The sequence below is a fragment of the Pelodiscus sinensis genome, chromosome 21 (genome assembly GCF_052426305.1).
Source record: "Pelodiscus sinensis isolate ZL-2025 chromosome 21, ASM5242630v1, whole genome shotgun sequence".
Lineage (NCBI taxonomy): Eukaryota > Metazoa > Chordata > Testudines > Trionychidae > Pelodiscus > Pelodiscus sinensis.
Genome location: NC_143072.1, coordinates 13,761,753 through 13,885,455, shown reverse-complemented (window position 1 = coordinate 13,885,455; position 123,703 = coordinate 13,761,753). Strand labels below are relative to the sequence as shown.

At 47.7% G+C, this 123,703-nt stretch overlaps 6 protein-coding genes across 20 annotated transcripts; 4 read left to right on the top strand and 2 right to left on the bottom strand.

Moving 5' to 3' along the window:
• Positions 1–14,383: 14,383 nt before the first annotated feature.
• LOC102460546 (Na(+)/citrate cotransporter) lies at positions 14,384–47,114 on the bottom strand. Of its 5 annotated transcripts, XM_089772243.1 has the most exons (13): positions 46,981–47,099; positions 44,295–44,383; positions 42,280–42,408; positions 39,212–39,348; positions 36,026–36,240; positions 32,546–32,717; positions 30,572–30,694; positions 29,049–29,261; positions 26,552–26,673; positions 25,549–25,667; positions 23,180–23,341; positions 18,823–18,960; positions 14,384–17,476 (listed from the first exon to the last, which is right to left on the bottom strand). In XM_089772243.1, the coding sequence occupies exons 3-13, from the start codon at positions 42,376–42,378 to the stop codon at positions 17,348–17,350; spliced, it is 1,629 nt and encodes a 542-aa protein (XP_089628369.1). In that variant the 5' UTR covers positions 42,379–42,408; positions 44,295–44,383; positions 46,981–47,099; the 3' UTR covers positions 14,384–17,347. The 5 variants fall into 5 exon arrangements, with proteins under 5 accessions (XP_089628369.1, XP_075761024.1, XP_075761025.1 ...); XM_075904909.2 differs by lacking the exon at positions 44,295–44,383 and having other exon boundaries at positions 46,981–47,114; XM_075904910.2 differs by lacking the exons at positions 26,552–26,673; positions 44,295–44,383 and having other exon boundaries at positions 46,981–47,114.
• Positions 47,069–84,937, top strand: XAF1 (XIAP associated factor 1). Of its 3 annotated transcripts, none has more exons than XM_075904922.2 (9): positions 47,069–47,138; positions 69,792–69,868; positions 71,620–71,755; positions 72,780–72,836; positions 73,856–74,051; positions 77,712–77,779; positions 78,492–78,821; positions 80,940–81,009; positions 84,780–84,937. In XM_075904922.2, the coding sequence occupies exons 2-9, from the start codon at positions 69,837–69,839 to the stop codon at positions 84,791–84,793; spliced, it is 903 nt and encodes a 300-aa protein (XP_075761037.1). In that variant the 5' UTR covers positions 47,069–47,138; positions 69,792–69,836; the 3' UTR covers positions 84,794–84,937. The 3 variants fall into 3 exon arrangements, with proteins under 3 accessions (XP_075761037.1, XP_089628371.1, XP_006113345.1); XM_089772245.1 differs by lacking the exon at positions 47,069–47,138 and adding an exon at positions 67,177–67,333; XM_006113283.5 differs by lacking the exon at positions 47,069–47,138 and adding an exon at positions 69,672–69,691.
• LOC142819268 (uncharacterized) lies at positions 53,803–55,007 on the top strand. The gene is made up of 2 exons (XM_075904908.2): positions 53,803–54,252; positions 54,448–55,007. Exons 1-2 carry the CDS (start codon positions 53,823–53,825, stop codon positions 55,005–55,007), a joined length of 990 nt encoding a protein of 329 aa, XP_075761023.2. The 5' UTR covers positions 53,803–53,822.
• A 142-nt stretch (positions 84,938–85,079) lies between the features above and the next one.
• Positions 85,080–94,461, top strand: LOC102461847 (F-box only protein 39). Of its 2 annotated transcripts, none has more exons than XM_025179836.3 (4): positions 85,080–88,216; positions 90,594–91,773; positions 91,968–92,144; positions 94,282–94,461. In XM_025179836.3, exons 2-4 carry the CDS (start codon positions 90,760–90,762, stop codon positions 94,408–94,410), a joined length of 1,320 nt encoding a protein of 439 aa, XP_025035621.2. In that variant the 5' UTR covers positions 85,080–88,216; positions 90,594–90,759; the 3' UTR covers positions 94,411–94,461. The 2 variants fall into 2 exon arrangements, with proteins under 2 accessions (XP_025035621.2, XP_014424083.2); XM_014568597.4 differs by having other exon boundaries at positions 90,587–91,773.
• Positions 94,462–94,705: 244 nt separating this feature from the next.
• Positions 94,706–110,355, bottom strand: TEKT1 (tektin 1). 6 transcript variants are annotated; one of them, XM_075904916.2, is made up of 9 exons: positions 110,233–110,338; positions 107,353–107,436; positions 105,199–105,444; positions 103,919–104,084; positions 102,582–102,710; positions 101,912–102,055; positions 101,028–101,250; positions 99,269–99,465; positions 94,706–96,205 (listed from the first exon to the last, which is right to left on the bottom strand). In XM_075904916.2, the coding sequence occupies exons 3-9, from the start codon at positions 105,386–105,388 to the stop codon at positions 96,046–96,048; spliced, it is 1,209 nt and encodes a 402-aa protein (XP_075761031.1). In that variant the 5' UTR covers positions 105,389–105,444; positions 107,353–107,436; positions 110,233–110,338; the 3' UTR covers positions 94,706–96,045. The 6 variants fall into 6 exon arrangements, with proteins under 6 accessions (XP_075761031.1, XP_075761033.1, XP_089628370.1 ...); XM_075904918.2 differs by lacking the exon at positions 107,353–107,436 and having other exon boundaries at positions 110,233–110,355; XM_089772244.1 differs by lacking the exon at positions 101,912–102,055 and having other exon boundaries at positions 110,233–110,339.
• LOC102462635 (tricarboxylate transport protein, mitochondrial) lies at positions 110,066–122,231 on the top strand. Of its 3 annotated transcripts, none has more exons than XM_075904920.2 (9): positions 110,066–110,254; positions 113,749–113,856; positions 114,530–114,629; positions 116,694–116,832; positions 117,211–117,295; positions 117,544–117,648; positions 117,896–118,008; positions 118,641–118,714; positions 119,329–122,227. In XM_075904920.2, the coding sequence occupies exons 1-9, from the start codon at positions 110,164–110,166 to the stop codon at positions 119,441–119,443; spliced, it is 930 nt and encodes a 309-aa protein (XP_075761035.1). In that variant the 5' UTR covers positions 110,066–110,163; the 3' UTR covers positions 119,444–122,227. The 3 variants fall into 3 exon arrangements, with proteins under 3 accessions (XP_075761035.1, XP_014424073.1, XP_089628372.1); XM_014568587.4 differs by lacking the exon at positions 110,066–110,254 and adding an exon at positions 110,753–111,630 and having other exon boundaries at positions 119,329–122,230; XM_089772246.1 differs by lacking the exons at positions 110,066–110,254; positions 113,749–113,856; positions 114,530–114,629 and adding an exon at positions 114,636–115,974 and having other exon boundaries at positions 119,329–122,231.
• The last annotated feature ends 1,472 nt before the right edge of the window (positions 122,232–123,703 follow it).

The window sequence follows — 123,703 nt, the reverse complement described above, 5'->3', positions numbered from 1 at the left end:
AGCCCTGCCACACTGCCCCTCGTTTACCTTCCCCCCCAGCTCTGTGGGACACTCACAGCCCTGCCACACTGCCCCTCGTTTACCTTCCCCCCCAGCTCTGTGGGACACTCACAGCCCTGCCACACTGCCCCTCGTCTACCTCCCCCCCAGCTCTGTGGGACACTCACAGCCCTGCCACACTGCCCCTCGTCTACCTCCCCCCCCAGCTCTGTGGGACACTCACAGCCCTGCCACACTGCCCCTCGTCTATCTCCCCCCCAGCTCTGTGGGACACTCACAGCCCTGCCACACTGCCCCTCGTCTACCTCCCCCCCAGCTCTGTGGGACACTCACAGCCCTGCCACACTGCCCCTCGTCTACCTCCCCCCCAGCTCTGTGGGACACTCACAGCCCTGCCACACTGCCCCTCGTCTACCTCCCCCCCAGCTCTGTGGGACACTCACAGCCCTGTCACACTGCCCCTCGTCTACCTCCCCCCCAGCTCTGTGGGACACTCACAGCCCTGCCACACTGCCCCTCGTCTACCTCCCCCCCACCTCTGTGGGACACTCACAGCCCTGCCACACTGCCCCTCGTCTACCTCCCCCCCAGCTCTGTGGGACACTCACAGCCCTGTCACACTGCCCCTCGTCTACCTCCCCCCCAGCTCTGTGGGACACTCACAGCCCTGCCACACTGCCCCTCGTCTACCTCCCCCCCAGCTCTGTGGGACACTCACAGCCCTGCCACACTGCCCCTCGTCTACCTCCCCCCACCTCTGTGGGACACTCACAGCCCAGCCGCACTGCCCCTCGTCTACCTCCCCCCAGCTCTGTGGGACACTCACAGCCCTGCCACACTGCCCCTCGTTTACCTCCGCCCCCAGCTCTGTGGGATACTCACAGCCCTGCCACACTGCCCCTCGTCTACCTCCCCCCCAGCTCTGTGGGACACTCACAGCCCTGCCACACTGCCCCTCGTTTACCCCCCCCCCCAGCTCTGTGGGACACTCACAGCCCTGTCACACTGCCCCTCGTCTACCTCCCCCCCACCTCTGTGGGACACTCACAGCCCTGCCACACTGCCCCTCGTCTACCTCCCCCCCAGCTCTGTGGGACACTCACAGCCCTGCCACACTGCCCCCCGTCTACCTTCCCCCCAGCTCTGTGGGACACTCACAGCCCAGCCGCACTGCCCCTCGTCTGCCTTCCCCCCAGCTCTGTGGGACACTCACAGCCCTGTCACACTGCCCCTCGTCTACCTCCCCCCAGCTCTGTGGGACACTCACAGCCCTGTCACACTGCCCCTCGTCTACCTCCCCCCAGCTCTGTGGGACACTCACAGCCCTGCCACACTGCCCGTCTACCTCCCCCCCAGCTCTGTGGGACACTCACAGCCCTGCCACACTGCCCCCCGTCTACCTCCCCCCCAGCTCTGTGGGACACTCACAGCCCTGCCACACTGCCCCTCGTCTACCTCCCCCCCAGCTCTGTGGGACACTCACAGCCCTGCCACACTGCCCCTCGTCTACCTCCCCCCCAGCTCTGTGGGACACTCACAGCCCTGCCACACTGCCCCTCGTCTACCTCCCCCCCAGCTCTGTGGGATACTCACAGCCCTGCCACACTGCCCCCCCGTCTACCTCCCCCCCAGCTCTGTGGGACGCTCACAGCCCTGCCACACTGCTCCTCTTCTCACCTGCTCAGAGTGGGCCACTCTCTGCTCTTCAACTGCCCATTATCTAACCTCCTATAGCCTTGAGGGACATTCACTGACCATTGGGAGGTGGCAGGACTTGTGTTAAATTCCAGCATGGCTCCCAGTTACCTCCTGGCCCCATGCAGCACCTTCCTGTGCCCATAGTATCCCTTGGTGGGGGGGGGGTTATGCTTCAAAGTGGCCCCTCCCCTCCGTTCCTGCCCTGTGTCAATGGCAATGTGTGGGGCAGGGAATCGTGCTGGGCACTTAGCGAGTCCCCAGCCTCCCTGTGCCTATGGCAGACCTGGGACTGGGGTGATCCTGAACCAGCCCCCCCCAACCAATCAGCAGGTCACAGCTCTGACATAGAAACCCATCCCCCCATGCCCTGTCCTGACAGCCCCTGTGGCAGTGGGACTTGGTCCCATTGGGAAATGCAGCCACTAGCCCAGGGTGGGGAATAACTTCTGATGGGGGGGCCCACTCCAAGAATTTGGAATGCGGCCAAGGGCCGCACTCTATCGTATTAATGGAGGAAGTGCAGGGTCTGGGGTGAAGGCTGGGTGCAGAAGGCAGCTTGCAGTAAGGGACTGGGCTGCAGGAGAAGGTGTGGGGTCTGGGAGGGAGTGTGGTTAAAGGAAGCAAGTGTGACCTGGGTTAGGGGACTAGGGTGCAGGGTTTTGGGTTGTGACCGTGGGCAAGAGGGGGTTGTGACCTGGGGAAAGGCAATGGGATGCAGGATCTGGGAGGGAACACGGGGGCAGAGGGGTTGGGTTATGTGGGGTGGGGGACAGGCTCTGGCTGGGAGATTACTTGCTTGACTCAGCCAGCAGCCTTTCCAAGCAGACTCCCAGCCTGCCCCCCCCCCCTCTCCCCTCCGGCTGCAGGGGCCATGTGGTTTTTGAACAGATTAGGAGCCTGAGGGGAGGCCAATGAGAGGCCACAAACTGGCCAATGGGATTGTTCTGGGCATGTGAGCGACACACAAACCCTTCCCTCCCTCCCCTGCAGCCGGGAGGGGGTGGGGGAGGCTCACAGCTGTTCAGACAACCTCAGCAACATTCAGGCAACAGGCTGGGAATCTACAGGCTGGATCTGACAGCTTGGCAGGACACATCTGACCCTCGGAGGAGGTTTTACCCAGGCCTGTCCAAGGAGAAGGAGGCTATACTAAGCTCTGCCAACATTACAGTTGAAACCATGCAAGCAATAATCATATTTGTGGTTGCTGCTAGTTGGACAGTTTTTAATAAACAGTGTATCCCAGCCTGTGTTATAAAGCCAGACTCTCCAGCCTACCTCTGTGTGTGTGTTTTATAGCACCGTTATAAGAAAAATCTCCACATTGCTTAAGGATACCATGCTACCTCCTGCAAGTGATAATGGTGCTTAAATAGACATATTTCCTGTTTGCATGAGCTCTACTCCAGCATGTGCTGAAACACTGCTGTGTTGGGGCCAGATCCGTTTAACTTTGAGGGGAGCTGGGCTCAAGTCAAGACGGAGGGCTATGATCCTCCACTGCTTTGCACCTTGGGTAGTAATTGACACCTGGGCAAAGTGGGCATAAAATGGACATGAGAGAATGGGGGATTCTGGCCTGGTGGCATTTTTCCATGCTCCATTCACAGGTGTTAACAGCAAACTAAGGTGCGTTGCTGTAGGGAACAAGGACTTGGGGAGCTGATCCTGCAAACCCTGATGCCGGGCCAGTGAAGTCACAGGAATGGTTTGCACAGCTCAGGATAAGGGCTGTGTAGATGATTTAAGTACTACTGGCACATTTTGGCCTCCAGGAACAGTCCCAAAAGGAGATGCTTTTCCCTGTTGTACTTCTTAGCATGATGAATACCTACGCAGGAAATGAATAGCAGGCTGCAGCAGCTTCTCTGCGTAATATAAGGAACCAAAAAGATTCCGCAAAGGTGGAGAGGCTGGAAGGGAGCTGAAATTGGCTCATATCTGCATTCACGTATCCAGGCTCCAAGAGCAGATGAAAGTGCCAGCAGCTCTCAAATAAGTAACTACAAATAGGTAACTCGTTATAGAAGGGGTGCTTGTTTCTTGTACCTAAGCAACTAATGCAAACACAGTTAATTGGTTTGTAGCTTCAGTGGAGAGGCAGCAATTGTGCACGCCCAGCAAATACAGGCTAAAAAGGACACAACCAACAACCCTGTGTAGGAGATCCCTTTTAACGGAGCAGCTGAATCAGTCATTAACTGCCATTAAAGGACTGCTCGGAAGCTGGAGACTATGCGAGCTAGATGGGTATGCCCTTCCATAGAAGAGTATGGCTCCTAACAAAAGTCAACAAAGCAAAATAGCAAATATAGGGGCCTGATTCAAAGCCTGTTCAACTAAACAGTTTGGCTTCAACTAATGGGTGCTGAATCAGGCCCATGGTGCAATGTGTTTCTACAGATCACCTTTCTGGAGACTTTCAAAACACTTTTCAACCATTAATAAATTAAACCCCATAAAAGCCTTGCCTCACCGTGCTTATCCCGACTTTACAGATGGGTAAACTGAGGCACAAGGCAATTAAGTGACAAGCCCAAACTGGCACAGAATCTAGGACAGGGCTGGTAAGCAAATCCCAGCTTCCGGAGCCCTGTGACTGAACACATCCAGCATTTGCCACAGAGATACAACCATGAATGTCAATTTCATTTAATCTGAATATTTTTCAGAATCATGGCACAACACATGTATCCACCAGGAAATGGGACACTACGACCAAACACCTATCAAAGGGTAAAACAACAGTGGTGTTTGAATTAAGAAGCATAAGGGGTAAAATCACTTTGGGAGTTAGCAGTTCCAGATGGGGAAATTAGAAAATAAAAACTATGAAATGTAATCTGGATCATTCCAAGAAAATTGCTTTTCAGAGCTATCCTGACCTATGCGTTTCAGTGACTTTTAGGAACTAGATAGAGCTGGCCTCTGGTGCAGATGGCTTACAGGTAGCAGCGGGTGTATTTAGAGAAAGAATTTTCTCCGACCCTATGTTCACCTTCAGGTCTAACATCAGCCAACTGCATAAGCAGCTGTCTAAGCAATCAGTTTGCTTCACCCAAAATACAATTATTGTTCAAGACATTTTTAGAACAAGTGTAACCCTTTTCCCAGGTAGTGCCAGGAGCAGCCAGGGCCAGGTTCAATATCCAAGGGTTCCTCTCCATCCACCCAACACAGAACTGGCTCAAGCCAGTAACCTGAGAAATTCACACACACCCCGGGGCACCTCTGAGAGGCAATGTTTCCCCACTTGCTGGCACAGAGCCTGAGTGTAGAAAAGAAACCTTTAATAAAAGGGGAGGGAAGTATCGTGGCATTAATGTGGGGGAACACCACAGAGTTCATAACTAAAACCATGAGTAAACATCTCAGCTCAAGCCCGTTGGGCAACGTCCTTTTCCTCTCAGGCTCACAAGTCCAGCAATGTACGTATCTCTGTCACATGCCCAACCCTTCTCTGCACCCCACGCTCAGTTGCTGCCCTTGGTCAGGGCAGACCCGGAGTTCCCGGGTGCATCTGCCCAGTTCACCTCCCAGCCTGGGGGGAGGTAGGAGGCATCTTACTCACTCCACTGGTCACTCACCATCCACCAGCTTGCTGCTCTCTGGCGCCGCTCTGCTGGCCATTTGTCGCCCCTTGCTGCTGCCACTCTGCCAGTCTCTCCATACACCTCTCCATTGCCGCTCTGCTGCTTGGTGCATCTTCTGCTGTTTTGTGGTGGATTTGGCTCTGGGCCAAACCTAAGTGATTTCACCTCTTAGCCCAAAGCCGGCTTCAGCTCAGGCCGCCAGACACCTGGGGCCACCCTGTGGCCCTCGCCTCCCACTTTCCTACCAACCCTACCATCAGCAGCAGCTTACCTTCCACGCCCAAGGAAGGTGAGTGCTGCTGAGCAAGGAGGAGGGTGAGATTACAATTCTTTGTGTGTGCCAGGCAGGCCCACGCCCTAGAAGGGACTCCCAGTGGCTGCCAAAAGAACCATACTTGGGTCTCATGAGCAACAGGTTGCCGACCGCCAGCCTAACTCATGTCAATGCACCACTGATTTCAGTAAGACCAGAATTAGGCCCAAAGTGAACAATGTAAAAAAATCCCACCCTTCCTGATTTAAATATTAGAGCTGGTTGGAAAACACAGGGAGGAGAGATTTCAACAACAATGAAAACATTATTGTGTTAAATATTTTTAGTAGAAAATTTTGGCTTTTAATCAAAAACCAAAAAACCCTTTTTAAAAAGTTTTTGTAACTAGAAACCCTCCCCAGATGAAAATCAAACAATTTGGGGTTTTTGCTAAGAGCAGAATGGCTTTTGGTTTTCAATTAATAATCTGAAATGTTCAAGAAAACCAGTCACCTCCGGGAGGGGCGGGGGAGAACTTAACTGAAAACTTCATTTCCCATCAAATTAAAATTGACAGAAAATGTCCATGTAGCCTCACTAAATATTACTTAAGTCACTGAAACCTATTATTGCTCAAGAGTAAGCACGGAAGGCTTGTTATATTATAAGGAACATTCAGTCTCTTTCAACTTTTTGAGAATCTGGTTGGCTGTAGAATTGCGGCCCCCTGGAAAGGGCAGATCACATTTCTGGCAGGAGTTATTATTCGACAACACAGTGCTGCCTGACTCCCTGGAAAGCTACAATTCAAAGCAGGCCAAGCAGCAACTTTGCATGGTTAAATAAAATATTTAAACAGACATGGGGAAGATAACATCTTTTTACTTTTAAAGGAAATGGTCACCTGCTTATGACAAAGGGTATATGGGATACAATGGACCTTACTGAAGGATGAATGGCCACTATTCACTTATTGCAGCAAAGAAATCCAAATGGCCAAAAATTGATTTAATACTGAAATTATGGTGCAATCACCAACTCTATTTTTTTTAAATCACAGTTTTATTTATCAGGCATGTTTTATGTCCATTATAATCCCCCCTCCATTTTCATGTGGGTATAACTTTCTTACACAGCAATTGGGGGATGGATGGAGTTTAAACTTTCATGGCTGCCTAAAACATTTTTATCAAAGTCATTCGAGTCATTTTAGAAAGTAAAGTGTCTGAATAGGTGTAGACTGGCTGTGTAACTCATTTAGGGTACATCTACTCAGCAGTGTTATTTTGGAATAACTTCAGTTATTCCAAAATAACATAATGTACGTCTACACTAAAAGCCTTAATTTTGAAATAATGTCTAGCTGGAGGAGTTCTTACTCTGACTCATGGTAACCCTCATTTCACGAGGAGAAAGGGAAGTCGAAGGAAGAGTATTCCTTCTTCGATTTCCTGCTGTTTAGATCAGTGTTCCTCATTCTTTTTTTTACAAAGTACCCCTTTTTAAAAAAAAAATTATAAGTGTCCCCAGTACCTACAGTTTCCAGACACATAATTTTTTTTCTACCATTGCAACACATTTGTTTAAACAACTTAATCGTAGCCGGGTGGGCGATGAAATTTTTGGGTGTAAAAAGTACAAAAATAATAAAGTGCTGTAAAACTTAAAACAAAAATTCAGTTTTCTCCAAATTTCAGTTGTGTTGACATATCCCACAGACTTCTCTTGAGTATCCCTAAGGGTACTTGTACTACTGATTGAGAAACACTGGTTTAGACAGTGCCCAAAGTCAGATTAAGCTGTTTCGACTTCTGCTACGCAATTGACATAACTGAAGTTGTGTAGTTTAACTTGACTTTAGCCCTGCTGTGTAGATGTACCTTAAGAGCGACTCTTAATAGCTGCATTTCCAGATATTTAAAAAAATTAGCTGTGTAATTTTAACTTTTAGTTAATATTGTGTTTCTTCCTAATGCAATGTGGAAATGGTTAGAGCAGTGTACAGAAAGATAGGACATCTTGATTTAATCTCAGTATGGCCACTGACTTCCTAAATAAACTTAGTTTAATCACTTCATCTTTTCTCTGCCTTTTCCTATGCACTAGTAAAACAGAGGTAATAACAAAATGTACCTACTACAGAGGTATCTTGAGGCTTTAAGGTCTCTCATGTAATTTCAAGAATGTTGTATAAAAAGATTCTGCATCTATTATATGTGTTTGTCTGCGTGTCTGTCTATGTATTTTTTTGTTCAAGAACTCCTCCTAAATGGTAAGAGCAAGGACCACCAAATTTGCAGCTTTCTCTTATCAAAACTTAAAGAAAGGTAAAGGTTTGGTTTTGCCAGGACAATGGGCTGTGCCTGGAATGCAATTGTTTCTCATAAAATGGAAAGGGAGGTATCTGCTAGCAGGGACAGTTGTACTTTATAATGACCACAGGGAGCAGCAAGGGCCAAAGATGGGGACAGAGACAGCTATAAACCCATTGGGCCAGCAGAGGGCGGGGTAGAGAAAGGGACAGGTATCTATATATTTTAGAAATGTGCATCTGTCTGTCTCTGTTCAAGAACTCCTCCTAAATTGTAAGAGCTAGAACCATCAAATTTGGTATGCAGCTTCCTCCTATCATAATTTAAAGGAAGGTCAGGGCGTGGTTCTACTAGGAAAACAGAAAGTGCCAGGAATGGGATTGTTTCCCGTAACATGGAAAAGGTTGGGCACCTAAAGGAGGAACTCGATTCTGAGAGTGGCCACTGGAGGGTGAGCGCAGGAAAGAGCTATACTGCACAGTGGCCACTGGAGACAGCCACCCCACCAAGAGAGTGGCCAGCTGGGGCTAGGGCTCCACCGTGTTGCTTGCCATGACAGGGTAAGTAACCCCCCTACTCCAAACCCTTCCCCTGCCAGCCCTTAGCCACAGAGCCAGGATGGGGAGAGAAAAGGCCCATCAGCAGGAGGGGGCTGGAGGGAGAAAGAAGACCCCTGTCAGCCTGGAGAATAGAAAAAGGTCCTGCTGGTCAGGGGGAAGAAAAAGCCCCACTGGATAGGACACCCCCCCCCCCCGAACCGCTCCTCACCCCAACCCTCACTCTCATACTTCCCCATGGCTCCACCCTTCTGCTCTGCCCCTCCCCCAATATCCCCAAGGCCCTGATTCCTGCACCCTTCATACCGTCAGCCCCCTGTCCTGAAGGACCCAGGCAACTCTGCTAGTGTACTATATAGTTGAGAGAGTTTGTCTGTTTGTGTGTCTGTCGGTATCTGACTGTCCCACAGCCGGGGGACATGCACTCCTCCCCTTGTTATGCCCACTGCAACTGCAGTGGCCATAGACAGGCACTTCTCACCCAGCTGCAAGCAGCTGTGGTAAGAGAGGGCTGGGGTTGTTTTTTCTCCCCAGGGCAGCAGCATATTGAATCCCTCGTCCCTAGCCCTGCCCTAGAGCAATGATTTCAATGAAGAAAAATAATTTGCGTTAAGGATCCGAGGAATGCAGGGTGAATCTTCTAGTTAGTAATATGTAGTAATTGGGTAAACTCACTGATTTTTATGTGTATATAAATGTAAATGCTAAAGAAATGATAACTGTAAATAGCACCCTGCATTGATGATGAGCAACAAAAGGAATTTTAGAAAGTGGTTAGGTCACACTATGTATTAGGCTTCCATGTATAAAAAGGTTATTAACCAGAGCATTGTGGTCATGTTACAGCCATGAGTAGCGTTATAGATGGTTATAAGCACATCAGTAGAAGGTGTTATGAATGGCTCAAGCTATGCTTTTGTAGCCTAGAGACCTATAGGGCTCTATAAGAATCTATTAATCATTTATAAATAGAACATTCATGCCAAGCCGGATCAGATTCTGTTCCAAAGAGGTGTAACAGGGCAGTAAAGTTTCTAGGACAACACAACTGAAGCAGGGAACAAACTAACCGAGGAAGGACACAATCCCCATTTTTTTGTAGTGCAATTGATGCCAAATGGTACATTGCATGGGCTTCTTCAAACAATGCTTTGACTAGGGAAAGCAGCCAACAGTCAAGCACAGCATGTGTTGCTATTGCACCCCTTGGAGATTTTTCACTCTAGTGCCTATTGCTCTGCTGATGTTTCACACCCGGACCTGCAGAAGTGGCCATTGTGCAGTAATTAGCAGGAGAGATTGGATTGTTCTAGTACATCCAGGTGCCACAATGGCACAGACCAGACTGAACAATATAGGAAAGTCACACATTTATTGACACACTTTCGAGTACATTACAAAACAATCCACCACGTTTATGGAACTGACAGTGCAGCTCTCACATCAAGAATTTGCTATTGCATGTCCTTCCAGCGTGAACAGGAAAATCAAAGACCAACAGTTGGACTGGTAAGATGCAATTTGTCTCTATTTTAAGACACACACACACACCCGCTGGTTTGATTTTAGGCTTGCATTTACATTAGACTCTAATGCCCCAATTCAATAGGCTTTTCCCCCTCAACTCATTCCCACTCATAAGCCTTGGTGCAACCTCTCTCAGGTTTCAGTCTCTAGAGCAGAGATGAGCCTGTGCTGGAACACAAGAGCTGAACCTGCCAAAACTTGACCAAGTGCCATCCAACTCTGGACTCAGATTCTTTTGGGGCCAGATCCTCAGGAGAGCAAATCAGCATTTCTCTGAATTCAACGGCATTAAGCTGATTCACACCTGGTGAGGAGCTGGCCCATAGATTTAGGCACCAGAAAGACTCTTTATGATGATTTAGTTGGATTTCTGCATAATACAGGCTGCAAAATTTCATTCAAAGCTCACGGCTCAAACTTCTCCCTATAGTCAAAGAGGAATTCTTTGCTTTGGAGGGAAATCAGTTTCAGATCTGAGTGGAATACGGATTCAGATTTTGCGGATTCAGAGCCCTGTGCAGATACAGAATTTGTATCCGTATCTATAGCCGCAAAAATGAGCTGTGTATATCTATATCCACAGCCATTGCTGTGGATACCCCTGGGTAGAAAGCAGACAGAACACTGCAAATTTGTGGATGAGTTCATTTTTTTCCACATCTGCAAAAATCTGCAGATGTGGATAGCCACAGATATAAAGTGGATATCTGCAGATTTGCAGGGCTCTAAAGAGCTGTTTCTACTGGAATGCTTTTTCACCAGGTGTGAATCCGATAGTGGTTTATTTGCAGGGAGGGATAGAAAACCTGTTCTCCTTCTTTCCCTACATCTAACCAAACAACACAACCAGGGAAGACATTCCTGCATAGAGTCCCTTCTTCAGTGGGTTGACTGCTCATTTGCTAACTAAGGGCTAATACATAGTCATTCACACACAGAGTCTGACCGAAGTCAGTAGAATGTAAGGGAAACACGATCCACCTAGATATTGTTGTTTGCAGGAGCAAGCCTTACATGAGAGCGAGCTACTTGCCATGGTTCTGCATCTTTGAGACTTTGGCAGATTCCAGCTCTGTGTAGGAGTTCCACACCAAATCCCCACACTGATCTCCTAGGGTATGTCTACACTACCACCCTAGTTCGAACTAGGGTGGATAATGTAGTCAACCAGAGTTGCAAATGAAGCCCAGGATTTGAATTTCCCGGGCTTCATTTGCATGTTGCCAGGCACCGCCATTTTTAAATGTCCGCTAGTTCGGACTCCGTGCCTGCGGCTACATGCGGCACGAACTAGGTAGTTCGGATTAGGCTTCCTATTCCGAACTATCTGTAAACCTCGTTCCAGGAGTACAGGTAGTTTGGAATAGGAAGCCTAATCCGAACTACCTAGTCCGTGCCGCATGTAGCCGCAGGCACGGAGTCCGAACTAGCGGACATTTAAAAATGGCGGTGCCCGGCAACATGCAAATGAAGCCCGGGAAATTCAAATCCTGGGTTTCATTTGCAACTCCGGTTGACTACATTATCCACCCTAGTTCGAACTAGGGTGATAGTGCAGACGTACCCCTAGTCAGTAGGAAGCAGTATTAGCTGCTCAGTGTCCATGAAGAAGAACCTTGAACACCCATAGTTCCATGGACATAAAAGCAGGGTAGTGCCAACTCTGTCCTACAAGATGGCTTTCAAAAAAGAGAGCACTGGATTTTCTCCTAAAAGTGAACACCAGAAGTGTTGTGCCAGCCAGCTTTTCACCTGCCATTGAACTGAGCTCAAAGACCCAGGCTCTAGTAGCACGTGGTAACAGGACCTGGTCGGTGTTCTAGCCCTGGGGAGAGCACTACTCTCTGCACAGCCCTGAAAACACTGACGCTGCCACATCCTTTCTTAGGGTACGTGTACACAGCAACATTATTTTGAAATAACATGGTCTGCGTTGACACAGCAGGCAGTTATTTCAAAATAATGTTGAAATAATGTCAAGTTGGAGGACTTCTTACTCTGACTCCTGTAACCTTCATTGTACGAGGAGTAAGGGAAGCCAGAGGAAGAGTGCTCTGTTTCGAAATAAGTGCTGTGTAGACACTCGCTATTTTGAAATAAGCTACACAATTGACGTAGCTCAATTTGAAAAGCTTATTTCGACTTAAGCCCTGCTGTGTAGATGCACCCTTAATGTCCCTGGCCAACCATTTGGGAAATGAGCCTGCTGCAGGAGGGAAAAGGCTGGTTACCCTACCCAGCATGGGAACCAGACATATAAGACCATCAACTCCAATAGCAGCACTTGAGCTAAAGCCTGAACATTGTAAGATGGACTAAGAAGAAATGTTCCCAATATGAATATCTATAACAGTGTGTACCTAGAAATGCTAGCAGCAGACATAATCTAGCACTGACAAACAGAGTGCAATTCCCCTTGCATTGCCAACCTATATTTACTCAAGGCACTGGTACAGGACGATACGCATGATTGAAGCTGAAGAAAAGCCTGTTTGTGCCATTTACACAGGATACATTGTACAAGGCTAGTTCTTCCTTAAAGGCCAGATTCTGACATCTATGCTTGGCGGAGATAGTTCCTCACTCTATGGCAGAAGCTCATTGAAATGAATGGCACTGCTTGTGGAACAAGGTATTGCTCCACGGAAATAAAACAAAAATTCCTTCCCCATACAGCTGCTCAGAGCAGTGTAAACTTGCTGCCTGAAGGAGAAAAGGCAGCCTTGACATCTGCACCAGAGCATTCGTCTAAGCTTTGCATTCAACAATTAGGGTTACTCGTCCATCTGAGGCAATTCCTCCCATTTTAAGCTCCATCTAGGGGCTTGGCTGTAATGTGACCAGTTTAGCATATGTTCAAGTCTACACTGCTTTATGTACATAGCTTTTTAGTGGGTGTTAGCTAACACGCTCTGCCAGCACCCCTTGAAATCCTCACTTCAGCAAAGCCTGGGATTCTTCTTCTGCTCCCTTCCCACAAACCACACCTTCACTGGCTTGAGTGCAGCGACACCAGCATACAGCATAATGCAACAGAGTGTAACATAGGGATAGGCAGCCTGCAACTCAAAGGCCACATGCGGTCCATCGGGGCTCTACATGCAGTTCGCGAGATAGTTTCTTTACCGTTGCCCATGGGCAGGGTTGCCAGATTCTGCTACTTTCCTTCTCTATGGTTTTTTCCTATCGGTATTACTAAAGAGACACAGACCTTCAGGAAAGGCTTGTGAAGTGAGGTGCGTGCTGATTGCACTCTATACTGACTGACTTGCACTCCCTCTGCATCCAATCAAAGTGCTGCTGTGGTTCACCGGGAACGCCCCACAAATTCTAAGTACGCAAGCACAGTTAGCAAATTTAACTATCTGGGGAGGCTACCATGGCTAGGTTAATCTTACAGCTCACTAAGATGATGGAGGATCACACATGAAGCCCACTCACTAGCCTAGGTTGCCCTTCACTGGTGTCATGCAAAGTCATCATGCCCTGTGTTGGGTAATAAGGAAAACAATCTCTGCTGGATAGAAGATGGAATTCACCCGCTTGTTTTGGCAGGTTCACATCCTGTGATGTTTCCAGTTAAGCTGCCTTAGAAGGAAAAACCTGATATTTAAAGGACATGTATGAAGAGGACTCAATAATTACAACAAAAGGACACAAACCCTTTGAAACCAGGTTCTTTCTTTTCACACCTATATGCCTCTCTTCTCCTGCCAATAATAAAATATCTTATATGCCCACATAGGAAAATAAAGTTCAAATTCCACTTTTGCAGCAATACGAGAAAAAGATCTCCTGACTGACACGACAACTCAAATAACAATGTTGTTTCCTCATCTTATGAAAATTCCCCCAAGGTTACTCTTCCTGCACACAGAGCTGGGGAACGCCTAAATTAAGGGCCTTCTGAGAAACCTACTTTGAAGTGGAAAGTTTTTAATTAAGTTAATTTAGACAGGAAAAATAAGAACCTGCCATGGCATCCGAGGCTACATCTACACTGTCATTTTTTTTCAGCAGAAGATATGCAAATGAGAGCACGATTTGCATATCTTCTGCCAATCCTTTTGCAGAAGAGGTTTTGCCACTAAAAAGCCCCGTGTAGATGGGGCCATTTGTCAGAAAAAACCCTTTTGTGCAAAATTCTATAAACCTCATTTTTTGAGGAATAAGGGATCTTGCGCAAAAGGTTTTTTTTCTGACATATGGCCCTGTCTACACGGGGCTTTTTAGCAGCAAAACCTCTTCTGCAAAAAGGATAGGCAGAAGATATGCAAATGAGAGCACAATTTGCATATCTTCTGCCAAAAAAAAAACCCATGGCAGTGTAGACATAGCCCTAGTGCACCCTGATTTCACATCCCAGCTACAGCGGGATGAATAAAATGATTATTTTCAGTTCAATGGAAAGTTCTGAAAAGCCATGAAAAATATTTTGGATGGAAGAAAAGCTTTTGATTTAATTTTGTCCATTTTTTAAACTCTTCTGAATTTTATTGATTTTTTTTAAATAAAAGAAAGCAAAATCTGGAAAGGAAAAATTGTTCCAAACTGAATACTTGAAATGATTCGCATTGAAAATCATGGAACAAATCTGCTACAAGTTTGGGTGTTATCAACTGGAAAGTTTCACCCAGCTCTAATCCCACCAGTTAAAAAGGAGACTTGTGAGTCATTACTCTCCCGCAAAGAGGCCCTTGGATCACTTCCTAAAAGGCACTGGGAGTCAAGGGCAATCAGCATCTCAGGGCAGCACATTGGGCCAGATTTACAAAGGGATTTAGGCACAAAAGGTTATGGTGACTGGATAGCAAGGGTGAAAATGGGGCCAGGTTTGGGCGTAATAGGCTCATATAGATGAAAAAGCCTCAAGCATCAAGACTGTCCTTATTAAACCTGGACATCCGGTCACCCTACAAAAGACGTGGAGAGATGTCTAGTGGGATTTACACAAGCAGCTGAACACGGTATGTAATGCATACCCATTGATTTCATTGGCTACGTCTACACTGGCATGATTTTCCGGAAATGCTTTTAATGGAAAAGGTTTTCCGTTAAACATGTTTCCGGAAAAGTGCGTCTAGATTGGCAGGACGCTTTTCCGGAAAAGCACTTTTCCTGGAAAAGCGTCCGTGGCCAATCTAGATGCACTTTTCCGCAAAAAAGCCCCGATCGTCATTTTCGCGATTGGGGCTTTTTTTGCGGAAAACACTACTGTGCTGTCTACACTGGCCCTTTTCCGGAACAGTTTTCCGGAAAAAGACTTTTGCCCGAACGGGAGCAGCATAGTTTTTCTGGAAAAGCATTGATGATTTTACATTCGTCAGTGCTTTTCCGGAAATTCAAGCGGCCAGTGTAGACAGCTGGCAAGTTTTTCCGGAAAAGCAGCTGATTTTCTGGAATAACTTGCCAATGTAGACACAGCCATTGTGTTTCTCTGTGTAGGCAAGTGTTCATCAGATGCCCACAACTATAACAGCTCTTGCTTGGTTTGGGATCTTCCTTAACACACTGACAGTTGTAGCTTGTTAGATGAAGTTCATCAGCCAGAAAACCCAATTGCTGATGAACTTTGTCCTTCCCCTGCAGTAATAGGGAGGGGGCCACCCACACTGTATTGGGCTTTTGGCCAAAGTACAAACTCTTTAAACCTGAGACTAGGGTTGCCATTTCTGCTTGGACATATTCGTGGAGGTTTTAACCCATGACATAAGATCTCTTTAAGATTTCTCTCTAATTCCTGGAAACTCCAGGACAAGCCTACCTGAGAGAATGAGCATATCCCTTGGAGAGCCCAAGTGCAACTCTCACCAGAGTCAATGGGGGGGATGGTGCTCAGCACCTTACAGGATCAGGACCTTACACAATGAATTTAAATAATTATGAAACAGGGTTTTCCTTTAGGACATACCTCTCGCTCTTCACTAGAGGTTTTTGCAGATAAATATTGTCTTTGCTTTTAAAGGCAAAGCAATAATTATTTTCCCAGTTCTATAAAGAAAAAGCATAACAACATTTAACATCTTATGTGCATTAATTTGTTACATTGGGGCCAAATCCTGAAGCCCTTTTCCAAGCTGACCTCTTAGGGCTGCAGGAGTTGGGCTCTTAAGCCTCACAACACCCCTGTGAGGTAGGTAAGTAGCGTTATCCTCATTTTGAAGCTGGGAAACTGAGGCACAGAGTGGTTTAGTGATTATGTGACCATGTAGTCAAGGCTACATATTGAGTCTGGGAACAGAACTTAGGAGGTGCCTGGCACCCAGGCCTGTGGTCATTCCACTAAACTGTGGGGTTATGGCTTTCATTAATTTAGCCCCCAAAGGCTAAATAAAACCTTTCCACAGAAGCATTGCCAGACACTTTTGTAGCTGTCTGCCACCAGTTGATCCAGAAAAACTGAGAGAAATCATGGTGCTATTCCAGGTGCTACAAAACACTTTACACACAGGACTGTAGTCAGACCTGTATCAAACAAAGCAGCCATTTGGAGCCCCTTGGCCCAGCTATTGGAGCCCTTTGGCACAGGGATCCATGTGTAAGGATTTCAGGATCCATCCCACAAATAGCTGTAAATTCACTTTCTGATTATTGCTATATTTTGATACAAGTTCAAAGTCTGTTCCCACTGAAGGGCTGGTCTTTCAGGACTTGTCTTCAACCCAGAATTAAAGAGTTAACTCACAGTATGCAGGGTGGGCACTTAAGGGGTTAATCTAGGAGGTTTGAATACACCTGAAAGTTGGGCTGCCCATGCTGATCACTTCCACGTTGTCTAATAAAATACTTGCTCTGTTGAATCCTGAGTGCAACGGGCAACAACGTGAAACTGACCAAAGCTCAGCCTGGCGTGACTGCCGAGACCTGGTCTCTCAGCTTGGTATTAGTCAGCCAGACCCTTCCCAGCTGTGTGCTAATGTGCAAAGGTTTGGAAGGGAAGACCAGGGTTCAGAGAACACTGCTGGCTCTGTATTCCGAAGGAATTGTTCTCCCGACATTGCTGACCATGGACCAGTCCTGCAGTAGCCTCCAAATGACAGTTGGCATGCTCAGTCCAAGTGCTCACTAGTTTCATGGAGGTTCAAGCCACTCATTGCAGCGCCGCCTCTCCTTCATATAAAAAAGATAAATCAAAGCTTGAGCTACATTCCTGTCTTGTGTGGAGACCCACAGAGATCACAGGCACAATAGGGACGGCTCTCCCCGGACTGCAGTGCAGATGCAGCACATGTGGCTCAGTCTCGGCTGGAATGAGTTGATTTGTACCTGACCTGATATTTAGAACTCAAAATGTTGCATTCATCCTAACGCAGCATCCGAGGTTCCTATAAGGCTCTAGGCAGGATGTGGGGCAAGGAAGAAACAGTACTAGGATTCCTTTGGGTCTGCTGATAAATTCTTTACTCCTCACTGTCCAGCCGTGGTATTGGCCCAGGATGGGAACGTGTCCAAGGTGAACATGGGACGTCCCCAGGTGTTGATGGCCAAAGTGACGCAGATGATTCCGATAATGTTCATCACTATTCCAGATTTTGCCTGGCAAGGAAAAATGAAGCACAAAACACTGGCACAATGAGTCTCCATAGAGCTGCCAGAACCCATTCACATAAACACAATGAAGAAACCTGAAGGCATAACTAGATGCCTGATCCTATTAAAAGCATGGAAGTAACCACTGTGCTTGCTGTTCTATGTTCTTCCATAAATAGAACTGCCCTGGAACACGGTGCAAACTCTTAATTAGTTTGCAATCTTGAAAGACCATTGAACACGATAGCTTCCATTGTTGTATGCAGTGGAGGTCCCGGGATATTAAAGTGAGTAAAATAATATCTTTTAACTGGACCAAGTCAAAAGCTTGTCTCTCTCACACACAGAACCTGGTCCAATAAAAGATATTGCCACTTTGACAGTCAAACAAGCTGGGTTTATTGGCTGAGAGTATGATTCTGCCACACTATGGCTATGCCTACACTACAGCTTAAATCCCCATAAATGATATTGCCCAGGAGTGTGAATGAGCCACACTGATGAGCATCATAACTTAGGCCAATGTAAGTGCCCGTATGAACAATGCTATGAGTGTGGGAGCATTTCTCTTGCTGACATAGCTTCTGCTGGTCGCAGGGTCTGGAGTAATTAAGGACTCTCATCTGACACATGGATGGACTCCAGAGAGCCCCACTGACTTCAACTTGGCTCTGCATAGTGCAGCAGTTCACCTGCACTCCAGCAATTCCAGGATCAGTCTTACTCAGCTATTGGCCACAATCGGAACAGGGTCAGGCCCCCAGCCATGCTGTTGGGAACCTTTTGAAGATAATGAAGCTGCAGAGAACACAATTTTACCGTGTACGTATAAAACCCATAAGATAGCAATTTTATTCTGTATGGCATTTACTTGGAGCAAAGTGCCACTGCTTTTTACGTACCAGTTCCTAATACAACAACGCAGGGTGGTAGCATTAAAGGCGGAGGTTATTTATATGGAACCAAGGCTGCCAACAGGGAAGGCAGGGGCCCGGCGATTAGAAGAGCCTGGGACACTGAGCTGCCCCACAAGGCTACCACAGTAGCTGCTGGAGCCCTGGGCCTTGTAATTCTTTGCCAGAGTCCAGTGTGATGCAGTCTGGGCAGCACTGATGATTGGCTGTCTCTAGCCCCGCCCCTTGCACCTTAGGCCCTGCCTCTTCTGGGGATCCCAGAGCTGAGTATCCTCCCCTATACCCCTTCCCACATTTCCTCGGAGCCTGGCAAATTCTGTCACCAGTCCTGCATGTAACTCTGGAGAGCCAAGGGAACTATAGAAATGCCAGACCATAAACGTAAGCAATATTCATGATATTTTGCAAAATATCAGGGAATGGTTATCATGATCTTACCATGTCTGAAACACGGAGGTGACCATAGGAAAACACTATCGCGTTTGGAGGTGTCGCCACCGGGAGCATGAAGGCAAAAGAGGCACTGAGTGTACAAGGGATCATGATGTACAAAGGATTGACTTCGATGGACTGCGACTGAGGAAAAACAGACCAGGGGCAGCATTAGCAACATTGAGAAACAGAAGAAGGAAGAGAGGCTCAGACACAGTATGTCAGTTCACCCCAGTGTAAGGTACGACTGAAAAGCAAATTCATGATTCCCTGGGCTCCTCTCCTAGCAAAGGACGGTGTCACTGAACAGAAAGTTCATTCTAACCAGACCTGCATGGCTTGCATCTCACGTTATTGATGCAGGTCAAGGCTTCCACCCTATAGTCAGAGAGAGGGGCTGGGTTACTAGTTTGAATGCTAGACTAGCCATTAGGAAATCTTCACTTCTAACCCGGCATCTGGCATAGACTATCTATCCATGGGCAGGTCATTTGGAGTAGGATCTTTCAGAAGTGCACAGGCCTGGCTTAGCTCAGTTCCCATGGAAGGCAAGAGGCATTTCACCACTGGCCTCAATGGGAATGGTTTTAGGTCAGCACTGACCTGATTTATGGATCTGCTGAGCCCCCACAACTTCATCTGTGGTCATGGGAGCTCTAGGTGATCAGCACTTTTGAAAAATCAAGAATCTCTCTCAGTTCCCTAGCTGTAAAAGGGGAGTACCATTGTAAAACAAAGCAAACATGTGTTACCTCACGGGATATTTATATGGGTTAAGGTAAATGATTAGGGTTAAATGTTCTTGTTCTGTGTTTAAACAGCACAAAGAACAGTGGACCCCTCATCCGTGGCTGAGGCTCCTAGGCCCTACAATAATAATACATTTTGCCCTCAGAGGGGCACCCAAATCCCATCCTAATTAAAGGCAACTGCACATGCATATCTGAGGGCAGAGTTTGGCTCCATAATATTTTCCAAACATTTGGGGATGATCGATCTGTATATCTGAGGTATTTCAATGGCTCATTTGCTTAGTACCTGAGTGCCTCACAGTCACAGAATCTTAGGACCATAATGCTGGAAGGCACCTCAAAAGGTCATGCAGTTTAGCCACTGCAGCAGGACCAAGTAAACGAAAACCATCCCTGACAGCTGTTTGTTCAACCTGTTCTTAAAAATCTCCTCTGATGAAGATTCCACAGCCTCCCTTGCAAGGCTATTCCAGATCTCAACTACTAGAAAGTTGTTCCCACCATCTAACCCAAATCTCCCTTGGTACAGATTAAGCCCATTACTTCTTCTCTTACCTTCAGTGGACATGGAGGACAACTTGTGACAGTCCTCTCTAAAATGGCCCTTCACATGTAGTTATCCTTACTACCTCCTGTGAGGTCTGGGAACAAAGTCTGGGGTCCCCAGACTCTTATCTGGTATAAATCAAACTTAAAAAGCAACAAATAGTCTGGTAGCACTTTATAGACCAACAAAACATCTAGATGGTATCATGAGCTTTCGTGGGCACAGCCCACTTCTTCAGATGACTAGTCATCTATGTGTTTTGTTAGTCTATAATGTGCTACCAGATCATTTGTTGATTTTTGAATTTATCCTGTACAGACTTACTCGGCTACCCCCTGAAAGCTGGTATAAATCAATATATCTTCACAGACTTCGGTGAAGTCACATGGCTTTATGCCAGATGAGGGTCTTTACCAAAGAGTGCCAAATGTTATCATCACTTCACTATACACGAAATCTCACTCTGTATGAATTCTGTACAAGCAGGTTTCACAAGGTAGTCTCGTTGTCCTGAAATGGCATTCAGCCAAAGATCCCCATAATCACCATTTAATTTATTTTGTATATAAACTGTTTATGACTCTGACGAGTCAGTATTCTTCCTGCTGGCTTTCTATTCTTATTTTCATACTGTCCATCTCTTCTAAATCAAACATATGCAGTGACTCTCACCCTGCCCATAACCAGTGCAGGGTGAGAAGGGCAGCTGCCTAGGGTGCAAAGCCATGGGGTTGGAAAAATGGGGAGAGAAAAGCCCAATGGGAGAACAAATATGCTTACAGAATCATAGATTCATAGAACACTAGAACTAGAAGGGATCTCAAGAGATCATCAAGTCCAGCCCCCTGCCCTCTTGGCAAGACCAAGCACCATCCAGATCATCCCTGATAGATATGTAGCTAACTTGCTCTTAAATATCTCCAGCGATGGAGACTCCACAAGCTCCCTAGGCAATTTATTCCAGTGTTTAACCACCCAGACAGGAAGTTTTTCCTAATGTCCAACGTAAACCTCCCTTGCTGCAATTTGAGGCATTTCTTCTTGTCCTATCATCACAGGCCAAGAAGAACAATTTTCTCCCTCCTCCTTGTAACACCCTTTTAGGTTCTTGAAAAAACTGCTATCATGTCCCCTCTCAGTCTTCTCTTTTCTAAACTAAACAAGCCCAGTTCCTTCAGTCTTCCCTCATTGGTCATGTTTTCTAGACCTTTACTAATTTTTGTTGCTCTTCTCTGGACTTTCTCCAAATCTTTCTTGAAATGTGGTACCCAGAACTGGACACAATACTCCATTTAAGGCCTAATCAGTTCAGGGTAGAGCGGAAAAATGACTTCCCATGCGTTGCTCACAACACTCCTGCTAATGCATCTCAGAATCTTGTTTGCTCGCTCCAGATGCTAAAATACCTCGCTATAGCTCTGCTCTGTCCTCTTGCCAACACAGAGTTGGTTCCATTACCTTCAACATTCCCATGCATGAAGTTTTTTCTCCTAAATGAGGCTTGCTACATGTCTGGTTTATTTCTCTTCACAATTCACTTTTGGCTGCAGAGTTACATATAAAAATGATGCTTGGTGATTTTTTCCTCCTCTGCATGGTATAATTTGTGGTTCTGGTCAAATTTATAGGGAGTTCTGTTGTTTGATCTCCCACAACACTTTGAGATGGTTTTCCAAGTGATATAGGCACTTGATTATAATTACAAGACTCACAGAGCAAAACATTATGCCCATTTTGTGGGCTTCTCTAGTATCCAGAACTTCAGTGTCTATTTAAGACACTGCCAGCTAAACAGCCTAGTTCAGGTTAATTCTGCTTGAAAGATAAAATTAAAATTAATTAAAAATAAAGACAAGGCTATCTATACTCATCTGCTCTAGTGCCAGCTCTGCTCAAAAACATCTGTACCATTTTAGTCCTCTCCTTATGGATTTAAAAATGTTCTGTTTTATTCTGCAGAAAGAGACTGAGATGGCTGAAACATCCTAGGAAATGAATGAAGTGTGCTGGATATTACCAAAGGAGAACACAAATCTTGAAATGCGGGGGGAAGGGAAATCTGCTGTCTACAAGAAGACTGTGAAAGCAAAGGAAATAACATTTTGCATTTATTTAACATTTGTAATCCAAAAGGAGCGTAAAGCATTTAATTAATGATATACATCCAGGGCTCAGTTCTCCACTGTCCTTTCCTTGGGTCATCATTTACACCTCTGCAAAGTAGGGGTAAAATGTTAAATACATTTTGTACTCATTTTGCACTTGGTAAATGATCATGCAAGGTGTAAGGCAATAGAAAAAACAAGCCCTCAGAACTAAACTTATCTAAACAATACTAAACGCATGTGCTTAAGTTTATCCTAATTGGCTTCACTGAAACTTTTTCATAAGTTTCATAACTTTCCATATTCATAAGGTCCAGTACTTCAGTTCACATGTGCTTAATTTTCAGCTTGTGTTTAGGGCCTATTGACTTCAGCGATGCTCTCCTGAAATGTTTTTGGTGGGGACTGGCTAATGCGCGGGGACAAGCTAGAACTTTTAACCTCCAGACTTCTGGTCGAATACAGCCCAAGTGACCCAAAGTCCTTACCAGCTGACTGGTGTTGAGTGAGCTCTGTTAAATGATTTGGTGGCTCAGTCCACTTTCTAGTGGATAAGTGCCCGCCTTGCACAGCAGTTGGCATTAACTGGCCTCCTATTAGGCAATTTCAGGAGAGGGACCACGGAAGTTGATTTACTCTCTCACTCCAGGAGTTGTCCCATCAAGGCTGATGCACAGTGGCAGGGCAGTAACAGGGAAGTCTGCAGAGCTGCTGCCTGTGTGATACCTGGCCTGTGGATAAACAAAGGATGTTTCCCCTAGCACTGGAGCCAGTGCTGTCTGATACGTTGTATGCTTTCTGGAGTAACCCTATTTGCATAAAGATTCCCTTGGCTTAAATCATATATACTGCACATGGTAATTAATATGGCCTTGCTCTGTTTTAAAAGATTATCCATTTTTCTTTGATGTTAAAGTCAACTTTACAGATCAGCAGTGAGAAAAACCCATGAATCTTACCAAGGACGCAAAGACAGGTAGAAAGAGGGTGGCCGTAGCTACATTGCTGGTGCATTCGGTGAAGACTGCGATAACAAGTGAAAGGATCACTGCAATGGCCCAGGGTGGAACAGCATGCAATGGGGTCATCTGATTCCCCAGCCATTTCGACAGACCAGAAGCCTGACAAGATCAAGAGGTGCATTTCAGTAAGACACGGAACTCTAGACCATTGCTCATGCAGTGTGCAATGTATTGCCAAACCCCAATACACACATGAAAACAGGCCATTGACATTAGTGGTTAGAGCATTCAAAAGCAGGCAAACTGGGTCATTTATAAAAGAAATGATGTGAGCTTTCTTTAAAATAATAATAAAGGAGATTCCCTGCCAGTTGGAAATTAAGTCAGATTTATTTCTCCCATTCTCATCAGAAGGAACTTACAGTTTTGCCATGTAGAAGCATAAAACTGACTTATATCCAAGATCAAGGAAGTCACACCTTGCCAAGAATTTAATGAATTGCTCACAGGAATTATTGAAAGAATTGCTAAAGCTTCTGAAGGTACTGAATCGATTGTGTTTTCCTTCATGAATACTATCAGAGATTATCTCCAGTGGCTTTTAAAGATTTTCTGCTATGCAGTCCAAAACCCACACTTTGAAACCTGCAGATCCAAAGTCTGGGCAATGTTCCAATCCAGGGCTTTTATTTGGTCCGTCATTTAATAACAGTCCAGCCACAAAGTTTGGATCAGGAGGTGAACTTCCTCAAAGCTGGACAGTTTGAGCTTCTGGGGGTTTGATCCAGACCCATCTCAACAGGGATGCAAGAAACAGTTTAAATTTTAAGAGTTTAAAGGGCTCTTGCAAATCCTTGCCTACTTCTAGAACTGAATTGAACCTTTTCCTAAGTGAGGAACATTAGATCAGAACAGTGGCCCAACGAATCCTATTCCTATCTCTGATGGTAGTGACTACGGGTGCCTCTACACTGCACTCTTAGCTCGAAACAAGCTACGCAATTTGAGCTGTGCAAATTGCGTAGCTTATTTCAAGTGTATTGCGAAATAGCTTAGGTCATAATTTGGTACTGTCTACACAATGCCAAAATTTCAAAATAAACCACTATTCCAAAATGTCCCTTAATCCCCATGGAACGAGGTTTACAGGGACGTCAGAATAGCGTGCCCATTATTTTGAGAGAGACCTTGAAATAACAGGCTTGTTCAAAAGACACAGAATAGCTATTTTGTGATACCAGAACTATCCGGAAATAGCACTGCAGTGTAGACGTACCCTACCAGACCTGCCAAAGGAAGGTTCAAGAAACTCCTAGTGGATGACTATGGAATAAGATTCACATAGAAGTTGGCTGGATTAGGAAAGGAGATTTAGGGGCTGCATCTAGTGGCCCAGGATGCAGCCTCAAAAGCTCTACATGCTGCTGTTCCCCCTTGCTTCCCGGCTGGAGCCTCATGCATCTCTGGCAGTGGTGCTTGCCTGCAGGCTCCACTCCCTCCACTCCCATGGGCTGGGAATTATGGCCAATGGCAGTGGTGGGGGTGTTGCCTACAAGCACAAGGCTGCATGGAGCCACATATCCCCCAACCTTCACCAGGTAAGCACCAAATCCCTTTCCTCCCACACAGACCCTGCACTCCCATCCCCACCCCATTCCTGCACCCTATCTCCCATCCAGACCCTGCTCCCTCACCCAGATCCTGCACCCTATTTCCCACCCCTACCCCCACTCTCCAGCTGCCCCCTCCCTCATATCTGGCCCCACCCCAGAGCCTAGGAAGCCCCACAAAATCTACTAGCCCAAGGCCCCCAGAAGAGCTAATCCAGCCCTGACAGAATTGCTTTCCAATCCCTCCTGTGCCCTGAAATATGAGGTTTGCATCCCTTCTAAACAATCCTCCTAACAGCTCTGAAGCTACTGCACCGCTGCACTTCTGTTGACAATACATCACAAGAAAGGCAACTCTCGTGCTACTTGCAGCTAAGGAAACCCCAAAGAAGACTTCCAGTCAACCCTTCCCAGATTCTGGAGAAACATGAGTAAAACACTTGAAGTTTTGGAGTTCAATTCCTGAGGCGCACCCATCCCTAATTCTGCTAATTAGCAGTTCAGCCCTTTGCTTAGTTTGTAATGAAAATGGTGCCAGGGCTCAAGCAATTTTTTACATTCATAACTGAGGCAGCAAGTCCAGAGGTGTTGGGGCTATATACTGCCAAGCATAGAAGGGCCAAGGTTCAGCCCTGGTGCAAATAAAGCCCTGCTTCACAGGCAGGTGCTGTTTGGACTCGTTGTTATGAACAAGACCAAAAAGCAGAGCCAAGAAGTCCCCCTGGGACTCAGTGGCAGCTAGAGGGTAAGTCATACATCGCTTCCACTGGCCAAGGCAAATCCTCCCCCTAGCAGCAGCACAATGTTCCAGGGCATCTTCCTCTGAACCACCTTCCAGTCCAGCAGCGGAGCTGGGAAAAAGGGCTCTTGCGTCACTGAAATGATAAAAGCAGAGCATGGAATGCTGTGAGATGGAGATGCCAACTTTGTTCCAGCTGTACGCTCAGATGTGCGCTTACTGTAGCTACTACCCCCGCGCAAAGGAAGCGCCCGCACCCAGTGACTCACAGGGTACATGATCGCCCAGGACAGGAATACTAGTGAAAAAACTGCCCGTTCTAGTGCACATTGGGTTAGGGCCAAGCACCAGCAGTAATTAAGGTTAGCTCCCAGGGATTGCACACACTAAGGGCTTGTCTATTTAAACACACAGACCATGTCTACACTAGACCTAGAAGGTCGCTTAAGGTACGCAACTCCAGCAGATGCTCCCATCGGCTTCCCTTCCTCCTCACAACTCCAAGTAGTACAGATGCCAGTCAAAGCTGTCATCAGCGTTTGATTTGCAGGTCTATACTAGACCCACTAAAATCGATTGCCAGAATGCCAATCTCCAGCATGGCGAGAGAAGACATGCCGCCCTTCGTTTGCAGCAGGCTGGAGCGTGAATCTGTACTGCACCAGCTTTCCACACACTAACTCTACCCAGGTTCCCCATGGACACACAGTCAAAGTGCCACAGCAGATTCTGATCTACCCTGCTCTGAAAGAGGAGTTGGATAGCATGCTGCACAGGGGAATTTTTAGCAAGCAGCAGGATCCAGACAGACAGCGTGCAGCAGGCTGGCCTAGGGTAGATTTCCCCATCAGTTTGCAACACCCGAATGGTTCCTGCAGACAAGCCATAAGTCACAGAGGATTGCTTCCTCCAGCACCATCAGCTGCAGCTGAGCAATGACTTCCCAATCTCAGCATGGTGAGTTGTGTTCTCACCACAGAATCACGAAGCCGCGATAGTGTCAATTTCTCTTTCCGTTACCTTCTTCATTCTGTTCAGGGTTAAAGCTATTTTGACGATAGCAGTTGAACTTGGGCTTAGTGGCAGGAACTATGAACAGTAGTAGTGCAACAAAGAGAGCTACTGTGGCATCAGTAACGTACCTTCAAGAAAAAGCACACAGCAGTTTAGAATATAGGACACTCTTGCTCCATTACATGGCACCCCTCCAGCATGGCATCTACCCAGTACACACACACCATTGTCCCTGTACACTGTAACCCACAAGTCCTATTTACTTTTGTCCTTACAATCTCTCGACATGGTCAAGAATTCAGGAACATTTTGTACCAATATTGCAGACTGTGATACTCAGACCAGCAAATCTCTATATTTGTATCACCTCACTGAATGTCATTTTGCAGTTCTACTGAAAGATCTCAAATGTCTGCTCTACCACACTTCTGTTAAGTAGGGAAGGATTATCATCCACATTGTATCCTGGGGAAACTGAGACACAGAGTGCTAATTAAGTTGTCTAAAGGTGAATGAATGCCTGGACCAAAACCCTGCTGGAATATCAGCCCTTTGAAAATATTTCCTTTAAGAGGCTAAGGTGCTTAAGTCCGATGTGTGTCTATGCTGCAATCCCCAGATGTGATTGCAACATATGCAGCGGCCTTAATCTAGCTGCTATAAGTACCTAGAGCAGTGAAGCTGCAGCAACGTGAGTTTCAGTGCGCACCGTCCAGCCTACCAGGAGCCCTGGGTACTTACACTGGCAACTGGCCTGTGTCCAAGCTACTGCAGCTTTGCTGCTATTGGTACTCAGGCAGGGGAGCCACAAGCCTCTGTAGGCCCCTGGGCAAGATGTGTGGGTGGGGAGCCAGCTCTGTGCTCCTGAAAGGGGTGGGTCCTCAGGCGGAAGGGCAGGGGCAACCTTCTGCACTGTCCAGAGCACCACATGCCTCCCCCTCAGAGCTGCCATAGCACCAATTTTTAGGGCCCGGGTCTCTCTGAACTGCCGGGCCCCAGGGCACCTTCCCCCTTTGTCTCCACTCCGGTTGGCAGATAGTTAGATTAGAGCTAGTGCGAGTGTATCTGCCTATGGTGCTATCACACTTCCTATGGCAGTGTAGACATACCCTTAGGCACTTAATGGGAGGTGCCCTAACTCACTTTTGAAAATGGATTTAGGCTCCCAAAGGGGTAGCTGAGTTAGTCTGTAACTGGAAAAACTTAAAAAAACAATGAATAGTCTAGCACGGGATGGGCAATAATTTTTGATGGGGGGGACCACTCCCAAGATTTTGGAAAGTGGTTGAGGGTTGCATTCTTCTATGGTATTAATGGAGGAGGTGCAGGGACTGACGTGGAAGCTGGGTGCAGAAGGGAGCTTGGAGTAAAGGACTGGGGTGCCGGAGGCAGAATGGAGTCTTAGAGGGAGTTTTGGCAAAGGAGGTGGTTGTAATCTAGGGCAGGGAACTGGAACACAGGTTTTTGGGATGTGAGCTAGGATAGGAGGGGATTGTGATCTCAGGCAGAAGATTCGGGTGCTAGATCTGGGAAGCGGTATGGGTGCATGTGGAGTAGTGGGGCAGGTGTGTGGGCAAAGGGTTGGGGAAGGGAGAGGCTAAGGTGCCAGAGGCAGGTTCTCACCAGAAGACTTACCTGCCTGCCTGCCTGCAGAGCTAAAGGCTTGCAGAGCTTAAAATGTTTCTGCCTGCTTGGCCATGTGCTTGAGTGAGGCTACGTCTAGACTGCATTGCTTTTCCAGAGGTATCCTGGAAAAGCAACACTGTGTCCAAGGAACACGTCCGCTTTTTTGGAAAAAATTTTGAAAAAGCGGATGCACTCTTTTGCCATCCCTGTAAACTTAGTTTTACAAGGAATAAGGAAGAAATGGCTCAAAAGAGCACTTTTTTCCAAAATTTGGCACCGTGTAGAGCTCTCATGAGCACAACTTTTGTACATGCAATTGGTGCATCTGAGCTGAATAAAGACACTTCTCAACAGGAAAGCCACAACAATTCAGATGTTGCTGCACATGTGGGGTTGTGGCAAGAAATGATCTTAATTGTGTCTCCCCTTAAAACTTGTGTGCAAGGTTAAGAGCACAGGAGGAAGATAGAGAAGTCATTCAAATCACTGAGTCAGTTTATTTGTGGGTGATGGATAGCTTCTCCCTTGCAAATGACATTACTGCCTATTAAAATGACATTAAACCTGATCCTAGTTCATAAAATTGGAAGGCTAATAAAAATATATACACAAATTGGATTGACACACAAATACAATGAATATCCCTCACACTGGCTCTGCAGCACCTTTGTTACATGTGCCTCTTTAGAGCAGAGGTTGTCAATTATCTGGTGGTTTAGTGCTGCCCAACAAATGAGAACTAGCATCAGACCTATCACGCAACGTCCATGTGTGACGTGAGACAGGAGCTGAATGAAACACCCCTTATGATCAAACAGGCGTAGAGGCAAATAACATATTGCTCCATCAGCCAAAACACTGCAGGATTCAAACTTACTCTTCATCTTTGTTGAAGAGGAAGGTGGCCCAGCCAGGAACAAAGCCCGGATCTCTACTAAACCACAGGAGAATCAGCAGAAGGAAGAGCATAAGGACACTGAATTCAGCAAAGGAGATGGATCCTAGTTTCTGGTGCTCTTCCTTGAGCACACGGAGAGCAGATTTCTCTTTGTCCGATCTTTCCATCCCGCAGCCCCATGTTTTTCTAAAACTGGAAAAAGAAAAGAAAGAAAAAGTTAAAAAAGTAAAAGGAAGGACATTATAAATATTTCCAAGAGAAAATACAAGCAAATCCGCTTTGACTCTTGCCACAGGGGGCACAAGAACCCTGTTAGCACCCCGTGGGAATGGCTGCAGCTTCAGCATGTTATAAAGTTAACAGCTCCTGTCTTATCCTTTGCACATAGCTGCTATGGGCTACTATCGCCTGCTGAGATGTGTGGTCTGGGGAGCAGGGCACTGCACTGGGAGTCAGGAGAGCTAGAGTGTATTCTTGACTCTGCTACAGATTTGATCTACAACCTTAGGCATGTCACTTCACCTCTCTGTGCCTCTGTTTCCTGGCCCACTCTTTGCCCATCTCGTCTAGATAGATTATAAAGTCATTGGGGTAGGAACTCTTTCTTACTACGTGTGGAGTCTCAAGATCAGTTGTGCTCTCTAGAATATACTGGAAAATAAAAATTAACTACAAATGCGATGGTAACAAGCAAAGTTCAATCTCACCACAGAGGGTTATGCATGTGAACTTCCTATTAAAGATATACAGTGTTACATGACATGTGTGATTCCAGTACTTTGCTTCCAAATTGTAAACTGGGGTGGGGAACCTCTGACCCGGGGGCCGGCTGTGGCTCCCAGCTTGCCTGGATCCAGACCCTGTGGCTCAGGGATTGTCCCCCCCATTGGGGAGCCTGCATTGGTGCTCTAGACCTCTGCCACTCTCTCACAGGGCTGGAGAACATAAAATCTACCAGCCTGGTCTCCCCTAGGCTCTGGTGTGCACAGAGAATGTGAGGAGTGCCTTTTTCCTTCTCAGTCAGGGACATCTCACTTTGGGTGCGTTTGCACCGCACCCTTAGCTTGAAATAAGATAAGCAGTATTTGGATTCTTTTCTGGAATAGGTGATTTCGAAATTTGGTGTGTCTGAATAGTGCCAAATATTGAAATAAAACACTATTTCGAGACATCCCTTATCTCTCATATCACAAGGTTTACAGGAATGCCAAAATAGCGCTTCACTATACCTTGCAATAGCGGACATGTTCAAAAGACGCAGGGTAGCATTGCAATGCAGACATACCCTTTGCTTCTCACTTGTGTGTGGACCCCCGACTGATTTTTCTCTGGATCAGTGGCTCCCGACCCAAAAAGAGTTCCCCACCTAAGCTCGGCATCATGTAATTTCAGGAACATACATAGTATTCCCAATAATAGAAAGACAAACCAAGAGGGCCAGAGTCTCAGCTGATTGACACTTGCTCAGGACCTGCCCCGCAACATTCTATTTGTATACTTACTTGAACCCCATGAATGAAAACTGGAGCCAAAACCAAGATAAAGTCAACATCAGAATCATGTTAGGAAACGCAAATCCAAACCAGGAAGCAAAATTCAAGATATCGCCATTTTCAGGGAACAACCTGAAGAGAGAAAAGCATGATTTCTCTACCAGGGTCAAATCACTTGCGTATATTCTCCCTTCTATATGTGCTAATGGGAACAATACAAGAGCCCCAGGGCTTGTCCATTACTCAACCCTATGGGCCTCCTCCAAAGCCAATTGAAGTCAGTGGAATGACTCTCCTGGGCGCTAACTGCCTAGACTGAATTGCCCCCTGTTGTTTACACAACGCTTTACATGAGGGCTGTGTCTAGACTGGCAAGTTTTTCTGGAAAATCATCTGCTTTTCTGGAAAAACTTGCCAGCTGTCTACACTGGCCACTTGAATTTCCGGAAGAGCACTGACGATCTCATGTAAAATCATCAGTGCTTTTCCGGAAAAACTATGCTGCTCCCGTTTCGGCAAAAGTCTTTTTCCGAAAGACTTTTGCGCAAAAGGGCCAGTGTAGACAGCATAGTTCTGTTTTCCGCAAAAAAGCCCCGATCGTGAAAAAGGCGATCGGGGCTTTTTTGCGGAAAACCATGTCTAGATTGGCCACGGATGCTTTTCCGCAAAAAGTGCTTTTTTGGAAAAGCGTCCTGCCAATCTAGACGCGCTTTTCCGAAAATGCTTTTAACGGAAAACTTTTCCGTTAAAAGCATTTTTGGAAATTCATGCCAGTGTAGACGTAGCCTAATTGCACACAGTAGCCCATCTTGCTGTTTTTCATAATTCATAGAATTTAAGGCTAAAAGGGACCAATAGATCATCTAGTCTAAATACCTTCATATCACAGCCTGTTACATTTCATCCCTTGCGCTGCTGCCTCTAATAGAGGTACCGCTTTTAAACCAGCTGCACCCAGCACCGACTCCTGCTCCACCCTCTACTGCCTCTTATAAAGAGCGGAATGTGAGTAGTCAACTCCGCTACCTGAGGGCTACGTCTAGACTGGCATGATTTTCCGCAAATGCTTTTAACGGAAAACTTTTCCGTTAAAAGCATTTGCGGAAAAGAGCATCTAGAGTGGCACGGACGCTTTTCCGCAAAAGCACTGTTTGTGGAAAAGCGTCTGTGCCAATCTAGACGCGCTTTTGCGCAAAAAAGCCCCGATCGCCATTTTCGCGATCGGGGCTTTTTTGCGCAAAACAAATCTGAGCTGTCTACACTGGCCCTTTTGCGCAAAAGGACTTTTGCCCGAACAGGAGCAGCATAGTATTTCCGCAAGAAGCACTGATTTCTTACATGAGATCGTCAGTGTTCTTGCAAAAATTCAAGCGGCCAGTGTAGACAGCTGGCAAGCTTTTCCGCAAAAGCAGGTGCTTTTGCGGAAAAACTTGCCAGTCTAGACACATAAGATTAGGATTACTGGGTAGTTACCTAATCAACTACTTTTTACATCTCTACCAGGTACTACACCTTCCTTAGGAGATGGGTCAGAGCGAAAGTCCTGTTATAACTGGGGTACAAACCCTGTTATTTTGCAGTGTGGACGCAGCTCAAGCTGCAGACCCAAGTCAGAAGGTCGGCGTAGAGCAGTCTGGAAGCATTAGCACAGCTCTGTGACCTGGGCACAGGAATTACAAGCCCAGTGCAGGCTGAGACACACCAGCCTGGCTCCCACAGACCTGGGTTTACAATGCAAGGTAGATATACCCCCAATGGGCTGCAATGACAGACTGGAAGCCTTTGATTTAGATGCCAACTACCCACTTGTGCTGGAGCAAAAGCTTTTGAGGCAAAACACAGCATATATATTATTTGTTATGTCATGCACACAGGTAGCTGCAGCTCCTAGAACCAACATCAGTGGCGATCAAGTCACACCTCCAGCTGTGCTGGTCCAAACGCAGTATTTAAGAGACCGAAGGAGAAAAATCAAGAACTTACTGGTTCATCTGACCTTTCAAAACCAGGTTTGGCCCCGTTCCTGTGAGAGTTGCGGTTCCTCCAATACTAGCAGCATAACACACACACAGTGTCATCCCCTTACTGATGCGCTTGTTCAATTCCCGGTCACCAGGAGCTTTGGGCTCATCACGAATGTGTCCGTTACCAAGGACTGGAAACAAAAAATATGAACCTACCTTCAGAAAAGCAACGGAGCTGCAAAGCTCAGCACAGAGGCAGCCAGGAAGGCTCACAGACTTGCCGAACTTCTGGGCAAGATGGAGTGTGGCTCTACGCTACAAAATGGGGTGGGGCTTCAGGAAGAAGGGGTGAGACTAGGGCCAGCTGGTCCTCACTGCCACACAGAGTGCGCTGCACTGGCGCCCCTCCCCACAGCCAGCCCTTAGAGCTGACAGAAGTGCGCCACGCAGGGCTCCAGCAGCAAGTTAAATGGCCTGAGGCCTGGGTCCTTTTGAATCACCAGGCTCCAAGGCCACTGTCCCCCTCTCCTCCCCATCGATGGGCCAGCAGGCAGCGCTCCCGGTCCTGCAATTTCTCAATGCCTCTTGTTGTACTGGATGCCAATCTACACTGATAATGTCCTCCTAACCCCTTACAATAATGCTCCCTATAAAGAGAAGCGAGGATGGTCCTGTGGCTATGGCACTGATTTGGCTTCATAGAGACTAGGGCTTGATTCCTGCTTCTGCCACAGCCTGTTTGTATGAGCTTAAGCGAGTTGTTTTCCCTCTCTGAGTAAGTTTACACTGGGCTCTGACTCAGATTTAAGCCCAAAGCCCCATTCCATCCACACACAAATCAGCATGACTCGGGTCAGCAAGGCTATGTCTACACTCGTGGCTTCTTGCGCGAGAAATATGCAAATGAGGCTAAGCATGGAATATCGCCAAGCCTCATTTGCATACCTAATGAGCCGCCATTTTGCAGAAAAGGCTCTTGTGCCAGAAGGAGTTGTCTACACTGTCTACTACATTATTTTCAGGAATAATGGCATTTCGCAAGAGGGTTTTTCTTGCACAAGAAGGGGCAGTGTAGACAGCTCCTTCTGGCACAAGACCCTCTTCTGCAAAAATGGTGGCTCATTAGGTATGCAAATAAGGCTCGGTGACAGTCCACGCTTAGTCTCATTTGCATATTTCTCACACAAGAAGCCGTGAGTGTAGTAGACATAGCCCAACTGCCCAGGAGTGTGATCCTCTTAATGGGACTGATCCAAGTAATGCCGTGGACATGTTAGTGTGGCTGTGCAATCCAGGTTCAGCAATTGTGAGCCTAGGTGCACAATGCAGCATGGACGCTCAAGCATAGGCTTGGAAACTCTGTGCCCACAAGGCCTGGCCACACAGACCTGGTTATGCAGGGCTTTTGGGCCTCCGTTTTCTGCTCCATGTAATGAGGTTAACAGTGCTTCCCTGCCACAGAGAGGAGTTGTGAGGTAAATATATTAGGATCTGGGTGTTGCCCAGAATTTCAGGGATGGTGTTATTCAAACACCAAAGCAGGAACCCACAGACTAACACTGGAGGCTTCCAATACAGCTAGAGAAAACATAGGCTCCAAGCTGTTCCTGATATAACTGCTAAGATCACGGTGTCTGTTTCCATCAGGCCTGTGTTTGCTTCAGTAAGAGAGTCTGTCCTGTTGCTTCTTTTGGACCAGGGCCTAATTTGGAAACCCAAATTATGTTGTGGGACTGGGTTAAAATCACTGTGGAAACTGAGAGCAATTGCTCCCACAGCAGAGTGGCAGCATTTTTTATTGAGCGCTCATATTGCATAGCCTATCACTGAACACAGAAGAAAATCTACAGCCACTACCACAGCTCTGAAGTTCGACAAGGGCAGCATTATCACGAAGCACCAAGTGAATTCTGGGTAGGCATTAATATATGTCCTGCATCACCACAATCATTCATGGATTTCACCCTCCCAACATCCCTGGGAGGCAAGGGTGTATTGGGATGTTAACTATCGGTTAATTGACTAATCGAGTAGTCGATGGAATTTCCATCAACTACTCAATTAGTCGATGGGGGTGGGGAGCTCCCACTGCAGTTGAAATGCAGTATGAACCCTGGGCTCTTACTACATTTAAATTGCATCCACAGCAGTGTTAGATCAACAAGGCAGCCCCTGGGATCACTGCGGCTCTGCCTCCCCTACCCCTATTTCCCCCGCACCGTGGAGATGGTGCTGGAAGAAGCCGGCCATCAGCACCAGCTCCTGCTTTGCCCTCTCTTGCTGCCTCCAATACATTGGTGGAGGGGAGGGGGAGGATGGGAGCAAGTAACTGAGTACTCACTCGAACAGTCACTTACGTCTCTAGGATGTATTACCCCCAATTTACAGATGAAGAACTGAGGCACAGGGGAGATTAACTGACTTACTAGAGATCACCCAGAGAATCTGGGACCGAGTCCATTTCTGATTAATTTAATTCAGGCCCCTTGAGTCCCAGTCTAGTTCCCCACTCCATAGAGCAAACCGCCCTTCTTCCTCTGAAATGTACAATAGGCCCTGATCTTACAATAGCTCCACATGGGTGGTCTTCTGTGCCTGCCAAGCACAGGCCACCACAAGCCTAGGAGCAAGGTGTGGGTGGGCCTGGCTCCGCAGTCCCAGAGGAAGCGGCATCTTGGGTGGAAGGAGCGGGGCCAAGGACATTTAGCCTTAGCACCACCCACAGCATGCCGCTGGGCCCTCCCTCCCACCACACCCTCAGAGCTGTGCAGAATGGTGGAGCTACATTCCTGCATCATTTCAAAGGTTCCTGGAGCTCCCAGCCTCCGCCAGTGCTGCCAAGACACTAGAACTCATTAAGGATGCAGAAAAAATCCTGCTCATCGCAGGATAAGGATCTCCAAAAATCCCAAAGTACATAGAAAGAGACTGTCAAACGTGGAGAGGCAAAGAATCCCCACGAGGGCGAGTACATTTCATGGGAGGACACGTCCCAGCTCTCAGCTTCACTGAGACCCTGCAGCTCCTTCTCAGTCCATATTCAATCAGTATTTCAGTATTTCATTGCTTCCCCACTGCCTGCCCTCAGCTTGCTTGAACAGCAAGGACAAAACAAAAAGAGAGTGGGGAAATGTTCAGTCATGCCTCAGTTCTTTAGGAGTCAAAATCCCATTGACACCCAGGTTCCTCAGGACAGTTGGGTGCTTTTGAAAATGTTACCCATTGGTTTCAGAGTCAAAGGCAGCTGTGGATGCCTGGCACAGTTGAAAATTAGGACCAGAGCACCCACAGCTAGCAGGCAACCAGAACAGACAGCCATTTTTGAAAATTTGGGCCTTACTATATAACTTGGATTGTTTCTGGGTAATAGCACTCCTGTTTTCTTAGGAGTCAATACGAGTTTTTTGCCTAAAGTCAATGGGCTGGGCTCAGGTCCATATCAGGCTTTGGTACAGCAATAGAAACAGACTTTTATTGGACGTACTGGGCAGCCCCTTACCCTGTACGTCTGTCAGGCTCATTGCATTCTTCTCCTCCAGCTCGATCACTGAATTCACTAGCCCCATCGGTTGGTCCATAATTGTTAGGTCCTGCTCTGTGCTGTTCATCTGATCCAAGACAGCCTGGACGATAGGGACCATCATGGCGGTCGTGGCCGTGTTGCTTATCCACATAGACAAGAAGGCGGTGACGCCCATAAAGCCCAGCATCAGGCTGCATGGAGAGAAGCAGACAGCAGGAAGGAAAAATAACTGTGAAACTCCTGCTGGGATTTCCAGCCAGTGCGACCTACTTCCGGGCCACTCAGTACAGCCGGCCCCACCCTGAGTGCACAGCCTGCTCCAGGAAAGGAAACCCTTGTTTAGTTTTTAGTGGGCGCATTGCTCTCATTTGAGTCAGACCAGTACAGTTAGCCTCATGCGTCTCCCTGTGAGTCACTTCTCTGTCATGTAAGCCCTAGTTCAGTGGTCTCCAGCCTTTTTAAGCAAGAGATCACTTTTTGAATTAAGTTGCAATCCAGGATCTACCTCAAACCCAAACACCCTTGTCCCCACCTCCTTCCCGCCACTTCTCCAAGGCCCTGCCCCTGCTCACTCCATCCTCCCTCCCCCATCCTCACTCACTTTTATCAGGCTGAGGTCAGAGGTTTGGGGTGCACTAGGGGTTCAGAATGTGGGCTCCAGCTGAGCACCACTTACCACAGGTGGCTTCTGAGTGGTGGTGCAGGGGCAAGCTCACCTCTACCCTGGCCCTGCACCATTCCCAAAAGCCACCAGCAAACTCTCTCCATCTCTATTCCCCTCTGCTCTGTGAAGATGGAGTACAGGGTGGAGGGAGTGGCACCCTGACATTAGCACCCCCCCCTTCCTCTTCTTCCCATGCTCTGCACAGCAAGCAGGAGGCTCCCAAGAGTAAGGGGCACCTCCAAAGCAGAGGACAGGGGCTGCACAGCAGTGCTGAGAGGGGTAGATGAAGTGCCAGCACTTGACAGCCTCCTGGCCAAACCTCTCAGGATCACCTGTCAAAGGTTCCAAGATCTACCAGCAGATCCAGATCTACTGGTTGGTGACCACTGCCCTAGTTGTAAGCACCTATCATTTAGCCAGCATACAAAATCCACTTCATAACAGCAAACCACAAGTGAGGTTGCCTTCCTCTCCTCTGATTGCTGCTAGAAACCTGGAAAATTGCACTCTCGGTCTTATATTGTGAGCCTGACTTGGGCAGTGAACCCTGGCTAATACGTGTGTGTGGGCCCCTGGACAAAGTGGGGGGGATGGCTCCATGCTACCAAAGAAGGCGGAGCCTCAGGAAGAGCAGGCAGAGCTTTGGGCAGTGAAGTCTTCACCACCCAGAGCATGGCGTGCCCTCCCCTGCTCTCAGAACTGCATGAAGCATGTGGCATTGTGCTCTAGTGGCAATTCAAAGGGCCTTGCACTCTAGCACCCACTGCAGTAGCAGCAGCAGTGGCCAGGAGCCCTAGGCAGCTAAGAATCACTGGGCTTGGGGGCAACGGCTCCCTTTGATCCCTGCCCATCGACAAGCCTGGGAGCAGTGGTGTTGTTGGCCGCCCCCTCATTAACATCAGCACTGGAATTAATAAGACACAGACCGGGCGCCATTTATGTCTTCTCTTTGCTAACAACCGGCTGGAACAGGACGCAGGCTTTTGGCATCCATGAAAAAGGCATCAGGGCTCTCAGCATCACAGATATGCTGGTTCCTGGAGCCTGAGCACAGGGGATTTACAGAGATGGTCTCTGCTGGAAGCAGGGGAGTAAAACCCTCCTCACCGCACTGCCACAGCCACTTTATGGCTACTATTGCTGCCCATGGCTTGAGCAACAGATGTTACCCCGCACCGTGCAGTCCAGATAGCTCTGGTCCCACTGGGCATCTCCTTGCCCCCTCTGGGGCCTTTGCCCTTGTCATCCAGTCTCTGTGCGGGTGCCCTGGTAGGAAGCTCCCCAGCCTACAGGTTGGGCACAGTCCCCCTGGGTGATGTGTCCATTGCCTGCCTCCCCACACAACAATTCTGAGGGACTTAAGCACCACACAGGTGGGAGGTAGGAAGGATGTGACCCAGAACAGACTCTCGGGACATTCGGCCTCAAACTTATAAGGTCTGTTCTAGAGCCCTTCTGGGACCTGACTGCCTGTGTCCAGGCCTGGGGCAGGTCAGGTGGGAAAAACCTCGACCCTCTTAGCCTCGGGCCTGTAGGATTAGTGCGGTGCTGGCTGCGTTGCCTATGCCTCTCGGCCGCCATATGAGCTGAAGAGCCTGGCACCTCTTACTCTGCAGCGCAGGCAGTGCAGCAGCAGGGCATGCAGTCCCCAGTGCATGCGGCTACCACCCCGCCAACTCCAGAGCAGGAGGCAGATGCAGCAGCACTGTGGAAGGGTCAGGTCAGAAAATGACTGAGCCCTCTCAGGTTGGGGTCATGCGGGCTTGGGTCAGGCTTGGGGTGGTTTTACTCCAGCTCCCCAAAGAATCAGATTCAAACAGGGACTGAATGTCCAATCCAACAGCACTCTGCCCCCAAATGGGAAACACGAATGCCAGGCAAGAGGGGCTTAATGAGGCACTTGGAACTGCACTAAGGCCCATTGAGTCCAGTGTAAGAATTGATAAAGACAGGTCTGCCGGTGGGGCAGGGAGAGTTGCCCTGTGGCCTGTCAATTCAAAGGGGATGGAGCTCCTGGCCACTGCCACTGCTACTATTGCATTAGTGGTGGCCAGAGCCCTGGGCCCTTTGAATCACACTTGAGCACCTCTGGAGGGCTAGCTGCCCCAGCCCTGTCTCTTCCACCCAAGGGCCCGCCCCTTCCAGGAACATGGAGCTGGGCCCCCCCCACACAAGTGGTGAACTCCCCAAAACAGAATCCAGCTCTTTGTAATTCTACAGAAAGACTTCCGCTGACTTCAAACGTAGCTGAAGGATGAGTATCTTCCCTTGCAGCCGTTCTGCCCTTCCAAACACTGCCCCATTTCTGCGGGTGTACACAACCTCTGGAAGCCCTTTCTAGAGCAAGCAAAACCACTGAGGCTTTTGTAGGCTGTGTGCTGTGCAGCTCAGGTCTCCTGCTCTTCCCCATTTCTCCTGGCATCTGAAGAAGCTTCTGCTAAGCTTGGCTGTTCCTGATCACAGATTGATAGGATGGCAGGTTTAACAGGGCCTCTTACAGTGGGGGTTTCACTCCGACGATCAGCAGGACCCTCAGTGCAATGCGTCTGTGCAAATTCCAGTGTTCCACGGCTACTGCCACAATCAGCCCCCCAACAAACAGCATGTTGGTGTCCTTCAAGTACTGCATACACACCTGCAATGAGAGGTACTGCCTGTCAGTCTCTGATCCACAAATATCAACAGCCATGATACTCAGGTGCAAGTCCTATACATTTTCTCAGTTCCATGCCTGTGTTTGCCTATTTAGATGCTGTGCTGCTGTGGGCAGGGGCTGTCTCTTAGCTGGTTTGCATAGCACCTACTACAATGGGGCCCCTATTGGTTGAGGGCGGTAGAAGCAAACAACAGCATGTACTATAAGAAGTAAAGTCGCTCAGGGTATGTCTACACTACCCCGCTAGTTCGAACTAGCGGGGTAATGTATGCATACCGCAGTTGCTAATGAAGCCCGGGATTTGAATTTCCCGGGCTTCATTAGCATAAGCGGGGAGCCGCCATTTTTAAATCCCCGCTGCTTCGAACCCCGTGTAGCGCGGCTACACGGGGCTCGAACTAGGTAGTTCGGACTAGGGTGCCTATTCCGAACTACCGGTACACCTCGTTTCACGAGGAGTACCGGTAGTTCGGAATAGGACCCTAGTCCGAACTACCTAGTTCGAGCCCCGTGTAGCCGCGCTACACGGGGTTCGAAGCAGCGGGGATTTAAAAATGGCGGCTCCCCGCTTATGCTAATGAAGCCCGGGAAATTCAAATCCCGGGCTTCATTAGCAACTGCGGTATGCATACATTACCCCGCTAGTTCGAACTAGCGGGGTAGTGTAGACATACCCTCAGAGTATTGCTTGTATGCTGTCTGATTCTCAAAGATGCTAAGCCGCTCTGAAAATCAGCCCCATAATCCTACCCCTAATAGGTCACCAGCAGTGATTGAACCTTGCACTCTCAGAATCAACACACAGACTTGTATCACTCAAGTTCAAGTAGTAAGCCCATTAGCTGGCAAAAGTAGTAGGCGGTTATCTTTTATGAGTATCAGCATACTCTTTGGCAGCATGTTACATACATCTGCTGCAATAAAAAGCTCATCCCAAGCATCTGAAACCTCCCAAACATAAGCCCTTGATCAACAATAATTTTTACATGATCCCTTGGCTTTTAGAAATCTGAAGTTGGGTGTTTCAGCACCAAAGCACATTCCTCTACCACTGAAACATTAACTCCACATGTGGCAGCAGTAGTAGGCTGTTCTCCTCTATTTGGACCAGCTACTAAGGAAGAATAAAATCCACACTTCGCTGTCCTTTCTGTATAAACACCATATAGCTTGTTTCATATCTTTCTATGCTTGCACAATTTCTCTGTCAAGTTTCTTTGCTGAGGATTGAGGTTGGTATGTGAAAGAGGTTGAGGTGATGGATGTTAAGGTGTGAGATGCCAGGAACACACCTTTTTCCACTATGAAAAGAACCATTTCCTTACAGAAAGCAGTAGTGCTTGTTCTAAAAAGGCAGTGTGTTCAGAGGATGGCACACTCAGTCCACCCAGGAGGCCTGGGTTCTGATCTAGGTTCTACCAGGGACTGTCTGTGTGACCTTGGGCAAGTCACTTCATCTCTCTGTGCTTTGGTTTCCTCATGCATCTTGCGTGGTTAGCATGTAAATGGCTCAGATCAAGAACTACCACTTACCTGGTGTTTATACTTCACCTAACACAATTCGGTTACCAGATGGTTTAAAAAAATCACACTTGATTTCAGATTGGGGGGCAGACTGGCCGGGAGGTGGTCAGAGGGGACCGGGTTGGCTGGGGGATATGGGGGAGGGGAGAACCAGCCGGCGGGAAGCAGGGCTGGCCGGGTTGGGGAGAGTGGGGCTGGCTGGAGGAGATCAGAGCAGGGGGAACTGGCCAGAAGGAAGCAGGGCTGGCTGGGAGGAGGTTGGGGGGAGCAGGGCTGGCTGGGGGGAACTGACCACTGGGAAGCAGGGCTGGCACAGGGGAGGCAGAGCATCGCTGGCCTGGGAGCATGCAGATCCCAGGGTGCTGTCCATCCCGCGCATGGTCCCGGCGGCGCACATGGGCAAGTCTGGCCCCGGGTATTGCTGCCCCCGTCCTCTCTACTGCATAGCTGCATACTGCCTGGCTGGTAGACACGCTCATGCAGTGTGACTGTGTCTATCAGCCAGGTAGTACTCAACTATGTACTGATACTCATGATAATAATAAAAACTTAATTAGAAAATACCAGACATTTATATTTGTTTCCAGGACAGAAAGTTCAAAACCGGACACCATGCAACCCTAAACACAATGGTTCCCTAAATTTGAGAGGTGCCTCTGGGTGCTATTGTAATATATATATATATAATAATTTGCAGAAAGCCATCAGATGTATGTGGTACATTTAATCTCAGTGGATCCCAAAGTACTTTTACAAACTACAGACAGAGGAATCCATTCACTCACCACATGGTGCAACCACCTCTAGGGTCCAGCACAGTGGCCACTATTAATAGCACACAGCAACACTGCATGACCATGAAGACTAGAAAGTGAACAAGCACCCTACATCCAGTATATATTGATGGGGAAATGTTGATAGGTAGAATAATAAGGAGCGTGAGGCAATCTCTTTTATTGGACCAACTTCTGTTAGTGAGCGAGACAAGCTTTCAAGTCACACAGAAGTTGTCCAATAAAAGAGATTACCTCATCCACCTTGTTTATCCAGTATGCTAGGACCGACACAGCAGCACAGCATACAACAGCTAGAATGTCATTTTACAAACTTGCTGCCAGGATCTGACCCTTAAAGTCTCACTCCAGTTCAAATCTTGTTGGTAAAACCAGGGCAGAGATGAAACCCAATCAGATCCTTAGCTGAACCAGAACTTAGGGTCAGCAGTGCAAAGCACCCAGGGGATTCTGTTCAGTGTTACAGTCATGATGAAAAGCCACACATCACATATGATAGGCACAGACACACCGGTGCATTGGAGTATGCTTGTCTAATCTGGGCTTCTGACGTTTATGCTTAAATCCAAGCTGACCTAGAATCAGTTCTTACCTTTTTAGACTCCAAAATTCCAAACATAGGAAACAATATAGCAGGCAGGAGAGCTGTGACAGCCAAAGGGATGACTTCTGTGCACCAGTAAACTGCCATGAGGATGATAACATAGGCACACTTGGCCTCCTGGAATACAACAAAGGTTTAAGCACAGGGAATTGAGTGTATGGATGAATACACCACATCTCCCTCTATATCCCAGGATATATAAATGTCAGTTCTCTAGTTCCTTAGGAGAAGGGAAAGAACAACACTCCTACTAGAGAGCTATTTTATTCTCCAAGAAACTATTCTTTGATACACAGCTGGTGCAATCTGATAAATTTTAAAGGCAAAAATATACTCTTCAGAGATGGCATCCTGGCCACATTGAAGTCAGTCAATTTTTGCCACAGACTTCAGTGGTATTAAATACCTGCAACTCTCCATTGGAGTTAACTGGATCTAGGCCCATCTCTACAAGAAGCCAAATCCTGAAAGAGACATTTGATCTTTACAGCTCAACCGGTTACTCAGAAAGGAGCCTAAGTGAACATTCATATCAAAGCTTAAAGCCTCGCCCGGAAAACAATGCATAGGCAAATCTAGGGGCATTGTAAATGCACAAAGGCTTCAGGCTAAAAAGTGTAGTATGCGGGAAAACCAGAATTCCCAGAGAAACTGCTAACCTAAATATTCAGCTGCCAATTGGCATTTGATTCAAGCAGGAGATTCCATGCCTAGTAGCCAAGCTGTTTAGAAGCAATTCATGATTTTCGATGGCTCCTCTTGTGGGTACTCATCTTAAGATACTTAAAAGGAGCCTGATTTTCACAGTACAGATAATGGCTTTCTGAACATCAAGTTACTAAGTAAAAATCTTGACAACTGAGGTACCCCAAATCACTAGCAAACACTTGAAAATCTTGGTGTCATCTTTCTTCTGAGTTGGGGCACTATATTATAGCATCAAACTACCTCACTGCAGTTACCATGTTTTCTTAACACGGGAGTTGTCTGGACTGGAAATGCCTAAATATGTCCCGTGAAACAGTTGTTGAGATTTTTATAACCTAGTGATCCTAGGGTTTGTAAATCGAATCCTCTTAGGGGTAGTAGGTATTCATTAACTCACTGTAAACACTATTTTGGCTCTTAGGTGTAAATGCTCGATAGTTCGCAATTTCCTTTGGTTCATACTAACAGTTTATAGAAGGAGTTGGCAACCTGTAGCCCAAGGGCCTCATGCAGACCATCAAGATTCCACATGCGGCCCGTGAGACATTTTGTTTACCTTTGTCCATGAGCAGAGTCGTCAGATTCTGCTGGTTTCCTTCCACACCGTTTTTTCCTACCAGTATTACTAAAGTGACACACACCTAAAGCAAGTGAAGTGAGGTGCATGGTAACGGAACACATGAAGTGAGGTGCATGCTAACGGAACACATGAAGTGAGGTGCATGCTAACTGAACACATGAAGTGAGGTGCATGCTAATTGAACACAACATTGACTGTGAGAGCCATGTGCTCCCGCTGCATGCAGTCAAAGTACCGCTATGTTTCAATCAGCACACACTGTAAATGCTAGGTACATAAGAGCAGTTAGCAAAACTACCCCATCATCTTGGTTAGGAACGTCTTGCGTCTCACTGAGATGAAGGAGGGCCACTCATGAGGCCCAACCACTAGCCGAGGTTACCCATCTCTGTTTTACAAGGTCTTAAGAATTCTTTTTATTGGCAAAACAAGCAGGCCATAAAATGATATTTTCAAATGTGCCGTAAGGCTTCATTAGCTACTTCGCTTGTCTGCATTTGCATCCCTAGTCCGAACTAGGGAGCAAATGTAGACGTACTCTTACATGCAGCAGGGTATTACTTATTTTTTGCTGACAAGCTCTTCATATGTATAGAAAATATTATTTTTAAGTAATTAGAAATGTTCATCAGTTTAAGAGGGGTTATTTATTGAACATGCTTTGTAATTCTGCTTAAGCTAGAGTATAGGAAAGATATCAAGGGAAGAGACTTACTTAAAATGTCTATGTCTTTATAACGTGATCTGAGGTCTTGCAGCAATAGCTAAGTGTTAGAATTTACATAATGTGATTGCATTTGGCCACTGTGAAAAACAGAAACAGCTCTGAGAGGCTAAAAGAGTGCACAATACAGTAGAGTACAAACATTGGTTATTTAGAACATGAAGTCAATAATTTACTTAAAGTTCAAAAAGACAACAATGCTTATAAATTAACTCTTACAGACATAGTCAATTCAAGCACAGCTCTGTTTAGAAAACTGAAAAACAAGCACTAAGGTTAGGGAATAGTCATGATTAACACTAACAACTATACAATGTTGATTTTGCTTCTTTGAACAGGAGGCAGAAAACATAACATTCTGTCCTCTCAGAGAGCAGTTGTGAAAGTGATCATTGATGGGAATTCCTGTTAAGCAATCCTGCAGTCTCCTGGAAAAATGACACAATGTTTATGCCTCATGCTCAAAAGGTACAAAAAACCTCACTAGACTCTTATTAAATTGTACATTGCTACTCTTGTACATCACAGCCCTATCACAAGCTTTTGTATTGATCCTACAATATTTGTCATCTAGCTAGTGCTTTCAATGGTTAAACCCCATCTATGAAGTCTCCCACCCTACCTCGGTGCAACTCACAGTCATTTCTCTTTCACAGGAGACTGTCAAGTTGACCAAAAGGCAGGGCTGTTATTAGGCAGGTAAACCAGAAGGCATGGCATTTATTGTTGACAAATAAGCCTGAGGTTTTTCTGAAGTTTAAAATATACCACGCATTTTAGGTCAATCAAAAATGACTAGTTGTAACATTATTTTTAGAGCAGGTCCTACAAACTATGCCAGACCATAATATTTGGTGCAAACATCTGTGGCAGACAGAAAAGATAAAAGGCCTGATCCTGGAGTTCTTACACCAGCTTTGCACTGGCATAGTTCCAATGAAATCAAAATACAACAGTGGACAATTGGTGTGCCCTCGTCCTAAATCATCAGGCACAATGTTTTACTTTTTACCTCATCTTCTCATAGGTAATAATCATGGTGTGCATTTATGCAGCTCAGCATGAGAACATCTCAAAACTTTTCACAAATACCAAATGTCATACCACGCTCATGTTATTCCAGTTTTACAGATGGGAAAACTGAGGCATGGAGGCAGCAACACAGCAAATCAGTGTTAAAACCAGGAGAGGAGGATGCTTCTGACAAAAACCTATGTACATGGGCTGAAACTTGAAACAATGTCTTTGTGGATCAACAAACTTGGTATCTAAGGGTGTTTCTAGATTACAGGATTTTTTCGAAAAAAGTGGCCTTTTTTCAAAAAAACTTCCCCTGCATCTAGATTGCTGTCGCATTCTTTCAAAAGTAAATCAAAATAACGCGGCAGTTTTTTCGACCGCAGAAAACCTTGTTTTACGAGGAAGAACGCCTTTTTGCGAAAGTGCTTTTTTGAAAAAAAGCATTAGGTAATGCAAACTGTGCTTTTTCGAAAGAGACCATCTAGACTGCGTGGGTGCTCTCTTTTGAAAAAGCGGCTTGCTTTTTCGAAAGTACTGGTTGTAGGCTAGATGCTCTTTTTTGATAGAGGCTTTTTCGAAAATATCTTTCGAAAAAGCCTCTTTCGAAAGAGGCTTTCAGTCTAGACATAGCTTAAGCTGTAACACTTATAAGATTAAAACAATGGCAAGTTTTGCGTCTGTGGGGTGATCCACATCCTGGCCCTGAGAGATTTCTTATGACCAGTTTGTATTTGCATCCTTTCTACTTCAGGGGCTCCTGTTGTACTGTTTACTGCCTAAGGTATAGCCTGGGACATACATGCCTTTTTTAAGGGTTACCCTGCAAGTGATCCTACCCTGCAAGTGATTACTAACACTGGGCATCCAAAAAAGTGCTGCAGTTCAGGTAGTAAAGGGTTAAAAACCATCAACACTGATTGAGCCAACTACGAGTTATTGAAACAATTCCCCTCTCTAGACTTCTCCGCAGAAGTCCATGCGGTTACCCTTCATAGTTTAGTATCAGAGGGGTAGCAGTGTTAGTCTGAATCCGCATAAACAAGAAGTCCTGTGGCACCTTTATCTGACTTAAGTGCGTCTTTGCCCAGGAAAGCTTATTCTCCAGTAAATCAGTTAGTCTTGCCACAGGACTTCTCCTTCTTCCTGGTTTAGGGAGAGAAAGGATGCCATCACCAGGGACTTGCAGCTGGCAAACCCTATTGCAGCGAGTTGCCCAGAAGGACTGGTTGGGAGTGCAAGGGGCTCCCTGTTGTTCTCCTCGATGGATGCTGGGCGCTGAGAAATGCAGCTCCAGCCGGGCTGTGGTCCTGGCCAGATCCTCCAAACCTCTGCCAGCCCCGTGGTGCTTGAGGGTCAGGGGCAAGGACCACGCCTCGCTACGACCCCTGGAGAGCCCCCAGCGCTACGCTGCCTGGCTGCAGGGGGGAGCAAGCAGCAGTGGGCAGGAGAACAGCAGAGACACCAGCATCCCTGGTACCGCTGGTGCAATTAAGAAGGATTGGGAGGGGGGGAGTCCCGCAGGGAAACCAGAGGAAGCGGGACTTCGCTAGCACATAAAAGTGACCTTGGCGGGAGCGCCCCCTCCCGCGCCTAGAGATCCGGGACCCCCGGACACAGGCCCCCCCTCCCAGGGAGAGGAGCCCCCAGAGGCGCGTACCTGGGTGGGGATGAGCAGGGGCAGCGCGAGCAGCAGCAGCGGGGTGCCGAAGAGCACGACGCAGGACTTGAACCGCAGCAGGGGTCTCAGGCACGGCGGGGCCATGGCCCGGGGCGCAGCGAGGGGATCCGAGGCGGCGGCGGCGGCAGCTGCAGCGAGTGAGCGGGACCTGGCGACAGAGGGAGGTTTAAATACACCGGCCCGCCCTGCGCCGCGGCCGCGCCCTGCCGCCCGGGGGAGCCCCGGCATCCCCGCCCCCCGACCCCGGGCCACACACCGCCCCCCCTCCCCCAGAGCCCCTCACCGCCCCCCTCCTCTGACCCCAGAGCCCCTCACCGCCCCCCTCCTCTGACCCCCAGGCCACTCACCGCCCCCCCCCCCCGCCCCCAGAGCCCCTCACCGCCCCCCTCCTCTGACCCCAGAGCCCCTCACCGCCCCCCTCCCCTGCCCCCAGAGCCCCTCACCGCCCCCCTCCTCTGACCCCCAGGCCACTCACCGCCCCCCCCCCCCCCCCCTCCCCCAGAGCCCCTCACCGCCCCCCTCCTCTGACCCCAGAGCCCCTCACCGCCCCCCTCCTCTGACCCCCAGCCCCCCTCCTCTGACCCCCGCCCCCCCCCCCCCGCCCCCAGAGCCCCTCACCGCCCCCCTCCTCTGACCCCAGAGCCCCTCACCGCCCCCCCCACCCCTGAGCCCCTCACCGCCCCCCCCCCGCCCCTCCCCCAGAGCCCCTCACCGCCCCTCCCGACCCCAGAGCCCCTCACCGCCCCCCCCACCCCAGAGCCCCTCACCGCCCCCCCCGCCCCCAGAGCCCCTCACCGCCCCCCTCCTCTGACCCCAGAGCCCCTCACCGCCCCCCCCCGCCCCCAGAGCCCCTCACCGCCCCCCTCCTCTGACCCCAGAGCCCCTCACCGCCCCCCTCCTCTGACCCCAGAGCCCCTCACCGCCCCCCCCAACCCCAGAGCCCCTCACCGCCCCCCTCCTCTGACCCCAGAGCCCCTTACTGCCCTCCCAACCCCAGAGCCCCTCACCGCCCCCCCACCCCAGAGCCCCTCACCGCCCCTCCCGACCCCAGAGCCCCTCACCGCCCCCCTCCTCTGACCCCAGAGCCCCTCACCGCCCCCCCGATCCCAGAGCCCCTCACCGCCCCCCTCCTCTGACCCCAGAGCCCCTCACCGCCCCCCTCCTCTGACCCCAGAGCCCCTCACCGCCCCCCCCCCCAGAGCCCCTCACCGCCCCCCTCCTCTGACCCCCAGGCCACTCACCGCCCCCCCGATCCCAGAGCCCCTCACCGCCCCCCTCCTCTGACCCCAGAGCCCCTCACCGCCCCCCCAACCCCAGAGCCCCTCACCGCCCCCCTCCTCTGACCCCAGAGCCCCTCACCGCCCCCCCTCCTCTGACCCCAGAGCCCCTCACCGCCCCCCTCCTCTGACCCCAGAGCCCCTCACCGCCCCCCTCCTCTGACCCCAGAGCCCCTCACCGCCCCCCCAACCCCAGAGCCCCTCACCGCCCCCCTCCTCTGACCCCAGAGCCCCTCACCGCCCCCCTCCTCTGGCCCCAGAGCCCCTCACCGCCCCCCCCAACCCCAGAGCCCCTCACCGCCCCCCTCCTCTGACCCCCGGGACACTCACCACCCCCCCCCCCCCCGATCCCAGAGCCCCTCACCGCCCCCCTCCTCTGCCCTCAGAGCCCCTCACCGCCCCCCTCCTCTGACCCCAGAGCCACTCACCGTCCCCCCAACCCCAGAGCCCCTCACCCCCCCCTCCTCTGACTCCCGGGACACTCACCGCCCCCCCCCGACCCCAGAGCCCCTCACCGCCCCCCTCCTCTGCCCCCAGAGCTCCTCACAGCCCCTCCTCTTCTTACCCCCGGGCCCCTCACAGCCCCCCCCCCCTCCTCTGACCCCAAAGCCCGTCACAGCACCCTGCCCCGCCCCTCCTCTGACCCCCGGGCCACTCACAGCCCCCCTCCTCTGACCCCAGAGCCCCTCACAGCCCCCTGCCCCGCCCCTCCCTTGACCCCCAGGCCACTCACGGCCCCCCTTCTTATCTCTCCACAGCCCCTCACAGCCCCCCTCCTCTAACCCTGGGGCACCTCACAGCCCCTTGCCCCTCCTCTGACCCCCTCCTTGAGCTGCTGACAGCTCCTCCTCACAGCCTCCCCCCCCCCAGCTACTCACAGCTCCCCTCTCCTCATCTTACCTGCCCCCCAGGCTACTCACAGCCCCCCTCCCGCCTTCTGACCCCCCACTCCCTGAACTACTCACAGCCCCCCCGCCCCCCCCACATCATTCCTTTTAGCCCCTGAGCCTCTTACAGCCCTGATACCCCTCCCTTAATTCTTCCACCCCTTGTCTAGACACCCCTCCCCCCCATGCTCCAGCCCAAGGCCACTCGCAGCCTCCCTCCATCCTTCCTCTAATGCCCCCTCCTCAGCCACTCTCAGCCCTCACACATCTTTTCTAAGTGCCCTCCCCTGCCACTGGCACTCACGGCACCTTCAATTCCTCTCCCAGAGCCCCCACCTGGGGCCACTCAAAGCCTCCCTGCCCCTCATCTATCCCCCTCCCAGCCCTGGGCCACTCACAACCTCTCCTGCACCTCATATAACTCCCACCCCCCACCAGGTTAACCCACCCCACCCCTGTGAACCGCTCAGTCCCCCCTGCGCCTCATTTCACCATCCTGAGCCCTGTGGGCCACTCTCTGCTCCCCCAATTGCCCATTGTCTAACCTCCTCCAGCCTTGTGGGCTACTCACAGCCCATTGAGGGGTGGCAGAACTTGGTGTTAAATTCCGACATGGCTCCCAGTTACCTCCTTGCCCCATCCAGCACCTTCCTGTGCCCATGGTAGCCCTTGGTGGTGGGGGGTGTCATGCTCTGGAGTGCCCCCCTTTCCTGCCCTGTGGCAATGCCAATGTGTGCAGAAGGAATCATGCTCAGTCCCCAACCTCCATGTGCCCATGGCAGACCTGGGACCTATCCTGAACCAGCCCCCCACCCTATAATAAGCCCCAGCTCTGACAAACAAACCCATCTCCCTTGCTCTGCCCGGGCAGCCACTAGTCCCAAACTCTTGGTGGATGCATTTCTCAGTCTCTGTAAGTGGGGGTGGGGGAGAGGTGGGATACAGGGAAGAGTTCCAAGCTTGCTTGTTGTGAGCTGCGTTGGCTACTTTTTTACTTGTCAGGGCATTCCAAGTTGCTGGCAGCTTGTTGCTTTCTTTGGTTTTTTTTGCAGGGGAAAGGGGGAAGTAAGGGAGGGCAAGAGGTTTAAGAGTGAGGGTCAACGGTCCCAGACGGCACACCAGGGATCCAGTCACACAGAGCATTGGCAAGTTTCAGAGGTGTAGCCGTGTTATTCTATTTCAGCAAAACCAACTAATCCTGTGGCACTTTCCAGACTAACCAATTTATTAGGGCATAAGCTTTTGTGGGCTCCTGCCCTAATAAATTGTCTAGTCTTTTAGGTGCCACAGGACACCTTGTTGATAGAGCACTGAGGTTTGTTTTACGGATCAGCTTATTTTGGCCTTCTAAAACAGGATGAGCTTGGCTTTTTGCTTATTGTGAAAGCCCGGGTGCTCATTGACAGCATGAAAGTTGGCAAGTGGCACTTAAATGTCCCCCAGGAGGAATGATCAAATGCAAGCTAGTACAAAGTATTGATCTTCCTAGCATGGCTCTTCCCAATCCCCTCCCCACCACCCTCCTAGCCCCAGCCTCTCCTCCGGCCCCCCTTTCCAGCCATCCCCATCCTCCCCACCTCCTGCAGCCCCTCTGGCCACCCTTTCCAGCCCTCCCCAGCCTCCTCACCTCCTGCAGCCCCTCTGGCCTCCTTTTCCAGCCCTCCCCACCTCCTGCGGCCCCTCTGGCCACCCTTTCCAGCCCTCCCCATCTCCTGCAGCCAGGCAGCACTCACTCCACCTTCTCCTTTCCTCTGCTCCCTCCTTCCACTTGTCCTGCCCTCCCTCACCTTCCCTACAGGGAAGCTGGTAAGGAAGAGCCAGGGCTCTGTTTACTTCCAAGTGCCCCCTTGTGGATGAACAAGAGAAACTCCCTGTGCAATGGTGCTGTCCTCTTGGCCTCAGGCTACTAGCGAGACAAGGTGTGTGAGTTAATATCTTTTCTTGGACCAACATCGGTCAGAGACAAGCTTTCCAGCTTACACTGGGCTCTTCCTCAGGGCAAAACAACACAACAGCTGGTAGAAGAACAGTTATTAGCTCGCCCATTTTGTTTCAATAACAGAAATTCTATCTCTGTAGTTCCACGATTGCCTGTTGAAAATTCTGGCATGCAGTCTGTCCCCCATGTTCGCTGCCTGCAAAAAGGAGCCATGTGGGGCTCCAAGGAGAAGGAGGCTAAGCTAAGCTCTGACAACATGAGACTTGAAACCATGCAAGCAATAATCATATTCACGGTTATTGCTAGTTGGACTGTTTTTAATAAACAGTGTGTCCCAGCCTGTGTTATCTCTACTCTACCTCTGTGTGCATGTTTTATAGCAGTGTTTCTCAACCAGTGGTACAAGTACCCTTAGGGGTACTTGAGAGAAGTCTGGGGGGTACATCAACACAACTGAAATTTGGAGAAAACTGAATTTTTGTTTTAAGTTTTACAGCGCTTTATTATTTTTGTACTTTTTACACCCAAAAATGTCATTTTTTGGAGACCATGCTACCTCCTGCAAGTGATAATGGTGCTTAAATAGACATATTTCCTGTTTGCATGAGCTCTACTCCAGCATGTGCTGAAACACTGCTATGTTGGGGCCAGATCCGTTTAACTTTGAGGGGAGCTGGGCTCAAGTCAAGACGGAGGGCTATGATCCTCCACTGCTTTGCACCTTGGGTAGTAATTGGCACCTGAGCAAAGTGGGCATAAAATGGACATGAGAGAATGGGGGATTCTGGCCTGGTGGCATTTTCCATGCTCCATTCACAGGTGTTAACAGCAAACTAAGGTGCATTGCTGTAGGGGACAAGGACTTGGGGATCTGATCCTGCAAACCCTGATGCCAGGCCAGTGAAGTCACAGGAATGGTTTGCACAGCTCAGGATAAGGGCTGTGTAGATGATTTAAGTACTACTGGCACATTTTGGCCTCCAGGAACAGTCCCAAAAGGAGATGCTTTCCTCTGATGTGCTTGTTAGCATAATGGATACCTATGCAGGAAATGAGAAGCAGGCCACAGCAGCTTCTTTGCATAATATAAGGAGCCCAGAAAAGATTCCGCAAAGGTGGAGAGGCTGGAAAGGGAGATGAAATCAGCTCATACCTGCACTCATGTGTCCAGGCTCCAGCAGCAGATGAAAGTGCCAGCAGCTCTCAAATAAATAACTACAAATAGGTAACTTGTTATAGAAGCAGTGCTTGTTTCTTGTACCTAAGCAACTAATGCAAACACAGTTAATTGGTCTGTGGCTTCAGTGGAGAGGCAGCAATTGTGCACGCCCAGCAAATACAGACTAAAAAGATATCACCAACAATGCTGCAAGGGATACTTTCTAATGGAGCAGCTGAATCAATACAGGGAAAGTCTTGGTTGAAGAAGCTGCTCCCATGAATTCTTCTGACACTGAATCCTGTGTCTCAGTTTCCCCCTCTACTACAAAAGAGGGATGTTAAGGTGTCATTCAAAGCTGTCATCAACATCAGACACTTGTCATCAACATCACTCAGCTGTCATCAGACACTTTTGTGCCTATATTCCATGAAAAAAGAACAAAAAAATATCCCAAGCAATTGAGACTTAGGCACTTCATTGGTTGGCTAATGGAAAATCAGAGCCGAGACGTAAAAGACAGGCAAAAGGAGACATATGGATAATGGAACAATCCTCTAGTCTACTGTGGTTTGAATAGAAAATGGAGTCATGTGGGTGATGCGTCTTCCAAAGGAGAAGGAAGGCAAGGAATGTTGGAAACACAAAGTTTCCTGCAGTTTGTCTCAGGCAGTTCCAGAGAGGACAAAATTAAGAAGAGAGGGAACAGAGGGTTCCCTGTGGGGAAAAATAGATGAAGAGGAAAAGGGAGAAAAAGAAGATCTGGTAGAGAGAAATCTAGAGAGATGGAACCACCTGAAAAGCTATGACCTTACCATTGCTCGCTCAGAGTTTTATGAAGGGGCTGAATTGCTGCCTGACCGGATACTGCTGAACTAGACAGTTTAGAACCAAAATCCAGACATTGCTGAATTTGGGGGAAGAGAAGGGACAGCTGTAAAATTCAGACCCAGTCTTCCAAAGGCCAGAACAAAAACACAGATCTGCCTTAATACAATTTTAACTGGCAGATGGTACCAGCTTCACAGTATTGCCAGGAGCCAGCCTCACAGGGTATGTCTACACTACAAGTTAGTTCGAACTAACGTCCGTTAGTTTGAACTAACTTTCCTAGGTGCTACACTAGCGCTCCGTTAGTTCGAACTTAATTCGAACTAACGGAGCGCTTAGTTCAAACTAGGTAAACCTCATTTTACGAGGATTAAGCCTAGTTCGAACTAGCTAGTTCGAATTAAGGGTTGTGTAGACCCTTAATTCGAACTAGTGGGAGGCTAAGGCTTCCCAGGTTTCCCTGGTGGCCACTCTGGCCAACACCAGGGAAACTCTATTGCCCCCCTCCCGGCCCCGGAGCCCTTAAAGGGCCACGGGCTGGCTACACAGTTTGTACCAGTTGCAAGGCTGCCAGCACCCGTGCCTGCACAGCCTGCACCTGCCACAACATGAGCCAGCCATCCGAGGGCTCCCAGCCCTCCACTGCTCCCCAGGACCAGCCTGGCGGCTCCCAGGAGCCTGCCCGGGGGCACAAAAGGCGGGCGCCCGCCTGGTCAAGTGCGGAGATCATGGACCTCATCGAGGTTTGGGGGGAAGCCTCCAATGTCCACGATCTCCGCACTAGCCACTGGAACGCGGCCGTCTACGGCCGCATGGCTGCCAGCCTGGCCGCCAGGGGCCACCAGCGCAGCCGGGAGCAGGTCCGCTGCAAAATTAAGGACTTGTGGCAGTCCTACTCCCGGGCCTGCCTGCCAGGGGCCGACCCGGAGGCCTGCCCCCACTTCCATGCCCTGGACTGCATCCTGGGGCCTCATGCCGTCCCTGCCCCCCGGGACGTGATTGACCCCGGGGCAGAGGGACCGCTCCTGGACACGGAGGAGGAGGAAGAGGGCTCTGAGAGCCAGGAGCCTGCCGCCAGCCTGCCCAGGACCCAGGACCCCCGAGGCACGCCACAGAGCCGCTCGCCTGCGTCGTCTGAGGCCGGGGAGGCGTCCACCTGTGAGTACCCTCGTGTTCCTCTTATGTGTACGGGGGGCTGGGGTGAGAGGGAGCCCCGGGACCGTGCGCCTGGGCCTTGCCCACCATGGAGCAGCAGCTGGGGATCCTGCAAGGGCCCTGGCCTTGCAGAGGGGAGCTGGGTTTCACACACCTGGGCCCCTGGGGTAATTGACCGCTGGTCTTCTTGCACCACAGCCGCAGCACCTGGGACTGCAGGGCACACCACCACGCCTGCAGCAGCCGCCCGCGCCCGGGCAAGCAGGACAGCCAGGAACCAGGAGGACTACCAGAGGCGGCACCTCCGGTTCCTGGATCGACAGCTCCGTCTCCAGGACCACTGGGTCCAGGAGGACCTGAGGCTGCGCCGGAGGAGTCTGGAGGCCCTGGAGGAGCAGGGCCGTGCCCTGCGAGGCCACCTCCAGAGCCTGCTGGACCGCTTCCCATTTCCTCCTCCCCCTGCTCCCCCTTTTGCTCCCCCTCTAGCTCCCCCTCTTGTTCCCCCTGCTCCCCCTGCTCCCGCTTCCGCTCCTGCTTCCTCCACACCCCCTGTCCCTCCTGCCCCCCCCCACAACCATTTCCCACCGACGTCCCCGGACCCGCAGTGTGGCGAGACGGGAGAGGCAACCAGACTCCCACCCCTGAGCTTTCCTTTCCCTTCCTCCCTTCCCTCCCCTTCCCTTCCAGCTCCCTCGTCCCAGGTTTCCCCCTCCCCTCTCCCACCCTCATTCCTCCCTTCCCGCACCCAGTTATGTTAAATAAACAGACGTTTTTGTTTCAAAAACAGGTGTCTTTATTGTACAGTAGATAGGGAGGGGAAAGGGGAAGGGGGGTAGGGTGGAAGAAGGCCCCAGTGGGGCATGCAGGGAGAGGTCAGTCCTCCTCCTCCTCCACCAGGAAGCTCTCCCGCAGGGCTTCCTGGATCCGGACGGCCCCCCGCTGGGCTTCCCGGATGGCGGCGGTGCGGGGCTGACCGTAGTGTCCAGCCATGCGGTCAGCCTCAGCCATCCAGGCTGGCAGGAAAGCCTCCCCCTTTCGCTCACACAAATTGTGGAGCACACAACATGCCGCCACCACGGGAGGGACGTTGTGCTCGGCCAGGTCCAGACGGGTGAGGAGGCATCGAAAGCAGGCTTTCAGTCGCCCGAAGGCCCCCTCCACCACGATGCAGGCCCTGGTCAGCCTGGCATTGAAGACCTGGCGGGAGGGATTGAGGTGCCCCGTGTAGGGCTTCATCAGCCACGGCTGCAGTGGGTAGGCGGCATCCCCCACCAGGCACACGGGCATGTCCACGTCCCCGACCCTGATGTGGCGGTCGGGGAAGAAGGTCCCGGCCTGCAGCCACTGGCACACAGAGGAGTTGCGGTACACCCGTGCGTCGTGTGCTTTGCCGGACCAGCCCACATTAATGTCCGTGAACTGTCCCCGGTGGTCACACACGGCCTGCAGGATCACGGAGAAGTACCCCTTTCTGTTGACGTACTGGGACACCTGGTGTTCCGGGGCACGGATGGGGATGTGCATCCCGTCGATGGCCCCCCCGCAGTTGGGGAAGCCGAGGGCGCCGAATCCCCGGATGACGGCGTCCGGGTCGGCGAGGCGGACCACCCTGCGGAGCAGCACCCGGTTGATGGCCTTGACCACCTGCGGAGAGAGACACAGCAAAGCGCCAATCAGTGGGGCGCCCGGGTGGCTGGGAGCGTGCGTGCCCTGGCAGTGCCCCGCGCCCCACTCCCGGAAGCAACCCCCCTGGCGGCGTGTAGTACGGCCGGGACAGCCCGACCCCTCCGGTGCGGGGCGCTTTCGCCTCCTCCCGCCCCCTCTTTGTCCCTTGGGCGGCCCATCCCCTCCTCGCAGCCCCCCTTCCCCCCCCGGCTCGGTGGCCGACGAGTGCCATACCTGCATGAGCACCGCTCCGACGGTGGATCTCCCCACGCCGAACTGGTTCCCGACGGATCGGTAGCTGTCCGGCGTGGAGAGCTTCCAGAGGGCGATGGCCACCCGCTTCTGGAGGGGGATGGCGGGTCTCATGCGAGTGTCCCTTCTTTGCAGGGCAGGGGCGAGCCACTCGCAGAGCTCCAGGAAGGTGTCCCTCCTCATCCTGAAGTTCTGGGTCCACTGTCGGTCCTCCCAGCGCTCCAGGACGATGCAGTCTCACCAGTCGGTGCTGGTGTCCAGATGCCAGACGCGGCGGGGCACGCCGGTGCCGGGGCGCCGCCGCGGCTCCTCCACGGCCCCCAGGGCGGCCAGGCGGAGAGGCAGGGGGCTGATGTTCACCAGGTGGTGCCAGGCAGCCTCGAGCCATTGGTGGCAGGCTTGCAGCAGCAAGTCCAGAAAGTGCACCAGAAGGTGCAGGGCGAGCTGTGGCTCCATGTTGCCACCTGCGGCGGTCCCCCCCGAAGGGAAGCACCGACACAGACGGGCACAGAGACCAACGCTTTGCTGTCCCTTGGCGAGGTTGGCAAGCAAGCAGGAAAAGCTGAGAACCGGCTGTCCAGGGGGGTCCCTTTAAGCACGAGCCTCAGATAGCCTCAGACAGCAGCCACATAAAGCAACTACTGACCTGATGCCCTGCCAGAACCGGTTTCAGCTGCCCTTAAATGCCCCCCTGCGTCCAATCAGTGTGGACGCGCTAGTTCGAATTAGCAAAACGCTAATTCGAACTAGTTTTTAGTTTTAGACGCCTTAGTTCGAATTAGCTTAGTTCGAATTAACTAATTCGAACTAAGTTAGTTCGAATTAGCGCTGTAGTGTAGACATACCCACACAGAGTCTAAGGCGGCAGATACCCTTTCTCATGGCAGAACTGATGCCTGCATTTACAAACTTGGATGCCTAAGACTCCTAATCAACGTTAGGGACATTATGAAACATGTAGGGTTGCCAGATGGTTTCAACAAAAACACCAGACACACTTGACATTACATCACAATCTACATTACATCTGATTTAGAAAATACCATTTTTTTTTCTCAGTTTGTTTCCCAAACAGAAAGCTCAAATACTGGACTGTCCGGTTCAAAACCAGACACCTGGCAACCCTAGAAACAAGTTCACCTGCAGGATCACTGAGCACCCACCAACTTGAAGCCCAAGGGAACTGCAAATGCTCAGCCTCTTTGGAAAATCAGGCACCTGAAAGATCCCAAACCAGGGAGTTTGCTGGCTACTGGTCTCCACTTCTGAGCTTCACTTCCCCTCCACCCTCCCTCCACCCCCTCCAGTAGCCCTGCTTCTGGCTGCCAGCTCTGATCACTGGGCTCTGCTCCTGGCCCTAGCAGAGCTCCCTGTCACCGGTGCCTAGATATACTCTTGGCCCTGACTGGGCTCCCAAATGCTGGCTTGGCTGCGCTCCTGGCTGCTAGCTCCCCCTGCCATCAGACTCTCTGCTTGTCCCCCACAGATGTTGCCAGACTAGAGAGTCCCAGATTTCAGAGGTTCAGCCTGTATAGAAAACCAGCTATGGCTGGAGAAGGGGAACTTCCAGCCTTTTGAAGCACTTAGCAGGGTTAGAGAGCGGAGAGAGCATGAGTGGACAGAATGGAGAAGGACACTGGCTTACAATGCAGCCCGTGCCCGGGAGCTGCTCTCGGAAAGTTGCTCATTCTTCTGGCTGAGAGGAATGGGTTTGATCTGGCAGCTCTCCCTCCCTGTCCTTGTTCCCCCTTGGCCTGTGCATGCGTACAGACGCCAGCGCTGGCCAGATCACACAGTGCTGTGGCAATGGCAGCTCTTTCAGATGGCCTTTACCAGCTGAGCCCTGGCACCTGCACCTAGTCACACTGCAGAAGAGACACAGTTGCACTTGCAAAGACCCAGTGCCAGGAGTTGGGGGTAGGTTTCAAAATGGGCTAGACCCTTCCATAGACCGGAAACCCATGGCAGGGGGGAATGACTGCTGTGCAGGCGTGCAAAGAACTGCTGCCCACAAGTCATCCCCACTCGAAGGGCAGGACAAGGTTTCCAGAGCTGAGCTAACTGGTTCCCTTTCCCCACTTCCAGTCTTTAACAGCCATTAAAGGATTCTTTGGGTTAGACTGGGATGCCCTTCCTTGGAAGAGCATGGCTCCTAACAAAAGTCAGCAAAGCAAAAACTGGAAATTCAGTGCAATAAATATAGGGACCTGATCCAAAGCCTGTTGGACTAAACAGTTTGGCTTCAATTAATGGGTGCTGAATCAGACTCATGGTGCACTGTGTTGTTACAGAGCACCTTTCTGGAGTCTTTCAAAACACTTTTCAACCGTTAATGAATTAAATCCCATAAAACCCTTGCCTTGCTATGCTTATCCCCACTTTACAGATGGGTAAACTGAGGCACAAGGAGGTTAAGAGACAAACCCAAGCTAACACAGAATCTAGGACAGGGCTGGAAAGTGAATCCCAGCTTCCTGAGCCACGTGACTGAACACGCCCAGCCTTTGCCGTAGAGATACAACCATGAATGTAAATTTCAATTAATCTGAATATTTTTTAGAGTCATGCCACAACAAACGTGTCCACCAGCAAATGGGACACTACCACAAAATCCCTATCAAAGGGTAAAACAAAGGTGGTTTTTGAATTAAGAAGCATAAGGAATAAAATCACTTTGGGAGGTAGCAGTTCCAAATGGGGAAATTAGAAAATAAAAACTATGTGGTGTAATCTTGGTAATTGGAAATTGCTTTTGAGAGCTATCCTGACCCATGGATTCCAGTGACTGTTGTTATGACTAGACAGAGCTGGCCTCTGGAATGGATGGCTTAAAGGTAGCAGTGGGTGTATTTAGAGACAGGAATGACTCCCAATCCATGTTCACCTTCAGTTCTAACACCAGCCAACTGCATAAGCAGCTGTCTAAGCAATCCGTTTGCTTCACCCAAAATACAATTATTGTTCAAAACATTTTTAGAACAAATAAAATGTCTCACAGCTTCCACACCGCATTTGGAAGTACAAACCCTTAATGAAATTAAACTCACCTGAAACCTGCAAGAGCTCTGCAAAATACTGGGGGGGAAGTGGGGAGAGGGAAAGTCTGACCCTTAAATCAGGGGTGGAGAACCTTTTCTGGGTCGGGGGCCACTGACCCACAGAAAAATCAGTCCGAGACTGCACACAATTGAGAAGCAAAAAACAACAACAAAAACCAACCAAACAAACAAAAAACCCAAACCCTCACTGATGCAGCCCCTGACTGAGAAGGAGAAAAATACTCCCCACATTCCCTTCATGCACCAGAGTCTAGGGGGGCCTATGCTGTAGGTTTTGTGTGCTCCATCCCTGCGGTGGGGCGGTGTAGGGGCTGGAGCGCCAATGCACACCCCAATGCTGGAGAGGAGCTCTATGCCTAAGGGGCCAAAGCCAGGCAAGCCAGGGGCCACATAAATTCCCCACCCATGCTTTAAATGTACTAAGTTTTAGCAGAAAACGACTCTCCTATTTGAAGGTCACATTGAAAAAAACAACTGGTTCAGAACTTACCTCTGTGTGATGCTTAATTTGATCAGATGCCTAAAACATATCATGTACCATTACGTTATACACTAGAAGGTTTATAGGCAAGCCTTAGACTGAAAGAGTTATTACTGGCATTTGGGGGACATCACTGTTCATTTCTGTTTCTCCTCCCTCCTCTGTCCCATTAAGTACTTTTTGTAACCTCTGCCAGTCCACAGTGTTCCTTTAGGAATATCTTTTGACTGGGTTCCTAATGCAGCATCTGATATTTTTCCAAGAGCTTTTGTAACTCTGAACTTACAGTTCTTTCGGTACAATCCCTGTGTCCAACAACTTTCTACATAAAAGCCCTCATTATCAACCTCTCGGTCACTGATCCTCGCTGATCAAACTTTTGAGCCCCCAACCATACTTCCAGCACAGCTTAGTCAAACCCCAGAGAGATTTCAAATACTGTGCAAAGACCGAAAAAAAGAATGTGAATTGTAACTGGCAACATTGTAGTCTGCCTGTCCTTCCATTACTTCCTGCTGGCTGCCATCTCATTTACATATTTTCTCAAAGGCCTTTTCTCTGCTGTGTTACATAATTTGTGTTTATCCAAATAAACATTAATTATTTCCGGGGCTGGGCAGTAGTGGATTTTTGGCTTGTTTAGAGGTATAGGCAGAACATGAATGAGAGCAAAATGAAATCTGATTTAACAACATTTATCCATGCGTGGCATTCTGGAGGTACCCTGCAAACATTAACTAAGGATTTTTCCCAACCCCCAGTAAGCTAGAGGAATGAACATTATCCCATATTACAGAGCAAGGTGAAGAGTCAAAATGTTTTATGTCCATTGATTTTGACTAACCAGCTTGAACCAGTAGGGGCCTAAGTGACTGTTGACCTGCACCTTGCTGAGCGAGTTGGGCAATAATTATTGACGGGGCAGGGCACTCCAAGAATTTGGAAAGGTGCCAAGGGCCGCACTCTGCCATGTTAATGGAGGAGGTGCAGGGCCTGGGATGGAGGTTGGGTGCAGAAGGGAGCTTGCAGTAAATCAGGGGTCTCTAGCCTTTTTAACCACAAGATCACTTTTTCAATTTAAGTGCAATGTAGGATCTACCTCAAACCCAAATACCCTTGCCCCCACTTCCTCCCTGCCCCTTCTTTGAGACCCTGCCCCTGCTCCACCCCTTCTCCAAGGCCTCACCCTGCTCACTCCATTTTCCTTCCTCCTTGAACCTCATTCACTTTCACCAGGCTGGGGTAGGGGGTTGGGGTGCAGGGTATGGTTCAGAGTGTGGGAGGGGCTCTGGGCTTAGCCCAGGGCAGGGAACTGCGGTCCTGGAGGGGGTTCAAGGTGCAAGCTCTGGGAAGGAGTTTGAGTTCAGGAAACTCAGGTCTGGGGTAGGAGGTTGAGTGCAGAAATGGGCTCAGGACTGGGACAAGGATTCAGGATACAGGATCTGGCTGGGTACCACTTAACTGAGATAGTGTCCGGCTTACTCCTGCCCTGGCCCTGCACAGGGTTGCCAGATGGTCTCCCAAAAAATACCAGACACCCAGTATTTTTTGGTTGAGCTTAAAAAAAAAAGGAACATGGGATAAGCATGGACTTCCAGCCACTCCCCCCACCTCCACCAGGCTTCTGCGCAATCACAGGCTCCTAGCGCCGATCGTGGCCCTGCCTTCCAGCTGCTCCCCCCGCCCATGCCAGGCTTCCGTCCAGTGCGCAGCCGGAAAAATCAGAGAATACATGTTTGGTATTCTCTGATTTTTTTTACCAGACAAAGAGCGCAGATACCGGACTGTCCAGTAGAATACCGGACACCTGACACCCTAGCGCTGCACCATTCCTGAAAGCAGCTGGCATGTACAGCAATGACTCCATTGCTCCATGTGTTGTCCCTCATCTACAGGCACCGATCCCACAGCTGCTACTGGCCACGGTTCCCCATTACTGATCAATGGGAGCTGCAGGAGAGGTGTCTGTAGGCAAGGACAGCATGTGGAGACCCCCTGCTCTGCCTTTCTTAGGGGCTGCAGGGACAGGCCAGACACCTCCAGGAGCAGCAGTTGCCATAGAGATAATTACTCCAGCCTCGACAGGTTAGGCACTTTAGAACTCACGACTCAAAGAATGAAATTTAAGCGTAAGAGAGAAATGAAAATTATAAAATGCACAGACCAGTTAAAAACCAAAAATACAGGCAGTCCCCGGGTTACATGGATCCGACTTACATCGGATCCCTACTTACAAACGGGGTGAGGCAACCCCACACTAGCTGCTTCCTCCCAGCAGACCAGGGATATGCGAAGCTAGCGCCCCCCTCCCCCCCCCAGCAGACCAGGGAGACACAGAGCGGCTTTTCTCAGTAGACACCTCAGCTTGAGAATAAAGGACTGAGGGAAGTGAGGTGTGGGAGAATAAAACTGAGCTCTGGAGAAATGTTTGGCTAGAGTTTCCCCTACAGTATGTACCAGTTCCGACTTACATACAAATTCAACTTAAGAATAAACCTACAGTCCCTATCTTGTACGTAATCCGGGGACTGCCTGTAACCCACTTTGCAAGCAGTAAAAGAAGTAACAACAACCCCCCACATATGTGTTGGGTTGGGAGAGTGAAGGACAATGTGACTGTGTCTAGACTGGCCAGTTTTTCCGGAAAATCAGCCGCTTTTCCAGAAAAACTTGCCAGTTGTCTACACTGGCCGCTTGAATTTCCGCAAAAGCACTGACTTCCTACTATAAGAAATCAGTGCTTTTTGCAGAAATACTATGCTGCTCCCATTTGGGCAAAAGTCTCTTTTGCGCAAAAGGGCCAGTGTAGACAGCTGAGATTTGTTTTGCGCAAAAAAGCTCCGATTGCAAAAATGGCGATCGGGGCTTTTTTGCGCAAAAGCGCGTCTAGATTGGCCATGGACGCTTTTCCGCAAAAAGTGCTTTTGCAGAAAAGCGTCGGTGCCAATCTAGGCACTCTTTTCCGAAAATGCTTTTAACGGAAAACTTTTCCGTTCAAAGCATTTCTGGAAAATCATGCCAGTCTAGACATAGCCTGTGTGTGTGTGAGAGTGACAGAGATTTGAATTGCCAAGCTCCCTCCATCCCCTTCTCTGTGTGGAGATTGGGTACAGAAGTGGGGGGAGGGGAACCCTGACATCAGCGGGGCCCCCCTTCTCCCTCCCACACCCTGCATAGCAAGCAGGAGGCTCCCAAGGGGCAGCTCCAAGGCAGAGGGCAGGAGCAGCATGACAGTGGGTGGAGGGGCAACTGAAGTGCCAGTGCTTGATAGCTTCCCTGCCAAACTAGTCAGAATCACGTGCCAGAGGCTTCAAGATCTACTGGTTGGTGACCACTGCAGTAAGGGATTGGGCTGCAGAAGGTGTGGGGTCTGGGAGGGAGTGAGGATAAAGGAGGCAAGTGTGACCTGAGTTAGGGGACTGGGTGCAGGGTTTTGGGTTGTGACTTTGAGCAAGAGGGGGTTGTGACCTGGGGTAGGGGTTGGGGTGCAGGATCTGGGAGGCGACATGGGGGCAGAGGGGTTGGGTTATTTGGGGTGGGGGACAGAGTGTCAGAGGCAGGCTCTGGCTAGGAGATTACTTGCTTGACTCTCAGCCAGCAGCCTTTCCAAGCAGATTCCCTGCCTGCCCCGCTCCCGCACTGGCTGCAGGGGCCATGTGGTTTCTGAACAGCTAGGAGACTAAAGAGAGGAGGGGAGGATGCTTCCCAAGCTGCCTGCTGACAACAGACAGCTCCCACTGGCCAGCCCATTGGGATTGTGCTGAAGGCGGGAGCAGTGCTGGGGGCAGGAGCAGCGTGCAAACCCTTTCCTCCCTCCCCTGGACTCACAGATGTTCAATCAGCTCTGCAACAGGCGTATTCCTCAGCAGCATGCACGGGGTAGGCCACGAGTCCACAGGCCGGATTTGGCGGCTTCGTGGACAGCATCCATCCCACAGAGGGTATTTTGCCCAGGCCTGTTAAAGAGTCAGTTACCCCACTGTAAATGCTATGGGGCAGTGCAGTGCAGAATCAGAACAATAATTTTCCTAAGTCTTGATTGCATGGGCCTAATTGATGAGTACAGTTAAGCACATGTGAAATAGGGTGACCGGCAGTGTTCCCTGTAATCTGAACACTTGTGCAGCCACTCAGAAGAGATTCAAACGCTGCCCCGCTGATTAGCTGAACGCCCCCAGTTAGTTTTTTTTTCATTTGGTGGTGCACATTCACACATACCTTGGTGCACACAAAACTTTTATTCCACACATGAATGGAAAAAATCTGCACATGTATGGAAAAGATTAGAGGGAATACTGGTGACCAGTGTCACTTATCCCAAAAGGGCAGAGTTCAAGTCATTGAACTAGGGGTTACCAAATGAAATTAATAGGCAGCAGGTTTAAAACAAAAGGAAGTTTTTCTTCACACAGCGCATGGTCGGCCTGTGGAACTCCTTGCCAGAGGAGGTTGTGAAGACCAGGACTTTAACAGGGCTCAAGAAAACTGGATAAATTCCTGGAGGTTAAGTCCATCAATGGCTATTAGCCAGGATGGGTAGGAATGGTGTCCCTAGCCTCTGTCAGAGGCTGGGAATGGGTGACAGGAGACGGGTTGCTTGAAGATTCCCTATTTTGTTCACTCCCTCTGGGGCATCTGGCATTGGCCACTGTCAGCAGACAGGACACTAGACCAGATGGACCTTTAGTCTGACCCAGTATGGCCATTCTTATGTTCTTAAGTCAGGCTGAATGACTCTTGCAGCTTCTGTGCTGCGGGGCTGGCTTGACGTTGCTCTCTGCTGTGGGGTTGCTGTGCCACTCGGGTTTGCCCCCTTTTCCCAAATGGACCAAATTTGAGAGAGTGGAGTTGTGACCACTCACTCAAATTTGTCCTAGCTGGGCTCCCATCATCATGATTGCTGGGCTAAACCAAAGTGGCACTGTGACTAGGGATGTTATCAGGTGACCAGTTAACCGGTACCTGAAGAGCAGTCCCCTGCCCACAGTGCAGTTTGGGGCTGCACAGGGCTGCTGCTTCCTGCTGCTCACATGAGCTGGGAGCTGGCAGTCCCATGCAGGGCCGGAAGCAACTGAGTCTCCACTGCCCTATTTAATCAGTTAATGGATTAAACTTAACATTTAATCAGTTCACTAATTAAATGGGATTTTACGTCAGAGGTTGCAGCTGCCAGAGCAAGGTAGCAAGTCCAGCCAACCCTGTGGACAGGAGCTGCCATGGGATCATTTGAAACACCCTGGTGAGGTGACTCAATTTTCAGTCCCAACCCACATGTTGAGAAACCCGGCTGTAGGCTGCCCAGGTATAACAGCAGAAATCCAGATTAGAGCACATCTCATTGCTTTGCTCAGAAAATACCCCTTCGTGACTTCTATCTATCTGTCCATCTGTCCATTCCAGACAATTATATACATCTGGAAAACACCTAGCAACTCATGGGCACTACAGTAAACAACTAATAAACACAAATTATGATTCTTACAGCTAATATTTTGAGTAACACTACTGCAGGGGCCATGTGGTTTCTGAACAGCTAGGAGCCTGAAGAGAGGAGGGGAGGATGTTTCCCAAGTTGCCTGCTGACAACAGGCAGCTCCCATTGGCCAGCCCATTGGGACTGTGCTGAGGGTGGGAGCAGTGCTGGGGGCAGGAGCAGTGTGCAAACCCTTTCCTCCCTCCCCTGTGCTCACAGATGTTCAATCAGCTCAGCAACAGGCATATTTCTAATAAACAATTGCTAATCAATTGCTATAGAGTCTTACGGAAACCAACAAGTCAATAAACATCTATTCCCTCTCTTGTGATGTGCTTATTATGGTCTCTCACATATAGGCTATGGCTAGACTGGCATGATTTTCCAGAAATGCTTTTAACAGAAGCGTTTTCCGTTAAAAGCATTTTCGGAACAGAGCGTCTAGATTGGCACGGACGCTTGTCCACAAAAGTACTTTTTGCGGAAAAGCGTCCGTGGCCAATCTAGACGCGCTTTTGTGCAAAAAAGCCCCGATCGCCATTTTTGCGATCGGGGCTTTTTTGCGGAAAACAAATCTCAGCTGTCTACACTGGCCCTTTTGCGCAAAAGTTTTGCGCAAAAGAGACTTTTGCCCGAATGGGAGCAGCATAGTATTTCCGCAAAAAGCACTGATTTCTTACAGTAGGAAGTCAATGCTTTTGCAGAAATTCAAGTGGCTAGTGTAGACAGCTGGCAAGTTTTTCCGGAAAAGCGGCTGATTTTCCAGAAAAACTGGCCAGTCTAGACACAGCCATAGTGTAGTGTCTGTATCATTCTTATGACATCTATTAACTCTTTATAAACCAGTTATAATGGCACCTCGATGTAAAGTGTGACAATTTGTTTCCCTTATTAGTGCTCCAGTGATCTCGTGCTTCCATTCATTCATGCAGACTTTTCTCATCAGGATATAGGTTGTCCACCGTGTAGTCCAAAGGAAATAATTCTATTGGGCTTGAAATGATTGATCTTTTAGTCATCACAATATCTGCACTGGGTAGCAAAAGGGAGGTTTGATGCCCACAGATTAAAGGAGGGGTGGGGAGTCTAAGGCCCAGGTGCCAGATGCACCCATGGCTTGCCTGGATCCAGCCCCGGAGGCTCAAGGCTCCCTCCCCAGCATTGGGAAGCCAGTGCTGGCCCCAGGCCCCATTGTCACTGTGGGACTGGAGCACAAAAAATCTACTAGCCCAGGCCCTCCTTAGGCTTTGGTGTGCAAAGGGAACATGGGAAGAGTCTTTCTCCTTCTCAGTCGGGGCCATTTCAGTGAGGGTTTGGGTGGGCTTTTTTGCTTCTCACTTGTGTGCGGCCCCCCGATTGATTTTTCTGTGGGTCAGCGGCACCCAATCCAAAAAAGTTTCCCCACCCCTGGATTGGAGACTTGCCTTTGCTCATGCTAAAAAAAATTCTCCTGGAATGGATTCAGGGTTATTAGGAAAAACAAAGGGTCTGGGATCTGGAAAGGGGTGGGAGTGCTATGTTCATGCTACTCAGGACTTGTTTCCATGGCAAGGCAGCATGGTAATGAATAGTGTATAGTGCCCTGGACTGAGACTTGGAAACCTGGGTTCTATTCCCCAGTCTGCCGGGCCCACAGTGGGGATGGTAATGCTGACCTGCCTTTGTGAAGTGCTTTGAGAGTTTCTGATGAATAGAGCTCTTTGAACTCTATGGGAGTTATTAGGAAGTTCCACAGATACCAACCATCTTTCCAATAGTGAGAAGTGACCTGCATCCACATGCAATATTTTTTCCCGTTGATAGTTCTCTGGACCAACAAGGGGAGAATGAATGAAAGCAAAGTCACCACCATGAGATTCAGACCAGTGGGCTGCTGTTAATGGGAAAATTGAACTTGGAAACCAGGCCATATGGGGCTCCTCCTGATTGGCTGAAATAACAATGGACCATATCACATGGTCAGAGAGACCAATGAGCTGGACTAACAAAGGAGGGGTGTGGCTTGGAGGAGTTACAGACACCATGGGAGATCAGTGAGGTGGAGGTAAACTTTCCAAGTTACCTACCAGTGCCAGGCTGTAACTAACCTTCCATACTAGTAACAAGCCAGACTGACACCCACTCTGTGGGATTCATCGCATGAGCAGCCTGTGGGTATGTTAAATTATTTACTATTTTATTTTATGAGGCTTGTCTAGTTTCACCCCCCTCCCCCCCACCACACACAGACCTAATTAGGACACACTTAGGGTACAACTAGAACAGAGTCACCTGCTTCCCAGTCCTGTGTCCCGTCCATTATGGTAAAATGATATGGAAGGAGGAGGAAAACTTGAAGCATGTTTATAAGCAAAATGTCACAGAAGGTCAGTTTAACATCCAGCAGGTACTGGGCTCCTTCTAGACCTTTGAGAAAATGCCCTAGGTGTGAAATATTCACTCAATAACTTGGAATATTTTCCCGTTGGTCATCTTGATTCCTCTGCCAGGACTTTGTCCTGAGTCAAATTGATATTGGGCAGGTTGATATCATTTCAATTCCTGGTGGACCATCCTGTAGACGACTGAATCCTGTATTTGCATAGGTTTGGGACTAAATCAGGGGTGGGCAAGAGGATGCTACCCCAATCTCCTGCCCCAGATCACAATCCCTTCCTACCCATGGTTACATCCCAAAATCCTGCATCCCAGTCCCCTGCCTTAGGTCACAACTCCCTTCTTCACTCAAACGACCTCCCAGATCCCATTCTCCCTCCTGTACCCCAATCCCTTGCTCCAAGCTCCCTTCTGCACCCAACCTCCATCCCAGACCCCAGAATTCATCCATTAATATCCTGGAAGAGTGCGGCCCTCGACCACTTTCCAAAATCTTGTAGTGGCCCCCCATCAAAAATGGGCTAAATGATCCCAGAAATGGACTAAATGGTCCAATGGGTCTTTTCATTTCCAAGGGCAGGGATCCTGTATTGCGAGCCTTGTTCCATGGGCTATGTCTAGACTGCCACTTTTTTCTAGCAAAAGGTATGCAAATTGTGCTCCGCAATTTGCATACCTTTTCCTGATAGTTTTGTTGGAAGAGGCTTTTCCAAAATTTGGCCTGTCTACACTGGGCCAAATTTCGGAAAAACCTCCTCTTTCAAAAGAGCCTGTCTGCTCTTCTACAAAAAATTTTGGAAGAGCAGACGTGTTCCCTGGATGCAGCGGAGTTTTTCCGGGATACATATTGTGGAAAAAACTCCATAGTCTAGTCTAAACATAGCCAGGGCTGGAGAAAATTAAGAGGAAAGCAAGAGCATTCTAACTCCCTCTTGTGGTTGCCAGGAGGGCTGTTTGCCAAGGACGAAGGAATCCACTGAAGGCCGTTTGTGCTTTCTTTGTCCTTAGGAAAAGAATTCACCACACTAGACAGGAAGGGGATGGGGGAACAGAGCCCTGGCTGTCCCTGCCAGAAGGAAGTTTGACTCTGGAAACTGGCCATGTGAGCATAGGTAGTCTCAGGGCTGGCCTGGAGCAGAGCAGGTGAACAAAGCCCTCCTTCCCCTGATTTTGGAGAGCCCCAGAGAAACTCTGCATTACAGTTGGGCAGATTACTTAGGTGCAGTGGTTCTCAGCCAGGGGTACAGCACCCTGATAGGTACTCAGAGATGTTCCAGGGTGTTCTTCAATTTCAACTCATCTAGATACAATATGTCTACGTCTACACTGGCATGATTTTCCGGAAATGCTTTTAATGGAAAAGTTTTCTGTTAAAGCATTTTCGGAAAAGCGCGTCTAGATTGGCAGGACGCTTTTCCGCAAAAGTACTTTTCGCGATCGGGGCTTTTTTGCGGAAAACAGTACTGTGCTGTCTACACTGGCCCTTTTGCGCAAAAGTCTTTCGGAAAAAGACTTTTGCCCGAACGGGAGCAGCATAGTATTTCCGCAAAAGCACTGACAATGTTACATGAGATCATCAGTGCTTGTGCGGAAATTCAAGCGGGCAGTGTAAACAGCTGGCAAGTTTTTTCCGCAAAAGCAGATGATTTTGCGGAAAAACTTGCCAGTCTAGACACAGCCTATTTGTCCAGTTTTAAAGCAGGCTACAGAAAAAGCACTAGTGAAATTAGTGCAGACAAAAATCACGTACAGACCATGACTTGATTGTACTGCTTTATATACGGTACACTGAAATGTAAGGACCATATTTTTATTGCAGTTGATGTATTTTATAATTGTAGGGTAAAAGGAGAAAGTCGGCAGTTTTCCAGTAATAGTGAGCTGTGATACTTTGGTATTTTTTTGTCTGATTTTGTAAGCAAATAGATTTTAAGTGAAGTGAAACTTGGCATAAGACAAGCCAAACTCGTGAAAGGGATACAGTTGCTTGGAAAGGCTGGGAGCCACTGCCTTCTTGTGGTCAAATTAATTTGGGATACCGAGGAAGGAGGTAGAATTACCAAGGCGAACACAGAGCACCTGGAGAATAGGTTGGCTCTGATTCTATTCCGGGAAGGGAGCTCCCCGCACTTTTTGGTAAACTCCCACCATTAAGACTGCCCCTCCCTACTGCTGCACACAATGTGGTGCAGCCGGGTTTAGAATTACAGTTTCAGTTTCATTTCTCTCGCTACAGGCTGATCAAAAGAAAGAGAAAGAGGGCCATAGCCAGAGAGAAACCATGGAGGAGGAGAGCAAGTTCTGCAAGAACTGGTAAGAAATCCTTTATTTCTCAAAAGTGGTATTTATGTCAGAGGGGATGTAGACAAGCTAGACCAGTGGTTCTCAACTAGAGGCATGCAGACCGCTTCCCGCAGGCACATCAACACCTCTGGATATTAGCCTAACTTTCCAGCAGGCTGCAAAAAAAGTTTAGACTGCTCTATATACGGAGATGTAAGTACAACATGTACATTCCAATAGATTTATGTTATAATTATAGGATCAAAATTAGAAAGTCAGCATTTTTTCAATAATAGCGTGCTGTGACCTTCTTGTGTATTTATGTCTGATTTTGTAAGCAAGAGGTGAAACTTGGAGGTATGCTAGACAAATCAGACTCCTAAAAGAGTTACAGTCATCTAGGATAATTGAGAGCTACTGTCCTTGTGGGAACCCATAGAGTAACTCCCCACTTCATATTGTCCTGGTTAACTGTCCCGGTTAACATTGTATTAGAGCTTGTGCTTGTTTATAGTTCCATAAGACCCTCTTATAACCCTGTTTGGTGGCCTGCTTTGTCCACTTCTTGCAGCCTGTCCTTGGGGGGGGAGGGGGATTGGAATCAGGGTAGGCTGGCAGCCCCCCATTAGCTCCCCTTAGTTCCCTAGGAGTGTGAGGCCACATTAACAACATGCATCTGACGAAGTGGGTCTTTGCCCACGAAAGCTTATGCTCCTACACTTCAGTTAGTCTATAAGGTGCCACAGGACTCCTCTCCGCTTTTGCAGATTCAGACTAACAGGGCTACCCCTCTGATAATTTACAACATGTTAACTCTTGAGGGCTCAGCCAAGTGCTAGTTCATTAATTAGTAGCAAGTCATTCCCTGGGAAATATTCCACCCTCTGACTCCACCACCTCAACCAAGCTTCACAATCATCATTGCTGGGTACAGTATTACATTGTTTGTTTAAAACTTACACTGTGTATGTATATACTATCTTTTGTCTGCTGAAAAAAAATTCCCTGGAACCTAACCCTCCCTGTCCCCACCACCATTTACATTAATTCTTATGGGGGAAAATGGATTTTGCTTCGAGCTGCATTTTTTGCGAACATAACTACAATGTTATGCGAGGAGCTACTGTATCTTCCTGCCTTGGGAGCCCTAAACAAACGATCATAATTGTGATCAAAAAGCTATGGAGCAGATCTTCAGCTAATGTATGTTATCCTAGATCTATTGAAGACCATAGTTCTCCAAACACAGCTGGAATCCACCTCCAAACTTTGCAACATAGTTCCCGATTCACCTCTTGCCTCAACTTTACCCCATGGGACTCAGAGTTATTCCTGATTTCTGCATGTGTGAGGGGAGTCAGTAAGACCTGATCTACAGTAAAGAGGAAAGTCGACTTAAGATACACAACTCCAGTTACGTTAATTATGTAGCTGGAGTCGACGTATCTTAAATAGAGTTTTCGCCCCATCCATGCAATGGGAGTCTACAGGAGCAAATGCTCCCATCAGCTCCCCTTACTCCTTGTGAGGAGCAGGACTACTGGCACCGATGGAAGCGCCCACTCAGTTCAAATTAGTGGGTCTTTACGAGACCTGCTAATTCAAACCCCAGAAGATCGACTGCAGCAGCATCAATCTTCCACGTAGTGTAGGCAGGCCCTAATGGAGTCCAAATGTTTCTGTCAGATAGGGCACAGATATAAATATTGATCTTTCACTTTCAAGCTAGAGTTGAGTTAAAGAAGTAACATTCCTTTTCTTCCCCCCTCCATGCCACACAGCAAACGAGATGTGTCTGCTGCCAATTTCTCTCTGCATGAGACCCACTGCACACGGTTTCTCGCTCTCTGTTCAGAGTGTGATGAACCTATTGCTCTAAAGGAGATGGAGAGCCATCAGGAAGAAGCACATAAGCAGGTGAGAGCTGCTCCATTTCCTTATACCACAACAGTTCCTGGTTATGAGCTCTGTTTCCTTTTAGCCTAGCCATGCTATTGGACATGGGCAGTAGATAGTGTAGGCAAGTGAAGCTACCTACATGCTCTGGCCACCAGGGAAGGCTGGGTCCACAGTGCGAGGAGTGGGGCAGTGGCAGGGCAGCCCTGCTCCCTGGCTGCCGGGAAGGGCTGGGGCCCCAGCATGGCAGCTGTGGCCCCGCAGATGGCCAGGAAGGATGAGGCTGGGGTGGGTGGGGGTTGGCTCCAGGGGTGGGGCCTTGGAAGGAAGGGGAGAAGCTGGGGCTTACCTTCCCTGGCAGGGCGTTCATCCGCTGTCCATGCTATTGAATGTCAAATAGCAACAAACGTCTGTAGTTGAAGAGCAGGAAACGTGTCCCTTCTGGACTTATAGCTCCCATTCGTCCACATGGCATCTACATGGTCAAACTGAAGCCTAGCACATGGGCCTGACTCCACTCTGTTGTGTTTATTATATGCTGGTGTCTCTCCATTGATTTCAATGCATAAAAAGTAGCATAACAGAATGGGGAAATCAAGTGTAACTCATCGTAACTCCATCGACGTCCACAGAGCTAAGATCTCTGACACCCACTGAGCACCTGTCCTATTTCGATAGGGCTATAGGCTTCTAACATCCACTGGAATCAATGGGAGTTAGGCACATACATGAATTTGTGATTCTTTGTCTTTATCATTGAACTTGGGGAAATTCCAGGCTTGGATTCCTGAATAAAATGGTCAAACCCTGCACTTGAACAGCCAGATCAGAACTATATTTTCCACTAAATCTTGTCTCACATAGCCCAGTCCCTGCCGCAAAAACTACAGTCTCCACCAGCTTTTCAAACAGAATAAAAATAAGCAATTAATTGGAAGAAGAGTTGGCACGAGCTGCCACCAGACATCTTTGAAAGGTTCCCCCAGGATCCGTTTTGTATTTTCCCCTAAGCAGCCTACTTAATCTTTCCCCCCTTGGCTTTCAGGTCAGATGTAAACTGTGTCACCAAAGCATGCAGAAATACCAGCTGGAGAGTCACACGGTGAGTAGCGTGACGTAGGATAGCAGAATCCTATTCGGATGATCTTTGACAAGTCACCTTGAGTTGCACTGAAGAGGGATGATTGCAAAATAAACATCTTGGGCTTGCCTGCTGAAATGCAACAGCCCCAGCCTCAGACATCTTAAGCACGACAGTAGCAGGAAATAGGGGCGCAGGGGGGTTTGCACCCAGATTCCATGCACCCAGGGATTGGCCCCACTGCCAACCTGCTGCCAGCTCCAGCAGCCCAGGCTCCCTGCCTCCAAGCAGCCCCTCTGGAGTCCAGCTGGCTCCGTGGGCTTTGGGGTCCCGGTCTCCAGGCAGCCCCTTCAGAGTCCTACCATTCCCACTGGCTCCACAGGATGCCATCCTCATGGGCTTCGCTCCTGGCCTTGGCCCAGGACTCCACAGCTGCCTCCAGCTGTGGCTAAGTTTCCAGCTCTCCCATCCTGGACAGACCAGACACCATTGTCTCAAATGCATCTGGTGGAGTTGGCAACCCTAGGTGTGACCCCAGGTTGAGGCAGTGCGGGGCGTGAACAACTGAGGGGGGGGGGAACACCGCCTCTACATCCCCACCCTAAAAATAGTTCTGGTGCCACTGGTCATTCTTTAGTTTCATTTAACAGAAACATTTTACATTTCAATAAACATGGTCAGCGCTGTCCTTACCCTCTTTTTCTCGCGTAGGGATTAGCTAGGAGAGTCGATCGCCTCAGTACATCCCACGGGGCCTTTCTTCTCCTGGACCGTGGCACTTCTGCCCTGCCGTCCACGCTTGTGTCTCATACAGCTCCAGGGAGGAAGCTAGGGAAAGTGAGAGGCCATTCTCAGCATCTTGCAGGCTGCGCTGGGAGAAGCAGACAGTGGGAATGGTTAGGAAGGAGATGTGGAGTTAGATGAGGATGGAGACGTTAGCAGGGACATTTTCAGGATGGACCGTGGTTCCAGCCACCCAACGTCCTTATTCTTTCAGCTTCGATTGACTGTTTGCAATCGTTTCCTCTTCCCACCTGCAGGCCAATGAATGTAATGAACGGTCCCTGAAATGCACATTCTGCGAGCTGGAAATGCCCTTCAGCAAGCTGCAGAGGCACCTCGAGGCCTGCGGGAGTCGAACGGAGCTCTGTTGGGAGTGTAACAGATACATCATGTACAAGGACTTGGACAAGCACAAAGACGTTTGTCAGAATGGCAGTAAACCGGCGAACAATGGTGAGATACACTGTCAAACCAGTGACTTGTCTCCTTCTCCAGCCTTGAGTCTCCCATCCTCAGGTAGCCAGAATTTCTCATTATCTAGAACAGGATCATGATCCTCCAGGGCAGTGGTAGGCAGCCCACAGGCCGCATGCGGCTCATTGGGGTTCCACCTGTGGCTTGTGCACCCCCTCTATGTCCTCTTCCTCCACTCCTCTTGCACACTGGGGCACTGAACTTACCTACTCCACCCCTTCCTCCCAGAGCTTGATTCTCAGCTTTTCAAGTTCCGGGAGGGAGGGGCAGGAGCAGGGATAGAGCACAAATCATGTGATTCATGGTGCTCCAAAAGTGCTGGGAAGGAGGGGGAGGTGTAGGTCGGGATGGGGTCTGGTGCCCCAGTGCACAAGAGGCTTGGGGGGAAGGGCAAACGGGGGTGTACGGCCCATAGGTGGAACCCCAATGGGTCCACCACTTTCAGTCTTGCGGCCCACTGAGATGAAGGAGGGGCACTTGTGTGGCCCACTCACCAGTCTTGGCTGTCCATCGCTGCTCCAGTCTGTTGCTTTGAAAATTCCCTTGCCACCTGTAATTACTCACAATTCATGTCTTTTAATAAATCAGGCTATCCCATATAGTGTAAAAATCCCCAAAGGGGTTATTGTTTAGACAGCCACAGCCAATGAGTCAAATTCTGCTCTGATTTACACTCACAATTGTAAATCCAGCTTGGTCTGGTCATGCCAGTGGAATCGCTCTGCAGAGAGAGTGGTAAAACACAAACATTGGACCTTAATTTTATCTACAAGGGTATGTCTACACTGCCACCCTAGTTCAAACTAGAGTGGCTAATGTAGGCGTTCGAAGTTGCAAATGAAGCCCGGGATTTAAATATCCCGGGCTTCATTTGTATCTCGCCGGGTGCCGCCATTTTTAAATCCCCCTCAGTGCGGACTCCGTGCCCGTGGCGACACGCGGCATGGAGTAGGTAGTTCGAATTAGGCTCTCTAATTCGAACTACCGGTACACTTGTTCCACGAGGAGTAATGGTAGTTCGAATTAGAGAGCCTAATTCGAACTACCTACTCCGTGCCGCGTGTAGCCGCGGGCACGGAGTCTGCACTAAGGGGGATTTAAAAATGGCGGTGCCCGGCGAGATGCAAATGAAGCCAGTGATATTTAAATCCTGGGCTTCATTTGCAACTTCGAATGCCTACATTAGCCACTCTAGTTCGAACTAGGGTGGCAGTGTAGACATACCCCAAGAGGCTTATTTTAAGCTAGAGTGACATTTACAGGCCTGATTCCTTGTTTCCTCCAAAACTGCTGTTGGCAGTTTTGGGTGTTCAAGAATTGGAGGACAGCGTCCTTACTTAGGCAGGGACCCCCATCCCATAAAACCAGTCTGATTATTCATCTGCGATAACAACGCTGCTGCTAACTGCCTGGGGTGACTGAACCAGCATCTTTGCAAACTCTAGCTACAGCACAAGCTCACGCCTTCCTGGGATTTGGTTTAGTCTTCAAGCTTGACAGCTCTTAGAGCCCACAGCCTAGGTGAGTATCTCTTCCCGAAGAGACAGTGCCGCCTTTCTTATCTGTAGCAGAGAAGCAGAACCCACTTACGCCTTTTCCACCAGGTTCAGAACCTGCTAAGCTGGTGGAGTATTTAGGGTCCATGTTGCTAGCCTGTTACTGTGACCTTTAAAAGTAGCAGATTTGAGTTGCACTTTCTTCCTGCTGAAGCATCAAAGCCAAGTTCTCTAGTTTCACTGTCCCTTGGGGTTAGGGTCAGTTTTCTGTGGGTTAAGAGAAAGAGGCTTGCTAGAGCGTGATAGGCAATGTTCCCACTAAGATAAGAACATAAGAACGGTCATACTGGGTCAGACCAAAGGTCCATGTAGCCCAGTATCCTGTCTGCCGACAGTGGCCAATAAGAGATGCCTCAAAGGGAAGGTAATCCTCACATGATCCCTCTCTTGTCATCCATTTCCAGACAAACAGAGGCTAGGGACACCATTTCTACCCATCCTGGCTAATAACCAATAATGGACCTAAGTTCCATGAATCTATCTAGCTCTTTTTTGGAACCCTGTTAAAGTCCTAGTCTTCACCACATCTTGACTGTGCACCAGTCATGATTTTATAGACCTCAATAATATCTTCCTTTAGTCCTCTCTTTTCTAAGCTGAAAACTCCAAGTCTTTTTACTCTCTCTTCATATGGGACCTGTTCCAAACCCCTCATCGCTTTTGTTGCCCTTTTCTGAACCTTTTCCAATGCCAATGTATCTTTTCTGAGAGGAGACAACCACATATGTACGCAGTATTCAAGATGTGGGTGTAGCATGGATTTATACAGAGGCAATAAGATATTTTCTGTCTTATTCTCTGTCCCTTTTTAAATTATTCCTAACATTCTGTTTGCTTTTTTGACTGCCGCTGCTCACTGAGAGGATGCGTTCAGAGAACTATCCACAATGACTTCAAGATCTCTCTTTTGAGTAGTTGTAGCTAAATTAGTCCCCATCATATTGGATGTATAGTATGCACAAACATTTCTTCTCCCACCCACCTCCTCTAGAGAGCTGTGCAGCAGCACTTGAACTGCAGACGGCTATTCTGGCAGGCGGGGCCTGCTGAGATAGCGTGGTGAGGAAGCCACTGGGGCAGAGGACTGCATGGTGAGGGAGAGGAGGCCTGCTCTGGTGGCCAGGGCTGCCAGGTGGTGGGGGCACTGAGGCCTGTTCTTGAGATTGGGGCCAGGAACGGGACCTGTTGCATGGGGGGAAGGGGCGCGTATCTCCTCCTGTGACCAGGAGCATGACATGCTGCATGGGCGGGGTGGGGCGCCGGGCCTGCTCTGGTGGCGGGGAACATGTGCGCATGTCTGTGTGAGTGTCTGTAAATAAATTGGGTGCCACGGTGGCACACATCCAAACCAGCACACATGACCTCAATATTGGTGCACAAACCAAAACTCACTCTGCTCATGGTTGGAAAATCTTAGAGGGAGCACTGGTGATAGGAGAAGCGGGTGATCATTTGTGAATGCCACCAATGAGTCTAAGGACGACGGGGGAAAGAGCAAGAACATACTCACTGGGACAGATACAAAGTGTTGATCCAGAGTTGGGTTTCAACCACTCCAGAGATCAGCAGGGAGGAAATTTCAAAACTTCAGTTTATTCAAGAGATGCAAACAGGGAAATTTGGATCCATTCCTGCCTTAGGCTCCAGTCCCCTCACGTTCAGCAGCGTTTGGATCAGGTGCTTCTAGTGGTGGTCTGCATGACCCAGGGAGCTGACAGGATTGCTGGCCCACTGGGCACTGTGGTGGGGGGAGGGAAGTTCCATGCTCCCAGAAGAGATGGGGCAGAAGGGACAGGACTGGGCAGCCTACCCCCAGCACTGCCTGGACAGTGTGGTGCCCTTCCTGCTCTCCACCAGCCCTCGGAGTCAGCTGGAGCATGCAGCTCAGGGCTCCCAGTAGCAATGGCCATGAGCCTTGGGCCCTTTAAAAATCACCAGGCCCTGAGCCAATTGCCCCTTTGTCCCCCCCCCCCCCCCCCCCCCCCATCAGCAGGCCTGGCGTGACCTGAGTTTGAGGAGCTGGGAACAGTATTTGACTGCTCTGTGCATTAACAGTAGATTGCTTTCCCCGTTTCCTCTCCAGGTCTCAGTGACAATCTGTGTCAGCAATGCAATAAGTGCTTCCCCGACGACCAGTACCTCCAGCACCTGGTAAGTGATTGGCGAGCAAAACCAGCAAAGAGCTTGGGCATCCTTCAGACCACGCCGTTTTTGTCAAAAGCCACACGCTGGACACAGCAGGACAGCAGGTTCTGGCTGCTCAGGTTGCACAGCCTTGCACCAGCCACACATGCCCTGTTAGCGCCAGTCCTTCCTTGGCAGGCTGCCTCCAGGGCTCTTACCCTCTTGCTGCCAATGCAGAATGAAAACAGCTGTGATTCTACACACCTCCTGCATCTTTCCCTCCCACTGCCTAGCAAGAGCTAGACTGGCTAATAAAGCCCTGAAGAACAAAGGCTCCAATCCTGTTGCCTTGAGGGGGTGTCTATTCGGAAAGGGCTGCTACTAACCTTTCAGCCAGTTTGATGATACTTTTGGTGCAGAGGCTCCTAGTAAAAACCTGGCTCCCCATCAGGGCATCTGTCTGGACACCATTGTCCTCTTTTTGTGGAGCACCTGCACACAGTGACTTCCCCACCCTAGAAGGGACCTGTAGTTGCAGTGTGTTTTGTGGCACCTTTCTCCTGCCCTCTGGTTTTTTAAAGACATCTGCCTTTATTGATTTTTAGTCTCCCATTCGGGTGTTTTTAATTTTTTCTTGTATTGAGTCATGGTGCAGACACGTGCCCTGACATCCTCCAGGGCACCCTCATTGATTCACCATCTGGCGATGTCCATTGTTTTTTTTCATTGTCCTTCGCAGAATGAGTGCAGCCCTCTCTCCAAACTCGCGGAAATTCTCGCCACCCAGTCAGTCACAACATCCCAGCCGCTCCCTCTTCCCTCGCTGGTGAGGTCTTCCCCCCGTGAGAATGCAGCTGCAGCATGGCAGGATGTTCGCCCAAAACGGAAGGAGAAGGACTTGTCTTCTGCCTCCCGGCCCTCGCTCAAGCCACTGAAGAACAAAAAGTCAGCAAGCCGCTCTGCTTTCACTTCTGTGCTGGATCCCGAAGACTCAATGACTTACGATGTGTTGGCAGCCTGTTCCCAGTGCAATATTCTCCTCCCAGGTCCAACTCTAAGGAAGCACGAGGTGAGAAATGCTCCCTGTATGTCTCCTGCCACTGGAGAAGAGCAAAGGGGTGCTGGGGGACAACTGGACTTTAGACAAGCTCTGTCTAGACCAGTGCTACTTCAGATCAGAGTCACACAGGCCTCTTCTGTTAATTGCTACTTATTGAGGGCTAGCAGCCTGGGCAACCCTGCACTGGGCATAGAGTAGAGAAAACAACCAGATTCAAGAACAAGTGAGTGCAAACTGGCCATGAATATATTCAGGTTGGAAAGTAGGTTTCTACCCATCGCAGGAGAGAGGGTCCAGAGCAGCTTTCCGGTGGGAAGGGCAGGCCCCCTAGCTAGTTTTAAAATTAAGCTTGAAAAACATAGATGAGGAGGTTGCCTGTCATAGCAACCTTGGGGACCGTGGAGAACTCTTCCAGTCCTTGGTTCTACTGACTTTAATGCAGTTACACGAGGATGGCACTGCCCAGCTGTACCCTCCATAACAAGTCTTATGCTCTATTTCAAAGAAGTTATGCCCATGTCAAGTGGCTGTAACAGTGGGGAATCAGCCCTTAATATTTCTGGTTCTGCAGCTGTGACTCATGTATGCAGACTGACATAGAGCCACTGAAATCAATGGGACTACACCTGCTTTACATTAGCTGGGAATATGGCCTGGTAAATCACACTGATCGCAGATATGCTAAGGGCCTTTTACAATTTGGTCAGCACAAAGGAGCCTTAAAGGGGGTGCCAACAGCCCTCAGAAGAAAGCCCTGGACAGCGCCAGTGTAGACTTAGCATAAGGTCCCTGCATGGCTCTATTCCCAGCCCCTGACATAGGAGGGGAATATGCAGTGAGACCAGGAGCATGCCTAGTGCCTGCTTCCCACGGCTCATTAGGAGCAATGCGCAAGCTCCTGCATAGCCCCAGAATATATAAGTGGCAATGATGGTTTATTTTAAAAAGCTGCACTCTCCCTCCCATTCCTGCCTCTTCCTCTGTCTCCCTTCACTTCCCCACATGCTTCTGAATACCCTGTGAGGTGTGTGACCAGGATTCTGCAGAAGCAGGGACAGAGCCCTCCTCATGTCTCAAGGCCTGACGTAGGGACACCATTGTCTCCTACCCAAGGCTATGTCTACACTCACAGCTTCTTGCACAAGTACAGCTGTTCTTGCGCGAGAATCTGCAGAGCTCTTGCGCAAGGAAATTCACAGTACGGTGTGGTAAGAGAGGGCTCCTTGCACAAGAGTGACGCTCTTTTTTGACAGGTGTAAGCCCTCTTGCGCAGGAGCTCTTGCACAAGAGGGCAGTGTGGACGCTCGGCAGGGATTTCTTGCGCAAGAAAGCCCTATGGCTAAAATGGCCATCAGAGCTTTCTTGTGCAAGAAAGCGTCCACACTGCCATGGGCGCTCTTGCACAAAAGCACAGCTCACACATGGCAGTGTGGACGTTTTCTTGTGCAAGAACTCATGCACAAGAAGCCGCAAGTGTAGACATAGCCCAAGTGTGGATGCATAAAGGATGAAGGGCAGTGTACTCTGTAAGCTGAGTGCTTGGGCAGCCACCCAGGAGAGATTCAGGTACTGCCCTGCTGATCAGCAGAGCACTAACAGCTGCAGTATGAGTTTCTACTGGTGGTGCACCCCTGGTAGTGCAAGAAACAAAAATTATTCTGCACACAAATGGAAAAAAATAGCCTTGCATCAATGTTCCCTCTATGGGTATGTCTACGCTGCATCCCTAATTCGGACTAGGGATGCAAATGGAGACAACCGAAGTAGTTAATGAAGTGGGGATTTAAATATCCCATGCTTCATTAACATGATCGCGCCGGTGCGCTAGTTCGAATCACAGCTGTTTCGAACCAGGAAGTGTGCGCCGGGACGTGTTAGTTAGGACTAAAGCCCTTAGTCCAAACTAATGTTACTCCTCAAAAACTAATGTTACTCCTCAGTAAAATCAGCTGTGATTCGAACTAGCGTGCCGGCGAGATCATGTTACTGAAGCGTGGGATATTTAAATCCCCTCTTCATTAACTACTTCGGTTGTCTCCATTTGCATCCCTAGCCCGAACTAGGGATGCAGTGTAGAAGTACCTTAAGTTCTTTTGTATTCATTGTCATTATTATTCATTTGTTCAGACCAAGTGCCTACGTCTGGCTTCTTTGCAAAGTATCCGGAGGAGACCAAAATCGAGTCCTGGAAAGCGAGGTACTATATTTCTGAGAAATACAGCATAACCCAATGAGAAACAACCCAGTATCTAGTAACTGTAGATAAGAGGGATGATGGGGCATTTCCCATAGCAGGTGCCCTGGAAGGATTAAAATTGCAAGGCACTCACATATTTCAGTGATGCTAGTGGTATGAATATATGTACAGCAGAGGTAGAAAGGAACCTTTTTGGGTTAGGGCCACTGACCCAAAAAAAATCAGTGGGGGGTGGGGGGGGACGCACAAAAGTAAGAAGCAAAAACAAACAGACAAAACACCCCACAACACAATCTCATTGACATGACCCTCAACTGAGGAGAGAAAAAACAAAACAAAAACAAAACCACACACACACGCCAATCTCACTGATGTGGCCCTCAACTGAAAAGGAGGAGAAAGACACTCCCCATATGCCTGGGGAGCCCAGGCTAATAGATTTTTGGCCCCTCCTAGGCTCTAGGGTGGGGGCAAAAATGAGTTCAGTATGTGGCAGGGCAGCTGCCAGGAAGCAGACTTGGGGTATGGGGTCTGAGTGGGAGGGAGAGCATAAGAGCAGGCTAGGAGGGGAGCCCCAAGCCTTAGGGGCCAGATCCAGGCAAGTTGGAGGTCACATCCAGCCCCCGGACCTTAGCTCCCCACCCCCGGTGTACAGTCTCCATGTTTAGAAACTATGCTCTAATGTTCAGGGCCCCCTGTGCCCTAATCAAGCTAGCTTCTTAGGAGTGCTTGAATTTGACCCCAGCTGCATTGTTATGCTTAAACGAAGCACACTAAATCTTTTATGAAGGAAGAGGCAGTACACCGTATTTACTGAGAATACAACAGCTGCATATGCTTTTCAGTCACACACACAAAACATCATGCATACACAGTTCTGCCAGATGATATAGTTACCAGTGCAGAGGTTGTGTCAATCTAGTGGTCAGCTAGATCGAGCACGGAGGGGGGAAGCAGGGCCTTGTCGGTCAATCGATCCGATACTCCTCTCCAGATAGTGGCAGACAAACCCAAGTTCCATAGCAAAACACCCTGCTTTTTATAATCCGTTTCTCTTGTTGAAATCCATGGATTCCGCTTTGTCAGCTTGTGACTGGAACGTTACCTTTGTGATGTGAGTGTTCCCAAAACATCTCTCGAAGGTTCATCCTGTAATCAATCGTCCTTTCAGGGTGCTTGCTCTGCTTTAAGGTAGTCAGTCTGCCAATTATCCAGTCTTCTTGTGAGTAGGGGGTATATACCGATAGTTATTAATGGCTCATCTGCAATCAGGTTGTCTCGTCCTCTGGCCATGCCCATGCTCACTCACCCCCCTTCTTCGGCCATCTGGTTCTATATAACTTTATAACTTGGACACATTCACCCTCCTTACATACACAAGAGCTGTCCGAGGTTACAGATCTGCATGGCAAAGCAAAAGCGTTGTAAATTAAGCAACTAAGGCTTGGCCTTCAACACTAGCAGAATTTCTCTAATCTTAACACAGCCACAATATCGAAGACTGTCTTTCTACTTTAGCACACTTACTAAACTTCAGAACAAAGAAAATAGACCTTCAACTGAAAGGACTTAATTTGTAAAATATTTTATATATATATATATATATATATATACACACGCCTTATATTGCTATATTATTGCTACATCGCTACTATATTACTATGCTTAAGATAAATACAAAAAGAATAAAACTTTCAATCCTAACAGCATCGCAACTGCCCAACAGTACACATTAGGCAGCGGCAGAAAGACTAGAATTTGGGACGTTCCTGACATCTAGGCTACGTCTACACTCACGGCTTCTTGTGTGAAAAATATGCAAATGAGGCAAAGCATGGAATATCACTGAGCCTCATTTGCATACATAATGAGTCACCATTTTTACAAAAGCTCTTGCGCCAGAGGGAGCATCTACACTGCCCCTTCTTGTGCAAGAAAAACCCTCTTGCGCAATGCCATTATTCCTGAAAATAATCGGCATAGCAGCATTGCGCAAGAGGGTTTTTCTTGCACAAGAAGGGGCAGTGTAGACAACTCCCTCTGGCACAAGAGCTTCTTTTGCAAAAATGGCAGCTCATTATGTATGCAAATGAGGCTCAGTGATATTCCATGCTTTGCCTCATTTGCATATTTCTCACACAAGAAGGAAGATCGCACCAATGTAGACACAGCCTGACTGTTGTGGTTCCCCTCTGGTCCAGCTCCTCCCCCTGCCTGCTGTCTTAGTCAACCAGCAACAGGGCTGCCTTCTCCCTGCCCTCTTTTTGTCGTCCCCCCCAGCCCACATGCTCCTATTGGCCAGCCAGATGCTGAACTGAGGGCTCCCTACTGTCACACCAGGGGTGGAGAGGAGTCCTTAGCCAGTGCAGTTCCATGCTGATCCCAGGGATGCCCTGAGCCCAAGCAGAAGCTATAGTAGGGAAAAAAGGGGCAGAGGGAAGCTGAACCCCAGCAGAAGCCACAGAGGTTCAGCAGCCTTAGGTAACTCGTGTAGGGCCCCATAAATTGTAAGCATGGCCCAATCAAGATGCACAATACAATGTTGAGACCCAACCGTTTTCTAATCACATTTTAATGAAGGGCTTGTACAGGCAGCCACTCTCACCCACGTTATACCACTTGCATTATGCTGGTGTAATGAAAACAGCACAACTCCGCAAGAATGGCATAATTATACCAGTTTGAAAGGGGCTTCTGCCAGTGTAGTTTATCTTTATAGGCGAAGGGGCATAACATGTAATGCACCTTTATACTGGTATAATGGTGTCCACACTAGGGATTTTACCAGTACAACTATGTAAAAATAATTAGGAGTGTGGAATAGCTGCCATATGAAGAGATATTTAAAAAGACTGGGACTTTTCAGCTTAGAAAAGAGAAAACAAGGGGGGATAGGATAGAGGTCTATAAAATCATGACTGGTGTGGAGAACGTAAATAAGGAAAAATTATTTACTTGTTCCCATAACACAAGAACTAGGGGTCACCATATGAAATTAATAGCAGGTTTAAAACAAACAATAGGAATATTTCTTCACACAATGCGCACACAACCTGTGGAACTCCTTGTCAGAGGATGTTGTGAAGACCCGGACTTTAACAGGGTTTAAAAAAGAACTGTATAATTTCATGGAGGATAGGTCCATCAATGGCCAGGATAGGCAGGGATGGTGTCCCTAACCTCCGTTTGTCAGAAACTGGGAATGGACAACAGGAGAGGGATCACTTGATCTGTTCATTCTCTCTGGGGCACCTTGCATTGGCCATTGTCGGAAGACAGGACACTGGATTAGGTGAATCTTTGGTCTGACCCAGTATGGCCGTTATGATAATAATTCCTGACCGTTATACCGGTGCAGAAGCTGTGCACAGATCAGGTCGCAGTGGTGCTAACTATACAGACCTGGGACATAACCCTACAGTCCTTACTCAGGACAATCTCCCATTGCTTTGTTTTGTATTTTCAACAGACAAAAAATGTAACCTTATATTTTCAACCAGAACTACCCTTGTTTTATATTGTGGTGGGACAGGGTGGGGTGGGGAAAACAAATGTCCATGAAAGAGCACAGTATATCTCTCTCCTCAGATAGACTGATCACAGAATGACTGCCTTTCTCTGTAGACAGCATATTTCTGCAATGAAAGATGCCACACAACTGAAACAAAATACACCACTGTGTGAAGTTAAAGGGAGTTTAAGGGCATAAAATCATGGGCTTACCTAGTCATGTAAAAAAAAAGTGATATTGGGTTTTGATTGTTTTACAGAGGAGCCTTTGTAAGGCACTACTGGAAAAACTGGAACCAGAGACGCTCCACCAGACCCCACACTTCAGTTCAGCACTAGTAATGGCATTCTAAACCACATAACTTTATACATAGCGAATAAAAGCATCATCCTTCTCAGGCTAGCAGAGAATAAAGAACCACTCTCTGTAATTTATTCTGGGCCAAGGAGGTTTATCATCAAACTTCACCAGAAGCTATGGACAGCTGTGTCCTTTGGGGCATTACCATGTATTTCCTCCTTAGGGACTCACTTGTTCTATGTGCCCTGCCTGTCACAAGAGTGGAGGTTCACGGTCCGATGCGCTCTCAGCAATGCTGGTGTGTCACAGCTGATGGTGCAGTCACACCACAGAGAAGTACTTGGTCCCCAGCGCTTACACTGAAACCTTCAAGGTGTTGGCTTTCAGCTTGGACTCTAACTTCCATAGTGATCCACACCAGTAGACAGATTATATGAAGGTCTGCTGGGCTTCCTCACAGCCCTCCTTCTCCCACCACACAAGCCCTTCACCACTGACAGCACCATGATGGTCACTTACTGGGGAGTATATTTTGCTTCAAGGAATTTATAAGCACTATTGGGTCAGATGCTGAGCATCAGCCATTCCCACTGATTTCAGCAAGAGCCTGACTCATTGGTAGGGTTCTACCAATTTCACAGCTGTGAAAAACACATGGACAGTGAAATAAGCCCTTCCCTATGAAATCTGATGTCTCCTTGTTCCTAGGAGCGCCTTCAAAGGGGCTTCCTACTTCCAACTGAGGAGAAGGAAATAGACTGTCCCCCCCTGCAAACTGCTTTGGGAGTAGGACGGAGGCAGCAGCTCAGACCCACTTTTACCTTTTGGGATTGGTCCTGCTTTGGGCAGGGGGCTAGGCTCAGTGACCTCGTGGGTGTGTCTACATTAGCAAGATTTTGCGCAAAAGTGGTTGCTTTTGCGCAAAATCTTGCCGCCTGTCTACAATGGCTGCGAGTATTTGCGCAAGAACACTGATGTTCTACTGTATGAAATCAGTGCTTCTTGCGCAAATACTCTGACGCTCATGCTCAAGGATAAGTCCTCTTGCAGAAGTGTTCTTGCGCAAGAGGCCAGTGTAGACAGGTAACATCAATTTCTTGCGCAAGAAAGCCTGATGGCTAAAAAGGCCATCGGAGCTTTCTTGTGCAAGAGCGTGTCTACACTGGCACGGATGCTTTTGCGCAGAAGAAAATCTTTTATGCAAAGGCACATGCCAGTATAGATGCTCTCTTGCGCAAATACTTTTAACGGAAAAACTCTTCCGTTAAAAGTATTTGCGCAAAATCATGCCAGTGTAAAAGCAGCCTCCTGAGTCTCTTCCAGCCTGGAGTCTCTTCCTGTTTGCTTTCTGTAGCTCCTCTCACCAATTCCCTTTCATCCCTTTATAGGGATCACCTGATCCCTTCCCAGCTGGGTGTGATAATGGAACAGGGCTGGCCTTTAGAGGAGCAAGCCAACCCTTACAACTTCCCTAACTCTCAGTGGTGTTGTGAAAATAAAGACATAAAAGACTGAAATGCACAGGGCACATCTTCACTACCTGGAAGATCTATGCTTCAGCAATTGATCTTCCAGAGTTTGATTTAGTGGGTCTAGTAAGCACCTGCTAAATCAAATGCTGAGGGTGCCCTCATCAGTGCTGAAACTCCCTACTTCTCATGAGGAGTGAGGGGGGAAGTTTAAGGGAGCATTTCTCCCATCAACCTGCTATGATGATGGCACCAGGCTCAGCTTAAGGTAAGTTGACTCCAGCAAAAATTTTTATGTGGCTGGAGCTTCGTACCATAAGCCAATCACTGGCTGTAGTGGGGATCTGGCCTCAGATAACTACAGTCATGGAAAGCTGACAAGTGCAATAAATAACTAGATCAGCCTTGCCACCAATCTCTACGCCTTCTCTCTGGGCTAAATTTAATCTTCAGATGCAGGTGTGCAATTCCCTCTGACATCTAAAGGCAGAACTGGATTCTCTTGCTAACCACCCTCTTGGTTAGTGGGTGCAATTGCATAAGGACAGACATGAAAAAACAAGAGATGGAACTTGTGCTGTAAATCAGATCTGATTTCAAAGGCCTCTAGTCCTAGGACAGTCTTCTCTTAGCCCAGACTTTGCTTCACGCCCATCAGAGTTAAAAGTGAGGTTGCAGAACCCTGGTGCAGTCATGTTTTAAAGTCTCTCGCATATAGGTGACATGTAAAACAAAATGCGATGGTACAACAATTAAACCAAGTGGGCTAGGGCTGAATGGAGCAGCCAGCTTGTGCTCCAGAATGAAGCCTTTATGTAAATATAAATATGCATCTCTCGTTACAAAGAGAATCTTCAGAAGTTGTACCAACTGTAACTGACACAATGGCAAATCTGTGGACGGCTTGTGACCTTAGCCCAAAGACCTGGGAATGACTCTCATTCGTCTCAAGAGGGGTGTTAAACCTGAAGATTGAACGTTCAAATGTCAGCCTTCCTTACACCACTGCTGATTAAAGCATGTAGGAAAGAAGAGGGATGACCATATTTGGAAAATCTAAACAGTGCCCGGTGAGTGGCATCTTACACTTGTGTCCTGAGTGGGTGGGACTTGTAAGTGGAGTTTGAGAGGGAACAGCTTTCTTTCCAATGTCACTCCCACAAGGATGAAAATGAGTGTAGCTACTGAACCTAACGCTTGAGTGCTGTGGGGCTATTTTCTGAAAAGACAAATTCAGTAACCGGTAACTGCAAAAATATTGACAATCCACTGGCTTCTGATGCATCAGATCCATAACACGTTGCATGAGTGAAAACGACGTAGGAAACTAGAACATAAGCTCTTCTTCCAGCACATGAAAATCAGCATCAGACAACTGAGCAAATACATGCAGATTAATCTGTACGTTTCTTTTTGCATTGAATGGTCTTTAAAAGCTCGGAAGGAAGCACCTGTCTTGTCATAAATGGAAACCAACTTCATTGTGTGCATGAGGTTTGCAGCCCCTTGGTTAAAAGCTGGAGCAAGGCATCACTTTCTTGCCTTGCTGTTTGCAGCTCAGGCATCACCTGGTTTCCTGGGGGAAGGGAAGGATGTACTGCAGCCAGCCCCTCCCCCCCCCCGCTTTCCCCCCTTCCTTGTGTGCTGTTTGCACTGAGCTCACAAGCAACGTGTCTTTCTCTCCTTCCTGCCTTCACATCAGCCCCTTAGGACACTGCTCAGCTGATTTACTCCCTATTTGTATTAGGATAAAGCCAGGCTGGATCCGCGACATCACAGAAGCTACCTGCTCTTCCCTCATAAAGGCTGAGGGCAGGCACATGACATGTCTCAGCGCCCACTAAACCCTGCCGGGACCAGCTCAGAGGAGGAAGGGTGCTGGGGGTATAAATGCCTTCCCACCAGTCTAGCATGGAAATCAGAACTGGTAACTAATTCCTCTTGAATAATGTACAATATTTGTCTCATGTTTACAACCCTCCATCAGGTTTCCTGACTCCCCATTTATTGGACAACATGAAACTTCTAAAATGGACTGAAAAATTAGATCACTGAAAAGCTTCATGTTTAGTTTCTTAGCTCCCTGGACATGTGGTTTCGCCAGACCCATTTGCAAAGCTTTTGGAAAGTACAAGTTGTACTAGGTTGTATTCTAGTCAGTCACTCTGGTTTGGCAACATCCATAGTCTGGCATGATTTTAGTTAGCCAAATGTCCACTCGTCATGGGTGTGGTAATTTTCTGCAGTGCCATAAAGTTTGTTTACAGCTGCCAGTCCTGCTGTGCTGTTACTTAGCTCTAATTTACCCCAGATGTCTTTTCAGAGCCCAGTAGGCAGTGGAAGTGTTGGTAATGCCACTAGACAATATCAACCTCCCTTGGTTTGGCAAATTTTCTGGCTTGGCTCTGGTCAACTCCCAAAGGTGCCGGACTAGAGAAGTTCAATCTGTAGAAACAAACAGTAGACAGTTTCCTTGCTCAGAAATCTTGAGGACTGCCACTCCAGTAAGTTCTTTGCTCAGCAGTTCTGTCTGATCCGCTCGGGCCTCGTTTTTGCTGGGGAAAAATAAGGTCTATTCTGAACATGAATTAGCTCACATGAAGTAAATCCTAGAAAATGAGGCAGTTGTCATTTTCACATAAGCAAGCAGGGAGTTTTTAACTGGAACCGCTAACTCATGGAAATTATGAACTGCCTTGTCTTCCCAAGGTGTTACTTTGAGTTAGTTAATTCAAGTTCACGTTCCTTTTTCCCTAATGAAGACTCAGCCTTCAGGATCACTCTCACAACTAATTCTGCTGGCTTCTTTTAATATTTGTGTGCACACACCTTGCAAAACAATACCCTAGCCAGAGCCAGATTAACTCTGCCGGGGGCCCTGAGCTATTGGGTGGGGTCCCCTAGGCTCCAGGATGGGGCCAAAGCTGAGTGGTACAGAGTGCAGGAGGGGAGTGCGGGTTGAAGCAGGAGGCTGGGTTCGGGAGGGGGCTGTGAGCTTTGGAGGGGACTGAGGTTGAGGCATTTAGGTTGCAGGAGGGGGCTCCAGGCTGGGGCCAAGGGGTGTGAGTGCAGGACAGGAAATTGGGGTGTGGGTGCAGAGTCCAGGCAGCAGCTAGGGTGGTGGATTGGGCTCAGGGTTGGGGTGTGCGATCCCAGAGGGAGTTAGGATGTGAGGATGGACTCAGGGCTGGGATAGGACATATAGGGTGCTTACCTGGGACAGCTCCCCTTTGGGGGAGGGGAAATGTGGCTCATTGCAGGCTGCACTTCCCAGGGTTTTCCAGAGGGGGGGTGCAGGGCTTGGGGCAACCCCGCACCCTTGCAAGTCCCACCCACTCCACCTCTTCCCCAAGCTCTGCCCCCACTCCACCTTTTTGTCCCCTCCCCCAAGCAACATGGCCTAGGGGAATTATGGGGGCCTGGGGCAACAGCAGCAGGGGCCCCCAATCAGCATGCAGGCAGTAGAAGCTGGAGCAGCCTGGCAGCCAGCTTTGCTCCATCATGCACCCCACTTCTCCACAGCATCAGAAAGCAGAGCACCCCATGGCCAAGGTGCTCCACTTACCACTGTCATGGAGTGGGGGGGCAGCTGACCCCTGCTGCTGCTGCATCAGGCTCCCCCCCATAATCTTCCAGGTCCCTCTTGTTCATAGGATGATTGGGGCAGCTGTCACAAGGCTCCCAAAAGTGCAGGGCCTGGGGCGGCCATCCCAATTCATCCTATGACCTGGACAACTCAGGCGAGTGCAGGGCAGTGCCAACAGGCACGGCTCCCCGCAGCTGCCATTGGCTGGGGTTCCCAGCAGAGGGAACTGGAGGGATGAAACCTGCAGGTGAGGACAGCATGGGGACAGCTTTCCCTGGCGACGCCGCTCCCACCCAGTGGGATCCATCTCTGCCTCCCACCACCAGACAAGCTGGAGAATGCACAGGGACTTTTTCCTGCAGCCCCAGGCCCCAGGCTAACCCTCATAAAAGGATCTGCACTTTTGGCTACCCAGAGATCTTTTTGTGGGGGCCCCTCCTTAGCCCAGTGCCCTGTCTGGGCTCTACTAGCCCCTTCCGTTGCCAGTGAAGGCAGCCTTTCAACCCACATGATCTAGCTTTACTCAGTCTTCATGCCCTCTGATGTCTCCAGCTATCACTACTTGAAGGCGTTTAATCAGTCTGAACCTGAAAGCAGGGTGCTTAGCATAGTCATTGTTGTAACCCAGTCTGCCACTGTTCTGGGATCATAGACCCACTTGAAGGCAGCCTTTTGTATAACAGTATTCTGCTTATTTTCTCTTTTGGTGAGATCACAGTTTAGACCCAAGAGCTCATGTGGTCACCAGCGTTTGGATGTAAAGCAGGATTTTTGCTATTCACTTGGACCAGTCTCTTTCTAGCAAACTAACTAGCCAGAGCCTTCCCAATCTCGAGTCCGTCCAGGTTTGATTCTGCACCCCACAGCAACTGACTGTCTCTTTCATGGAGGATGACAAAGAACCTGAGCAGAGTTGCTGGGCCTACTTGCCCGACATCTGCCTGAGCAACATGTTCTGGTGGCTAGACGACAGGGACAGATCTCAAGCGGCTTTAGTCTGCAAGAGATGGAATCAAGCCATGTACTCAGGCTCTCTCTGGAGAACCAGAACCATCACCTTCAGTGGGCGGCCGTCCAGGTCAAACACATCCGAGTTTGAATCTGCGCTGTGGTACGTCAAGAGATTCGGCAAGTACTTGGAACAGCTAGAGATCAAGTTCCTGAATCCTTACAATGCTGTCTTGACCCGAAAATTTCAAGTGACTATGAGGGGGCTTCTCTCACGCTTGGGAAAATGTAACAGCCGTCTGGTGTCCCTGATTATTCAGCACTTGGAATTAGACCGATTGGTCTGGAAAAATGGGATCCGGAGTCAGTTTATCAAGAACTTAAGTACTTTCCTGAAAAGAACGGGCAAGCACCTTGATTATCTCAACCTGAAAGGAGCCAGAGTGACGCTGGAAGAAGGCTGTGAGCTTTTGAACTCTTTGAGCTACTTGAAAAACAAAAGTTTTGCCTCTGAAATCAACATAGAAGACTTCTTCAGCCACCATCTTTCTATCTACAGCAGCCCCTTGTTCCTCCAGACTATATCCACATTCCGCAACCTGGTCATCCTGACTCTTAATTACAACTGCATCTCCGATGAATTGCTGGACATCCTGTGTGAGCACAACGCCCATTCTCTCTGGACAATGAACATCAAGTGCCACATCCATGACCCCCACGGGCAGGTGATTTGGGGGATGTCCTGGGCCAACCTAGCCAAGAGGGCACCCAACCTGAAAGTGAACTTCTTCTTTGAAAGAGTCATGAAGCACAACAGTCTAGCCAGAATACTCTTAGCAGAGATCCCGCTCAGGAGCATCAGTCTACGGAGCTGCTATTTCAGTGACCCAGATTGGTCAATGAGGCCGACTCTCACCAATCTCTTACCAGCCTACAAGTCCATTCTGCAGGTATGGTGAGACAGCAACATGTTACTGTTTTGTCACTAATCTCACCATGGCTGTGTGGGCGTAGTACCAAACGGTTGGTGTAAAAGTGAAACCCTGACCCAGGAAATCACAGGGCAGCTTTCACAAGAGATGAATCCTATATATAACCGTCCTGCCTACCAGTACAGAAATTTACACTGTCCTTTATTTTCAAGAAACTAACACTAGAGTTCAACAATGACCATGAACTGTTGGATGAGGAGCTGCTGCAGCTCGTGTTATCGTGTGAGAAGCTATTCTTCCTCAAAGTCTGGGCCTTCCTTAGTGTGGCGTTTGTGGAGAGGCTGCTGCAAAATCGGGCAGAAGGGAAATGCGTCTTGTGTACCATGAAGGTAAAAAAAATCTCTTTCCAAATCGCCCACCTTCTACCCTGTCAAAATGTAGGTTATGGACACACTAATGCAGCTGCACCTCTGATTGTGGTTTGGAAGTTACCATTAGCATGCAGGGAAAGGAGTTGGGAGGCAGTATAAGGATCCTATGTGTATTTCCAAATTCCACTTGCAGAGACAGGTCTTCCAGGCCTTGATTAGCCCCACAGAGAAGACTCAGAAAAGGTACCGTGAAGTGGCCTCCTCAGTGTCACCTCTTCCAGAATCCCCCTCTGTGCTGGGGAGACCCCTATAAAGAAGACTCCTATTCAAAAAAAACATTTAAACATGTCTTAAATTGACTTTAGTGAGACTAACACATGGGCTTATAATCTACGCTGAATAGGAAAGCTCTCCTGAATCATGGGCAGGGACGGTTGCAACCAGGAGAAACCATCCTGCAAGGAGCTAGCAAAACCCAAAGTCCTGTGCCTCCAGCAGATGTCCCAAGAGCTGCTCAGATTCTGGCAATGAAGGGGTTCTGGGGCAGAGAACAAGGCACTTTTCCCCCAGATATTCATAGAATCATAGAACATTAGAACTGGAAGGGACCTCGAGAGGTCATCAAGTCCAGTCCCTGCTGTCACAGGAGGACCCAGTACCATCTAGACCAGGGCTACTCAACTTTGGAAGCCTTGGGGGCCACAATGATACTCACAGCACATGCCGAGGGCCACAACCTAAGTGTAGTTGCATATACATGCAAATATATATGCAAATATATGCAAATAGCTTATTTCACTCTGACAGGCATGAATTCAAAGATTAAGGCAAGACTACACAACACACAGACCCCGTTTAAATCAATTCTGCTGATATTAATAAATGCAATAGTTACCTGATTTCCACCCATATGGCAGCACTTTCAATGAGCAGTGACAGTCAAGGAATTTAACTACTAAAATGCATCTCAACAGAAGACCAATATATTGACTACTTTTTTGTTTTAGCTCTCTCCCATGGGCCACCAATAAACTGGCCGTGGGCTGCATGTGGCCTTGGGTTGAGTAGCCCTGGTCTAGACCATCCTGATAGATGTCTATCTAAGTTGCTCTTAAATATCTCCAGAGATGGAGATTCCACAACCTCCCTAGGCAACTTATTCCAGTGTTTAATCACCCTGACAGTTAGGAAGTGTTTTCTAATGTCCAATCTAAACCTCCTTTTCTGTAGTTTAAGCCCATTGCTTCTTGTCCTATCCCCAGAGGCCAAGGGGAACAGTTTTTCTCTCTCCTCCTCGTAACACCCTTTTAGATACCTAAAAACTGCTATCGTGTCCCCTCTAGGTCTTCTCCTTTCCAAACTAAACAAGCCCAATTCTTTCAGTCTTCCCTCATCGCTCATGTTCTCTAGACCTTTAATCATTCTTGTTGCTCTTCTCTGGACCTTCTCCAATTTCTCCACATCTTTCTTGAAATGTGGTACCCAAAACTGGACACAATACTCCAACTGAGGCCTAACCAGCACAGAGTAGAGCAGAAGAATGACTTCTCAGGTCTTGTTCACTATACTCCTGTTAATGCATCCCAGAATCATGTTTGCTTTTTTTACAACAGCATCACACTCTTGACTCATATTTAGCTTGTGGTCCACTATAACATTGATATTCTGCCATTGAAATCCCAAAAGACAGGGGAACCTAGGTTTAAGCATTGCTTTTCACTCAATTCTCAATGACGACCCTGGGAATCTTGTCTGAGCAAATACTAAGGCCAGGTCTACCCTAAAAGAGAACATTGAATCAAGATACGCAAGTCCAGGTATGTTAATTATGTAGCTAGAGGTGACATACCTTGTTTCGAGTTTTCCCACCATCCCCACAGTGGGAGGCCAATGGGAGCAAACAGGAGTACCAGCCGCTGGTGAAGGCGACCTGAGTTTGATTTAGCGAGTCTTAACTAGACTCGCTAAATTGAACTGCAGAAGATCGATTACAGCAGCATAGTCCTTCTGTTTTGTGAAGATATGGCCCGAGTAAGGACTTCAGGATTTGTCCCCCTTTATTAGCTGGCTGGCTTATTTAGTAGTCTGAACAGCCCACAGGGCTTCACCTGCAAAGGTTGCTTTGTGTGTCTGTGACTGCTGTTCATCCACACAGGTGAGGATTTACACCACCAGGCACGAGACCAGTGAAGAGGACCGACTGCTGCGGGACATTTACAAGAAGTTCAGAAACCTGATCGACTCAGAGCTTAATTATTTTGTCATCGCTTACCCGATGGTGTGAGCAGTGTGTGATGAGCCAGGAGTTAAAATAAAACCCAGTCACACTAGGAAATGTCTGATCTGGTTCTTTGAGGAAGTCTATGGGGAAGCTAATGGTATTAGCAATATCCGTGAAAGAGAAAGCCGCTGAAAAGGAAACCATACTTGTAATGAGCAATCTTAGAGGCCCACTCCACATATTAACACTCTGGCTGTTGCAGCTCCTTGCTGTTATTTTGTCTTGTCTTTGCAATGGAACCAAAGAAAGCAGAGAATATCATTTTGCCTGGACAATCACATCTACAATAACACCTCGCTCTCATGTAATGCTTTTAATGAGTAGCGCTCAGTGTGCTTTACAGAGATCTTTATCCTCATTTTAGAGACGGGGAAACTGAGGTACAGAGCAGGGATGGGACTAACCCCAGGTCAGCCAGTATGCCACTGACAGCACTAGAAATAGAAGTGTGGTTTGTGGAGTCCTAGTCCAGTGCTCTATCCAACAGGTAACACTGCTTCTACCAGCAATTCTTACATTTGGTTGAAGTACATTCGATGGACCAGGGACCTCACCACCCGTGGCCCTACCTAACACTGCTGCTAGCTTCCTGTCTCTTAAACATAACTACAGGTTACACGTATCAGAGGGGTAGCCGTATAAGGTGCCACAGGACTCCTCGTCGCTTTACAGGTTACACCTCCCTTAACCAGGACTCTCTGGTCTGGCAACATATGTAGCCCGGAAGGACCACGGATGTTCTTGGACGAGAGTGCCCCGGGACAGGAGGGCCAGCAGCTGGGAGTCCTGAGGGCTGGTAGTAGTGGGGCTGGAGCCATAGCAGCCCAATCAGCAGTGGGACCAGTGCATCCCAGCAGAAGATGCCTGGCCAGGGCCACTATAGCCCTATAGAGGCTGCGTGCCACCTGGTAGCGGGGCTGAGGGTCAGGGCTACAGGTCATTTGGGCAGTGTGGGCCCAGGGCCACAGCAACCGAGCAGGAAAAGCCTGGTCAGGACTGTGGCAGCCCGGCATCAGAACCAGGGCCGCAGTAGCAGGGCCCGAGCCACCTGATGCCTGGAAACGGGGCTAGGGCCACAGCAGCCCAGCAGGCAGCAAGGCCAGAGTGGGGCAGAGGCAGGGGACCATCAGCAGCCCATTTGGGAAGTAATGAGCTGGTGGCAGAGGCTGCATGCTGAGGGGCCGAGGCAAAGGACCTCCCCGGTCCAGCAAATTCCTTTCTCCAGGTCCCGTCAGGTCCTGAGGGTGCTGGACCAGGGAGGTCCAACTTATAGTGAATTTTTGTAGGCGTTTCCATACTAGCTTATGTAATTCAAAAGACTGTCAATGAAAAACAGTGGAACTGACAGCACCCAAGATACACTAAGTGACTAGAAGGAAGGAATTGTTCGTGTTGTTCCATAACTTTACTGTCTACTAGAAAGCATACAATAGCTCTGGGGACAAGCAGTTGGGCGGAGGCATTTAGGTCTGTTTTAATTGATTCACATACCTAGGCTAGATTGTGCTCTGGGTCACACTAGTGTGAACAAAGAGTCGTTACGTTAATGTTCAGTGAAGTTACTCAGGCATTGCCCTGGTGTATGTCCATGCAGAATCTGGTCCAACGTGGGGGAATGTTCTCTTCCACACCCGGGCTTCAGAAATTGTTAATGGAAATAGACTCCCTCATCTGCATGCACAACACTTCATCGATGTACAGTGTGTTCTCCTTGACCTGGATCTCCTCCTCTAGTGAAAGCTGTCGCCGGCTCAGACTTTTCAGCTCCACCTCAGCTTGTGCCAACGTGTCCTTTAGTCTAGGGGGGAAAACACAGAGAAACATTAGCTTTGACTACAAGCACCTTCTTGCATCACTTCCTAACAATGTAAAACCCAGGGGATGGGATGTGCGGGGAGGAAATCTCTGTGTTTCCTCACATCGTTCTACTGGGGGGAGGGGAGCATGCCTGCAAAACAGATGCCTCCATATCCTGCAGGTCTCGTGGCCTCCTACATGGAGGTCCTTTGGCTCCAAGTGTTTGGCCTTCTATGTCCCCTTTTGTTCTCCAGCAATACAGCTCTTTAAGAGTCACACTATCCAGGACTTTTCCTAGCCATGGTTGCCCTGGAGCCCTTCCCCTCTTCTTCTTTAAAAGGGGTCTCAAATGGCAAAATAATATAGTTCCTAGTTCCATTACTTTCTCCTCTGCTGGGTACAGGGGGATGCCACAAAACCCCCAACTCCCATAACAACCCTGCCTCTGACCTGCCAGCTCTTCCTTCCTTCATCCCCCCCAAACAGATTGTCACATCAGCAGAAGGCTCTCCACAGAGCCTACGAGACAACTCCACACAAGTGGCTGAGCCCCTCTTCCATGTGGGAAAGAAAAAGTCTGTAGGCTAAGGGTCCCTTCCTCATCAGATCCAAGAAGTGCCATGTCCCTCTCTTTGTATCACGCTCCGATAGTTGTTTTCAAGCAGATACAGGTGGAAAATGATATAATTAAAGGACCACAAAACAATTAAAACAAAATATTTTTTCTTGACAATAACATCAAAGCCATGGCTGGATGCCCCAGGCATTGCCATCATGTCTTTTCAAACTAAACTAATAATTAGAGCTAATGGGGGTAAAACTGTTGTTTCATTCCCCAAGGAGTAAGGGACATTTCAGAATAGTGTGTTATTTCGAAATTTAAAGCTGTGTAAACAGTGCCAAATTGCAAAATAAGCTATTTCAAAATTGATTTGAAATAAGCTTATTTTGACTTATGGTAGATGCACCCTCAGGGAAAACAACATGAACAAAGGGTGTCTACACAGCTTAGCTGTGTACAGGCTACTCTGCCCAAGCTAGTTTGAATCCAGGTAACACAAGTAATGACAGCCATGAAACAAAATACAGGACTATGTAGCACTTTAAAGACTAACAAGATGGTTTATAAGATGATGAGCTTTCGTGGGCCAGACCCACTTCCTCAGATCAAATAGTGGAAGAAAATAGTCACAACCATATATACCAAAGGATACAATTAAAAAAAAAAGTGAACACATATGAAAAGGACAAATCACATTTCAGAACAGAAGGGGGATGCGGGGTGGGCGGAGGGAGGAAGGTAAATGTCTGTGAGCTAATGGTATTAGAGGTGATAATTGGGGAAGCTATCTTTGTAATGGGTAAGTTAGTTAGTGTCTTTGTTGAGACCGACACGTAGAGTGTCGAATTTTAGCATGAATGACAGTTCAGAGGATTCCCTTTCAAGTGCAGATTTAAAAGGCTTCTGGAGCAGGATGCAGGTAATTAAGTGGTTGAGACAGTGTCCTTTCTGGTTGAAATGGCAAGAAACTGTTTTTTCTTTGTGATCCTGTCTAATATCTGTTTTGTGGGCATTGATCCTTAGAGCAGATGCGCTAATCCCACTGACAGAGACCAGAAACTTCAGGATCTCTACCAAGCATTTATAAACCTCAACTACCCACCCGGAGAAATAAAAAAGCAAATTGAAAGAGCCAAATGAATACCTAGAAACCATCTACTTCAAGACAGACCCAAGAAAACCAACAATAGAACACCACTTGTCATCACCTACAGCCCCCAACTTAAACCTGTCCAACACATTATCAATAAACTGCAGCCTATACTGGAACAGGATACTAAACTCCAAGAGGCTCTGGGAGACAGACCCATAGTCTCCTATAGACAACCATCTAACCTCAAGATGATTCTTACCAACAACCACAAGACATACCACACTAATACCAACCCTGGTACCTTCCCTTGCAACAAACCCCGTTGCCAGCTTTGTCCACATATTCACTCTGCTGATACCATTATTGGGCCTAACCAAGTGAGTTTTAAGATCAAGAATACATATTCCTGCGCATCCAGAAATATAATTTATGCTATCATGTGCCAAAAGTGTCCGTCTGCTATGTACATTGGACAAACGTCTCAGACACTTCGCCAAAGGATCAATGCCCACAAAACAGATATTAGAGAGGATCACAAAGAAAAAACAGTTTCTTGCCATTTCAACCAGAAAGGACACTGTCTCAACCACTTAATTACCTGCATCCTGCTCCAGAAGCCTTTTAAATCTGCACTTGAAAGGGAATCCTCTGAACTGTCATTCATGCTAAAATTCGACACTCTACATGTCGGTCTCAACAAAGACACTAACTATCTTACCCATTACAAAGATAGCTTCCCCAATTATCACCTTTAATACCATTAGCTCACAGATATTTACCTTCCTTCCTCCCCCCTCCCCCGCATCCCCGTTCTGTTCTGAAATGTGATTTGTCCTTTTCATATGTGTTCACTTTTTTTTTTAATTGTATCCTTTGGTATATATGGTTGTGACAATTTTCTTCCACTATTTGATCTGAGGAAGTGGGTCTGGCCCACGAAAGCTCATCATCTAATACACCATCTTGTTAGTCTTTAAAGTGCTACATAGTCCTGTATTTTGTTTCAGCTACACCAGACTAACACGGCTACATTTCTATTACTATTCGACAGCCATGAAGAGAGAATGGCCCAAGTTTCAGAACAGACTAGTGTAGAATTTCCCAATTTTATTTGGCCACGGAACCCTAAGGGTTGCCTTAAAAAAAAAATCCACCACTTTTTGTCGAGAAAACACTGCAATTGTTACCCTCACTAGCTGGACTCAAATGAGCTCATACAGACTAGGCACTGCATAGTTTTGAAGACATTTCCTTCGAAAGGGTTCTGGTATCCCACAACTTCATATAGAGAAAAAAAGATCTATAGCTTAATGAAAGCACATGTGGTATCTGTGTGCAAACATGTCTGTCTGTGTATGTGTGTGTATTTATTACTTCTTTGGCAGGTTCTATTTGTGCAGTGACCTTACCTCTGAATATTGGTTGTGATCTCCTGAACCTCGCTGATCAGCCTGTACTGCACCATATCATGACACAGCTCCACATTGGGACGATGGGTCCGCGTCTCCAAGCGTGTCTGAGCCACCTTGGCGGGGCCTTCTTTATCGATGATAGCTTTCTTTAAGGCCGCAATGTTCTTCTCCTGGGCTGTAATCTCATCCATCACCTTCGTAAATCAACACAGAGCAGGTGCTGCACAAGGCCACCTGAAAACTTGAGAGCCTCTTTACTAATGATACTTTGCCATTCTAAGGCATTACTTCACTGACGGATCTCAAAGTACAGGGGCAAGTGAGTGTTATATCATCCCCGTTTTACTGATGGGATAATTGCAGCACAGTGGGGAGGGAAGGATAAAGGCCAAGATTTTCAACAGTGGTCTCTAGCACTCAGTTTTTGGGTGTCCAATTCGAGATCCTTAGGGCCTGATTTTCAAAGGTACTAAGCTTTGACAATTCAAGCTGAAATCCTTTTGAGCTGTGGGCACCTGTAGAGTAGAGCACTTCTAAAATGATGGGGTGAAATCCTGGCACCACTGAAGTCAGTCAGAAAACTCTTGTTGATTCAGTGAGTCAGGACTTCTCTCCAGTAGTCTTAGGTTGAGGACCCAAACATTGAAGACTCCAAAATTAGAGGCTACTATTGAAAAATTTGGCCTAAATTAAGTGGTCCACGGTCACATAGCAAGCAAGGGGTAGAGATGGGAACAGACTCCAGGTCATCTGAGTCCCAGGTCCAGACACTGCCACTATTAGACTATAGTTACCTCTGAACATCCGTGTGACGGAGCAGGTCGGCCCCCACCCCGGGGAGGCGAGCCCGCCCTGCACTAAACCAGCGGTCAGCCTGACCTTCTTCAGGGCGACTCGAGACCCGGGGGCGACATGTGGCGTGTGCTCAGCCGCCGCCGCCCAGCTGAGCAGCGGCGCCGGGAATCCCCTGTTGACCGGGAGCTGGCAAAGGGGGAAGGAGGAGGAGCCAGTGTACGTGGCGTGGGACGTCATCACGTCCGGATGCCGTCGCGGGCATTTTAAAAAGCCGGCTGACTCCAGCGAGGGAGGAGGAAGGTGGAGAGCAGTGGGAGGGAGCGAAGCGGGGTGAGCAGCAGAGGGTTCGGACACCCGGAGACGAACCGGAGGCTGGGAGAGACGGAGCGGGGACACCGGGATTAGGGCAGGGTGACCAGCGGGAGGAGATAGGAAGTAGCCCAGGGCAGGGCAAGGAGCCGGCGCGCTGGTGAGTTGCGGGCCAGCACCGCCCCCCCCAGCAGGGCAGGACGAACTGATCCTGACCCTAGGGCCCTGGGCTGGGGTCTGGGAGAAAGGGAGGGCCCGGGCCCCCCTTTCTCCCCTCCCGACTACGGGGGATTGAAATCGCAACTGTCTCAGCGCTGCAGAGATGGCGGGGAACACTGAGGGATGGACGGAGGTGGAGGGGCGCCACCCCGTTACAATCCGCTATCTAATATGTAGCACTATGTGGCCATCAAAAGCCTCTAAGCTTTCCTGTGCTTTGTGGCACATGCCGGCATAAGTATTGGCACCACTGGAAATGGAAAAGTGAATGGCATGTTAGCTATGCAAATGAAAAAAGCGCTGGGCTTTGTCCAGCTTAAAACTGCAAAGTTAGAATTCTTAAGGCACAATAGCTCAATTGAATCAATGGATCTGGCAGATGTCCCTTTCCTATTTCCTCCTAAATGTCTGCTGACTGTCCTCTAGTACTTACCTTAGCGAGATGCATCTCTAGTTTGTTCTTTGCATCTTTTGTCTCCTTCACCCTATTCTTAAAAGCAATGTTCACCGTCTCGCACTGCTTGCGCATGTCACCTGCCGTCTGGGATAAGATTCGGTCAATCAAGGCCCTGAGCGCCAAAGAGTTGTTCCTCTGCTTGTCAGCCTTTTCAACATTTGCATTCGAGAAATCTACCCAGTCTTCAGGGCTCACTGACCTATAATAAAATAAACAAGGTCTCTTTATGTATCTTCAGCCCTCTTTGTGCATTCATAAATGTGCATAATGACAGCAGTTCTCTATGAATACAAAAGAAGCAGTATTATTATTGTTTATTATTACATTTATTACTATTAAGCATCATTATAATTATAATCATTTGCCACAACCAGCGTTAGGCTCCACTGTGCAAACACATAGAAAAAGGGAAACAGAAGAAGCAACTTGCCAATGTCATACAGCAGATTAAAAAAAGAGCTGGAAACTGAACTGAGATCTCTCGAATTTTACTCCAGTTGCCAAGCTATTGGACCATGCTGTGCAGTTATTAAAATGTGGAACTGGAAGTTATATTAGTAAATTCATTGTTGGTTTCCACATTGGAAACCGGGTATGGAGTTTTGTTTTCATAAACACTTAACATCAGAACCATTCAACAAAACTACAGACCATTAGGAACTTCATCATTACTATTGATTTTACATGAAAGGCACTCAGATACTATAGTCATGGGCAGTAGTACAGATCTGAGAGAGAGAGAAAGAGAGAGAGAGAACCTTATTTTAAATGAGAGGGTATTTTAGACCTTGAATTACAGGCACAATTTATATCATATCTCTATTACTATAAGTTGTGAAGCTAGGGAAATAACCACTTACTTTCCTTCAACTTTCACTACATTTCTAGCATATCTTATATCAGCTGTATTGTTTGTCAAACTGGAACAATAGTTATCGATTGTCAAGGCAGCGAACTTGTCTTTCAGATCCATTTCCAGATTGTATTTAGCCGAACGGTTTAGCCTCAGGGGAAAAACAATTAGACTATTAATCTGAAACCTAACAAAATAATTATCTCCTTCTCTCTTTAATGGAGGTAAAGCGTCATTAAAGGGCCAAATTCTGCCCTCCACTGGCACTCAGAAATCCCACTGACATCCACGCCGACTGATGATAGGATCAGATAAATAGGCAATACTGTGTTACAAGTTGTAAAAAACTAAGGCACACAGCAGCAGCTGCCACCGAAGTCAATGGAAAAACTCCCGCTGGCTTCAATGGTTTGTGAGACCAAGACAGAGGCCCTGGGAATCAACAGGGCTATACCATCCCATGAGTGTCTAAACAAAACTCTCCACTGAAATCAGTGTTGCTAATAATTGAATGGCATGGTGTAGGTCTAGGAAATACTAACGCCTGCAGCTCCCCTGATTTCAGCAGCTGCTTAGCACTGCTGTGGATCTGACGCTACCTATCCAACCATATTCTCCAGAAGCATTCTCCAATCTGAACTATCTGGTGGTTTGCTCTTCTGTTGACTCCTTGATACCTAATTTGCTCATTGGTTTGTTCCAGTGTGCGCTCCAGTAAAGCCATAACCCCCTGGAGCACTTCAACTTCCTTTATCAGTTCCCGTTCCACTTCGTCATGGACCAAATCAATCCCAACTCGCCTCTGCCTAAGAAAAAGAGAAGGGAGTCATTACTCTGTGTCAGCCATTTGAGTATTGCAGCTACAGAGACTCAAAGCCCTTGCCCTTGCTATAAGTGATTGGAAATAGCCACCTTTCTACTCCTTAGGACTTGATTCGCCTCTGGTTTACATTAGTATAAATCAGGAGTGACTCTGTGGAAGGCAACCAAGAAGACAATCAAGCCCTTCATTCGCAGGGTCAGGAATAATGCTGCTTTTCTCTTTGCTAGCTTATTTTACAAAAAGTTTTAAAAAGATGAATAAAGCGAGGATTTCTGCTCAGAACACATGCCAAATGGCTTGGGCCTGCAGCTTTTCCTCACTCATTTAGATGCAATGAAAGAAAAAGAACTGGACTCAGTGACTTCTTTATTTTGCTTTCATATATGGATCATGCTCCTTACACACTTGTTTATGCAGGGCCTCATCCTGAAAGGTACTGAGCAGCCTTAATTCCCATTGAAGCTGTTGAGAGCTGTGGCTACTGAACATTGGTGGGGATCCATCAGGACCTGAGCGCAGAGGGCAGTCCTCCATGCCTGCAATCAAAGTCCTAGAATCTAGTTTCATCCACTTTACACTCTGAAACTTGATGACCCTCTTAATTGTCACCATCCTTCCATAAGAGAAAGGCTGCAGTGCACCCAAAACCTATTAGCACTGCTCTCTCCACTCAGCCCACAGGGATGCGCTTGGATTTCCCTTATTTTCCTAACAAAGGCTGGAAAGCACTGTATCCACAGCACTCTCAAACTCCCGCTGGCCTGGAGTCACATGGGAGACTGAGGCTGGGAATTCAACCCAGATCTCCCCTACAGGAGCACAGGATACAAAACACTTCCTTCTCTGTGTGTGTGTCTCTCTCTCATGCAGAGACTAAATCTGCGAAGTGCAGACCACCTGCAAATCAGCTGATTCTGGCTGAGAATTCCAAGGAGAGCAAAATCCGCAAATCCCATTGGTTGTCAATGAGAGCTCAGCACCTGCCTCCCATAGATTCCTTTTAGAAACTCCCTCTTTAGCAGGGCCTGCTGGGGCTTTGCAGTTTGCAGGATTGGGGCTTACATATCAAACTTCACAAACACAAACATATCATTTATCCGGAACAGGGCTTTTGTTTTTTTAACAGCCTAATCATTAATTTTCTTACCCTGCTCCCCTTAATTATTGTTGTTGTTTTGCTATTACCCTTACCTGTTCAAGAGACACTCTTGAGCAATGAATAGCGGCTCTTTACAGCTTTCCAATGCCTTCTCTAGCCTTGTCTTAAAAGCCAACAGCGCTTCTGTCTCATTAACAACCTGCTCTAGTTTGTCATCTAATTCTTGCTTCCAGAATTTTATTTCATCAAGTCTCTGTTCTGTGGAATGTAGAGAGATTAAACATTGATTATAAATAAATCCAGGCATATACTAGAACAGTTGTCCCCAATGCGGTGCCCGTGGGTGCCATGGGGCCCGCCGGGCCATTTATGTGTGCCCGCGGAGCAATCTGGGCTGGCACCACCCCCAGGCACGTGGCCCATGAGCGGCCCCGCCCCCGTACGTGCGGCACGTGAGCGGCCCTGCCCCCAGGTGCCCGGCAGCCCCAAAACGTTGGGGACCACTGTACTAGAATCTCATGGACCAGCTTTAGCCATGGGTAGAAAAGGACTCAAGCAACAAAAGCAATGTGTACGTAGCTCTATATGCTAATGTACTGCAATGGTTTTGCTAAAGCACTGCACTGTGAGAACCAGTTGATGTAGATTCAATTTCTGTCCCTGCCACAGACTTACTGGGTGACCGTGGGCAAATTCCTTGATTTCTCTGTGCCTTAGCTTTTTATTTGTGAAATGGAGGAGAGAATAATGATACTTCCTTTGTCTTATCTTATCAGACTGTAAGCTTTTTTTGAAAACTGCCTCTTGCTACATCTATGTACAGCTCTGGTCCCACTGAGTGCTTCTAGGTACAACTGTACTAAAAATAATAATGTTTTCAAAAGGCCAGATGGTAACTGGCCTTTGCAGAGATACATGGGTAAGAAAGAGGATTCTCAAGAGAAAATCATAACTACAGTATGTTCACCTTACCTCCGGCACCCTCAGGCACAATCTCTCTCTCTCAACTCCCCACAGAACATGGTGGAGCAACACCATTCCCAGGTGAGTCAATGTAATGCGTTTACACAGTCTGAGCCAAGATACGCTTTTTTTCCCCATTACTCAGTCTAGGCTCTTGCCTTAACAATAATGCCTTAGTAAATATTATACCAGGGCTAAATTTGTCTCCCTACATCTAACAGATACCTGAAACTGTTTAGTTATTAAACTATAAACTCTATCACAAAGTATTTTTAAAAGGATTTGGAAATGCATTCCCATTTTTCTAAGGGAAGGCAAAATAAGCCATTAAAACATGTCACTATTTAATATTTCCTACTTTTGAGTCTCCCTTAATCATTCCAATAAAATAACAAAGCCACATGATCACCTATTTTCTTGTTAACATCACTTTGGGTTTTCTGAGTTGTTTTTTCAATTTCATCCACCAGCCTCTGGCTCTCAGCTACGAGTCGCTCTGACCTGGATCTCTGGCTCTCCGCACTGGAATACTGTGTCTTGTTTGCAATATGCCACTCTGGGGGAAGGAACTTGGGAGGAGCTTGCAACAGTTTGGCCATTTTCTTTTCGAAAAATCCTAATGTAAAGGAACAGCTTAGCTCTTAGGATGGAGAACCTGGAAACAGGATAGTATTGTATCAGGTTATTGGGGCACAGAAATCTACCTTTAGGTTGGAGAGGATAGGTTGGAAACTGGTTAAGTAGTAGCTCCTGAGAGAAGTAAGTAAAAACTTCATGTGGAACAACCTTCACATCAGCTTGGAGGATGATGAGGGAGAGGGAATGCACTTGCAGCCAAACCACACAAAGCAAGATCTTGGCTCAAGAATTTGGGGATGAAATGAAGGGAGAGATGGGGTTTGTGAGGCAGGGAGGAGTAGGGAAAGAAACTGAAAAGGAACATGGAAGATGGTGAGAGAGAGCATAGGGAAAGCAAGCAAGAAAACATGGGGAAAGGAGAACAAAATTACTCAAGGGATAAATGGAGAAAATAAAAAGGAGAGAGACAAAATCAAATAAAGTTTCTTGAAAAGAAAAAAGAGCTGTAGGACTAGGGGTACAGCTGAGATGAAACAAACATTGTAAAAAAAATTAAACAGAAATATTAGAGTAAGGGGAAATCAGACCCTGAAAAAGATAGAGGAGAAAATACACCGAGATGTTCAAGGGAAAGAAAAAATGGAAGGACAGAAGAAAACGAAAACAAAGATCAAACAAACTGTTGTTACTTATGTAAATGGTGATGGCAAGAGGTCATGATAAATACATGACACTGGTACAATACATACACATCTTATAATACACCCTTGTGCTGATTTGATTTTGTGCTTCCATCCTAGTATTTCCCCAATAATACCTCCCTCCCTTCAAATCCACCCCTTCCACTTCTCCCCAACACATACAGACATAAATAAATCAGTCTCTGCCGTCAAACCCACCCACACCAATTCGTCCCCTCAAACCACGCGCATTCTTTTGCTGATCTGGTTACTGGCCTGACTGTTGCTTATGGCAAAACCTGGCCAAGTTCCAAGATCTTGGCTTCCCTTAAACAGAAGATTCACTCCAGATTGTGATTTCAGGTTCAGCCACTGTAGCAGTAAAGCATGTTTTTCCCTGAGACTGAAAATTCCAGGAGCAGACTCAGAATCAGTCTGGAGTATACACAAACCTGTTCCTATGGGAACAAGACAACAGGTCACCTTGGCAACAGAGGCGGGGTTCTAGAAGAGGCACATGGCTGAAGAATAAGACTTTAGTCAGTGCTTTCCCTTCCAGTACATGAGCATCTATCTATCTTGCAAAGACTTAAATCACTTATATTTATTCTTACAATTAATTATGTTAGGGTGCCTAACACCTAGGATAAACAGCTTTATTATTTTAAATCTAGTTAATTAACTAAATGAATTATCATCTACCTTGTATTGAAACCTAGTTACAAGAGCTTTAAATGACTGTCTAAATTGTTACCAATTAAATACTTCGAACAATATTTTGTTTTTAAACAGGCAGTTATATTTTTTTTCTTTTGGGGGACAAAAGGAGAACAAAGGGCCAGAGAAAAGAGGGAGATGAACTGAAAAAGGGATTACTCCAGATACTATGGAGATCAGTGCTCTGTAAATACCAGATAGCTATCCTTTACTGGAAAGAAGGATCTGGTATTGAAGAAATGGAAAGAAGGGAGAAGATAGGACAGGAAAGAGAGATGCGGCACTTGGAAGGAGAAAGATGGAGCTGAGTGTGTCAAAAACTGGAAAAATATGTCTCAGCATCCTGAAAGTTGGACTGTACACACACATCTAACTACGTATGTCCCAGATTGTAAAGTCCACCCCAAAATATTTTGGTGTAACCCAGTAGCATCCTATTATCTTTCTTTTAGTTCTGGAACATTTGCTCTGATGTAGCAGCGCCTACACCTGCTCCTCAGAGGTAAGGGCACTCAGTACTGTGCAGGATTACACCCTGATTTCTTTTCTAGTATGTGAAGCCAGCAAGAATGGGTAAATCTCTTTACCTGAAATAAGAATGCTGCATTTTTCTTGTAGCCTTCATCCTTATACTGTGTTAGTGCCATCAACTGGAGCAGGGAAGCAGAAAGCTTTGAATTCAAGTCCAACAGGAAATACTCTCAAAATATGTTATTGTAAAACAGTTACACAAATCTTGTTCATTGATTTATGTATCTAAAACTGTCTCTTTATTTTTAAAGCATCACAGTGAGCCCTTAAGGAAATGAGGGATGTTAGCGAGTTAAAAGCCAGTTCCCCCCAGCACCGTCTCCACAGTGCTCTATCAGAGGCAGCGGTGGGGGAGAAATAGGAGAGGGTGCTGCGAAGAAGTCTCTGCCTCCAGTGGGCTGAGGTTCGCCATGGGAAGAGGCTGCTCCAGCAGCAGCCCTTGTCCATGGAGATCCCAGCAGGGAGCTAGGCTCCTCTGACAGACAGGGGTGCTGCTTCTAAGCAGCCCCTGTTTGTAGCAGACAGGGCTGGCCACTGCAAACGGGCTGCTGGACTCAGGAAGAGCCTGGACCAAGCAGTCCTGGCTCGTGCTGGTCTGGGACGCTGCTCAGCGGAGAGGTTCTGCAAAGCAGTCCTTATCAACTAATCTGTAGCCAATACAAATTGTATTGACTACATGATTACCCAGATAACCGCAATTTAACATCCTTAGAAGAAACATTGTTACATAATTTTATCCCTTAAGTAAGATTATGGTTAATACACGTTTAGTTAAATTTACTGTGGATGGAGAGAATTTTTAAAAGTTAAAATCAGAATAATTTTGTTCTTAAGTAAAACAACGTTTAAGCATCTCATGCTAATCCAAGAGAACCAGAAAAAGAAACTGAGCAAGGGAGGTACAGCCGTGCTGGAAGAGTTGCCCAGGAGATGGAGGAGATGCCCAGGGTGGGCACTGGCTTCTACATACTCTGATTTGAAGCCACTGCAGCCTCTGGTAAATCCCTGCAGTTCAGCAGATATCTTCTTCATATCTGCAGACTAGATATGAATTTTGTATCTGCACACCACTCAGGAGGTCATCTAATCCATCTCCTCATACTGAGGCTGCATTGCCTGTACCTCATCGTGCCTGACTAGAGTTTGTCTAATTCAGTGGTTTTCAAATTGTGGGTTGGGAAGCAACACAGTTTTCCAGGTGATTAATCAGCCCTGCCCAGTCAGAGGCTCAAGGACCTATGCATGAAGCTGACTGACTGGGCAGGGCTGATTAATCACCTGAGAAGGTGTGCTGCCAGAGGGAACACTGGTCCAGACTCCAGTGCATTGGGTCTGCTTTTTAATGCTGCCAAGGCCAGCATTAGACCAGGAACAGTGATGCTCAGGATAGTGGGGCTTGGGTTCTGCTGCCCATTCCAGGATCATGTAGTAACTTCCCTGTTGACAGAAGGGGCCTGTGGTGCAAGGAAGTTTGAGAACTGCCTAGTCTTGCCTGTTCTTAAAATTGCCAAGGACTGGGGAATTCCGCATCCCAGGATTTACCTGGCTTGATTATTAGCCTTTCCCTCCATCTAACCTAGATCTCCCTTGCTGCACATTAAGCCCATTGTTTATGAGGCATTAATGTAGTGTACACACGGGACCTTCTCAAGGAGGAAAACTCCTCACCAGCTCTGCCCTTTGCTCCTCCCCTGAGCAACCATGCCCTGGGAAATACAGGGGTACTGGTGCAGCGGTCCTCTCCACCCGCATCCATGACTGTGTCTAGACTGGCCAGTTTTTCCAGAAAATCAGCCTCTTTTCCGTTAAAAGCATTTCCGGAAAATCATGCCAATCTAGACGCAGCCCATGGGTGGCTGTAGCTGAAGCAGCCCTGTCCCCTGCTCCCTCCCACTGTGCCTCATTTCCCTATGGCAGCTGGAAGCAAAGCTCCTGGGTCTGAAGCTCTCTGCTTCCTGTCACCACTGAGAGCAGAGACCTGGGAAGTGGTGGGACAAGGTTGCTAGGCAGCTCTGGCTCCTGCTACTATATTGTGAGGGCAGCCCCTGCCACCAACCGTGTAAGAGAGGGGTAGGGAACCTCCTTTGGGTTGGGTGCCATTGACCCACAGAAAAAAATCAGTCAGGGGCTCCACCCATCTGGGAAGCAAAAAAACCCCAAACAGATCCTCCCTGACTGTCCCTAGACTGAGAAGCACAAAGCCACTCCCCACATATTTCCCCTCTCTCTCTCTCACACACACACCCCCACACACCTCCCCCCCAACCCTAGGGAGGCCCTTTTGCTCACCCCTGCCCTAGGGAGGCCCAGCCTAGTAGATTTCTGTGCTCCAGCCTCTGGTGGGGCAGCAGAGGGGTTGAAGTGGGGCTCCCCCATGCTTGGGGAGGGGAGCTTCAGGAGTCAGACCCAGGGGAGCCAGAGGCCATATGCACCCCCAGGCCTTAGGTTCCCCACCCTGTGTAATCCCCCGGGCCCTCCCGTCTATAGGCTGCTGGGGGCAGCTGCCACTGAGGACGCCCTAAGCGTGATGCAGCCCATGGACAAGAGGCTCTGCACGCGCATCCCTTTATGCGGCCCCGGCCCCGGCCCTGGCTCCGTTCCTTGCAATGCACCGAGCCTTGCAGGCTGCCTCCCCCCCCCGCAGTATCGCCCCACCCCCACTCGCCTCACCCACAGCCAACCAATCCCAGAGCCGCACGATCCCCGCAGCCAATCAGCCGTTCCCGGGGTGTGCCCGCCCTTCCTAGCCGCGCCACTCATCCATATTCATAAAGGCTCATGAATATGCAGGCCAGGTGGGTCGCGAGAGCCGGGCCACGCTGGCGGGCAGAAGAGCGGCGCGGGAGGACGCGGACAGAGCCTCCTCCATGGCGGTTCCTCGGGGCCCGGCGGCTGCCGCAGCCAGCGCAGAAGGCGGGCAGGCCAAGCTCACCCACCCGGGGAAGGCGATCCTGGCCGGTAAGGAGCCCGGCGCGTGAGGCGGGAACGGCCGCGGTGGGCGGGGCAGCGCGCGCTGCTGTGAGGGGGCGCTGGTCCGTGAGGGGCGCGAGGGCGGGGCCAGTCTCCCGGGGCCTGTTGGGGGCGGGGTTTGTCGGGCTCTAGGGGGCGGGGTCAGTACGACTGGGGGCGGGGCTGGACTCGGGCGGGGCGGGGCGGGGGGGGGGGGACCAGGCTCAGTGGGGCTGTGGGTGTGAGGAGGGGGAAGTGGGGCTGGTGGAGGGGGTCAGGTTCTGTGGGGCTGGGGTGAGGGAGGGAGGCCTGTTGAGGGTCTCAGAGGGGCTGGGCGAGTGAGGGGCTGATGGGGATTGGTCTGATTGGGGCTGGTGGAGGAAGGCGGGGCTTGTCATTGGGGTGGGAAGGTTTGGTGTCTGGGGCTGGGAAGGCAGGACCTGTTAGGGGTAGAGGCCTTGGTATTACTGGGGCTGGAGGAGGGGTGGAGAGCAGGGCCTATTGGGGTGGGAAGGGTGAAGCGGAGGCGATTTGGTTGGAAGGTGAAAGGGGATGTTCGCAGGATCATGAGAGCTATAATTTACAGCCATTGAGAGTGCAGTTGCTATTGCCCCACCTTCCTTGCTGCTCTAGCCTCACCCCAAAGACAGTAGTGCTGATCTGGTTGCTCAGTCCCACTACTTTTGTGTTCATTTCCTTTAATGACACAGGGTGATCATCCCTTAAGTAGGAATGTAAATAACCGTTTAAATAGTTACATTATTAAAATGTTGGCCAGGACCTGCCGGCCCCCCTTAGGTGCAGCCTTGCCTGATGCCCCCATGTGGCTGGCTGGACTCAGACAGGGTTGCTCCACTGTTGGGAGGTTGGCTGTCCAACCAGTTACTCTATGAGCATTAAGCTTTCTGGAATGCTTACAGATTAACTCTTCAATCTTGTACATCCTGACTCTCAAAGGATGGGGAGTGATCACATGGAAAGGGCTATGCTCTGTTGAGAGGTTTTTAGGGTGAGACGTGGGTTTCCTTCATTTTCCTCTCAGCAAGAAATTACCTACCAGTACGTAGTGCTAAAGGCCAGATGTTCAAATACGCTCATTTAGGGACCAAAGTAAATGCTGCATTCTCCACTGCCTTGTGCTCTGTTTAATGTCTTATGCATATTCAGAGTGCGTGTAAAATTGTGCTGTTTTGTTTTTAGTAGAGTTTTTACAACTGTTTTGCACTGGGATAAATGATTACAAAGGTACAAAGCAGTGAAGAATAAAGAAAATTGATTTACAGTTCTATCACATAGGGTTGCTTTGAAAGCTGTAAACATTGAAACTGCATTGAAATATAATGACTTGGAGGGGTTTCTGGATGGATGAAATGTGGGTAAAAATGGTAAGTCAAAATCATGATTGATGGCTTGAAAAGCATGGCTAGCATGTGTGCAATAGAGGGCCTGGAGCCTGATATTTCTTATGTTAAAATCAACTGGAATCCTGCCTTTAAGTTCTCTAGGAGAAGGATGAGACTCCATGAAGAGCCTGAAAAGTATTTTCACATTTCAATGAAGGCTTCTTAAAGGTTACTTTGAAATTAGCAGAAGCTGGAGATGAAATATTCCTTGGTTAATTGTTGTTGAGTGGGTGAAGGGAGAAAAGGACATACTAAAGTTTTTATAGGAATGGTCCAAAGAACAATAAAACTTTCAATTGGATATTAGGAAGAGTCAAAGGGGACAAGATTTCCAACAACAGGTGTCTAAGGGTACGTCTAAACTACATGCCTCCGTCGACGGAGGCATGTAGATTAGCCAGATCGGCAGAGGGAAATGAAGCCGTGATTAAAATAATCGCGGCTTCATTTAAATTTAAATGGCTGCCCCGCTCTGCCGATCAGCTGTTTGTCGGCAGATCGGGGCAGTCTGGACGCGCCGCGCCGACAAAGAAGCCTTTCTTGATCGGCACAGGTATGTCTCGTGAAACCAGGTTTACCTGTGCCGATCAAGAAAGGCTTCTTTGTCGGCGCGGCGCGTCCAGACTGCCCCGATCTGCCGACAAACAGCTGATTGGCAGAGCGGGGCAGCCATTTAAATTTAAATGAAGCCGCGATTATTTTAATCACGGCTTCATTTCCCTCTGCCGATCTGGCTAATCTACATGCCTCCGTCGACGGAGGCATGTAGTCTAGACACACCCTAAAACATTGGGCTGGATTTTCACAAATGCTGAGTACCAATGTTCTATCTAACTTTTCCCACCTGAGTGTGGAATAAATTTTATGTGCAGATGTGCCCCACCAGTAGAAATGTTTGCTGTGGGTGCTCTGCTAATAAGCTAGACAGCATTTGAATCTATCCTGGGTGGCTGCCCAAGCGCTCAGCTTATAGGGTATACTGCTGAGTATCCACTATTCCAGCTAAGGTCTAAAGTGAAAATCATCTGATCCAACTCCCACTAAAATCAAAAAGTATGGCCATTCAACTTGTATGATATTTCTGTTGATTTTTATATGATATTTATTAGACTAATAATCTGTGTGTGTGTGTGTGTGTGTGTGTGTGTGTGTGTGTGAGCTGAGTGTTAAAGTTGCATCACCATCTGTGTGATTTCTGTAGTTAATATTTTTACCTTCTTGATGTGTAACGAGATCTATTCTTGAAGGCCAGGTCTACACTGGTGGAGAAAAATCGAGGCAAGATGTGCAACTCCAGTTACATGAATTATATAGCTGGTGGTGACGTACATTGCATCAATTTTCTGGGGTAGGCCCAGAGTGGGAGGTCGACAGGAGAAACTCTATCAATTTCTGTTACTTTGACACCCTCAGCATTTGATTTAGTGGGCCCTTTCCAGACCCACTAAATCAAACACTGGAAGATTGACCTCCAGTGCTTCAATCTTCCCAGAAGTTAGATGTGCCCTAAATATACAGCTGCTCCCCAAGTTTTGAACAGTCGAGTTATGACTCTTCATACTTACGACCAAAGCTTCCATGGAGCGGTCGTAAAGGCAGTCCCCGAGTTACGAACGCGACCCGCGCTTATGAACAGCGCGGTCACGTGTAACTCAATGGGGTCCGAGTTATGAATGGATCGAATTATGGCCAAGTGTTTGGTCTGTAACTCGGGGAGAGGCTGTTCTTAACTTTTACTGTAATTAACCAGTTTTTTTAGTTTTCTGATTGTTGATGAATTGCATGTGTAATTTAGGAATTATTTCTCATTGTCTCAGTGGAGTTTTTTGATCCTCTCCCCTTTGATCTTTGTCTCCTTGGTTTATGATAGTCACTGGCTCAGCCAGTGATTTTTTTTTTTCTTTTTTTCTTTTTCTGGGTGTCTTCTGGTTTTGGAAATGTTGCTGCTGTGTTGCGGTATTTGTTGCGTTGTTGCCAAAACTGTTACTAAGATAATTTGCAGTGGTGTTGTATTGGCATAGTACAGTATGGCACAACTTATTTATGGCTTATTTTTTGTTATAAAACTGCATAATATTTCTCTCTCTCTGTTCTGTGCAGGTGGCATTGCCGGAGGTATTGAAATCTGTATCACCTTTCCCACAGAATATGTAAAAACACAGTTGCAATTGGATGAAAGAGCAAATCCCCCTCGATATAAAAGCATTGGTAAGAGGATAACTCACATGTGTGCATCTAAAATTTCATACAAAGTTTCTACTAGGGATGTTAAATTTAAATTAACTAATCTAATAGTCAATGGGATTTCTATTGACTCTTTGATTAGTTGAGAAGGGCACCATGCCTTTGAGCACTCTGTGGCGCCTCAGCCTTTGAAATGTCCAAGAGCCCCAGAAGGGCTCTTGGACATTTCAAAGAAAGCACCTCAGGGAGTGCGGGGCCAGCTCAGGAATCTCCTGCTGGTCCCGTGCTCCCTGCAGGGCTTCTGCCAGCCAGGGCTCTTGCACATTTGAGAAGAATTATTGAAGCAGAACCTGCTTGAGTGGAGACTGCTTCAGTCTCTGCTTGTGCCATTTGCTGCTGTGCCTCTACATCCCGTGCCCCTTTTTGGCGATGGTGCTGAAGGGAACTGGCTTTTAAGCTAGCTCCCCCCAGCGCGCGCTCTCTCACACGTTCACTTTGCTGCCCTTCTCTGATAGAGGCTGCAAGCGGGGGTGGGGGAGTGACTAATTGCCTCACTAGTTGACTGTCCGATAAGATTATACTTATTGGATAGTTCACTAGTTGCTTACATCCCTAGTTTCTAGTAGCCTAGCAGGCAAAGATCTGATTCATTCATAAAGTAAAAGTTGATTATTAAGACTTAGAAATTGTCTTGCAGGTCACTGTGTGAGGCTAACCATTCAGGATCATGGTGTCAAGGGTCTGTACAGAGGCCTAAGTTCTTTGTTGTATGGCTCTATTCCAAAATCTGCTGTCAGGTAAAGTGATCTTTAAATGAGTATTTGTAAATATGATAGTTTTATAGCATGCTTTTTCATCCATTGATTTCAAAGTGCTGAATGAGACTGTTTTTTGTTTTATCTTATTTGCAACTAGGACATTTAGCCAGCATTGCTTGGGCCCTTAAATAGGGGCTCAGGGATGCATATGTGGGGAGTGCAGGATTCAAGGAAGGGGACTGAGGAGGGGCTCTGGGCAGGGGACTGTGTGCATAGGAGGGGCTTGCTCTTCTCCTTCCCATCTCTGTCAGGGAGCGAGAGCAAAGTGCACAGCTTATCTGCCCCTTCTCATCCAGAATGAGGAATACAGCAAACTGCATTTTTCTCAAGCTCCCTGTTGAAGGGGAACAGCCAGCAATGTCCCTGTGCGAATTGGGTGGGTGAGATGGAGGGGAGCTTCACCCCCCCTACACCTTCCCTAAAGGGCAGTTGGGGGGAGGGGGAATGGTGGGAGGCTTGGAGCTGGGGCATTCCTTGATTGGGGGAGACCACACTCCCATCCAGCCCCTTTCACCTGCCTGGTGATTTGTCTCTTTTTCTGTATAGTTTTAGGAGATGCTATTCCATTCCAGGCACATATCATCTTGATAGAACCAAACCCTTGCCTTGCTTTAAGTTTTGATACGAGGAATCTGTATACCAAATTGGGTGGTCCTTGCTCTTACCACTTAGGAGTAGTTCTTGAACAAACAGATGGACAAACTCAAATAGTAGACTATCATTTGCCACCTCCCAATTTCTAAAAAGGCTCAGTACAGTTCTCTCGAGTTCCATCTGTATTTTATTGGCCTTGCAATATCTTCTTAACTGTCATAAGTCTTGCAAAATAATGTTTTGTATTGAAACTTTATGCAGACTCGTAGGCCTGGTGACCATCTGAAATAAAGACATAACTTCAGTTTGACTGTTAAGATAGTTTAAAGAGGAAGAAAGGGATCCATTTTATAATGAAGACACAAGTTGGGATCAAAGTGTTTTAAATAGAGTAGTAGATAATGGAAATTTAACATCAGAAGGCTATTCCTAGTATGCACTGGATCAGACATTCCAGGATCAGATAATAATCACTGCAAAATGTCAACTTTATTATCTTATTGGCTGCTGCCGGTAAAATTAAGGACATTTTTACTCTTTAAGCATGTAATGTGTTCTTTCATTCTGTATTTCTGTCTTCTTTTTCTGCATTTCTTAGCTGGTGCTTTACTGAACTTTACCATTTGGAAATGCTACTGTTATGATAGCAGTAGCACACAGTTTCCTTTTGACTTGTTTGTCATAGTTATTACTTCAGTAATATCAAGGGAAACACACCAAATCACACAGGGTAAGATTGTCATTCTCCCTCCTTGGTTGTGTAAGGTGTCCCCTTCGGTCCCCTGTGTGGGTTACCTTTATTGTAAGTAGCAGTGTGGGCTTGGCAGTGCTTTGTCTCCTATAGGCAAGAAGAAGTAGGGTGGGGTGGGGAGTGGGAGTTGCCTTGGTGCGCTCTCTTTTCAATGTTGGACCTATTAAAAAGGGGACTATAATCTGTGGTGGGTATAGAGCTGGTGTAGATTCCTCCTCTTTTTTCCTCACTCCCTCTCCCACAGTAAGGAGGGAGCTTGTGGCTCTGAGCAGGACTGTCTATTCTTTTTCTGGGGCAGCATAATTGTTCATTGCCCTTCACTCAGGGTGTGTATGGCAAAATCACAATCTCACCCATAACTTGAATTCATTTCAGCAGTACAAACATTGGATAGGGGAGAAGAATGGCACATTTAATTTAGCAATTTTATTCCTGATTGGCAAAGATTTATATTCATAATATTCCTTTTGGTTAAAGGACTGAAGGAGATGTTTTAATCTTGGTGAGCTGAGGGGGTATTGGATACCAGTCCTCATTAATGTTTAATTAATAGTCCATAACTAAGGACCGTTACTTCTTTTGGAAAAGAGAGAGGATGGAACATTGGGCTGGATGCTTCTGACGTAATTCAGAATGCTTCCTGTCTGCATTTGGACAAATCTGTGGTGGAGAAAATGAAATGCTTATTTTCCCTGCAGGTTTGGAATGTTTGAGTTTCTCAGCAATTACGCAAAGGATTCACGTGGGAAACTAGACAACAAAAGGAGTTTACTCTGTGGCCTTGGAGCTGGTGTTGCAGAAGCTGTCGTAGTAGTCTGTCCAATGGAAACTATAAAAGTAGGCAGACAGTTAATATTCTAATACTATTACATCTACTATTACATCTACTTATTGGAAACATCTTCTGGTTAGCTAAACAAGTCTCTCACTGAGTATTCTAATTTTGTTTTTTAAAGGGACTGACCACAGTTTAGTTTGTGCTATTATGTGTTCTGAGACAACTAGACCAGAGTATTATTATCGCCTTACTGTGCAAACATACGTAGTTATGAAATGTTTAAAAGGCAGGAGAGAGATTTTTTTTTTCCCTATAAATTGTAAGGTTGATAGTTTTGTAGAACCTGACAAAAGAGCCCCAGTTCATATTAAATGACTAGAAAAAAATAATTGGTAGGAAATATTGTGCTTAAAGGTTTGTTTTTTAAATTGTTACAGGTGAAGTTCATTCATGATCAGTCCTCTTTAAATCCAAAGTACAAAGGATTTTTCCATGGTGTCAGAGAGATTGTTCGGGAACAAGGTATAATCATGTAGCAAAAACTGTTATGATTCTTATCTCAGCATAACTTAATGGGGAACCATAAACATACTTTGTTCAATTTGAGCTAAGTTATATAATATACATGTATCGAGGGGAGGATACAGTTGGTTCTAATGAATGATCTTGACTTTTAGTAGACAGGCAGGTTAATTTTGGCTGTCTAATTTTCACTCTCGTTTAATTACATAATTTTCATTTTATATATACATTTTTAAATCTGTTTACAGGTTTACGTGGAACATATCAGGGCCTGACAGCTACTGTCCTCAAACAAGGATCAAACCAGGCTATCCGTTTCTTTGTGATGACTTCCCTTCGAAATTGGTATCTAGGTAAAATGAGTCAGTCAGGCAGTTTAATTGTATTAGATGTACACAAATTTTATCCAATAATGTTTTTTTAAACTCGCTTACATGGCAATGATAGAAACGTTTGATCCATACTTCCCAGTTTTGTTGGCCGCTTATTTGAATATGAGAATATATTCTAAATTAAGAACTAAATTATTTCTAAAAACATTAGTATTTGTGGAGATATGTGGTCTAATTTATTTATAATTATTTATATGTGCTTAATCAGGTGATTCCCACAGAAAGATGAATCCGTTTATTACAGCGGCATTTGGTGCTACTGCAGGTGCGGCCAGTGTCTTTGGCAATACTCCGTTAGATGTAATCAAAACCAGGATGCAGGTAAAAATCACTCTAGAAATTAATCTTGAAATGAACTGGCTCTATCAGAACTCTAACTCGGATCAGCGCTGGTCTTTCATTTAAGAAGACAATAAGAATCTTATATGCTTGTCTCTTACATTTACGCTTTTTATTTGGATTAGTACAATTTTTGAGGATTATTATTACAATAGAATCAAGGAGCCCTAATTGTGGAACAGTACCGCATTGTGCTAAGCATTGAACAAAAACCGAGGGGGGGAACTTCACTTAACCTAAAAGTTTACATTTGACTTCAGCTCTAGCATAGCACTGTGGATAATGGTTGTTTCAGGTACCAGGTATCACAACTACCCTACTCCATGCTTTGTGAAGACTTGTTTGGAAATTAAGCTTGTAAAACATCACAAACCATTTGTAAAGGAAACGTGTATGAATGATGGTACATCATTGGATTTGTCTTCAAAAATAAGAACTAAGCATGAACGTTTCAAAATTTGTGTTGGGGGAATTTTTTTCAGTTAAAGTTTGGGATTCTTACTGAGGTGCAGGTAGCTGTTCCAAAATCCATTTTTTTAAATTACAGTTCAGGAAATTTGCTAAAAGCTGAGATCTCTAATCACTCAACTCACTTCATTTGTTTTGCATTTCAGGGTCTGGAAGCCCATAAATATAAAAATACACTAGATTGTGCCTATCAGATCCTCAAAAATGAGGGCCCATTAGCGTAAGTGGATTCAGCTATTACCTATATATGTGGGATATTATAGCTGCAATATTTGAGTGAAACTATTGACTTTCATCTTTTGGTGGGTGTAACACTTTTTAGCCCAGCCTGCAACTCCTTGCTAGAGTGGCACTTATCGATATTATCTTAGTACTGTTTTTGTTGTCGTCTTTATGGATTCATTTTTAGTGTAGTCTAGAACTAGCACATGTCATTTACAACTACTGTTCCTTACCTTCCACTACCCCAAGTGACCTTTTGTTCGTCTGTCTCACATGCAGACTGGTCACAGAGGAAAAGGTGGAAGCATATTGGATAACTTTCACTCCTTTCCAATTGGTCTTCTATAAGAGCTGTTGCACGTTTGCCATTAGATGGGACTGATATAACAGGTTTTTTTCTTCACCAATTTAAGTATCTGATATAGTTAATTACTGTAAGCAACTCATTTTGGAAATACTTGTTAGAAACTATTTGTGAAACTGTAAAAGTTCAACTTGCTGTTTCAATTGACTTTATGAAATTTCAAATTGTCTTACTTTTTATTCCAAATGCCAAAAATATTTTCTTCCTTCTGTGAAGCATTTTCTTATTTACAATTCTTCTACCCACAGATTTTACAAAGGAACAATTCCCCGGCTTGGCAGAGTGTGTATGGATGTAGCAATTGTGTTTGTTATTTATGATGAAGTGGTCAAAATTCTCAACAAGGTCTGGAAAACAGACTGACAGCTGGTTGTATAAAGCTGACGAGGACTATTTGCATAACTGGCTAGCTTAGATCCACATTCATTGGACTAATCTGAATTTATTACATATGGTTTATTATCAGAGATATTTGAAATGCAAAAACTCCGTCCCCATTCTTTAAAGTGACAAAACCTGGCAATATATTAAAGTTTGTAAGTCGTATGGTGTAGAGAAAAGATTAGAAGGGAAAAATTACTAACTGCATACCTTTTTGGTTCTGAACACAGCTGAAATTGATTCTTGATAGGCAGAAGACCAATTTTAAAATAAAAACACTTGGCTCGATTCTGCAGTTTACATGAATATATCCCTAGATTAATTTTATTGATCATTAAATTCCAAAAAGGCCATGTCTAAACACAAAGCTGTATCAAACTACTAAAAGTGTTCTGTTTTGTTTTTAATTAATTTTTAAGTTGTTAACCCATGTATGGACACTCCTAATTAAAGCCTGGCTTAGCAAGATAAATTTACCCTGACTTAGGATGAACGACATAAAACTATTTTAAGTCTAATTTAAAAGTGCACTGGTTCCAGAAGAGATTTGGGTAATCTGATTCTTAAACTTTGCCAGTTGTGTGTATGGATAAGGCTTGAATGCCTTCTGTAGAGTTATTGTTTGTTTACATTGGCATAATTGAGAGCAGAATCTGTTACATTGTTCTTGAAAGAGCCAATATACTGAAAAATTGAAAAAAGGAGCACAGGTCTCATGCTGGCTGATAGCAACTGTGTAAATAGATTTTATTTATTTATTTATTTATTTTATTAACTTCTGAGTTTGATTTCTGGGCCAGGAGGAAGCCTTTTATGCTTCTGCTGTGGAGAATATGCTGAACCCGCTTTCTGATCTGAGATACTAGAAGTAGCGGGGAATGCTTGGAACCACATCAGGGTATATAAAGGCCCAGTCCTGCTATATTTATATATTTCAGAGAGTTCTACTCGAATAAGGACTGTAGGTCTAGCCTTATTCTGAAATTGCACAGTAAAGTTTCTGAAACAGCTGCATGGTTTCATACTCGATCAGTATTTTAGGTAACCTAGGCCATTGCAGTCTTACTGGAGACCTGGTCACAAGTTTCACTAGCCCCTGCTTGCAGTTTTAGTGATGTCCCTCAAGAAAATTGTTCCTACATTTTGTTTGGAGTAGGAATTTGGGGAGTTGCATTTGCTGCATTTTCAAGGGTTAGATAATGCCCTAAAACTATTTTACAGTCTTTGTTTTTATGAATGGATAAATATGTTGATTCTTAATACGTGCTTTAATAATCAAACTGGAACACTTTGGCATGGCAGATGAGTTTTTGTCCATGAAAGAGAGAATAAACATCATATGTTACAACACTTGCTCTGCAAAAATATTCCCCGTTGACCTCTTTATTTTGGTGGTACTTTAATCATTAAGGCATTTGAAGAAACTTCATTTAATTTTGTGCATGGATGGGATGGGGGCAGAGAAAATAGTGTAAGAGAGCTATGTGTAAATTTGGAATTCCTTCAAGGGTGTTATGTCAGTGAATCTAAAGATAATTTGTGCCAGACGTTCATACAATTGATTAAAAAGACAAGCATTTTTTTAAAAAGTTGATGAAAGGACCAAATCAATGTAGATAAAATATCTTCCATACTGTATCCTATAGCTTAGATTTGGTGTGATATTTAGACTTTGGCAAGCCAGAAAAGGTCAATCTGGAGCTAAGCTCGCTGCAATTTAGGCAAAGGATCATGTCTCCTATTGGTATCTGAATGTCCCTTCCTCTTGTGGTTCTTGCCACTAGCATTTGGTTGGATTGTCACCAAATACAAGAAATGGTCATGTTGCATCACTTAAAGTTGGAAACTTTAGTTCTAGGAGCTTCCTTTATCGTGTGGGAAACTTATGCCAATCCACTCTGTTGTCTGCAACAAGTATTGGCCAACAAAGTAGGACACATTACTTTATGAAACAATCATTTATGTCCTATAGTAAAGTATTTCTATAACTTACAAATTACAGATAATTTGTGGCTGGGATTTGATGAATACAAAGTAAATGCGATAAAAGTGGTCAAATTTTCGGAATTTTAAGACAAGTGCTAAAGCAAGGATGCATTACTTCATAGCTGCTATAACATGGCTCCTTTATATAGTCAGAATGGGCAGGGCTTCCACCTTCATCATTTAATAGGGTGTCAAATTGATTATAACTCTTTTTACTGTCTCAATAAGCACCAATGCTGTCCCCATGCACTATATACTCTGGAGTATCGACATTGACAAAATTTGACTAAAATAACTCTGTAGCTGCCCAGAATTCTTCATCCTCCAGTGACCTATCAGTGTTAACTCCCTTGGTGTCCCTTTGATGTAGTCATCTTGGCTAACTGTTCTGTTTCTACAACTCTACCTTTAACATTATATGGTCTGTCACATATAGCTGCATCAACCACTTAAGCTCTGGTATTGATAACCAGTTCAAAGCCTTTGTAAATGTTGTACAAGTTCCTAATGGCCACAGAACCCAAGTGTGATTCAATGGCCATTTAGTTTCAGAGCTCAGCTAAGAGCCTAAGATGGAAAAACTACAGTGACTTCAATAGTTACAGCAGTGGCTATGTGAAGGGAATAGGCACTGGCCTATCAAATAGCAATAAGACTAAATTTTAGCACATTAAATTTAAATAGGAGAGGAGAGTTGAAGAGACAGGAAAGCATAAAATCTGGTCATGATGTTTAAATGTTGAGCACATAGTATTTCTAAAATTCAAACAGCTGTGTTACACTAATCCCCAAACCCACATAGAATGTATTTAGCTTTGTTCATTTAGCTAGACTAGCTAATAGCTCATTAGCCATCTCTTTTGTAATCCTGAAGCTGTTTGACAAATAAAAACACTTCATTTTCAGTTGTGGTAAAATCAGCAATTTCAGAATCAAATCTTGCACAATTACCAATTTAGCAAGTAAAAGTACTGTACATGGTTACTCTTCCTGGTACAGTATCTAGTATTGGTTTGGTCAGTAGTACATGGAATTGCCAGTTGTTCTGCTCAGTCATACATGGAATTACTAGAAGCTCTCTAGGGCTGTCTATACTATACTTTATTTTGAGATTACTAGTGGTATTTCAGAATAACAATGTCCGAGTCTACACAGCAATTCTGTTATTTTTAAATGAATTCAGAATAACAGATACCTTATTCTGACTTCTGTAAAGCTCCTCATTCTATGAGGAATAATGCCTATTCCAAAATAACTATTTCAGAATAGGGTATGCGTAGACACAGCACAGGGAGTTATTTTGAAATACGGTGCCTCAAGGAAATCCATAGGTACCCTGCTGGCAGGCCCCTCACTCCACACTCCTCAGGACTCTATAATTCCTTTTCCCTTGCAGCTGTTAAAGCTGTACCCCAGGGGAAAGGGCTTGTGCCAGGAAGCTGGCCCTGACAGCCCCCAGCCACACTGCAGCTGTCACAGCAATTCAGTGGGCCACCATGGCACTCCCCTGCTCCCAAGGAGCACTCTGATTCACAGGAGCCTGCCAGGCAATGGAAGACATATGCTCCATCCTGGTCTGGGGCAGAGATCCTGGCCCTAATTGAGGGGTGAGGCAAGTAGGAAAACCTCCAGGATCTCCGCTCCAGCTGGCGCAACATCAACATTTATGGCCGTATGCCCAATAGCCTGGCCACCAAGGTCCGGATGAAAGTTAAAGAGCTCCACCAGGGCAATGCCAGGGTGAGAGAGCACAGCTCCTGCTCAGGTCCACACACATACCCCTATTACCAGGACCTGCACCACATCCTGGGGGATGCTGCAGCCCCTTCCCCATCCCTGCTTGTGGGCTTGGGGCTGGAGACCCCCATTGTCATCCATCCAGGGGCCAGAGCCAGTGAGGAGGATGACTCTGACGAAGCTGGCACTGTGACCTTGAGGTACCCACAGAGGACGTGGAGGAACAATTCAAGCCAGATGCTTCTCCCAGCCCCACTGCTCATCCTCACCCCTCCTCCCCCTTTCACTTGCCTCCTGCTCCCTCCCGGGTTCTCATCACCCTCTCCTCATCCAGGTTCTTTACCCAGTTATTTGTACTCCAAATAAATAACCGAGCAGTTCTTCTCTTCTGTCCCCCTCCCCTCCAAACCAAAGACTGTTTTATTGTCTGTGGGGGGGGGGGAGGGGTGTGTGGGTGTGAGGAGAGGGGTTGTTGAAGGAAGGAAAGGCGGAGAGGGGCAAGGCACAGGGTCCTAGTCA

Bases quoted from the DNA above. Each gene is read 5' to 3' on its own strand.
- LOC102460546 (XM_075904909.2), bottom strand. From the start codon at position 47,085: ATGGCCCCGCCGTGCCTGAGACCCCTGCTGCGGTTCAAGTCCTGCGTC. The intron at 36,241-39,211 runs GTAAGAGGCCCT...CTCTCCATGCAG, and splicing joins GTCGGAGTGAAACCCCCACT to CCTGATGCTGGGCTTTATGG. The intron at 25,668-26,551 runs GTAACGGAAAGA...TTATCATTTCAG, and splicing joins CCCTGAACAGAATGAAGAAG to TGACGCAAGAGCCCTTTTTC.
- LOC142819268 (XM_075904908.2), top strand. From the start codon at position 53,823: ATGGACCTCATCGAGGTTTGGGGGGAAGCCTCCAATGTCCACGATCTC. The intron at 54,253-54,447 runs GTGAGTACCCTC...CTTGCACCACAG, and splicing joins GGCCGGGGAGGCGTCCACCT to CCGCAGCACCTGGGACTGCA.
- XAF1 (XM_089772245.1), top strand. The intron at 69,869-71,619 runs GTAAGAAATCCT...CATGCCACACAG, and splicing joins AGCAAGTTCTGCAAGAACTG to CAAACGAGATGTGTCTGCTG. The intron at 71,756-72,779 runs GTGAGAGCTGCT...CTTGGCTTTCAG, and splicing joins AGGAAGAAGCACATAAGCAG to GTCAGATGTAAACTGTGTCA.
- LOC102461847 (XM_025179836.3), top strand. From the start codon at position 90,760: ATGGAGGATGACAAAGAACCTGAGCAGAGTTGCTGGGCCTACTTGCCC. The intron at 91,774-91,967 runs GTATGGTGAGAC...TTTATTTTCAAG, and splicing joins CCTACAAGTCCATTCTGCAG to AAACTAACACTAGAGTTCAA. The intron at 92,145-94,281 runs GTAAAAAAAATC...TCATCCACACAG, and splicing joins GCGTCTTGTGTACCATGAAG to GTGAGGATTTACACCACCAG.
- TEKT1 (XM_075904918.2), bottom strand. From the start codon at position 105,388: ATGGCCAAACTGTTGCAAGCTCCTCCCAAGTTCCTTCCCCCAGAGTGG. The intron at 104,085-105,198 runs GTGATCATGTGG...TACATTCCACAG, and splicing joins TGATGTTAACAAGAAAATAG to AACAGAGACTTGATGAAATA. The intron at 101,251-101,911 runs GTAAGTGGTTAT...ATTTTATTATAG, and splicing joins GTAGTGAAAGTTGAAGGAAA to GTCAGTGAGCCCTGAAGACT.
- LOC102462635 (XM_075904920.2), top strand. From the start codon at position 110,164: ATGGCGGTTCCTCGGGGCCCGGCGGCTGCCGCAGCCAGCGCAGAAGGC. The intron at 116,833-117,210 runs GTAGGCAGACAG...AAATTGTTACAG, and splicing joins GTCCAATGGAAACTATAAAA to GTGAAGTTCATTCATGATCA. The intron at 118,009-118,640 runs GTAAAAATCACT...TTTGCATTTCAG, and splicing joins TAATCAAAACCAGGATGCAG to GGTCTGGAAGCCCATAAATA.